Below are 144179 nucleotides of genomic sequence, written 5' to 3' on the forward strand. Positions count from 1 at the left end.
TTGGCTTGCCATTTCAGTTGCAGTGACCGAAGGACATAATATTATGAAGCTTGTCACAGCTGCTCTATCAGTGTTATGTTATACAGTATACGTACATGCTCGGCTGCATATCGGTATCACCAGCAGCTCTCTGTTTTTGGTCTGGCGGGCCGACAGCTTTTATATTAGAATGCATTGGTTTCATGCTTTGAGCTTTATTCGCTGCCTGAGCTGTTGACACTGCTCCATTGCACAGAGCATTTTGGCTCCATCAACAATATCCTATCTCAGCATGTTTCCTTAATAAAATATCCGCCAGCATTCAGCATTCGCCAGGAACCGTCAATGGCAAACGTGGGGCATTGGCAAATTGTGAGGTTTGAGTTTCCTTTTTTTAGTTATTTTGCCCTTATTTTTTTATTATATTGTTTATAATAATTATATATTATATTGTTTTCCCCTTTGTTCTTCTTGTTTATTTCCATATAGTTGTCTTTACATTCTTTACTTAAATATAATAAGAGTTCAGATTATTCCATGTGAGGTTTTAAATGGCACTCAATTAACGGGCACCGATTCAGGATGCACTGCATGTCTGCATGCAAGAAGAAGAGATCAGACAGAATTTCAAGTCCAATAAGCTCTGTGCTTGAGTCAACACCCTGATGCCTATTTTATGCTCAGTTGCACGACTGAAAACTGCAGACCTACAACCTCACAATGCATTGCATCTGCAACACACTGTGAACTTGTAGATCGGCTATTTTTTATACGTGACACCGTCGTTCGGCGAAGTATGAACCAGGCTTAACACTGCCAGGATGACATTCTGTTTTAACGAGTACCACTGCTGCAGCCAGGTTCCCCTCTGAACCCCACAAACACATTTTCTCCTGGGGTTAATACCGTATTATGATTTGTTATCTACCACATTCTCAGTAATTCTAATGTCCAACGCCCATTACCCTGCAGGGTAGATTGGCTGTAAATTGTTCTAGGTCTCTCCAAGGACTGTGGAAGCCATTATATTGAGGGTGCTAACAAAAGCAAGATGTGTATTATTGTTAAAGTGTTGAGCAAGCTTAAAACTAGGCCAATATTGCTAGATGTACGGACCGGGGAGCTATTCCCTAGATACTTGAAGACACTTTACAGTATATTCCATATCCACTGAGGTCAACTACCCAGATCTATCTGTCTTCAGTAGAACATTTCCAATGCCATGTTTTCCTTTACAATTCCGATACGTAAAATTGTGTATCAGACAATATCGAGTCCCAATACGATACCACTGGTATGTGATATCGGATCGGTACATAGACTTCGCCAAATCGCCAATGCCCGATCCAGCATTTTAGGCCATTATGGTCGGAGGAGGCCTTTCTGGTTCTGGTATTGGAGCAGCTTCCTTCCAGAGAGAGCTTCTGCAGAGAGCTTGCTGTGGTTGTTTCCTCTGTCTACTAAGTTCAGTCTAATGGCAGGGCAAACAGAAGGCCAGGCCAAAGTAAATAAGCAGTGATGTGATTAGAGATCCTGTGGCATGTTGTCATACATTGCTCAGTTGTTGAAATAGGCATGCATAAAAGGACATCTGTTTTTTTCCGCCCAAGACCCAGATACATTGAGATTTGTTTTCGTTCCGGAGGTAAAAATTGATCTATGACTATTTTAGATTGGCAGTAAAGTTAGCCTCAGTGATATGAGAGAAGGGTTGTTTCACAATTGAATCATATTTGACGGTACAAGAATATTTTTTCAAATCCCATAGCTTCTTCAGTGCATGAGTCATCATAATATCTAGTCGAAAAGCAAGACACGAATGTGGGTAATTGTGATGCTCAGCCAGTCAATCTGAGTCAGTCTAATCTAACACATCCTAACTATGACTGATGTCCAATCAAATCACTTCTGCTAAGTATGGAAGTAATCACAGACGCTCCATGTGTCACAGCTGACACTGGGCGGCGCAACCAAGTATAAAACAGGCTTAATCAGTTCAGTAGATCTGAACCATCTCTCACTGGTAACAAATGAATAACCCTGTATGAGAGAAGAAAGTTGCATGCAGAACGATTCGGCGCAAGATACAGTAGCTTGATTGATTCTTTATTTAAGTGTCATGCTTCCGAAGAAGCCGAGCCCATATGCCCAAATGATGATCTAGTGAATATTAGACTTACAGTACACCCGAGATTCTTACAAGGCAGATTACATAATATACAACATAAAATAAAATACACCATTAGGCCTGTAACAGGAGACACATGGACCTACTTGAAGAGCTGAGATTGTCTTCTACTCCAGGCTCTAGAAACAAACTGTGCTGTCCTAAATACTTCATTATTAAATAAATAACCTTCTAACTTCTGACCATTATCTTCCTAGAATAGTTCAGGATTTTGTTGTGGCATTGACTCAAATAGTGGAACCCTCAAATCACCATACAGGGAACAATAAAACATAACATTAAATTCATTTTCCACATCATTTAGGTCACATGCATTACATAATCTATTTTCTTCTGGCACCGCTGAGAAACCGACCTATACCTCAATAGCCAGTAGCATTGAGGTATTCTGTGTTTTGTTTCTCCCATGCCGACAAAAGCACTGTGCCTACGACTGTCGCATTTCTATTAGGTTTGAAATGTAAATTCCCCTTAGTGAAATAAAGAGACAAAGCGGGAGAGAGGGGGATGATCTAAAGAAGATAAATGAAGGTTCGACTGGAAAACGAAAGGGAGGCCTCCAAGCCTTTCAGTGCATGCGATAAATAGAGGGGCTTCAAGCACTTGTAGAAGCCAGCTGTGTTGAGCCATGGTGTGTCTGATCTGTTAGGGCAGGCTCAGGCTAGCAGGCGACAGACAGGCCACAGTCCCTGGTGGGTGGTGAGGCATGGTCACTTCCCACAGGGCCACTGCCACTTGTACAGTAGGCCTGCTTTGGCAGTTTGTTCACTTCCTTGCTCAACACAGATTGAGAATGAAAACCTCCTCTGAGCGTTGTTTTTAAATAGACATTGCTGTGCAGAAAATGTGCAACACTCCGAGATGGAAGGACATACTGTAAGATGATATTAACCCCACCAATAAGACAGCAGTGGTGCATTTCTTGCTTAATTGGCTGCTGGGCAGAACCCACGTGTCTCCATATTTAAACCTTTTTATGTGTATTCGTAAAATTAAAGGCCTATCTCGTCATAATAAGCTTGTAGATCGACTATTATTACATTTTAAGCACAAAAACCTGGATTTGAACCAGGCCAAACCAAGCAGCTACTGCCCAGCAAATGGTGAATCACCCCTTGGGAGGTATTCATCTTTTGAGACAACAGGTAGGGCTGCTCTGCTACACTTTGACCATCACCCTACCAGGAAAACGGATCCGGACGAGCTCCGTCCTAGATTGTGGCCCAAGTACACAATAACAGAGATGACTATGAGGTTTATGCACTGCCCAGCACAATAAGTAAGCCCTACCGAGCCTATCTCCTGTTTCTGTAGTGTGACTTGTACACCAGGGGGTGTACAAGTACCTGGACATGACTGTATGTCGCAGGGACTTAATAGACGATTTGTGAATAAACATTTTTAAGTTTGGAGCTACTAAAATACCCGCATTCGAATAAAGACAACTAGCTTTCTACCATTCTAGCTGCATTTTTGGGTGAGGAAAATGGAGAACAGGGGGCATCTATGAAACAATTCAAGGCCAACATGTATGTAGGGACAGGATTATAGGCTGATTCAGGGTGCATATGTTTTCGTGTGGATTTCTCCTTTAGTGCCCAATCCAACCCTTGATGCTGAGGGAGGCACTGGGTCCCATTTTTCAGAGTCTTTGGTATGACCCGGTCGGGAATCGAACCCGACCTCCCAGTCGGGGGGCAGACGCTCTTAACCACAAGGCCACTGAGCTGGTTACTACTGCCCAGCACAAGGTAGACGCCAAAGGGGAGCATGTCCACATTTAGGCCCGGGCAGGAAATCGATTACAGCCCAGTAATCGGGAGAGTGAATGAACAAAGCTCTCTCCTCGGGGCTCGATGGACTCTGGAGCAGGAAGTCTGGCAGGCCAGAGTTGTACAGAGTATCAGTGGTGGACAAAGTACTTCTCAACCCCAGTGTTTGTGTCAAAGCATGGATGGACCTGGTCACAAACTGTATTAATCAACTACTGTACAAGTGAAAGTTGCTCCTTCCTTGGTTCCTTGGTGTTCAAAAAGTACACACATATATATGCAGGCCATAGAGAACTTCCCCAGTGACAGCAGCACACTCCAGAGACGCTCAGGAAAAGGTTATGTTTGCTTCATTTTCTTTATTGCACGACGCGTTTCGCCGTGTAGGCTTCGTCAGGTGCTCATTCTAAACACCTGACGAAAACATACATTACCCACTTCAGCTCAATTCAGAACACGGGGACATTCTTTCTAATGAGTACTTTTGCTTTTGTACTTAAAGTATATTTCGATACCAATAATTTTGTACTCGAGTACATTTCAATTTCCGGACCTTTTCACGTAACAGACTATCTCTATGTTGCAGTATTGATACTTTTACATAAGAAGAGTGTGAGTACTTTTTACACCACTGTCGAATACTCAAGTAACGTACAGCTACTCAAAGAATTAACTTAGTTATTGTCCACCACTGTCAGATGGACTGTGTGGCAGTGTGGTGCTGTTGCAGGAAGGCTGGCAGGCCAGAGTTTTACATGTTCTATGTATGCATGCCAGGCAGCATAGGCCTTGTCTCATTCATTTCAACTCAATGCCATGCAACAGGGAGAGGGAGAGAGAGAGAAACAAAAGTGGCAGTGTAACCGGACACACAGTTCTCATTTGGGGAACGCTGGGAAGGCCTGGGGTCGGTGGTTGGGGCGAGGGGGGGGGGGTAATTAAAAACACAAGCCTCCAGTTAGGGGTTGTACAGCCAGGACCTGAATACACTGTAGCTTGTATTGCACAACAATAATTGGACACTCATACGCACGCTTGCTTATGTACAGAACTACACACACACGGTAAAAGAGTATAGACAGAAAAAAAAGGCACACACACACACACACAGTCTTTCCCAGGACTTGTGGTCTAATCATAATGCAACTGTAATGCCCCTCACCTATTCAAGCTCTAACCCTTCCACCAATGACTGCCTTTCCTTTCTGTGTGCGCCTGCAGTGCACTCGGTGCCGGTGGTCTGCAGCGTGTTGGGGGCTGTGGCTGAGGCTATGCATACAGATGCTGGCCAGCATTTCCCCTGGCTCCCCTCGCTGTCTCCAGGAAGGTCGGGCCCCACAGTGACAGCACATCCTCTGGGGTGGTGGAGGGGGATGGAGGTCCAGCCCAGGGAGACGGGCCTTTCCCACACTGCAGAGTGTGTGGACTGGTTCCCAAATACCAACGCCAGCTCTCTCTCTCTTTCTCTGAATTGTTTTTGTCACCCTCTCTCATTCTGTGTCCTATTCTTTCTCAGCTGCTCCCTACCCGCTCTCTCCCTCTCTCTCACTCTCCCCAAGTCTTCCTTCCAGCTCTCTCTCTCTCTCTCTCTCTCTCTCTCTCCCCCTCTCTCCTGCCTTTGTCTTATTTTTCCCTTCATCATGTCTCATCTTTTGCTGGTTCACTTGTTCTTTCTCTTTCCAGTTTCATCTTTCAACAAAGAGCAATCTGGGCTCGGATGAAAGACATCCCGTCTTTCATCCGTCAGCCCAGATTGCTGTTTGTTTTCCTCCTCCTGTTCCCTTGTTCCTTCTCTCTCTTTCGCTCTCTCGCTCTCTCGCTCTCTCGCTCTCATTTGCCACACTGATTATACTGTGGAAAACAGTGGTCTTTATTTGGGGCTCAGATTCCCATGGCGGCACAATATTGCAGAACTGTACTGAAAGAGGCCAGAATAGAACTACAGACTGGTGTGGTCCGGTCTGGATGGGCTCAAGGGAAGAAAGAAAACTGATTGAAGGACTGTGGCATAAAAACACAGGTGTACATTTTCAGTGGATATAGACATCTTGGCGCCACCCTTATATTATTTTGAAAAACATTTTAAAATAGTTCAACTAGCCGATCTACATCGAGACATTGTGAGCTTGTAGATCGGCTATTTGAACTATAAGGTTTTTTTAAATAGTAAAAAATTGCAAATTAGTTTAGGGTTAAGATATAGCCCTTACTGTAAAGGGATAGTGTGATTGACCTGAGTGAGGAAGATGGTACAAAAGTAGGGGTGTGAGAGGTAAGCCAGTAGAGCAGCCAGATGGCAACCGTGAGGTTCCCAGTTCGATCCCCCAGAGTTAATGTCGAAGTGAGCAAGAACCCCTAATTGCTCCTGATGTGCATGTTGGTGCATGGTTTCCTCCGCCATACTGTGTGTGTGTGTGTGTGTGTGTGTGTGTAAATGGTGCATTTTATATAGCGCCTTTATCCAAGGCGCTTTACATAGATTGTGCATTACATTCACCCATTCACACACCGATGGCAGCGGAAACCATGCAAGGCACCAACTAGCACATCGGGAGCAATTAGGGGTTCAGTGTCTTGCTCAAGGACACTTGTGTGTGTGTGTGTGTGTGTGTGTGTGTGTGTGTGTGTGTGTGTGTGTGTGTGTGTGTGTGTGTGAATGCACAATCTATGTAAAGCGCTTTGGATAAACGTGCAATAGCAATGCACCATTTACCATGAAAGAAGAGGAGACGGAGGAGTCGTGAGTAGCGGGACTGGACGTGCTGCAGTGCCTGCAGGCTGTGGTCAGGGGTTTGGGTTGGACTGGACGTGCTGCAGTGCCTGCAGGCTGTGGTCAGGCCTTTGGGTTGGACTGGATGTGCTGCAGTGCCTGCAGGCTGTGGTCAGGGCTTTGGGTTGGACTGGATGTGCTGCAGTGCCTGCAGGCTGTGGTCAGGGGTTTGGGTTCAGAGCCTTGGAGCTGTTGAATGACGTCACGAATCTCACGATAGCTGCTGCTAGATTGACTCTCGCCAAGACAAACATATCATGACGCTATCTTATCTGTCTCTGCTCTGAGGAGAGTATCGGCAGCATCAGGTCTTGTTCAAGGTCATTTATATACGATGGTCAACGTGTTTGCCAAGCAACGGCACTGCAGTTTGCCTTAGGAACATTGATTGTGGTGTATTGACAGGACAGTGTTTGGAGAGGATAGAGGGCACACAGTTAGCCTATAAGTACTGCAGACTGAAATATGTTCTGAGTGCGCTCCTTCCATGTGAATCAATATCTACGAATGCTCATGGAGAGAGAGAGAGCGAGAATTACCAGCAAACCATACACTGTACATTATTAATTACAGTTGTCTAAAGTAACTGATTGATTGAAAATGTTTTGCAGAATGGGTACACTTCAAGGAAAGTACAGGTCAATACAAAATCTGCTAAGAGGATAAAACCAGAAAAAGACTTACATAAGGGTCCTCCATTGCACAACTAAGAGGCTGTACTTAAGTACAATTTTGAGATATCTTTACGGTTACTTCTACTACAGTACATCTCAGAGGCAAATGTTGTACTTTTGCTCCACTACATTATTTGAAAACGTTAGTTACTACTGTAGTTACTTTATAGATTTTGATTATTATTACAACACATACATTAACCACTTCAGGCCCATATACATTTCGGCCATTTGAAAGTAGCCAATCTAAAAGCTCACAAAAATATTTTTCTATACATTTGAAAACTTGTGAAACGGGACATTCTGCATAATGAGTACGTTCTACTTTTGGTACATTAAGTACATTTTGATACCAATACTTTTGTACTTTTTACTCAAGTCAATTGTGTGTTGGGGACTTGTTGCTTCTCAGAATGCCATGGTGTCCTTCAAGGAGCTGTGCGGCCTGACGCCGGCGGCCAACATGAAGCAGTGCATCCTGACCGTGTCCACGTGGCTGATGAACAGCGAGAGGACAGTGAGGGTGACGGTGGACCTCGCTGAGACCTACCCCACCATGGAGGCAGAGGGGCCCGTTCCAGAGCTGCTGCGCAAGGTCCTCAACGCATACGACATGGTAATTAATTTCGCAACCAGAACACACAAATGGGTAGACCGACCACCCAACCGATTTAGCGTCCAATGCTGATTTTGGAGGGTCCAAGACCACAGATTACCAATGCTTTGACAGATATTTTGTAAGACATTTTAAAAGGGGCAGAGGACGTAGAGCAGGTCGTCCAATGATCCGTGGGTCGGCGGTTCAAATCCCGGCTCCTCCTGTCCACATGTCGAAGTGTCCTTGGGCAAAGACACTGAACCCTACATTGCCTCCAGTAAGTCGGTCGGTGCTAGCATGCCACCATTGGTGTGTGAATGTGGGAAGTGAGGACGCTGGCATCGACTGTTCGCCATTCGCCGCTTCACCTCCCAATGTGTGAATGAATGGACCATTGTAAAGTGTTGCGCTATAAAATTGCAGTCCATTATTTTAAAAGGGACACAGACAGACGTGGTGCTCTGACAAAGCCCCAGACACTATGACTCAGACATAATGGTCGGATTGACAGTGCGACGTAGGTGTGAACCTCTAGTTTTCGAAAATGCCCAAAACAGGGATTACAGGTTGAAAGTGTTTAAAAGTTGCCATAAATACACCGGTCTGACTACACCCACAATCACGCACAGTCGCACACACCTGCACAAACTTCCGAAGCGCCTTATATACTTTATGAAATTTGGACGATAATGCTCTTATATTTTTTTATCATCCCGCTAAATACAGGAACAGGAATAAAATGCCAAACCACTCAAGCATTGTAGTGTGATAACATTGCCTTCCCTGTGGTGCTGTGATAAGCACTTCCTGCTCTGTGCAGTGTTCCATGCTTAACTGTTTAGCTGATGTGCTCACATAAATAAATCAGGACAAGGGCCTGCTACACTGTAAGATACTGGGTGCTCATTTAACAAAAATGGATACATGGACACTGAGGATTCTTCTGTGTATAGAGATGGTTACTGTAACTGGCTCCTTGCATATTTATTAGTTAGTGTAGGTCCAGCATTTCACAAAGCATGGGCGAGCTATGTTATAATTTAAACATGTGCTTGCCGTTTGAGAATGGCTACTAATGAGGTGATGTTTCCGCAACTAATAACTGTACAGCTTAATAGCGGTTCAATACCCTGGCTCGTGCCTCGGAACAAAGAACGTGGTATTCTCTCTCACTTATTCAGTACGACACAAAAGGGAAGCAGAGGAGCTATTGTTGTCTTCGGTGTAACTAAACAAATCCTATGGTGACCTTTATAGCCTGTGTGTGCCGAGCTCGTGTCAGCCAGCTCGAATATTTATGCGTTCGCTTTCCAAACCTTATCCCCACCGGCGCAACGGCCCCACTCTACAAGAACCAGCGGTGTAAAGTAACTAAGTACATTTATTTACTCAAGTACTGTACTTACAGTAAGTACAATTTTGAGGTAGGCCTACTTATTTACGTACGGTATTTCCAAATTTTATCTAGGAATAAAACATTACTTTAGTTACTAGTTACTTTGTAGATTTTGATTATTATCACAAAACACACTAACACCTTCAGCCCTATGTACATTTCGTCCATTTGAAAAAAGCCGATCTACAAGCTCACATTGTGAGCATGTAGATCTGCTGTTTTCAATAGATATATATAAATTCTAGTATATATACATTTGAAAACTTTTGATTTCCTCGTAACAGAGTATCGCAGTTATTGATACTTTTACTCAAGTAATGAATGAGAGTACATTTTTCCACCACTTCTCGCTGGCTGGTGCACAGCCCCACTCCCCACGAGAACAGAGGCCGCAGTGTGTGTGTGCGTCTGCATATGTCTGCATACAGCTGAAGGACTGCGTGACCTAGAGCTGCCAACACTATGCACTATACTATACTGTACACTGTTGGTATGTCTGCAGCCAGCCGGCCGGCCGGCCCAGCGTGTCCTCAGGCTGCCCCACGTGGGCTGCAGTCGCTCAGGCATTCTGACCGTCCTGTGAACCAAGCATCAGCACATTGGAACTCTGCGGTCAGCCGCCCCGAGAGACCCGGGCTGGCCGAGTCCAACGGCAGCCCGCAAGAAACCTGCTGCTTCAAGCACCAGATGTGCGCCTGCCCTGCACAGTGCACACACACACGCACACACATGCACATACACACACACACACACACACACACACACACACGCGCACAAATACATACGCACACGAGCGCACCAAGGTTATAATAGTTTTGGATTTTTCATTATTGTTTAGTTTTAGTTAATTTTGACTTATTGTTTTATAATTCAGTTAGTTTTAGTTTGTTTTTGGAGCGGGTTTGCTAGATTTAATTTTGTTTTTATTTTTGTGACAATGCTTAGTTTTAGTTCAGTTTTTATTAGTTTAAGGGCCATTTGCACCAAGAAAGATTAAGCCTTAATCTGGTTTAAATCAAGGTTTATCTATTAATCCGACAAGTGTTAGTGTTAGTTTTATTTTTTTCAGCCCTTTTCAATCCTTCACCTGACAAATAAGTTACAGTAGGTGCAGGATTAAAAAGGGCCAGAGTAAGTACTGTGTAATGAAAACTCAAAAATAGAATTTAAAAATACAATATTCAGTTACAGATTAAGCATGCACATACACACACACACACACACACACACGCACGCACGCACACACACACACACAGGACGCCTGAGGGCGAGGTTGCGTGTACAGGCCATATATGGAGAGTGTCTTGTGTGTACCGGGTTTGATGAGGTCAGATCTACATATGGAATGTCAAAACAGGTCAGTATATGGAGATCTAATGGTGGCAGCTATCAGTCAAAAGGGAGACATCGAAGAGGAAGGATGGATGGGGAAGGATCAACATATGGAATGTCAGAACAGGTTCTGACACATATCCATATACTAATATTGATGACATCAGGGATCTCCATATAAGGGCTTAATTGCGACAGCAAGACGCATTTACTATGATATGGCCGCACTCAGCCCTCCTCTGGCGGTGGGGCGCCTATGTTTTAATTTCCACTAACAACAATTACTTTTATCAAGGAGAAATCTGGTTTTACTCATTCCATATTGGTATATCTCCCTTTTTTCTTTTTGCCTCCTCCCTTTTTTCCGTATGCCCATGCATCCCTACAGTTTGTCTGTTTTAACTTTACAGAAGACTAGGATGTTTGACTTAACATACTACAGCGGGCATTGGGCAATGGCACAAACATATCCCTGTGTTCTCTCTCCTTCAGATGATCCAGACCAGCAGAACGCTCATCGAGTCGGCCGATGTGGTCTACTGCAAGCTCACGCAAGCACAACGGGCAGGTAAGCTAGAGAGGGGGGTCTTCTGAGTTCATAAAGGTTTCACCAGTGAAAAGTATGAACAAGAGCTTGACTAAATAATAACTACCAGTAAGACGCGCAAACGCGGGAAGCTATTATTTTTTTAAGTTAAAGGTCCGCTGACATGCCCCGAAATTAATATGGGTGGTACAGCACATCACGTGGTCTGACTGAAAACAGTTTGAAACAGTTTGAAACGGGGCTACGGCGCTAGCAACAAGTGGCTATAGGTCAGGCTAGCGTTTTTGACGGTACATTTAGCGTCATATTGGCTATAAATGTAATTGAAAAAAATTATTTTTTCGCCAGAAATGCTTAGTTTGAATGCAATTGAGGTTGGCGTGGGTTTTTTTAGGGGAACTGCAGCACAAGCGCAAATTTTGGACTGGAGTCCCATGTTCCCCCGGTCGCCAACACCCCTGTCTGCCCGCTCTGAGACCTCTCAGCCCCGCAGCGCGACAGTCGCGACTACGGACGGTCTGCTGTTGTCTGGCCGCTGTGAGAGCAGCGCGACTACTGTTCTTTTCCCCTCTCAGCCGCAGGCTGACATGTACACCCTCGCTCTCACTCTGTAATACCGTAGTTAGTTACCACAACATTGTTCAAGTGAACTATAGTGTGTTTATGTTTGTATTCATTGTAATAATAAATATCGCTATGCCGAGGCATAGTCTTGCGGACGAGATCATGAGCCTCTACGGGGGACTGGGCATGTGTGTACACACACAGCATAGCAACTTATGCTACTATTTTGGTGTCACATTTAGCTTGAATACTGGGTGAAAGTCTCATTCAAAAAATTAATTTTTCGCAACATTGTTCATGTGAACTGTGTGTTTATGCTTGTTCATTGTAATAATCAATATCGCTATGATTATTTTATTTATCGCCGCGTCGCTCCGCATGACAACATACAGTCTAGCCCGTCTCAGATGCAGGCTGCACACACACGGACGGACGGACGTATAGTCTCTGGTCAGGTCCCCGCATTGAACTGGGCATGTGTGTACGCACACACACACACACACACACACGCAATGGCACGGAATCTGCCTCGGGCGTCTGTAGCTCTCTTCCCCGCTGTCATGCACTATAGCCGTGTGTGTGTGCGTACACACATGCCCAGTTCAATGCGGGGACCTGACCAGAGACTATACGTCCGTCCGTCCGTGTGTGTGCAGCCTGCATCTGAGACGGGCTAGACTGTATGTTGTCATGCGGAGCGACGCGGCGTCGGCGATAAATAAAATAATCATAGCGATATTGATTATTACAATGAACAAGCATAAACACACAGTTCACCCGAACAATGTTGCGAAAAATAAATTTTTTGAATGAGACTTTCACCCAGTATTCAAGCTAAATGTGACACCAAAATAGTAGCATAAGTTGCTATGCTACCACGGCCACCAAGCCCGGCGAGCCCGCATAGAAGTCGTTGGGGAAAGCTTTCGCCACTCTGACGTCAGAATCATGATAGCATTGTTTGATAGCAGTTATTAGCTCCCGAGGGGCGTGTCAGTTCTCCTTTAAGTTATTTTTAAGTTACGTTTTTAACTTAGCCATAACCATATAAGGAGTCCCCAAAGCAGCTATACGTCCAAATATGGAGTGTGTTGCATCAATCACAAACAAAGCTCCATATATGGGCACAAAGGGGGGACACACGGACACACAGACAGACAGACAGACATGATCTGCTAGGTCTCATAGTAAGTGCTCACTGCGTTCGCAATTATTGGATCCATTGGAACACAGTTTCTTTGGTTTTGGACAGTACAGTTGTGTAATCCTTCAGTCTATATCCTATCTTGATAGATTGTACTCTATGATGTATGGTACAGTATGCACTGCAGGACTCAATTATCTGTCTCTTGTCCATGTGCATTCTATATGGTTCAACAACAACTCTGTCATAAGCATGGCGTGGGATTGGTGTCGTCAGAATAGCCCATTCCATTCATCAGTGAGTGAGTCAGCCCAGGGTAGTCATCTTGTCTGAGTGAGTGCAGGTGAATACAATCAGCCTCCCGGATAAAGAGCTGCCAGAGACAGGATCCAGGGAGCGTAAACGTCCTTCCTTTCACAGAGTGATATAGGCGAAAGCTGAAAGGATGGAGAAATGAAGGCCAGCGCTTACTGTAGGATGGAAGCAGCATTGTGTCGAATGGATAGTTTTCGAAAGAAAATTGTAATTGTTTTTTTCCATACGAAGAGCAACCTCTTGACACTGAACATCATGACATATTTACCATTATTTACACAGGTTAATAGTAATTATTTAGATAGGGAATTATGGAAAAAACACAATATACACGAGCAGCAGTAGCAGAGCTGAAGATGAATTTAGAGGGTATGCGCATGCTTAAAGTGAATGACGCATCGAGTGGCAAAGCAATAGGCCACCGAGTGGCACGCTACGAGCTTGTAGGTCTGCTATTTTTGAAAAATCGAAGAACGACTGACATAGAAACATAGCCTTTTCAGAAAACTGTCGGATGTAGAAGACATTTTTAGAATCTGATCTCAGGTCAAAATGGGTTAACATTGTTGTTTAATGCAATCAGATAGGACTTTTCTGTTTGGATGTATGGGCTGTCAAGGCCAGAAAGTAGTTTAGGCATTCCTGCATAACTTCCGGGTTTGATGATGATGTCACGTGCATACCCTCTATTTTCACTGTCAGGCACATCCAAGGACACCAGGTTGAAAGTGGTTAAGTGTGTCTATTTCAAGCTACAATCGATACCTTTTTTTTTGGCTCAGTATACAGTGTTATTATAATCGATCTGTATGGTAGAGTATGTTAAGACAATCTAACAACTGCAGTAGTGGTGTCCATGCTCTTCTATTGAGACAGTGGTCGGGTAGTACCAGTACTGGTTTGGCAAGAGATGAAACTTACAACAGAAATAACTTACACATCCATTACAATTTACAATTTAGGCATTTAGCTCTTAATCCAGATTCAAAGTACTTAACCCAGGCTAAATGCTGATGCAGTTAGCCTACTATGCTAACCACAAGATAACATTAACGAACCAACAACCCACCGGATGTGTCCACGGGTTCTGCCTCATCTCCTAGCAACGCAATGAGAGCATTTGAATGAAACCACCTATAATTGACCATAATAACATCATTAGGGGAAAAATGGCTCCAAATTGGGGGTCCTGTGGTTGGCTTTCTGCTGTCTGTCTTGCATTGAGGCACTAATTGCTGCTCATCTGCCTCGCTTCTCCCGCTCTCAATGGTAGCTCTCCTGCAGACTGAGCCAATTAGAATCAGAATATTCAGATCAGCAAGAGGATGATTGATGACAAAATGTATCATGTGCATCATGCTTGTTTACCGCAGTCTGGCCCTGCAGGCAACGATGTGGCCATAAGAACCGAAGACTAAGACAAATGAAACATTAGGTACAGGTCAGTACATGCTCAGACAGCGCAACTTCTGTTTCCTGTTACAGAAGTCAATGTAAACAAAGCCAGTGATTTATTATAGTTCATGCTTTGGCACGTGGGACTGAGTTTAGAATTAGTCATCTCTAGGTGTGTGTGTGTGTGTGTGTGCATGTGTGTGTGTGTGTGTGTGTGTGTGTGTGTGTGTGTGTGTGTGTGTGTGTGTGTGTGTGTGTGTGTGTGTGTGTGTGTGTGTGTGTGTGTGTGTGCGCGCCAAGATGACGCCGGCAGGAGTAAATTCTGGTTCTCCAGCCAAAACGCACTAATTTCATCTTAAAACATACCCATCGTAAGTGCCGCTGTCAATGCAGGGAAGAAAGGTTAGGTTAATATGGATGTGACCAGATTGCTGTTTGCAAAGTGCCTCATTGCAGTAATAAAGTAGTCCTTTGTCTTTTTGGGGCATTTATTTTGTAGTTTCAGAAGCGTGTCTGCTTCTGAACCAATCACAGCATTGCATCCCATCAGGCTATGGGACGTTAGCTATATTGGCATCTTGTGTCTATGTTCACAAGTTAGTGTCTGATAGACAAACGGTGGATCTCTGTGTGTGTGCTTCTACGTGGCTTATTTCTAACCTATAATATTTTCAGATACATATTTTTGCGTGCTGATTAAGTTTAAAATGAGTAATATACTGTAGGGATGTCATCATGAATGAGATTAAAAACGGAGTAATTCCGTTATCAAAACCAGCTGTGTCTGGAGGAACGTGCAGCAATCATCATCATCATACTATAATTCAGTCAATGTCTGTCTGTCTGTGTGTCTGTGTGTCAGAAACACCGCCGTATCTCACCGCCTGCACCAATCGCTCCCACTTTTCACACAAGTTGAACCTTGAACTGCATGCTGCGTGTGCTTTGTATATGAGCGAGAAAGCAGTGGTGTAAAGTAACTAAGTAGATTTACTTAAGAGGTTGTAGCTTGTAACTAAACTTTACTAAACTACTTTTACTACTTTTTGAATCTGCAACTTTTACGGAGTAGTTCTATATTGCAGTATCGATACTTTTACTTAAGTAAAACATTTGAGTACTGTTTCCGCCACTGTGTCTGTCGTCCCACAGACTTGTACCGATGGAGTGTGTCAGAGTAGCTCAGGCGTATGGTCTGTCTCCCCATGCGGGAAAGCTGGGTTCATGCTGTGCAGTTCCCCCGGGATGGAGGCTGTGAATGCTGGGGGCTTGAATCAAAGGGCACTCCCCCTCCTCTTGGAGCAGGATAAGCCACAGGAAGCTTCCTCTGTGCCGAACAGGGCCCTATAGAGTATAGACCCCACGCGAGCACAGCCACACACAGCTGTGTGTCAGCGTTTTGATGTGGGAAGGGGGAAGGGTTAACTTATGGAACACATTTGGGGTAAGGAGCTGGAGTGACAGAAGAGACCCGAAGCGGGCCTCCTCAACTACATGCCAAGCATACTGTGTAAGCCCTTCAACTAACACACACTCCTCCACCTCCGCTGCCCCCAAAAAGACTCTGATATGCCTCGAATCCCGTCTGATTCTGCTTAGAAGCAGAATCAGAATATCAGAATCAACTTTATAGAGGGTACGTATATGCATGCATAAAGTCAGTGGAAAAGTGAGTTTAACGTTGTTTAATACAATCAGATAGGACTTTTCTATTTGAATGTATTGGCTGTCAAGGCCTGAACGTAGTTTTTTGACACTCAGTAGGCGTTCCTGCATAACTTCCGGGTATGATGAAAATTATTATTTTATATAACAATATATCATTTCGGGAATAATTAATTGAGGGAATTATTCCCTCACTAAAAACATGCAGTAATCCTAGTCTGCATAATGCTTCCTCCCGGTCTGGTTGGAATAACACGTTCCTTCCACGCGCTACTTGGAACACATTGCAGGAAGCATGAGCTCAGTTCGGGGCTCTCCCCAGGTTTGCAGAGAGAGAGAGAGTTGCGCGCAGGATTAAAGTTTAGGTAATTGGCACCGGGTGAAAAACAATGGGTTACAAAATTGTAGGATAAAAAATAAGAAATAAATAAATAAAACACAAACAATCTACATAATTAATTACACATAGTATATCTTTCCAGTGTGGTATGTATCTGAGGTTGAACATAAGGTGTGAGAGCATAGCAGCAGATATACTATACTGTACATAATACTGTACACTGTGCTTAGCTGCCATCTCTTGTACATAATCCATGTGTCATCTAGAGCCGTGCTGTTGTGTGCTAAGAAGTCACGACTCACGCCTGAGTTATACGTAGCTACACGCTGGTGTTGTGCACCGAAAATAGAAGATCTACAAGTGTACAGCGTGTTGCAGACACGTTGTAAGCTTGTAGATGTAGGCCTTTATAAAGAATACACTATAGTCTAAAACTCAATCAACTCAAGTACAAACAAATTATATATAATACTATATAACACCATCAAAATCAAACCCAATACATTTTTAAGCTTGTGAAACAATACAAAACTAGACATAATATCATCCAGGTAACCAGTCAATCACATTATATACATTATATATAGATGAGCACAGTTGATTTGATTTCAACAATAGTTACTTTGAATCCTCTGTAAAAACACATTACCATCCGTCTCTAGTTTTAGAACCGTGGCAGAGAGACTTCCAAAGGTTTGCCCCATTCACTGAGAAGGCAGACAATGGCCAACGGAACTACAGCGCTATACAAAACACTCTGGCCCCCTGTCGCCTCTCAGCGTTACCATGGTTCTCACAGCCACACCCCTCCCCTCTCCTCCATTTATGCCCAATCATTATTGCAGCTAATCAGTTTAATTTGGCCAGCGGTGCTGACGTGTTGATGAGGATGGAGAGGTGCTGGATGAGCTCCCCTCCCCCGGGGACTATTGATGGCTCGCCATCACACACCACTAATGGGGGACAAGAACGGCAGCTGGGATGCACACTTTGGCACCTCCAGCTGCTACTTGTGTGTGTGTGTGTGTGTGTGTGTGTGTGTGTGTGTGTGTGTGTGTGAGAGAGAGAAAGATTCAATATATATTTATTGTATTTGCCAATATTGTTATGTACATATTTGCTGTATTTGCGTGTCTGTATCTGTAGAAGCGCGACCTGACTGCGGTGGGTCTCCACGTGTTTTTTTCTCCGTGCTGGTCGGGTTGTGTTGTTCCTGTTCCGTGTTGTTGTTTCTCCGTGAACAGCGTGTTCTGTGTTTTTGCTTTTTCTCCATGAATAAGAGAGAGACAGAGAGATATCCAAGTGCATCTTGTCCATGCTGGGTACCTTTTTCTTTCACTTTCAGCACTGGGCGGCAGACTGCTGCTTGTAATTGGCCAGTAGTCGCAGATACACAACTCTGGGTTGAGGACGCACAGAGGTAACGTCAGACAGTGACGTATCATGGCCTGCAAACTCCTCATATGACTTGGCCACCTGAACTGGCACACAAAATGATGCGCTCCATGGGCACAAAATTTGTTTTATACAAAGAAAATCACTTACCCTACCATTTAGTACATTTTGATGTCAACACTCAATACTCAAGTACAATTTCGGTCAATTCCGGACCTTTACTTGTAACAGAATATTGCAGTATTGAAAATGTGAGTACTTTTTCCACCACTGCACCCATTTTCATTGGTATAATTGGTCCTCAGTCCTTACTACTCCTCAGAAACCATGTCACAGAGTTAACTAACCTGCCCTGGGCTGACATACTGTAAGGTAGACCAGTAATTCTACTCTGAGCTAATGTGACAAATAACCCCTGAATCATCAACGTCTCATCAAGGTGTAGTCACATTACTCATACCAATATCAAATATATCCATTATGCAACTCTAAAGTAAAATGTTATACAGTATACATTGTTGGTTAATGATGGATATGTGTTTTATCGTTCTTTCAACATTTAACACACACTCCCAATGTGTATGTGTCGGCATACATTGTGGGTGGTATTGGTAAGAATATGCCATATTCATTACCAATGGTATATTGGTATTGAAATGCAGGGTTGGAATATGAAAAACTAAAAGGATAGGGATTTAAATACGTTTTTGCATCTTCAAATGAATCAAAACAAACTAGAGGAGTAGCTATATTAATCCCTGGGAAAGTAATGTATGATCATATCTCAACCATTTAAGCACAGAGAAGGTAGATTTGTAATGATTTGTAGCAGCCATTTTTTTGCTGGGCATGCAGCAGATTTGAGTTCAGCATCCCGTATTACCCCTAAAAAACACGTATTTAGATATATTAACACAAATTTCCTTCAGGGTTAAGATTTTTGGAAATCTGACCTGTAGCTACATGTCGACAAATTTCAATCAAAGTAGGAGTGAAAACGAAACATCAATTTGAAATAACTAATGGGGAGATATCTCTTAAGATCCCTCTATTTCTCAACTGTATCAGACTTTCTCTTGCTCTTTGTATTCATTGTTAGTGCTGGCCATTTGAGCCAGAAAATCCCACTCCCTATATTGTTTGCAATAATGACACTCCGCTTGCGTTCTCCTTCTGTAAGCCTTGCGAATAAGCCTTGAATAAGTGAAGCTCCACTCCAATATGTTGCTTTCATCATTTCTCTTCTCTTCATCTTTTTGTTCCGGAAAAGACACAAACAAAGAAGCAAATTGAAATACTATTTGTTTTCGTTTTTTACTTCGGATTAGGAGGCTCTTTCTCTGCACTGTCACTGCCTTTCTCTTCGTACTGTATTTGGAGGATAGGTAATCGTTATCGCTGCAGCAGTCATTACATAGGAAGACAGCAATTCTAAGCCGTGTGTGTGTGTGTGTGTGTGTGTGTGTGTGTGTGTGTGTGTGTGTGTGTGTGTGTGTGTGTGTGTGTGTGTGTGTGTGTGTGTGTGTGTGTGTGTGTGTGTGTGTGTGTGTGTGTGTGTGTGTGTGTGTGTGTGTGTGTGTGTACGCGCAAGTGCAAAAGCAAGCGTGTCTGTGCATGTCACTTCCCTTTTTGCTCCCCCTGTGCTGTTTATTGCACATCCCCCCCCTACACACACACACACACACACACACACACACTACTGTATGTGATTCAGTCTCCTCTGCATCTGCAATGGGGGCTGTTTAGTAACTCTAAATTTCATCCACATTTCACCCACAGCAAGTAGCAGCGAGTATGTAGCCTTGGGGGGCAGCAATCCTTAAATGATTCTTAAATTAAAAGCCGTATGTGACAAGCCTCTCTCCCCAGTCCCACACCAATAAAGCCCACTTCTGCTCGGTTCTTCTCTGTACTAGCAGCAGCTCATTAACTGTACTCGATTATTACATGATGAGATCAGCCTAAACCGTGTTAAAATAACTACCAGGCTCTGAGATGGCCATTCTGCAATGCTGTCTATATCATTAGAGTAATGGTAGTTTCACAATGTTTTATTCTGCGTTACCTAATCGCAGCCAGTAGGCTCCAGGTGAACCTGCTGGATCGTTTGCGTTGGAGTGATAAGTAACCTACTGGTGATTATCGGTTGATAACATTCAAAGCGGGGGGGTCGCTCAGCGTGAGTTTCAAGCTATGCGATGGACCAAGTCACTTTCGAGTGGCTCATCTCATCTGTGAAGACACAGATGAGAGGTGGAAAATTGCTCAGGTGGAAATCACTCCCACCATGTGGGAGTGAGCAATTTCCTCGCTCCCACAGGCCTGTTTTGGAGCATATTAAATTCACTATTTGGAAATACTCATAGGGAGAGGCAATTAGTTTGAATTAACGTTCACAAGGCAAAATTTCGTTGCCCATAATTCAACAGTGCATCAAGCATGCATGAGGCCGTTCACATAATAGAACTAGAAATGCACTCTGTCGAGGTGCAAACTTGCGCCTTGCGCACAAGTAGGCTATACATGGCCTACTTGTGCGCAAGCAGATCGCACAAGTACTGCAACTAACTAATGTCTATTACAACTGCTGTTCTAAATCCTTTAGACCCGTTATTGACCTTATACCAACCTTGAAACGTACGCTAGTTACGTCACCATAAACAGCCAATAACATTAAAACATATCTTAATTACGTCACCATCAACAGCCATTAGGGACATGCATACCATGAATACCATACATACCATGCATACCATACATACACAGCCGACCACAGTACTTGCGCGCTCTGCTTTCGCAAGTAATAAAGTAGTGCTATATATAGTATAGAAGAGTAGTTTTTCCTCCCAACATCTGGCTTATGAAATGATGTCATATGGCAGTCATGTCTATGGACTTTTAATGTTTGTTTAGGGCGCTAAACGTGACATCATGTGGCAGCAAAGTCTATGGACTTTGTTTGTTTAAACAAACGTTACCAGGCGACCCTCACTTCACGCAAGTTTTTTGAATAACAGGGAAGCCGGACCGCCTGCTGAGAGCCGTGAATATCAGAAAAGAAAAGGCTAGCGGAAAGAAAGGCTTGTTACTGGGTCTCTGGATATCAGCTCTATCAACAAATAGGTTTGAGAGACAACTAATTGCCCTGCTTTTCCCTTATTATGCTATGAGTCACAGATGCAATGTTCTACATCATGTGTGCATGTGTGCATGTGTGCGTGTGTGCGTGGGGAGAACGCAGTTAGAACGACAGTCAACAGCATAAAGGTTTCTTGTTGGAGTGGGAGGCAGTGTACCTGCTGGGTTAGACAGAAATAGAATGGCACACTTTCACAACAAGTCCCCTTAAGTGGAGCACAGAACATGGGGAGATGAACATCTTGCATCTCAGGTGAGAGCTGTTTGAGAGCTATTTGGTATTCAGCTGTGTTCCTTAATACACATTAGGCTTTAGGGTCTTGTGTATTGACCAAAAGCTGGTCAATTGGCAGGCTGAGAGACTATGCACAGTCTCTTAGGAGTGTGTCACAAGCAGCCACAAGGATTCGAAATGGTCTACTGAGGCTAAATGAGCCAGGGGCTTACTGTTAGATTAATTAGAGGCCAACCTTCATCACACAACCTCAATTTCACCCCCATTTGTAATGCAGCACTGTGGCATTTGTAATGCAGAACTGTGGCTCGTGGGCTGCCATTGTGCGCACTTGGCTCCGGCAGAGACAGCCATTGTAGTCACTTTTTAACATGATGCACCCAGATAACTGCAGTTTTCGACATTGCTTCGTGATTCTTCTTCGGGGAACTAAAATGTACTCACCTTGACCTTAACCCATTAAGACCATCAAGTATCTGTGTACAATTATTTGAAACTTTCGCTATTGAAAAATAGTAGATAGAAAGCACGTTGTACATCAAAGAGAGATGGGAGAGGGACGCAGGAGTTGAACTCTCAGAGGAAGTATGGGGAGGGATCTGGGAGTTCCAGTCTACCTCAACTTGTTCTATGGACTGGAGAGAGCACTGTTGGAAAAATATTATTAGATATTTTAAGACCCCATACCAGGAAAAATACAAAGGGGACGATAGGCTGTGCTGGAGGCAGTGTGGGGCAAAGAAAGCCAACCACTTCCACATTTTCTGGGGGTGCCCCAAATTGGGGGTGTTTTGGAACAATATTCACAAATCACTGTGCTCAGTATTTAATACTCCAATACCTTTCAACTTCACAACCATGTACCTGGGCCACATTGAATGTCTTAACCAGTCGAGATACACAAAGCTACTGCAGATTCTCTTGGCAGCCAGCAAAAAGTCAATAACAAGAAGATGGCTATCCCCAATCACACCCACAATGGACGATTGGCATGGAATAGTCCTAGACATCTTCAAAATGGAAAAATTAACATACATGTTAAGAACTAGATTAGACAATTTCTACCAAATTTGGAACAACTGGATTGTGCATATTGCCCCCCTGAGAGCGGACTTCGTGTAATCTCACTGGTTCATTGCCTGCTGTATGATTGTATAAATATAAAATGTATAAGACACCTCTCCCCCTCTCGTGGTCGAAGACCAAAGCTATATTGTTTTTGTCCCCCTCAGCATAAATGTATATACTTTAGTTGTTGTTGTTTTTTGTTTCTTTTTCTTTTTTCTTTGTCCTCCTGAAATGTACCACCTGAAGTATTACTGCCGTGCCTGTCTCTGTTTGAGTGTGGACTCGATGTCTTATATAGGAAAAAGGACTATACTATACAGAGACATTGGAGATGTTGCCACATGGAGGGGGGATGAGGGAGGGAAGAGGGGTGGGGAAAAAAAAGAAAAGAAGAAAATCTTGGGAACTGCTCTTATATCGTTTGTAGAAATGCTATATGTACAATTATACTGCACTTTCCGAATAAAACAAATATTATTAAAAAAAAAATAGTAGATATACAAGCTCATAGGATGGCACAGAGGGCCGTGCTATGAGCTTGTAGATCTGCTATTGAAAAATCTTAAAAATGTTTGCAAATCTTTGAATATTCTTTCCCAGCAAACGTTTTTAACTAATGTCTTTGCTTCTGGGGGGTCCCTGGAACAAAATATTTTGAGATGGGGGTCGGCGGCCAAAAACTATAATTTTTGGGGTCCTGAAAAGGTATGAGCACCACTGATATAGAATCATACATTTTTCAGAAAACTGATAAGACATTTGTAGAATATGGCCTTAGGTCTAAATCGTGACCGTGCACTGCACACTGTTCGATTCATTGCTTTTCACATATAATATGTATGTGTTCTTTCCAGGGCTGGACTTCCATGAGGACCTTCACCGCATCGGAGCCAAGGAAGGCCTGAAGGGCCGTAAACTTCAGAAGGCCATGGAGAGTTATGCTTGGAACATCACTGTGCTCAAGGTTAGATCTGACTCACTTACAGGATTATACAAAGTCACCGTGAATCATACCATCTACACTACACTGTTATTGATTACAGTAGAAACACAGTCTGTATAATGCGATTTGCAGGGTGCACGTACGGCTCATGAGGATTCACAATTCACGTTTGATCTTGAGAAATAGCTATTGCACCGAAAGGGAAGTTGAATAAAATAGGCTACAATTTGCCACTATTGTCAATGTACTATCTGTATGATAACCTTATCATACAGGTCTGGCTATTGCAGATACAAATTATTAATTCTCAAAGAAGCACAATAGGTTAGACAGCATTACAGGCAGATAAATGCAAACATGACGTCCTGCACAAATTATTTAATAATAATTTCTAAATTGTGATTCGATTACAACAGCAAGCAAAGCAATTTATTAATAAAGCAAATAATGTTCAAACATATGCAACCAAAAGTCCATGTCCTCCATCCCGCCGCCGGTCTCCCTGTCTCCATGGATTATATGTAGGCCTACTGCAGCATGAGACAATGGGGCGGGCTTGCACTTGAAAATGTTGTTGTGGAAGGTATTCTCTCAAGACAGGCTGACTGTTGACTAGGAAAAGAGGTCGCTGTTTCTCCTTTATTTGCCAATGGGTTCTCAGATTAGGAGGAAGGTGACTTGCTGTCCGTTAAGCAGAGACATCGGGTCATTATGATTATTTTTCTGTCCGTCTTTCAGCAGTGGGGCAATACAAGGGCTCAAGCCCAACTGGGCTAACCATCACCCTCTGGATAAGTATTTCTAAACCGTACTGTTAAGATTATACTGTATCTTAAGAAAGACTCTTGGGGCTAATTGCATTTACTGTTTCCTCTTTAATCCCTAAATCTCTTAATTAATACTCTAAGCTGCGGTGTTATTTATGGGCTTAGCTAACTAACATGATAAGACATTATGGGATTGTGTACAGTAGTTTGTAGGAGCACAGACTGGAGATGCCTGTGTGCATACAGCAATAGATGATGCTTTAGGATGCTCTCAGCAATAAAGTATTTGTGTGTGTGTGTGTGTGTGTGTGTGTGTGTGTGTGTGTGTGTGTGTGTGTGTGTGTGTGTGTGTGTGCGCGCACATATAATAATATGCTTTTCTTTTCTTTCTGGCTTAGCCACCAGGTGTATAATAAACTAATGTGACCAAAGCGTCTGTTGTCATCAGATTTGCTGTACTCACTCCCCTTATCAGTTCCTCACATTGAATGTGATTGAATTACCGGAATGTGTCCCTGCTGCTGCTGTGTCACATGTAACTCGTCGTAACATGTTTATTGTGTTCAGTTTTTGTCACTCCCACTACCATAGGGAGCCATGCTCTCCGTAGATTAAACAGTCTATTCCAGTGGTTTTCAAGCCTTTTTTAATATCAAGGCCCATTATTTCTTCGGTATTTGAGCCATGGACCACCATTTTGATGAGATTTAGCCTCTCAGACCCTAAATGTAGAATATTTTGTTATCGTTGGATAAGATTTTCCACAATTTCAGGCTATTTTGATGTGTTACCATTAGGAGAGATAACAGGCAAACATTGACCAAAATAACAATTCTTCTACGACGTTCTCTAATCGTGTAGACTAGCAATAATTTAACTCTTGTGAATGTAAAATAAAACCAAATTAATTTTACGCTCTCAAGACTTAAAGATCTACAGTAGAAGGGTCCATTTGCTTACCAACTCTCCATCATTCAGCTGGGGACCACCTGGAACCCCCTCAAGGACCACTGATCACATCGGAAGTGTCAAATAATGATTAGTTCAAACCGCATCATACCGACAGCATGCCTCCGTCATTCTGTCAAGCCTGTCTTTAATGTGCCCTTACAGTGTCGACATGCAATTAATGTTAGTTGTACACAGCAATAATGATCACGGTGTTGTCATTTAATGGCAGTGCAGCGCCAACTCCCCATGCGTTAATGTCTCGTCAATGGAAAAAGGGGAATATCTGCACTCTCTTAATAAAGTTTGAGTTTCTTTATGAAATCAAAAGCAGCAGCACTCCATCTAGAGAAACGAACGCGTTTCGGCATGCAGGCCTTCCTCAGTGTTTCAAACCATGTTCGTTTCTCTAGATGGACTGCTGCTGCATGTGATTTCATGAAATAAAGAAACTCAAACTTTAATAAGAGTGCGGAATATTCCCCTTTTTCCATTGATCTTCAAGAATCTGCACCCATCATCCGCTACAGAGACTCAACTTGACTCCTTGAGTTAAGTTGAATCTTTGCGGTGCAGCCGAATATAACAATTTCGACATTTACAATATGTGAACAACATGACTTGATGCAAGTCAGTTTCACTTTATATCTGCCAGTGCATTTAGTTAGTAAAATAGCAGGTGAAGCAGGCAGAACAATGCACATACACCACCATAATGATTGTGCCCGGGCCTACATAGCGGTCCGGGCACCTATAGGCTGTTAATACAGCATGTCGCGGGTTCGAGTCCCGATCCCGACAACCTTTGCTGCGTGTCTTACCCCCCATCTCTCTCCCCGTTTCATGTCAACCTCTACTGTTCATCTATCAATAAAGGCAAAAATCCCCAAGAAATATCTATAAAAAAATGAAAACACCATGACTTTGAACAGTGGCACAGTCTCTAAAACAAAGTCCATTTAGATCAGTGGTGTGTTCTACCTTTATACCCTATAATAGTAAGCTGTGCCAACTGCAGACGTTTTTGAAGAAAGAAAATCGCATACCTTCTGCTAATGATTTCATCCATTGACCACGCGTGAGTGTATATAGCCTACACGTGTGCATGTCACACAGGGAATAATTATGGTAGTCCTTGTCTTGCCCAGATAGTTTTTTCTATTTTTGATGTATTCTCAACATTGTTCAATAACAGTTTCTATACTTCCCATTATGGGCCATTTCCAGTATATGTGATTGTTGGTGCTCCATTTTCTTTTTTCTTTTCCTTTTGTATTTTAAGATGAAGATTTTCGGCATGCTCTGTTGTATTTCAGATTGGTCAATTGTAGAGAGACAGGAAAACCATGGCAGAGAGGGAGAGAGATGAGGCAAAACAAAACGGGGATTGGATTTTAACCCGAAGCCTCGCACTTACTGTACAAGCAACATGTGGTTTGTGCATGCACTAACGGAGCCACCAGGCATCCCTGATGCTCCATTTTCATGTCGGCAGAGCCTCGCCTCCCCTATGAAAGCAATTAGCACAGAGTGCAGAATCTCCCTTGGTAGATAGGCTAAGGAAGAGTGTTGTTTGAGATCATGCATGTTACTAAAAATGTGCATACAAGGAACATGGCTGTGCTTTGACTACGCAATGTTAATTCCACTCTGAGAGGGAAGAAATGGACCGGGAATTAAAACATTGTGCCGTGTATAGCACTAAAAACAGCATGCGAGGCAGCCAGATTATTATCTTAATTAAGATTCAGCACACTCTGTAGCATTGGGGGAATTAAATGCTTAAATGCTGCAACAGTTGGACACACAAATCTAATCCCTGTCTTTTAGCGTTTCATCCACCCTCTTTCTAACCACCCATTCACTTCCTAAACAAACGCACACACTAATATCCATACTGATTTGATCCCTAAACCCACCCACCCCTCCTCCACTCTCTTTGTCCCCTAATTGATTTAGAGGGATCGGCAGATTGGGCACACAAACTCCTCGTCCTCTGTCTTAATCTGTGTATGACGCTGAACATTTGGTGAGAGCCTGTCGAAACAACACCCCCTAGCAGAGTGTGTGTGTGTGTGTGTGTGTGTGTGTGTGTGTGTGTGTGTGTGTGTGTGTGTGTGTGTGTGTGTGTGTGTGTGTGTGTGTGTGTGTGTGTGTGTGTGTGTGTGTGTGTGTGTGTGTGTGTGTGCGCGCGCGCGCTCGTGTCCATCTTATCTCTTATTTTCCTTTGATAGCTGAGCTCAGATCAGTGCTATAGCACTGAATAAGTATTTTGTTCATTTCAAATGTGAGTCGAATTAGCTCGACAAAAGGAGATCCTTAACTACTTGTATCCAACAGAAAAATAGAAAATATATTATTCTTATAATATAATATAATGTATACATGAACACAAAAGCCTCTGATAAAAACTAATCAGTAAAAAAATACCACATTGTCAGGAGTATAAGCATTGTTCCGCTTGCGTTGTGAATCACACTGTTCTGAGCATTATTCACTGGACCCTGAGAATGAGGACTGCATTCTAGAGACATGGGCTAGGTGTCTTCCCCTCTATTCCCACCCAGTGTTCTCTCTCTCTCTCTTTGGCTGGGACTCGCCCTAAATTTGAGTTCAATAGATGAGAGCTCTAATGTTCATGGATTCTGTGTGTGGGTGAAAGGTCAAATGAAGACGCATGGGCATGGATCTCTGCTCGCTCTGGACTGGCTCCTGCTCCAATATCCCCGTCAATGCCCCCCCTGTGTTAAGGCGAGACACCCCAGGTGAATAGGGAAAAAAAGTTAAATAATAGCTATCACAATGAAACTTCTCCAGTTGATTACTTATATTAAAACTAAGATTTTTTGTATTACAAGTTTTCTGAAATTATTTGTTTAAATATGCAAATTAGGCATTATATGCGCTAATTTGCATACATTTCGGGACGATAAATCTGAAGATCGGATAAAGCCAGGTTCAAAATTATCATTTCATTTTGTTGACACATTAGAGACAAAGAAAATTACACATGGGATTTTTGATATCTCTAATTATCACTCCACAAATCAGAAAATAGTGTCAACAGGCATAAAAAACCCAATTTTCGGCATTTTTTTGGTATAAAATGTGATGTAAATCAGGCTGTGAATGATATATCAACAAATCCATGTGTAAATGTCTGCGGAATATAGTTATGAATAAGACTGGAAAGTTTGGTGTATGTGAGTTCAACTGAAGTGGAGATTCTTTGTCCCAAGTATGAGGAAAACTCATTTTGAGAAAACGGCCTTTAAAGATTTGTATTGTAAAATTCCAAAACGTTTTATTTGAAGCCACTATTTTGAGACAAAATATCTCATCCAAACCTTTGCAACAACATATAATGGCATATATCATTGGAAAGGTCTGGACCTCAAGCTGACTGTGGTCTGATCCAAATATGGTCACTTCCTTTGTACCAACAACCAATCATGAAAATAGAGATGGTGGCTTTTCACCCCGAAAAACGAGCTGTCATTGGCTAAAATAAACTATCCAACTAAACATCTAAATCTGTATTTTTAATGTGTATTTTGCTTTAGTTTGAAAGAAAACATGTTTAGGAAGCAAAATAGCAAAAAAAAAAAAAAAAGAAAAATCATGATTTCACCTGGGGTGTCTCACCTTAATTTAACTCTGAAGACAGTAGAGTAGGGGCCATCTTTACGTTCTTACTTCTTAGTGATAAATGAACACCGAGGACTGTACGATAAACCTTAAGCCTGGGTTATGCTTAGTTGTGTGTGGGTGTCGTGTACCAAAAATAACGGATCTCCAACTCGCATCGCGTTGTGCTGCACATCGTGAGCTTGTAGGTGGGCTATTTTCAGTGCACGACACCGGCATGATAGCTTTATGATAACCTTATGAATGCTGAAGGTTGGTTGGACTGGCACATCTCTCTTTAAATCATACTGTTTTTTAATAATAATTTATTAATAAAGCAGCATGTGTTGATTACCTTTATGATAATATGATGAATGCTGTAGGTGCGTAGATTGGCACATTTAAAGTGTATTTAATTTAAGCAGCATGGGCTGGATTTGACAAACAATCAAAAGAAAAGGAAGTGGTTTTAATGAGGATATTTAGCTATGGGATTTGCTGTCAGCCCTGGCCAACACTGTCCCCCTGTGGGTGGACGTGTGCCAACGTGTGCGCGAGTGGGAACGCACAAGAAGAATCCCAGGCCACAGTGATTTGGTTCCTGGTACCACATGACATGACAGTGCTCCTGCTGGCTTAGATTTGGGGCTGATGAGTCATATCTTACATAATTGTCTTTTCCGACAAATGACTTATTCATGGTTCTGTGTGGCGTGCTCAGTAGCTCTGTTAACATACAAGGCCACTTGCAATGCTTCACCTGTCGCAAGCATTCTGTGCTGTGCAGTACCCTCATCATGTGTTGTGGTTTCCTTGGCAGCCATTGATTTTTTAAATTATTTTTTTATTGTCTGTTATGTTTGCAAGGAATGTATCTCTTTGAGGTTGGTGAGCCTCACTGAGCAACATAGGCAGATGGATAAATATTAAATATTTCACAATTGTGTATCTCTTGCCGGAAGGTAGCTTTTGGAGGAGGTGGCATCTCGTGTGAGAGGAGATTTTCTTTCTGAGTGCTGGAGCAGCACAGGTCTATGGATCCACACGTTTTTTGATGACACGATGACCTGGGGGCTTGCCTGGGTAGTTCATAGCAATCTGTGAACTATGGTCGCAATAAACATTTTTCAGCTTATTTTTATTTGAGAAACAGGCGTACAGCAGTACTTGACCCACAGTCCACACCAATTCTCCCATTCCTGTCTCTCCTTCCACACCCCACCACCTGTTTACATTTCTGACTAATAAAGTATTCAATTAATCAATCAATCAATCAATCAAAAAGACTGTTGCTCGCTATTGCTTTGTGAAGACTATTTGAGTCGAATGGTAGTGAGAAGGAAGTGAAGAAAAATAAGACATTCAGAGAAAGTGGTTGTGAAATTGTAGAAAACATTATGGAAGATGGCAAACAGGAATGACAATGACAAAAATGAAGCACTTTTCACAGAGAAATAACTGCCACGTGGTGGTGGACACATTTACAGTCCATAATAATGGGTAACAGTGAGGACAATAATGGCATGGCTGGCGAGCTCGGTTGCTCCAACCGCCCGCTACCTCAGTGAGGAAGGCAGCCGTGGAAACTGTCCAGATTGACTTTACGGCCCCATAAAGTAGGATGCCTTCCCTGACCACTTCCTCTCCATATGGCTGGACTGCATCTGGTCTGTCCTCTAATGAAGAGCAGAAACATAGTGTAAGATTATCACTGCATGAGATCTCTATTTAGCAGCTGACACACAACAGACTGTCAAACTACCACAAGGCTCACTCTGAACCAAAAGGTTTTATTGAGCAGCTCTCTGCTGCCCTCTTCTGACACATGTATGTCATTGCATTGAGAATATAAAACTGCTGGATCACCTCAGTGGTTCCCAAACTTTTTAGCCTGTGGGCCGTGACCCAAAAGATACATTTTATGTCTCTCCAGGACCCAAGCTAGTGAAAATAGCAGATATTCAAGATCACAGCTGTGAGCTTGTATAGATCTAATTAATGGAATTTCTTAGATGTTTATTTTATTTCGACATGAAAAACAATGATGATGATGCAGCTCTTTGCAGCTTCTCTTACTCTCTGTCCATCAGTCTCTCACTTCAACTCCTCCATTCCTCTGTCTGTAGCTGTCTGTGTCCATCAGTCTCTCACTTCAACTCCTCCATTCCTCTGTCTGTAGCTGTCTGTGTCCATCTCTGTCCATCAGTCTTTCACTTCAACTCCTCCATTCCTCTGTCTGTAGCTGTCTGTGTCCATCTCTGTCCATCAGTCTTTCACTTCAACTCCTCCATTCCTCTGTCTGTAGCTGTCTGTGTCCATCTCTTTCTTACTCTTTTTTTCTCGTCCCTCTCTCAGGGCCAGGCAGACCTGCTGAAACATGCCAAGAGCGAGGCATTGGACACCCTGCGCCAGATCCACTGTGCAGCTCAGTCCTGTGGCCTCAGTAAGAACGGAGCAGCATCCCCACAGCTACAGCACCAGCCTCCTCCTCCTCCGCCACCTCCTCCCCCTCCTCCTTACCAGCAACAGCCACAGCAGAACCAGCTGCCATCTCAGCCTCAAGTCCAGACCCAGACCCAGGCTCACGTCCAGGCCCTGGCACATCCACAGCAGCCGCCCCTGCAGCACTCCCAGCCTCAGTCACAACCTCAAACATTACCTCAGGCACACCCTCATGTCCAGCCCCAGCCAGTTCCCACACTGGCTCAAGCCGTCCCTCAGCCTGTGGCTTTCCTGCAGACCCAGCAGTTCCATCAGCAGGCCCATGAGCAGCACAAGGCTGCAGGTCCCCAGGATAGCATTCCTGAGGAGATGGTCGGTAACCATCCTGTTGGATCCTGCTGACCCGCAGCCTGTACCCACAGAGCGCCACACCCGCTGAGAGACACAGAGAGGCAGAGGAAGGAAGAAGAGGAGGAGAGGGAGAAGGCAAGCATGGCTGAAAGGGCAAGGCAGATCGAGGAAGTAAGGGAGAGAGTAAAGGAGATGATGGCCACAAAGGCAGCAAGGAGAGTTAGGAGCGAGACGCGTGTCTGAGGGCGATGTTTTTTGTTGCGTCTGTGGCAAGAGCATGGCGACCGAAGCAGAGAAGAGAAAAGACTGACCTCGCAATCCCCTCACAAGCAATTCCAGAGCACTGGACCTTACAGACTGCAATGCGTTGTAGCTTGATAAGGGAGGTAACTCCTATTTCAGCCAGTAGGCTCTGGTCTCTTCTCCCTTCTCTGGGCTTTGGCTCTCTCTCGACTGGTTTGTCCGTGACGTTGGACAGCCAGTCAGTGAGTCTCTTGTCTCTCTCTGGGTGGTTACACAAAGTCCACAATGTACTGTAGCTCTGTGGGTACAGGTTTTACTGCACATTGACATTTCATACGTAGTCGTAGATGTGTGCCAACGTTCCCCAGAACTCCTTTCCACGTTGGCAACAAGCTTTTGTTTCTTTGTGCTCACCCTTAATTTTCTCCTTTTCCATGTGAGATGCATAACGTTACACTTTTCTCTATGTCTCCACAGAGGCGGTCATTTTTAAGTGCACACAATGTAGAGGAGACTGACGCAACGTAGGTATCTATCTGTGTGACCATCGTAGATTACCATTTCAGTGCAACTTGTGGAGCACACACGCAACACAACCTGCAACTCGGGCAACCTTGCACATCCTCACACAGTATCATTCCGTAGGATTTGAGTTCATCTTAATGGTGATTTAAACTTAGTTGCATGTCGTGTCACACATCGAACATCTATAAGCTCACAACAACACATCGCTGAGCGACACACTGTGAACTTGTAGAATGGCAATTTTTGTTGGTACGCAACCAAGTATAAATCAAGGCTTATATTCTTCACTCCTGGACTCTGCCCGTAGAGTTTCTTCATTTCCTTCCCAGGGTGTGTGTGTGTGTGTGTGTGTGTGTGTATGTGTGTGTGTCTGTGTGTGTGTATGTGTGTGTGCGTGATGTTGAGTTTAGTCAGTATTTTGGTCCCCAGGGTGGAGCTAGTCCACGCTGAGTGGCAGTGTGATACCAGCCAATCACAAGTAACTAGAACATTCTATCCCTCCTTTGGACCAATAAGGGTCCAGAGTCAATGTTCACATGGTACTGCTGTTAAACACCTACACAGAAAAAGAGGCAACGTAAATATAGATGTATATTGTATGTGTTTAAAAATGTCTGAAGGAAACATGTATTGCTATTAATAATTCTTGCAGATACAAACAATAATATTATAATTGTTAGTTATATTGATATCATTAATTGTTTTATAAACATTACTTCTGCGTAAACAGCAACTTGATAACTATTGTTTAGTGGTGCAGATCAGGTGTGTACAAACGGGATAGGGATTATAGGTTAGCACAGTCCACAACTTGGATGGGTGGGTGGGTTGGTAGGTCAAAGTGTGGATTCTGTTAGAGCTCTTTTAAGTGGCCCATTAAAACTGGCTTCATTGTTAATCCTGTGTCCTCTTTTTCTTTTCACTTTAATGTTCATTAATTTTAGTGTACATTTCTATACACGGTTGATTTTCCACATCTGTAGTTACTCCATTAAAGCTTGTATGACGATGCTTGTACATGTGAGAGCAAACTGATACCAGTAAGACGCCTCGGGGGAGAGAAGCGTGCACGCATCCGCTTCGTTGACGGCAGACTGCTGGGTGAGCGCCAGGGGCTAATAGCCATAGGTTGTCTCTATATACGTATGGAGCTCTAGGTGAAAGCCTTCGTTATTTCACCTAGAGCTCCATATATGGAGACAACAGCAATATCTAGCGCTGATGTCACGATGATCTGGGCACCTGGGGGTTTGCCTGGAGTGACCAGGGGGCTGATGACACGATGACCTGGGGGCTTGCCTGGGTTGAGCGACGGGGATTTGAGTTAGCTGACGTGTCAGAGTGACGGGGATTGTTGTGAGTGACGTGACAAAAACGCATGGTTTCATAGTTATCTGCGACCTTCTTTCGCAAATAAAATAATCCTGTAGAACGGTGGTTCTCAACCTGTGGGTTGAGAAGAAGAGTCAAACAAAATGTACCGTAATGCCTCGAACTCCTACAATTCCTTACAATTCCTTTTCATTGTGGTCCATAGATCTACAAGACCCTGTTCCTTCAAGACAGACGCAGGACATATCAAGGTGGGGATAGTTATTTTGTGTTTTCCTCTACTTCCTCATCACTGTGCCTATAGTCGTACTGCTTTTTCGTAAAGCCCATTTTTTGTCTGTTAAACCTATACGTTGTTATACCTTTCAATCCCTGACATAGCATCTTAGCCCCATATGGGACCTCAGTTTCTCCGCTCATACTGTAGCTCCAGGACTGAGGTCCCATACGCCATATGGGGCTAATATAGCATCTGTGTCGTTTTGGGAAAAAAACATGTTTTTCTGAAAACCTAGGTTAGGATTTAGAAGTCATTTTTAGAATCAGCCTCGGGTCTAAATGGGATAGTTTACTATTCTGTTTGATCACGCTTAAGATGCTTATAAAAGAGATTAATATGGGTGCTCATTTAATTGTTTGTTCTTATTTAAACACATTTGAAAGAAACTTATTCATTATTAATTTGATTAAATTAATATCTGTCATTTTGTCAGACTAAGTAAGGCTTGCATTTAGCTTTCCTTCATAATCATCTTAATTGTAATATGATATAGTAGACATATTATGACATATGCATGGCTTGTTTCATCAGACAATTTCACAAGTTGTTTATCCTGCATGAATTCTCAACCGATAGGTTGTACTTTGTGTCGGGGCCTTGTCCCTTATGCCATGCCTCGCAATTTGTATTTATAGAGCACATTACCAACGTGTTGTACATTTAGGGCAGGCCGGCCTGGTGGTGATGACAGGTGGCGTCCTGACAGAACACCCTCCCCTGATCATTGGCAATTTCATTATTTATTCACCAGGGCAATGAGAAAATGCCATTTGCTCCAACACTTAAATTAAAATCCATCAATTTGGTTCCATTTGTACACTCTTGGGGTTAAATAAACACTGTTGCTTCTAGTGTGTTAAAGAGGCAATGACAAAGACAGTGAGGTCATAATAATCCCCAATATAACATGCGTTTCCGGAAGACTTTGTCTCAGGCCTGTAACTTTGTGCTTACTGTATGTGCAGTGCAGTGTGCACTACTTTAAATGCAGTGTACTTAGCCTGTAGGCTACTTGATCAAGGCAGTGAAGGCTCATGAAGACTTCCAAGCAGTTGTTCACAAAGCCCTATGAGTTATCTGTGATATTGGATGATCTGAAAGGGAGCTAGGACTGGGAGACGAGGCTTAGGCTATGGCAAAGAATTAGTAGACCACCTACTGTAGATGTACGTAACAGGATGGACACGAACCAGACACACACAAAGTATAAGAACTTCAGTTTATTTCATAAGCATTATGCATCAACACAGGCTGATGGTTTAACCCAGAGAAGTTAGCTCAGTCAGTTACAGTTCCATTCATACAAATGACCACACTAGGTGAATGCCTAAATAGTAAATACATAATTTTTATTCACACCTTACTGTAAATATTGAGCAGAATGAGCACTGCACACACAGAAGAATAAATTAAAGCTGCTATAAGCAATAATATAAAAAATGTAATGACCTTTTTCTTTGTATTAAGACAGCCAGCAATGGGTAAAACGCTCCCAAAGAAATTGACTTTGACGCAGCTAGGGGGTCAGGAGGAGAGCGCACGGCGCTACCCCAGTAGCGAAAGGAGAGCTCCAGGATATTTAAAGGAGTATGATTGCAAAGCTAAATCTGAGGAAGAAAATGAGGATGTAGATTATTTCTTACAGGGTTGCTTATGGCGTTCCAAAAACCTACAGATGCCATAGGCTCTAAAAAGTCAAAATGTTGGGCTGAGCCAATGCAGGAGGAGATTAACTCATTGAAAGAAAACGAAACATTAATTTTGACCACACAGAGAATAAGCAATCAGTGGGGGGGGGGGGGGTTGACTATAAGGAAACCTTTTCACACTGAGTTCAAACATGAGTTCTGACGAACAGTGATGCAGGTTGCAGCACCGGAGGACCTCATCCTCAGATGGATGTAAAAACAGCTTGCCTCCATGCTCCAATGGGCTATGAGGTTTATATGGAGCAGCCAGAATGTTTTGAATTTGAGTCAAAAACAGCTAAACAGGTGAACTGATTTTAAAACACCTTGATAGAAACAGACTGCCGCCAACTCAAAGCGAAGTTCAAACTGATGAGGCTGGGCCCAGCTCTCAGAGTCAGAATGTTGAACTGGATGCTCCAGAGTGTAATCCTGCTGAGGACAGAAGAGGGCGATGAAGAGCAATAAGCTATATTCACTGGGTCCCTGGCTTCACTCCCCCTTTAGCTTCACCCCCATATCACTGCCTGAATCCATATACAAGTTCCAAGTGTTGCGTCCACATGCAGGGTTGTGAGCTTGCAGATCGTCGGTGCCCCACTCACCATGAATCCAAGCAGAGGTCCTCACAAGTATAGGTAAAACACTGCCAGTGCTCAGCGCAATGGCCCGTTGCAAAAATGTTGAGATTTTACTTGTGTGATATTCAGATAATCTTCAACCGATTGTTATAATTCGAAGTGGTATATTCCGTGAAGTTTATATTTTCATTGGGTGTAGCCTATACCTACAAGTCATGTTTTTATCAAATGATATAGAGAGATGGTAAGCCAGCTGTTAGCCATGCAGCCTATATGATCTGTGGTGCGGCTTGCTAGGCCTACACTCTCAATTAGGGAGGTAACGGTTATTTTCACTGAGGTGTACAACCTTTATTCAAATAGTTTCATTTGTATTCCTCGGAGTGTGAAGCTTGTGAATCCCATATTCTTCACTTGAACAATAGGTTAATTGCTGACCGCTACAGAGAAACTGTGTATATTAACCTACAATGACCCATGCAGGCCAAATGCCATTGCGCAGTAGCCTACAGCCCTACACCTATATCGTGCTGTATTTTGCTTTCCATTTCATGGTCATGGTCATGGTCATGTGAGGAGAGAGAGAGAGAGAGAGGTGTGAATGGAATCATCGTGCCGTGCGCATATATATGGCACATCTCTCTCATGTTTAGGTAATTGTCACGGAAGCCGTGGATATACAGGCTTGGGATATTGTGGATATTGTGGATCTACAAGCTCCAAGTGTTGCGTCCACATGCAGCGCGTTGTGAGCTTGCAGATCGTCGGTGCCCCACTCACCATGAATCCAAGCAGAGGTCCTCACAAGTATAGGCTATAGGTAAAACACTCATGCTGCTGCTGATGATCATGATGACATTGCTTCTGGTCTTTTTTTTATTTTTTTATTATTTGAGTACACCTTAGAGAAGGATGAGAAGCTAGCTGCTATTGCTAAGACTCAGAGCATGAATAAAAAATGCTACGTACACATCTATGGGTATTCAAAATGAAATAATTGCAACATTAGCCAGCATGGTTCTTGCAGAGATCCAGGAAAAATATTCAAAAGCTGACTCTGCAGGATTCTGTATAAAAAGTGATGGGACAAGGGACAGGACCAATGTAGAAAATCTGTCTAAAATTGCTTAACTTGCACCAAACTTGATGCTGAGTACACCAGCACTGAGATATTAAATCATTTCTGAGGCTGGCTACAGTGCTGACAATATATACAGCCAGTGTTATGATGGTGCTTCGGTGATGAGTGGAGTACGAGGTGGTGTCCAAGCACTACTTCAAAAGGTTAGATATGTGCCATATATTCACTGTTATACAACGACCAGTTGCATTTAATGGTTGTGCATGCCATGCAGGGTGAGCCATGTGCCAAAAAGTGTTTTGACCTCTGCAATTCCCTGTATAACTTCTTCCGTCACCACTATGTGTCAGAAAGGTATGATGCTCCTTGTCTCAGACGACTAATTGGAATTCATTGCACAAGCCATTATGATGTGACAAGGTGCATTGTTGAGAACGAAGAACGTCTTTGCAGTTTGCACTATCCTGTCAGAGATTTCAGAGGATGATGAGGCCTCAGTTGATTTGTGCACTGACGCATCAGGCCCTTTCATTCAAATGAAGAGGCTACATTTATTTGAGATTGCCACATTTCTAGTGCGGGTGCTTAGTGTCTTAATTCAAGCAAATGTTATTCTACAGTCTATTCTACATGCTGTGGATATGTGTTCTGCTCGTTTGGTTGTTACTGAATCACTGACTGTAGATGTCCTTGAAAGACATCCGCAAAGAGGATTGCTGGACTGAGCTTTCTCAGTTATCTGTTATCATATTGAGCAAACGCCTTGGTGAAAGTGTTGTGTTGTCAACTGTGGGTCATACAGATACTGATACTGATATTGCTCAGCATCCTCGACAGGGCCATTTCAGAAATGGAAAACAGATTCTCAAAGAAGAATTTAGAACTAATGACAGCCATATCAAGCCTTGTACCCTATTCTGAGAGAGTTCTATAGACTCCACCTTGTTGCAGCCTTTGCATGCACTTGCTGGAACTGGAAAAGACTAAGCAACTCTGAAAAGCGAACTCATTGTTGCAAAGCCAATGTTGGCCAAGATATGTCGTCCAACCGAAACAGACCTGGCCACTGTGTCTAAACACATGAAGACATACAAGAAAGCATTTCCTGTGTTTCACAAGTTGTATGTGACAGCCCTTGTAATTGGTGTGTCTTCAGCTTCATGTGAGAGTTCCTTCTCCACGCTGGCACATGTCCTAACCCCATACCGTTGCACCATGTTGCACGACAGAAAAAATTACTTGCGGTCATCTTGGCACATGAGACATCTATAACAAATACATTGGACATGGATGAATTTGTTGCCATTTTTGCCAGGACAAGACATGACATGTTATAGAGATGATTTTAGAGAGAGAGGAGAAAAAAAAGATAAATGCAGCCTCAACAGGGCACAAGCCATGCAGTGTCCTATTTGTGCCGGTCCCAAGCCCAGGTAAATGCAAAGGGTAGTGTCAGGAAGGGCAATTGGGTTAGCATACTGTTGGTCAAAGAAGGAGAAGATATATGAACTGATATGATGATAGCATAGTTTCTATGCATTTCGGGGGTTTGGGGGGATTTGACACCCCAAAAATGTTTGGCCCGCGTCGTCCCCCCTATAACATTCTGTCTGCCCACCCTAGTGGGCCTGGCTAAATCCGGCCCTGCCTGCTGATATATAATATATGTATAATATCTGTTCCTAGTGTTCCCTTGTAAAGCGCTTTGGGTATTTAGAAAAGCGCTATATACATTTGAGCTATTATTATTATTTAATATGCGCGGTATAATTATGCACTTCATTATTCTAGAACAAGTAGAGTAGAGTAGACCCTCGTAGATGTATTTGATCGATTCTGACATTTTCAAACTATAGAATCGATAAATACATCTACAAGAGTCTAATCTTAGGCTATACCCATCCCTGGCTCTAGGCTATACTGTGTACTGTGTTGTCGCTGTCCGGCAGAAACCAGCTAACACCCTTTAGTCTGTGTGTCGGCTAAAAAGAAGATTGAACCAATTAAGTATTAAAAAGTGCTTCTGACCAAACCAGCTAACTCCATTAGCTCAAATTGTCTGCTAAGGCAGCTCTCCCCCTCTCATGCAAGTATCTGACAATATAAAGTCAGTACCAACTTTGATGAGGCAGTATTACTTTATTTAAAACAATTAAGGTTTTCTTAAGTTATATAAGTTAAGTTATATTTCCTGAAAAATTAACATTTAGGAGTTAGTTGGTTTCTGCCCGACAGCAGAGATATTTTTACCCACTGAGCAATAGCCTATTAGACGTCCGTCTAAAAATGGGTTATAACTGGTCTGTGTGGTCTTAGCTTAGACGTTGATTAGCATATTTTTAAATGTCTATATAAAGACCATCTATATATAGACATTGAAACAACGTTGTTACAACATCTAATCTAAACCTAGAAAAAACAATAAAAAATAAACAGTGTTGAGCCCTCAGGTAAAATCTGGTACTGTATATTGAGAGAGCGGGCTGAGGCTACTACCAAGAAGAATGCATTGAGGAGTAGAGGAGGAGGAGGAGAGCGCAGAGAGAGAGAGAGTGAGAGAGAGAGCGCTCTTACAGAGAAGAGGCAGATGGGAGCAGAGGGCTGAGCAGAGAGATGCACCAGAGAGAAGCTTTCTTACAACCATCACTCAAAAAGAGGCAGAAGACAGTAGAAGAATCTCTAAATCTTTGCTTTGAAAGTCTGCCATTGTTGATTGACAACTATTACCTGGAAGCCATCCCTCTACCTTGTGGTGTGTGGAGCGGTCAGTTTCTCCAGTGATCTGCATGGGGGATGAAGTGACAAGAGTCTGCAACATTCTCTTATTCCCATGGGCAAGATGCCTGTAATGAAAGGCCTCCTTGCCCCACAGAACACCTTCCTGGACACCATTGCCAACCACTTTGATGGAACCCGTAAGTACTGTACACACGGCTGTACCCCCATTAGTAATTCATTGCTCACTCAGTGTACATTCTCGGGGGGAAATACAGAAAAAGGGGAGCATGTGCTAAAGTTGTCTACTGTTGTCTTTTGCAACTTTGAAATGTATTTGAGCTACAGAATATCAAACGGCAATGGTTCCGCATCAACTGTAAGTATATGAAACGACTGAACAGTAAGCTCACAGGCAGTAAAATCCCCAATTTTTTATTTAACTCAGTGAGAGTGTACTGCACGTACATTGGTTACATTTGTACACTGTGTGGATTGTGTAATGTGAATACATTAAAACAGAGGATTTCACTGTGTAGTTCCAGGTAAAATGTGCAGCACAGTGGAGTGTTCTTCAAGAAATGTGAGTTACAGACTTTATATTGCACATTTTTTACACTAGCCTATTCTGGGGAGAGAGCATTCAGTGAAAATTGCACATCTACAAGCTGCGTTATGAGCTTGTAGATTTGGTATTTTTAATGAAGAGATTAGATAGAGGTAGAAAAGAAAGTATGGAGTATGGAGAACTCTCTCTGGTCAAAGACATAATAGGGTTTAAGTGGTTAAAATGCTTTTTGTGCCAGGAGCAGTATAATACAAATAATAAAATATATTTTTATACCACTTATCAATACTAAGTTACATTACAAAACTGAAGAAAGAAAGTAGAATAACATTTAAAGCAGACAGAATAGAAATTGATATTACTAATTAATATCTCAATCTCACAAATTATAAATCTAGCTCAGGTCACAGTATGAATCTGAGACCTGTTTTAGTCTACCAGTGCCTGTACTTTGACTTCTGACCCAGATGTTGAGAAAGACTGCTGCTTGATCCAAAGTAATGCCTGTAACCTAGAAAACTGGGCTGATGCAACAGGTAAGGAAAGGGACTGAGATTATAGCTATCCTATTGCAAGAGGGGTGTCAATTGATTGTGCCCTGCTGTTGCTTGTGCTTAAAAGGATAATTCACTTTCAAATCAAATAAACATTTAAAAAATATACCGGTATCTAACTATAAATGTGCCTGCGTGTGTGTACGGTTGTAATGCACGTAACTCGAGAACCGCTTGCCCCACCGACTTCAACTTTGACACATGCGTTCCACACCAGTGCCCGGCCTCGAGTCGGTCGGACCCATGGTTCTCCAGAACCACCACAAAAGGCTCTGCCAGTGGGCCTAATGAGGCCAAGTTCTCTCACCTGTGCAATTTCCAGCCCCTGCCTCAACCAATTGATTGCCAACCCACACCCAAACCTGACAATTGATTACTTAACCAGTTAACTTTTCACAGGCAGTCAGTTTGCCCTCTTCAGACACAGGCACATACAAAGATCTCCATGTGGGACACAGACAGACGGAAGTTGACAATGGGTATTATTAGGTTACCAAGTTGCATCGTTCTCAAGTAGGCCGGTGGCCGACGGGCACGTACAGGTCTAGTATAAAAAATAAATGAAAAAGGTAAACCACAGCCCCTCACGCATTTGATGATTTAATGAGTGACTACTTACTGTACTTACTTAGGCCTTTAAATTCCCCGAGGAACATAGGCCATTGATGAGGCTGCTCCAATGCTCCATCCCCTTCCGTCTTGTGCCCTCCGCTCCAGTTGTTGCCATGACAGCCCTTGTGCCTTCATCTCCTGCTCTGTGGTCCTTGATCTCCAGGTGGCTCTGGACCTTCCTCTCTTGCCTCGCGGATTCCATGTTAGAGCATGTTTTGTCTTCGATGTGTGTGTCCTATCCAGTTCCATTTCCTCCTCCTGATTTGCATTTATATTTTGTCTTGTCTAGTGAGGTCCCACAGGTTGGAGATGGTGTTGTTGTTGGGCCAGTAGGTTCCTAGGAGGCTTTGGAGGCAGCGGTTGAAGAATGTCTGTATTTTGTTGAGTATGTTGTTAGTCTACCAGTTTTCTGAGCTGTAGAGTAGGGTGGATTTGAGTTGAAGGTTTGTTGTTTGGTCGTCTTGCGTGATATGTCTCTAGCTGATTTTGGTCCATCCATGGTTATTGTAGAGTAGTTTTTATTGTTGATTCTCATTACCTTGTTTTTGACGTGTTGATTTTGAGCCCAAACGACGCAGCTGTCTCTAGTTTGGATGATTTATCCTGCATCTGTTGGTGTGTGTGTGTGTGTGTGTGTGTGTGTGTGTGTGTGTGTGTGTGTGTGTGTGTGTGTGTGTGTGTGTGTGTGTGTGTGTGTGTGTGTGTGTGTGTGTGTGTGTGTGTGTGTGTCTTCGTCTTCCAGCTGTTCGGTCAGGCTGTATGGCGGTTCGGCTATTTCTAGTTGTTTGTGCCTGTGGGGGCTGTGAGTTTTCCATTAGTTTTTTCATTCATTTTTTAAATATTTTTGCTAGCTGCTTGAAAAGCAGCTGGACAACATGTTCACCTACCTCTACTAGCGACCATAGTTGACACTTTTTCCTCATTGACTGCCTCTAGGCTGCCTCTAGTCTAAACCAATGGGAGACCTACCCATAAAACCCATAGTCTAAACGGCATAAAACCTCTGCTAAACGCTGCAACGTGAAGCTGTGTTGGCTGCATACTCTGTCTGAACACCGCAACGTGGAGCCGTATTAGCTGCATACTCTGAAGGCCGCAACGCCAAGCCGTGAGCTGAGGCAGACAGGCTGCGGCACACACACTGATTATAGATGTTCATGAACGAGAGCTTGCTGTAGCTGGCAATGATGAAAGTTTATTGTTGTTTATTTTATTTGAAAGTTAAATAACCCTTTGGGATTCATACTCGAAAATAGTAGATCCACAAGCTCACAACACGTTACTCAAAAGTATGATGCTATTATTGTGATACATACAATTTGAGAATGCTGGGTTATATAGAACACCGTGGTTTGAATAATCCTTAGCTATTAGGAGCAGCGGGGGAGTGGGGTTAAGTGTCTTGCTCTGGAACACATTTGATTGCCAAACAGCCTCTCTAGCCACTCAGCTGCGGCCCATCAAACGGCAGTGGTTCTCGACCCATTCTGGATCAGGGCTCACTTGAAAAGCTTAGGACAAGGACAAGAGTAAGAAGGGTTTATTACCTGGAAATGCATGTGTTTACCTTTTAGATAAGAAAATGTTTACAGAAATGAAACTCACTCCTCAAACACTGTCTGTTTAAAAAAAACATACTTGTTACTTACTGTTTACTCATTCTTAATCAGTTCTGTACTTGTTCCGGTCTTTTTCCCCTATTTGCCCGAATGTCGCACATTGTAACAAGCTATTTTCTGTGAATGTTCCCCTAGAATAGGGATGATAAGATTCAAGTGCAAGTGGTTAAGGGGGACAATAATGATGAATGAAGAGCAGATCCCCAACATGTGAGCAGGGAAGATAATTACAATTAATTATGTAGTGGCAAAGAGTCAATCAAACATTACCCATGAATCTTACTCAGCTATGCTCTTTAACGTGTGTGGAGGGAAAATAAATCCCACTTAAATTATTAATCATTTCAATCACCAACTCCCGTCATAGGTTATTAATGACAGCTAAAGATATAATCTTGACATTTGGCCTAATACAAGTTAACATGAATTAATGATTGACTGAATGTTTAGCCACGTAAATGGGTCGTAATTGTCACCACGTGGAAACTATAGGGGTCAAAGTGAGGATTTTGTCACAGACTCCAATATCTCTGAAGATATCAGCCCATGGAATAAAGCAAAAATTAAATCTCATGGCTGAAAATGTAAACCTATTGTTGTCTCCACCAGGCTGAAGGCATGGCGGGGAGAGAATATGTTTTGCACTCCGTCCGTCCGTGTGTCCGTCTGTGTGTCCGTCCTTCCGTCTGTCCGTTACCAGCTAATCTCCAGCACCGTTAACCCGGTCTATGCCAAACTTTGCACAGACACTATACTCCCTTGATGCCAACGATGAACCTCTGCCCCAATTTTTCCAGAACGGCCTGTTATAGCGCCGGCCACTATGAGGCAGCTTTTTCACATTTTTACCTATAACTGCACTGATCTGCATTAAACGTTGCATGCACACTCCCTATAGTCATGTGCTCAAGACGGATCTGTCCCATATTTCATATTCCATCCTAATTGGCTTTCAAAGTTTGCAGGATTGGCCCGTTTTGAACAAAAAGCATTAAATCATGAATGCTAGGCTGAGGAATATATCCCACCCTTTTCACATTGGCCTGTTCTTGTGCCACCAACAGGTGGATTTTCAAAACACATTTTTGGAACAAAATGCCTCAAATCATCCAATTGCCATCAAATGCATAAGAAGAAATAGCACCCTTTTCACATTGGCCTATTATAGTGCCACCAGGAGGCCACAACCTGGCCTGGCCTGGTGGAGACCTGTGCCCAGAAGGGCACTTTTTCTAGTTGCTACTGTTCCACTCAACAGCCAACCAGTTGAAGAAATCACAGATTTGAGACTCTTTGCTTTTGTGTCATTTCTGAGATTATTCATGTTTCTGGAAGATGCATCTAAACGTGTGTTCTATTTGCAAGTTTGATCACTTAGTTCAAATACTCTTTCATCTTAAATAACTAATGACCGAAAATAGCCAATCTACAAGCTTGTAGATCTTCTATTTCTGTTGCGCTGCATGCTTTCCCAGAAGACACGCTGGCGTCAATGGAATCCAAATGACTGAACTCAGTCGTGACTGAGAACTTTAATCCATGTCAGCCACTGCCCACTGAATGCTTTAGCTCTTTGTTATGCACCAATTTAATTGGTGGTTAATTTATATTCCGCTGTACGATGGTGTTGTAATGGGAAGTATGAAGATGACAATACTAAACTGTCTTGTGAACATTCACATGAGTCATCACAGCTATAGCGTCCCTTTTGCACCTCACAGTATACTGTGAAGCAAGGCTTCCACCTGTTGGTTGTCTGTCAGATGACCTATTCTTACATAGACCCTTTCACCATGTCCACTGACCACACCTCCAATGTATTTTTGCTCTTTCATTTTGTATGAGAGAGACGCGCATGTAAACCGCTCTGGAGGCTTGCATTCGTGCATCCTCCCTGCAGGGCTGGTACGGACCACTTATTACACTTGTAATAAAAGGGACATTGTTTCAGTCCACTATTTCTTAAAGACTCTGATGAAAGGTCTAAATAATCCACTACAGTGTCCTGCATGCGCCCAAAAATAGATGATCTACAAGCTCACAGCAGGTCCCATTGCAACACAATGTGAGCTTGTAGATTTGGCACGGGACACCATCGTACAACTAAATATAAATTACTGCTGCTTATCGACTGCTTAGTTTCAGACAGACACCCTGCATCGCTTCAAAAGAGATGCTCTTCATTCATTTCATTTAATTGAAGCCGCTGTGATAAAGTACAAGGAAGAATGGAGCACGATAAAGATTGAATCAAAATTGATAGAAATAAGCCAGCACGCGTAGTGACAAGCCTGAAAATATTTATTCGTTTTTAAATAATTAAAAACAAAATAAATATTTTTCACTTGCACAATGATTCCCTCTCCTCACAGTGCAACCTTGAATATAAAAAAGAACTGGAGGAACTGGCAAAAGAAATGTTTTGATGAATAGTCTTTTACATAACTGCACTATACTGAGGCAATTTGGGCTTGCATCGCAGACGGTGACATTCTGTTATTCTGTTTGTATCTTCTATTGCAATTAAACCACATTTACAGACGAGTCTATTAAAGTCTATCAAGTCTATTAAAGGCTGGGAGAGAGTTAATGCGCAACAAAAACAAAACGTACTGTATTTCTTTGTCAGTGAAGTAAGCTAAGTGTAACAGTGTGGATTTGGCATAGCTAATAATGGGGGAGCTGACAGCTGATTGCACAGCATTTTCAGACTGGGATAATAACTGCCTCGCTGTCTGGATTTACAGTAGGCTACGAAACCAAGTCCTCTACAGAGTGAAGTTTTACAGTGTAATGACCGTCGACGACGTTGAACATCCTTTAACCACATGAACCCTAGCATCCCAATTCTGGGCATGTCAAACATTAGGTTAACATTCGGCAATAGTCGAATGAGTCTTTTTATGAGCTCACAACACTCAAGATGTGCAGGAACACATTGCAACATGTTATGAGTTTGTAGATGGATGGGCTATTTTCAGCGAAGAGATTTGGTGTAGAGGGGGGGGAAATGAGAGGACCATTTCTAGAGCCCTGAGGGACCTACCGCTGTTCAATACATTTAAGTAAATAGAAAAACTTGGTTTGAGATTATAATATTTGCCTTCCCAAACAACTCATTTTTTCATCTGGTAGGTCCTATGTGTGTTTATCGATTCAATGACCACACAATTATAGTAAATATCAGCAATGAATTGTCTTTACAAACAATTCTGTATCCCAACAAATTAAACGAGTTAGTATCATTATGATTGAGGATAGTTTTGTAGATCAATTAGTGCCTAAATTTGCACCTGACAAACAACAGCATCTTTGTAACCCCATAGATGCAAATAGCAGCTTTCCGTATGATTTTACTGTGCAATTGCTATGGCAACACACACAACACAACGGGTAGATGAGTTATTCATTTAGCCATTGTCATGACACATTATGTCTGTGTATTTTCCTCAATATAAAGCCATAAATGTCATCCAACTCCAAAATCTAATAAACTATGTAGGCTAATTATACATTCAAACAAACAACTTTGCCAGGAATTGGAATATTTTTACAGTATGGACTGAATTTGTTCTTATTGCAATAATGGGAGTTTATTCAAATACCTAATTTATGTTCTTGCTTCGAAAATAGTCAATCTACAAGCCCACAACACATGTAAATGGCTGGTAAATTATTGCTTTAGATGCATTGTTATTCACAACAGAGCCTTGGGTGCATCGCCCACATAAAGAAATTGCAATACAAGGGATGGGCTGAAATGCATGGAGAGGGTTCGGCAGTTTGAAGATTGTGGCTGGGCATTTGGTGTGGATTATATTTCTCACATTGTTGTGTTTTTTGATTGTTTGCTTCCCAGACAGAATAAATACATACACTTACCGGTACATACATAAATGATGGAACTTGAGATGAGGACATGGGTTTCAGCGTTATTACTGTAGTGTACCGTTTGTTGGGCTGTTCTTGTCAGTGCTTCTTCTATCTGCCGGCTTGTCATCCTAGGAGAGATTTACTGCTTGTGTGTTGACCTGAATGAAGCCTGTTTTAGCCTATTCTAAGTAGTGTTTCAGTGCAGGGTTCCCTCCATGACACAGCTACTCTGAGCTACCTGCTCGCCATCGCTTTAAATTGTAAGTAACCATGGTTCTATACAAACTTGGAAGGAGAAAATAAAGTCTAAAGCCTCATGTATACTTTGTCTGTGTTGCACGTCAATTTTCATTAGATTTTCAAGTGGATTTTTCACTTGCTGATCAAGTATGAAGTAGGCTTAATTAATTCTTTGACGCACAATCCTTCCGCCAAGTGAAACTTGAGAGGCCATGGTAGGATGAAGGCTGCTGTGAGTCTTGTTAGAGTCTGGTCCAAGCATGAATAGATGTTTAGTTGAATGTCCACTTGAGATAATCTATGACTCTTCTGCAGTGCTGGACAAAGTACTCAACTCCATGCAGTAGCCCAGTAGTCTGATTCACTCACGAATCAGCCTGGATCCCAGGCTACAACCCCAGTACCGGAGGCAAATACAGTAGATAGTCCTGGTCAAATATTACTGAAGTACAAGGGAAAGTTGAGTTAATTAAAGTACTATTTAAGTGGTTATTCAATTCATAATCTCTTCCTAGAAATAGTATCAAAATGTACAATATTTCTCTTTGATCTGTTAGTGGAGTGATAGTCATAATTAAAACAAATTAACAAATATTCAAGTAAAGTACAGATACTAAACATATTTACTTATTTACTGTAGTCTACTCTCAAGTACAGTAACTGTACTTCATTACTCTCCACCACCGGTAAAACACTGGATATTTTCCCCTGCAAAATCTATTCTGATGAACAAATACTGTCTTCACCTACTCTCTCTCTATTTCAAGAGGCACTTATCTGTGCATGCAACAAGCGTAGCTCTGAATAACTCCCCTTTTCAAGGCAGACTTCTCTGCAAAGATGTCTCTAAGGTCAAACGATAGTTCTTGTGGGCGAGTGTACGGTTATGTAATCACGATTCACGACTTATTGAAGCTCTGGTAACATAGCAAGGCTATAATCCCCCCCCCCCCCCCCCCCCCCCCATCATCACCACCACTGAGTTGTCATGGAAACACGAATGTAGCTTGAGTCCAGATGATGTTATTATCTTGGGGCATTATGGGATTTAGACATCAATCGCCTGTATAAGTAATGCACGTGGATATTATGACTACATTCACCCAGCAGGAGGATAGCATTTACATTAGGCAGAGTTAGTTAGACGGCTTCAAATATGCGAATTAAGTGCTGAAAGACGGATCAATACGTTAGGTATCATCACACCACCACATGTCAAGATCAGTCTCATGACAGCCTGCAAAGTGCAAATTACTACATGTAATTATAGTCACGACTCACTAGCGTTTCGCAGAATTTCACTAGCAGCATTAAAATGTCCACTGATCACGTGGGATCATCATGCACTCACACATTCTCACCTACTCTGGCAACGCTATAAAATCTCTGTCGAACATACCATATTCAATGTGGAAATATTGGAATAAATAGAAAAAGAAAACAAAATGTACAGTAAATTGCAGCCAGGGCAGGATTACGAATTTGTAGGCTCTGGGGCTATAGAACCAGGCTTCTGCCCCATTCAGGGTTTGGGGTATCCTCACTTTTTCCTTGGAGTGACTGGAACATGTTTTTTGTATAATTGATGCAGACAGTAGGCCTATATCATTATTTTCAGTCGGTTGAACATCCTTTGTCAGTATTTGCCACTGGCAAAAAATAAATTCTAAAGGGACTGAGGGAGCATAAGATCTACGTTCTCCAGGCAGCAGTTAAACCGTATTCAATCCAGCTAGATTGTACCCATTCTGTGAGTGGGCTGAATTCACCTTGTGCATGCACTCCTTTATAAACATCTCCATCCTTTCCAATACCGCTGTAACTGTCAAGGTTCAAAGGTGTGTGACACAAAGATTCACTTTTTGTGGCGAATGGAAGGTTGCAAAGTGTGATCGAGCCTCATTGTCACCTTCGGGGGAGATGACTCATGACCACAGTTATAGTTGTTCTATGTTGGATATGTCAGGCACTGACACACGTCACACGTGACACAAACACAGTTACACAAGGTATAAAGATGGGAACAACAACAAAAAAATCAATATAATGAGCGTGATTGACTGGTGCTTGCAGGCTGTTGGGATTGTCACCTGGAGCCTCAGCTCCCTGGGCTGCAGCCCCATTATAGCCTCTAGTCTAGCTCACTGTTTCCACTGGGTTTATTTTTTGTCATTTTGTCATAGTTTATCATCATTTCAAAATCAAAACATTTTCAAAATACTTCCCCTAAAAAACACACATTCATTCATGGATTAAAAACAAATTCAATAATTATTTTTAATTTTTAATTAATAATTATTTATGAAGAAATCAAAGAAAAATCTAAGACATTTCATAAATTGGAAATCAAAAGTAGTGAAAAATGCCGATCTATTTATTTATTCGTTTTTTTGGTCGGGACAGTGTATATTGATGAACATTACATTAAAAATGCAGTGTAAATATACCAGATTTAGCAAAACTTGCTCATTTCCATCTGCAGTCCCCAATGCCCCCCCATCTACAAGCTTTGCGCTGCGTTGTGAGCTTGTAGATGTATTTTCACTAGTTGGGAGATATCAAATTTCTCTTTTGGGTCACGGGCTAAAAAGTTTGGGAACCACTGCTCTGGCCTGTGTGTTAATCAGGGCCTGCCAACATGTCTGTCTGTTTTATCAAAAAGGAACACCATTGTGTAAAGAACTTAAATTCAACAAAGATCACAAAATAAGATCCTTGTTCAGTTCAATCTGCCGAATTTGTGAGCTTGTATAGCTATTTTTGAGTGGTGCAACCACTCCAAGGAACAACAATGTCCGTGTTGTTCACCTATGTGTCATTAATGAGCACGAGTATGACTATTAGTACCAGTAGGTGCGCTGTTGTGCCAGAAACAGAGATAGAGATAGTGCTGTACTGTTGCCTGCTAATGAGAGAGAGAGAGAGAGAGAGGGGGGGGGTGGGGGGGGGGGGGGGGAGGGGGGAGTTGCACCACTCAGTTCACACAGGTGTGATTTTTAAGTACAAATCTAGCATGTGGCATGTTCCACGTGCTCATTCCTGCCCCCATATATGTACTACTCACCCTGGTACTGTATGTTTCATGGAGTCACACTGGGTCCCGCCCCGACTCCCCACACACGTCCTTCATACTTCATACACACATCAGCTTTCTTTATAAGCTCCTGACTCATTTCAGAAGCTCAAAGGTGATTGATATAGAATGCCGTGTGAATGAATGCAGAAAGAATGACTCAAACCCATGGGAAATTACTAAAAGCATTTCCACTAACATGGTAGCTACACCTGGTATACTCAGAATGGAGAGGTCACTTCTTCTGAACTAACATACAGTATCTGACACGTGCTATGTAACCGTTATATGTGAATTTGTCAATCTTTTGCAATATTGCCATGCTTGTGGCATGATGGCTGATCAGGAGTCAGGAGGATAGACTATTGGCTTTTGTTCTTAAGTGTCAACATATCAGTATGTCAACTGACCACTATGTCAGTACTACTCAGCTTACAGCTGAAGTAAAGTCAAGTAAAGTATAGCACCTCAAACTTGTACAGTTGTACACAGTACTTGAGTAAATGCATTACAGTAAGTTACTTTCCACCACTGAACCTCAGTCCTTTCATGTTCTTTTCCTTCGCAGACAGTAACTTTCTGCTGGGGAACGCCCACGGCCGCCATGGCTACCCCATCGTGTATTGCTCGGACGGGTTCTGCGAGCTGATGGGCTTCGCGAGGACAGAAGTGATGCAGAAGAATTGCACGTGTCGCTTCCTGCACGGGTCCGAGACCTGCGAGAGGGTTACCGAGCAAGTGGACAAGGCTCTGGAGGGTCGACAGGAGTACCAAGGACATGTCCGCTTCTATAGGAAGAATGGTGAGGAGAGATAAACATGTTCATGTAAACACACACATGTTTATATGACACGCGTCACGCGTGTTACTGTTATATGACTCGTGGTTTGCAGTGCACCATGGATATAAGAAAGCTAGATGGCTCACCTGCGCTGGCCAATGGAGAGCGACGTTGCTACGTGGTGGCCATCTTACCTCGGGGCAGCATACCATAGCATGCACGCACACACACACACACACACACACACACACACACACACACACACACACACACACACACACACACACACACACACACACACACACACAGTTCAATTCAATTTAAAGGGCTTTATTGGGTCATGAGAAAACATACGTTTACATTGCCAAAGCAAAAGGTGGATCAAAACAATATATAATCAGAATCTCCAATAAATCAATTTTCGAGATCACTCGATGCAGATAGTGCAGGAATACATAGTCTTTAAAGTGGTTGTGTTCCATTTGATCAAACACGCACGCACACACGCGCACACACACACACGCACGTACACACGCACGCGCGCACACACACACACACACACACACACACACACACACACACACACACACACACACACACACACACACATTTATGGTGAATTACCTCAGTTTAACCAATATGCACCATGCATTTTTCATTATTCTCAGGAAATCCGTTTTGGTGTCTCCTGGACATTGTACCAATTAAGAATGAGAAAAGCGAGGTGGTTCTGTTCCTGTTCTCGTTTAAAGATGTCAGTGATTCCTATGGGAAAGGCCACCACCACAGCAAGAAGAGAGATGGTGAGTTTAAAGAGTTTAAAGATGTCAGTGATTCCTATGGGAAAGGCCACCACCACAGCAAGAAGAGAGATGGTGAGTTTAAAGAGTTTAAAGATATCAGTGATTCCTATGGGAAAGGCCACCACCACAGCAAGAAGAGAGATGGTGAGTTTAAAGAGTTTAAAGATGTCAGTGATTCCTATGGGAAAGGCCACCACCACAGCAAGAAGAGAGATGGTGAGTTTATTGCGGTTGAATGCTTCCTAGCTAATTGCAGCCTGGAACACCTACAAAGGAGTGCCATATACCACAAAGTAAAATAAATTAGGGGTGCACGGTTATGAAATTATGACCATTCTCCGATCTCCGATTATTTGCAGGCTCATATCTGCCGATACAATTCTGACCGATTACGATATTATACAGAGGACCACAATGGAAACAATATAGAAGCTTGGCCCAAATCCTGTTAAAAATATTCAATCAATCAATAAATAGCCTATACTCTTTTTCCATGTGTCTGTTTTCACTACTGAATGAGTACAAAGCCATTGACGGTCACATTAATATTGCATAGTCAATATCGGAGAGAATAATCTGGATTATTTTGAGACTGATCTGATACCGATATGGCATTTATATGGCCCATTCCGATATGCTACCGATTATATCGTGCATCTCTAAAATAAATACTAAATATATCTTTTTTTTAAATCCAGATAACATTTTAGGCAAGAAACGGGCCATGCCGTTGTTCAACATTGAATAATTTCGCATTTAAAACAGCTTTTAAATTAGCTTTTAAATTAGTTTTTAAAGTTTAACATTTTTCCAATGAAACATAAGCTGTATTTGATCTATGTTTCACATTAACCACAATTATAATTGCTTGTCATTGACTCGTTAGTGAAACTGTCAGACAGTGAAATTACCAAACCCTTCTTTCAGGTAATGAAATGAGCAAAACCCTTCAATCCTCCCATTTACAGCTATAGGCCCCAGTTGGGACCCCACAGCACAGACTGTATTTAATGGACTGTATGTCCTCCCTCTAACTGTTGTTAAGCACTTGAACTGAACTTGCACTATAAGGCATCAGGGTATCCAACAAAAATAAAGCTTAAATGTAACTATAATGACCTATCATTTACAGCATGTCCTGTGTCCTTTATTTCAAACAGGCATGTCAGACGATTCCTGCCAAAACAGGAAAAGCAACCAATCCGGTTTTTCCCAAGCCCAAGCGAGGGGGAGGACGGTTGTGTACCAGCTGACCAACATGTTCACCAAGAGGAGCAAAGGGAAGCTCCCCAATGTGAGTCCAAAACCTTATACTCCCATTAAGACCTGATGCTGATTCTACAACAGTTTTCTGAAAACCCCTATATGTTGCTATCTATATCAGTGTTGCTCAAACCTTTTCACATCAATAACCCCCAGAGTTATTGACACGTGTCTGCTTCTCAGTCTAACCAACTGTCTCAGATATCACATTTGTGCTTGGATTGTTTCCTCAGATTTCACATTTCTACCTATAGTGCTACTATAAATCCTTTAAGATGTCCCATATAGTCACCATTGCATTCTTTCCATCCACCATCTGGTACAAACTTCCTTCTTGCCCCACAAGCTTTAGAGATGTTATGCATTCATGGATATGAAAAATAAGTAAATAACCATGAACCCCAGTCAGCCATCAACAGGATAAGTGGACAATTCTGTGAAGAGATTGGGTGGCCTGATGTATTGTTTGGTTGACAGGTTCAAGAAAGGTTCTTTGGTCAAATGTTTTGGCATGTCTTTATTTTACAGATCCCTACCAGGTAGTATATTCACTAGGAGTCCGTAGCCTGGCCCAGCAAGCGTGATTTCTATATAGAGGGCCGAGTGCAGGGCCGAGTGCAGGGGCCGAGTGCAGGGCCCCTCTGCACTGTAGTTCACTCCCACTATAGACCACGAAATGTGGCTAGCCCGTTTGCCCAGGCTTGTGAAAACGTGTGATTGATGTATAATTGTATATTAACTCAGACACCATTCAAGTTGGGAATGATGCAGCCAAGTTGGGATTGTATGTCCCCAACTGCTAGTCTATTGATGACCCTTTTATCTCCATAGTCTCCATAAAATATGGGTATAAAAGGTCTTTCTGTCTGTCTGTCTGTCTGTCTGTCTGTCTGTCTGTGTCTTCTTTGTTTGTTGCACAGCCAAGGGGGAGTGTGTGAAGTCGATCTTTAAATGGGAGGTACGACGGGGGTCTGTGGTCTGAGGAAGTGAGAGGATTAAGGCGAAGTGGGGGTCCCCAGGCCTGTCGGACTGTGAGTCAGGGACAGGGGGTCATAAATTATTCACTACCTGTTAATCAAATTCACATGCTCACATGTGCTGCTGTGCACACGCAATGTACTGTGTATCGTCACTGTTATATTTTTATATTCCTCATTAATTTCAGTAATACAGATCTACAAGCTCCTACCTTGTAGATTTCCACCTGACAGCGACGATACACACTGTGCTGTATGTCTTCATACAGAGCGGTTAAATGGATAGATTGGTAAAGAAATAAATCAGTCAGTCCTGTTCCTTGGCAGATGTAGGCCTACCACTTACTAAAGCGTTTCCATGTGGTTATTGACAGCAGCTACTGTCCACATAGTTAGTGATCAACTTGGAAGAATTGTCATCACTTTGACATTGAACATAAACGAGCAGAAGAATGCCCTAGCTTGCCCTTCATGGCTGCTCTCTCTCCTCCCTCTGTCAGAGTGTGTTCCAGAAGCCCTCTCTGCCGGAGTACAAGGTGGCCGCTGTAAAGAAGTCTCGCTTCATCCTGCTCCACTACAGCATCTCCAAGGCCTTGTGGGACTGGCTGATCCTGCTGGCCACCTTCTACGTTGCAGTCACCGTGCCTTACGATGTCTGTTTTGTCAGTCATGATGAAGACGATGACCCTGCCAGTCGCAACACTATAGGCAGTGACATCGCAGTGGAGATACTCTTTATACTAGGTATGATACAATTAACCGCTGTTGACTTCCGTTATAAAATAATCAGAAGATACATATTTAACCCATTTTGGGAGGGAACATATAATATAATGTACTGTATCTATGATGAGGTTTCAGCCTGCTGCTATGGTGCTTTTGACCAGATTTTTCTAATCGGGTGAAATATTTTCTTTTCTGGCCAAAAAGTGCATTTTATACGTGTGGTAGGGGGCTCAGACTGCATCCACTAGGGACAGTACTAGTCTTTTGACTCCCCAAAACCATATTTGTATTGGTGATTAGTGAAAGTGTTCTTTTTTAAGCAGTGCAGCCTTTCATGCATTCAGAGGAAGTTGAGAGTAGCTTTAAGGAGAACGTCCTCCAAACGCTATGGACCAGAGCTAGGTGTAAATATTAAAAAATACCTACAAGCTCACAACATTGCGTTCCCTCACAGGTCGCCTATTTTCACTATAGTTTGGGTTCCAGGAAGACATCAAATTTCCAATTTGGGTTTCGAGCTAAAATGTTTGGTAACTACAGAGCTGTGGGGAGGTGCGCTTCCTTGGCCTACTGGCAGCATGCGTTGCGTGTGCGTCAGTGTGTGACATTATCCCCAGACAGACAGACAAGACAGACAGACAGACACAGACACGTACATTTTTATATGGCTCGTCTCTTTTTCAGATCCACTCAAAATAATCTTCCTTAAGATGTTACAGCGTGCCTTCAACAGTGCTATGAAGAGAAACCAATAACCAACCTGATATGTAATAATTATATATCAGTGCAACTGTGATGGTTGCTGTGGCGATAGATAACAATATACACCCCATATATATCCTACCTGTCCTCGACTCCTCGCCTACGCAGGGTGTCTCTGTTGCCCCAGACTACGGATCATAATTAGAGCATTCTCACGTCGTCCCACTTTTAGTTTCCAGAGGAGTGTGATGTTAGCACAGCTGTCATCGGGCTCTGGTTCCTTCTTTGTCTGTCAATACCTTTGTCTGGTGACAATTATGCACAGTGAAACGTCTGAGAAAATTCATTTATAGAAGTCTGACTCTGAACAAAATGTCATTTTTAGATTGTATAGTTCTACGTAAGTTTTGTTTAAAGATGTACTTCCACAAACTAAATGCCTTTTCGCATACTGACAAATTTTTCGGTAATCAAACACATTTATTTGTAAATAGATAATACATTTAGCATCGACTCTAATGGAGGGTAAGAAGGATTGCTAGTGCTACATGAATACTCAGTATTAATTAATCCGTTGTAACTCTGAGACTGTACAAATGGACGAATGTACACTCTCGGCATTTCACCGTGTATATTTTCACCGTTCACATTCAGATATCGTGGTGAATTTCCGGACCACCTATGTGAGCCAGTCGGGTCAGGTGGTGTACGATGCCCGTTCCATCTACCTGCATTACTGCACCTCCTGGTTCTTTATAGATCTGATCGCTGCGCTGCCCTTTGACCTGCTGTATGCCTTCAACATTACAGTGGTGAGATGTTGCTCTCTCTCTCTCTCTCTCTCTCTCTCTCTGTGTTTTTTAGACAGCCCATGAGTCATGAATATAGTAGCTAATAGATAATGCAATGCTTTTTCTGTATTTCTCTGTGGCTTGTGTACAGTGTGACCTGTACAGTGCTCTCATTCCAGGCCTCTCTAATGCACCTGCTGAAGACGGTGCGTTTACTGCGGCTGCTGCGCCTGTTGCAGAAGCTGGACCGCTACTCGCAGTACAGCGCCGTGGTCCTGACCCTGCTGATGTCTGTGTTTGCCCTGCTGGCCCACTGGATGGCGTGCGTCTGGTACGTCATCGGACGCAAGCAGATAGAGAGCACTGACCCTGTCACGTGGGACATAGGTGAGAACATGTGCGTGCGTGCGTGTGTTTGTGTGACCACACTGACTACACGTGTCTGATTCCGTGCTTCAAAACTCAAGAATGGACAAATCAATTCTCAAGTTTGCGATACAAGCCTGATTGCCCTCTGTTACCCGTCACATCATTGATTCATCCTGTTTGCGGCACAATCAAGAACAGGAAAATGTTGCACAGATACTAGGGATGGAAATTATAGATTCATTCATTAATTGATAACCGTATCAATTGATTAACCGGTTTGTTGATAAGTGGCGTTTTTAATTATTTATCTGAGAATCTTACTTTCCCTTTTCCCTTTCCCATTTTGTTTAAAGAAAGAATACAAAAGGCATATTATATTCCTTAATCAAATATTTATTTGACCATTTCAGATACAGGGCCAGGCAATGGCATCTTTGTATGAGAAATGAAATGAAGTGCACTGTCTTGTCTGTTACTTCACATGCAAACGCAGAGACGTTTCTGTGGCTATACTAGGCCTAACCGGCCATACGCACGCGTAAACATCATTACATTCACAGAAAACCACCCAATGATAGAACTACAGACGATTAACTACTAACATCCCTAACAGATACAGTATACAGTACGTATCACTGCCCTGCCTTCAAGGAATTCTATACATTACACACAGAAATACATGAATCAAATCACGGTTTTGATTGCTAAAGATCTACGCCGTGCCACTGGACGGCACAGGGATTCATGTCTCACACAATAGGTAGTGTGTGAGTGTGTGTGTGTGTGTGTGTGTGTGTGTGTGTGTGTGTGTGTGTGTGTGTGTGTGTGTGTGTGTGTGCGTGTGTGTGTGTGTGTGTGTGTGTGTGTGTGTGTGTGTGTGTGTGTGTGTGTGTGTGTGTGCACTCAAGAGTTAAATTGACAACAAGGTTTGTTTGTACCATGTTTGCACATGTTCCTGTGTGTTTGACAGCTTTCAATTCACACATCAGAAAGAACAATATCACTTTTCCATGAGCAGCTAATTGGACTGGCCCAGCACTGCCAGTGCTAGCCAGGCATGAATGCATCAGCAGAGCTTGAAGCTCTTTGGTTCCCCGCAGCTCCCCTGCTGCCACTCCCACCGCTAGCATGGCAGCCCCAGGAAGTTCAGGTCACAGAGTAATGGGCAGTAATGCCCCCCCACTGCACTTTTATTTTATAATCACATTTATCTCCGCTAACACACAGGAAGACTCTGTGGAACGGCGGGTCATCAGTTAAGCCTGAAAAGACACACTGGAGGGAGCAATTAATGAAGCTTTCTGCTTTACGATGCAGTGGTGGAAGCAGTAGGCTACTCTGATGTGAAAACGGCAATACCACAATATAAGACGTAAAGGGCCTTAATTTATTCAAAATTTCACTTGAGTAAAGGTACAAAAGCACTGGCATCAAATTGGGTTTTAGACTAAAGTGTTATCGTATTTTTCGTGTTGAGAACTAGCACTCGTGCTAATACACTGTAAGCAACACATCTACAAATTGTACAATGTCCATGTCAAATAAACATAACATTACATAACATAACATAACATCTCTCTCTCTCTCTCTCTCTCTCTGTATATCTCCCCTGGTCCACAAGGCTGGCTCCAGGAGCTGGGTAAGCGCCTGGAGACCCCGTACATCAACAGCACCGTGGGGGGTCCCTCCATGCCCAGTGCGTACATCGCCTCTCTCTATTTCACCCTCAGTAGCCTCACCAGTGTAGGCTTTGGCAACGTGTGTGCCAACACCGACGCGGAGAAGATCTTCTCCATCTGCATCATGCTCATGGGTGGTGAGTTCATCAGAAACTGTTGACGATCCTTCCTGTGATTCATTTGCTGATATAAACACACACACGCACACGCACACGCACATGCACACGCACACGCACACGCACACGCACATGCACTCGTGCTGAGAAGGGTGCTATATAAATAAAGGTTATTCATTCATTCATTCATTCATTCACACCCACTATTGTTCTCTCTCTGCTCTTCTATTGAGTAATGTACATTATAGCCTGTGGTTGAGGAGGACCACTGCTGGTTGACAAGAGATATTGCATCAAAATCAAAGGGAAATGTCTCACCCTCCAAAACAGGCTCTCCCTTATAACAGTAGCAATTTCAATGAGTGCAGAGCACAGGGGACCTGGAATTGAATCCCGGGTAGGATATAAAATGTATGGATTGCAGCCAGTGGTGTAAAGTAACTAAATACATTTACTCAAGTAGGTACTGCACTTTCCAGGATTTGACTGTGTACTTAGCCAGAGAAAATATCAAATTATGTTTCTGCTCCCCTGCCCCACCTAGCCCTGATGCACGCGGTGGTCTTCGGTAATGTGACGGCTATCATCCAGCGCATGTACTCTAGACGCTCACTCTACCATACAAGAATGAAGGACCTCAAGGACTTCATCCGTGTACATCGTCTGCCTCAACTGCTAAAGCAGCGGATGCTGGAATATTTCCAGGCCACCTGGTCTGTGAACAATGGCATCAATGCCAATGAGGTTGGTGAACTGAACTGAACTGAACTGAACTAACCCAGCGACCCTATAATTCTGGGCATATCAATCTATTTTCACACTTTGGTGAAAATAGCAGACAGCAACAGGCTCACAATACATCGCAACACTGTCTATTGTGAGTTTGTAGATCAGGTATGGTTGCTATTTGACATGCAACTAAGTATATATAATAGGGTTTATGGATATTTGGATAAGAATATTGGATTTGTAAGTCTTTTACGAGCCTGGCTGTCAGGCAAGTCCCACCTTCTCTCATGTGCAGTCTTCTGTAAATGTTAACACACATTTAACTGTTTACACGTTGTCTTGTCCTTTTCAGTGTCAGTACAGTGTCAATTATTGGCGTTTGAGTTGTTGCTAGAATCCATAGTCAGAATCTTGATTGTTAAAATATAAGACATTGACTCATGAATGTCTTAGGCTACTGTATCTAGGCTTAGGAGTTTAAAATTAGGGACTTTGGCACCAAACACAGTATCAGTCCTAGGACTCAGGAGCAGCACCCTGTCTAATTATATGGATGTGGAAAAAGAGCGAATACTCATTAACACTCTCACCGTCCCTAGCTTTAGAGAATTTATTCACTGTTGAAGCTAAGAGACAGTCAATGAGTGTCAGGGTGTGACAGTCAACACATGCTGCCTTTAGCATCTTGCATCTGTTTTTACAGTGCAACCTTGCATGTCATCTTGCATCTGTTTTTACAGTGCAACCTTGCATGTCATGTCAGTGCAACTATTTCCCTTTCTGATCACACTTTTGTCTGATGTCACACGCAACAGAAACCGTTGCCTAACAATGCTGGTTTTAGATAGAAGATTTCTTCCTCCTCCAGATGTCTTAATTAGATAATTAGAATAACATGTTTTCACTTTCCCATAATATGCTGTCTTGGGGGAAAAAGGAAAATACTTTGTTGATCATTTATCACGTGAAGTGTTCGGTACATGTTGGAGTTATTCTGAGCTCTTACTTACAAATCTATGCATGGTTTTTCTATACATATCACTTCCTTTTGAAATTTGTAAATTGAAATCCTCCAGACATTTGGACAGAAATTGCATGAATAAGCAATTGTAGAAACCACAACCACGTCAGGTCAAACATGGAAATTACAGCTATCCAATTAATTTGTTTCAAAGTAGTACATGGTCTCATGCTTCTCATGGCTAGTCTATTGAAGACAACAGACAGTGCAGACAAGTACACGTGATATCCATCCAATGAGACATTGATTGTTATGATTGTTATAACACTGGTTCCCGAACACTGGGTCGAGGACACATTGTTAGGGGTCCCCTTATTTTTTGTTTCTTAAATTAGATTTTTAACAAAAAAAATCATTTTTTTTCAGTAACTTAAAAAAATCTACGAAATTCCACAAATTAGAAGAAAATAAGTGGTGAGAATAGCCGATCTACAAGTTCACAACGCTGCGTGAAGCGACGTGTTGTAAGCTGATCTGCTATTTTCACTGGCTTGGGTCCCGGGAGAATGTCTAATTTCTGTTTTGGGTCACAGGCTAAAAAGTTTGGAAACAATTAACTGCCCTAGAAAAATAGACTAAAAAGAGACGTCTCAGAATCTAAAGGGCTTTCTAGAGCAGTGGTTCCCAAACTTTTTCATGTCAAGGACCCCCAAATTGACACTAATTAGCCCGCGGACCCCCATTTGAAAAGATATTCCAGGGACCCGCATAAGAGAAGATTTTTACGGCCCTCGCAGTGATTCTCAACCGGCTTAATTTCAAGGACCCCCAGTTTGACAGGCATATTAGTCAACGGACTCCCATTTAATGGAGGAATGGCATTTCTATGGGACCCCAATTTATATTGCAAAATCAATGTTAATTTAACTCTCAGAGTGTACAAATGGAACCAATCCAAAACCAATCCATTTAGCTGGGGACCCCCTGGAACTCCCTCAAAGACCCTCTGGGGTTCCCCGGACCACTGTTCTAGAGACATTCGCCTTGTTCAGACTGATCTGATGAGGGCTTTCAACTCCTCTCTCTCTTTAGCTGCTGCATGACTTCCCAGACGAGCTACGAGCGGACATCGCCATGCACTTGAACAAGGACATTCTGCAGCTGCCTGTGTTTGAGAGCGCCAGCAGGGGGTGCCTGCGCTCTCTCTCCCTGCACGTCAAGACCTCTTTCTGTGCACCTGGGGAGTACCTCATCCGTCAGGGAGACGCCCTGCAGGCCAACTACTTTGTCTGCTCCGGATCCCTGGAAGTGCTGAAGGACGGCATGGTTCTTGCTATCCTGGGTTAGTGCAGGTGTTCTCACTTCTCAACGTTTTTTGGCTGGGAACCCCCGGAAATGCTTTGGCGTTTTGGGCTGGGAACCCCCGGAAATGCTTTGGACATGTCTCTTGTACTTAAGTACAGTACTAAAGTAAATGTATTTAGTTACTTTACGCCACTGGTCTTCAATGCATTGTGTAACCCTTCTGTTTTTTGACCTGATCTGTGCAGGTAAAGGTGACCTAATTGGGGCTGACCTACCAGGGAATGATCAAGTGATTAAGACCAATGCAGACGTGAAGGCTTTGACCTACTGTGACTTGCAGTACATCAGTGTCAGGGCTCTGCAGGAGGTCCTGGCACTCTACCCAGAGTATGGCAGCCGTTTCAACTCAGACATCCACCACAACCTCACATACAACCTGCGAGAAGGCAGTGACGCTGAAGTAAGACGTGTGCAATTGAATATAGGTTAAATCAATTACATTTTATTGTAGTGCCGGCACGCGGGACGCGGCCGGGTCGAGGCCGGGTCCCCTTTGAGGCTGAGCCTGACCATGCATTTAGTAATGTAGCAATTAAGATTTTGTATTTTCTTCAACGGAACAGTGCACTAAACTTTTGTGCACTGTTCCGTGGAAGTGCGTCAATGCTCAATGTTGTCAGTTACTGGGATGTCTGAGGTTAAGAAATTCCACTGAAATGTGAGTTAGAATCTCAAAGTCTACCAGCTTGCCTGATTGAGTCATCATTATTAGGAAATGTGCAGATATAATCATGTCATCATGTGTCTGCTCTATCAGTACTGTATATCAGTTAACCTGAGTTTAATGGAAGGTTGGATAAAATAAGAATGGAATAAGGGTAAGCGTGGGATAGGAAAGGAATAGATCAGTGCTTCTCAAAAAATAAATACGTAAATTGGCTCTGGACCACTTCAGAGCCAAAAGTACATTTAAATTTAATAATGCCTGAGCTTGATATAATTTGTTGCACGTAGTATCGTGCAATGAATGAAATCAAGTCCTTAACAGTCATGATTTCATTTTAATATTTTTATTAGCTATTTATTGAAATATCTTCTTACATTTGATGGACTTTTGAAATACTGTATTATTGAAATATATTTTAATACATTTAACAAAGGCATTCTATTTACATTTTAAAACATTTTCCCATGGACCACCTGCAGGCCTATTATGCCATGGACCACTAGTAGTCTGTAGACCATCGGTTGAGAAACAGTGGTTGTATAGTTAGACATGGAATGCAAGTGTTACGAAAGCACTAATCGAAGCCCATATCCCATCCCGACACAACAGTGGTCCCCAGGTTGATTCTTAAAGCTCATACATACTCCAGTTTTTGGTGATAGATTATCACAGCTATCACCCCGTTCACTGATTGGTCTAGAAGTTGGGTAAACCACAGGGAGGCGGCGTCAATCCTTAAGGACATCACCGCGAGTATGATGGCCTCAACTCTTATCACCGTTTTAGGTGATAAGCTATCATCTAAAACGGTGATAACCTATCACCAAAAACTGGAGTATGTATGAGCCTAAATCAGGGTGGTGGTCCCTTGTTCACAATCAATTGAAAACCCCTGCTGTAGCATACAGTATATATTACGTAGTGTGTTAAATATATACTACAGATGCTTCAAGTTATATGCTGCCATATATACTTTGCGACCACACCACAGTTGTGTATATCTGCTAACTTTGATAATATATCTATAGGGACGAACAAGATTTTCAAGATCTCCCATGCTGTCTCAGGTATTTCTGCCTCACAGAGCTATTTATTTCTCATTTAATACAGTACATTTGACACATTCACCAATCTGCAGCAATTAATGTTTGTACAGTACTGTAACTGTACATATTATATGTCACAATTCAACAATGGGTATACCAAAGCAACTGACTTACCTGTGGTGAGTCAGTATACCATAATTATTCCCTGTGCAACACAAGGAATAATAACAGGTGCGGATGTAGTGGCTATACGCTTGCGGTCAATGGACAATTGACAATTTTCAAAAGCTTTCACGCAACATACTACATATATAGCGTAGCGGTAGAAAACACCACTGTGTGAAAATAGTAACCGAAATGGCTGCAGTGGTGGAAGTAAAGTGCACTGGTGGCAATAAGGTGTATATTTTAAAGTGCAGTACAATACTAACAAATAGCAGTATATAAGAAATGGCAATGCAAAATATGAAGGGAATCTGCACAGTCTGTAAACTAGTCCTGTTACAGTTTGTCACTTTTTCCAGTTCAGGAGTCTTATTCGCTGTTTACATAAAACTTATTTGACAAACATAATAATTTCCTTCAATAATCCTTTGAACTAAGAAATCGTTTTTCTAACTCTCATCTCCCTAGGATCGGCTTGGAATGAATCACAAACTACCATTCATTGTTGAGACGGACAAGGTGGATCACGGGCAAGACATGGGCCACTGGATTCACCAACCCAGCCTGAGCACCACCCGGTTGAGAGAAGAGCTTCACCACGTCCATGCCCTCCGACCTCGATCACCCGTTCAGGGATGTAGAGGCCGTAGCCCATCTCCCCAGCTACTTAACACTGACAATCTCTTGTCCTCTCCATTACCCACTCTTCGACATGACACAGACACGAGCCATAGACCATCCAAACTGCCCATCCCTTCCGTACATTGTGTCAGTCCTCTGGACTTGAGCCCCAGGTAATCAATTCCAATCAGTTTTAGCCAGATATTAATTGGTTTTCAGATTGCTCTATAATGATGTAACTCTTATTCCTGTCTCTTCCAGGGTTGTGGATGGAATTGAAGATAATGGGCATGCGTTTCATTTTAATGTAGAGCAGACTGAGTCAAAGACTAATGGAAAAGGTAATTAATTCACAGGCTTCATCAGTGGTAGGCTGCTATAGTTGTAACAATTAATGAACAGTGAAAAACTTGATCAAAAGGATATCTCAGGGGTAAGAGCTTGGCCATTACTTATTCATGTAAAGTTTGTTCAACATACAGAGGAGGAAGTTTTTGAGACCCAAAACATACAGCGCCTGTAGGCCTACTGTATTATATATCTCAAATATCTAGGAACATTGTACTAATAATTACTACTTAGATTAATTATTACATATATACATTTTTGTTAACCCATTTGAAGTATCAGACACTAGGCTACTAGACTAAATATAAGCAACATTCATTTTTATTTAACATACTTTGTGTTCTACACCCTTTTATAGACCATTTCCAGATTAGTGCTAACCTGCTTCTGGAGACAGAGGAGGTGAGACAGAATATCGGCAAGCTTAACAATGAGGTACAGTATTTAGTGACCTTAGACCAACTGAATGACAGACATATAACACAATCTATGAATAGAAACATTTAACTAGGTGACAAACATTTTTATGTCAAACATTTTGTTCCTCCTTCATATAGTCACTACTCTACTTTCACAGCTCCTCGAGGGCTGGGTACACTACATACTGTATCTAAAAGCAGGACTCTCAACTTTTTCTTGACATACTTTCAGGACACAAGTTAAATGTTCGGGTTATGTGAACAAAATTGTTACAACCAAAGTCTAATGTACTACAGAAAGTGTATGCTCCAATTTTACATTCATAATTTGAAGCAGCCACACATTCTACACCATAGTCTCAAGTTTATTTCTTAGCAATTAGAAGTAGCTTAAACATACAGTATGGCATTAGAAATCAGAAATCCTTCATTGCCTTCTTCCTTTTTCCTTCCTTTTTTTCTTTACAGATGAGCAACTTGAATCAAGAAATATCTAACCTGGCCAAGGAACTCCGTGAGATGATGCATTTCTTGCAGACCCATGTCACCATGCCGCACTATACCACCCCAGTCTCAACATACCCCTGTAGCATACAGATGGCTTCCAGTGCCAGTGTGACAGCTTCCAGTGATTGGCAGACACATGTGCCTTTTAATATGGCAACAGGGCCTCATCTCCATCACAAGCCAATTAGCCAACCTGACAGAAATGTGTGGGGTCACAGTGGAGTACCCAACCATGGCATAAATCTCACTCAAGGCCAGAGACTTGAGCATTTGCATGGACTGTCCAGTCCTGTGTCATCTTGTGTACACATATGCTGCTCTGACAGAGAAACAACCACTACTCACAGACTACAGAGTCAATGTGGTCCCTTACAAACCTCCAGAACAATACCCAACTCCTCCTACATGACCCAAACTCATGGTCAGGGAGGCCCATCCGTCCTTGGACTTAGCTCTGCCTTTCAAAGCATCCCAGTGACTTGTCAGGGCCCTCGGGTGGGATGCAAGGCCTCGGTTCCCACTTTGAGCAGCAGCTGTCACCTAATGTGTTCTGCAAGAAACCTCAGCCAGTCCTATCCCTCGCTGAGTGTGCAAGCCAACTCTGATCTCACACAATCTACCAACTCACCAACACCCATCCATGTCTCTGTCACCCCTCTGTCACCCCTACCGGCCATCCAGCAGTCCACACTGCTTTTAGCTCCCTGTAGCTGTAGCTCAGGGGTCTATACCTCAGCAAGCACAACACACAGCCAGGGTCCCCTTGGTTCTATCAGTGGTCCAAGACAGAATGATCTGGTAGGATGCAGCCCTATCCACCAGACAGAGAACCTACTATACAGTACAGTGCTGGGGTCTTCTACAGGAACAGATTGCATACTTCCTAAGCATCCAGAGAGGACAGATAAAGAGGTTGTAGATTCAGAGACTAGCAGCAGTAGGTCTACTCCAACTGTAGAAGTTGGACCCATTTAGGGTGTGGAGCTGTGGAGGGGACATACCCTGAAGAATTGTTTAAGAATTGCATTGTGGCTACGAGCTGTGCAAACCCTTTTCTTTTCAGTTATTTATCTCCCGTGGTCAGCTCCTCCTCACTACTGGTGTGTATTCCTGTTCTATTGTTTGGATGACACAAGCCTGACACTTATTGCATAGGCTACATCAAACAATACTGCATGAATGATGACATGTCAGTGACTACAATGACTTTCACCCTGTATCAGTTTCCCTTCTTTCTGAGCCAGTAACAGAGTATTATTATTATTATTAATAATAATAATAATAATTGTAATAATAATAATAATTAAACAACTGAACACTGTATGTATCTGTTTCTGTTTCGCATATATTGTAGTAAATGTGCAAGTGGGGTTTATTGTCTATTGTTTATTTATCTTTCAAGGCTTGGTGTAGGCTTCTGCGTAGATCTCTAGCGCCACTCAGTGGTGAATAACCGTAAAAACGTCTATTGCTCAATGGTTTATAATGGTTTGGTTCCACACAATCCACAACATTCAGTGCAGCGAGCGAAACAAGCATTGCTTATTCCTAGATGTTTCACTGGTGGTTATCGATAAAAGTCAGAAAAGAAAATATGGACATAATCGTTGATCAAATAAAAATGTATTAAACAAACTTTCACCAAGGTCATGTTTTCTCTCACACTTCATCATCATAGTTAGCTCAAAAATGTATACATTTATGTATACATGTATAATGTATATCAATTATAAATGTCTGATTAGAGCTAAATTGAACGAGCTCAGATTTATTATGTTTTATATAAAATGACACAATCAACGGGGGGGAATCGGGGGATGGTTTAGAAAATGTGGACTTGCAGAAATCAATGTTTAACCATGAATGTAAAGTGCGTTCCCAGGCAGTTCTTCTGACGACAAAAAAGCAACTTTACAAGCTCACGACCCTTCGCATCGCCGACACGTCGTGGGCTTGTAGATCTGCCATTTTCACCGTGCGCGACACCGCCCTACGAGGCACCATATAAATGAAGTGTGTGTCTCATTGGTTCAGAAACCCTGCTGACAAGGGTGGGAGGTTCCCGGAAAAGTCACTAACCGGAAGGGAAGGCCAGGGCCCGAGAAGAGAAGAAGAACAGAGGGGTACCGATGTGTGGTCAGCGAAAACAACTAAAGTAGTGTAAGTGTTTTTTAAGAAATAAAAACTATTTACATGTGTGGACGTTGGGAATACGTGGAGTTTGTAGTGGGCGCTTAAATCATACTATGATGTTAGTCGTAGAAGATTTTCCACAGCCTCAGTTAACATTTTGGCCAAACCAGCCATCAGGCAAGTACAGGGATCATTAAACCGCCCGCATCGAGAGTCCGTCCAGCGGTGGACCTTTTTAAATCAACACAATATATAGAGACAAATCATATATAATATAATAAGACGATAATATAACAGTATGAGAGCATTAGGCTGACCAGCAACGGGAACCAAGAAGAGGGGGGAAAATCCCCGAGGCTACTTCGTCGCGCGAGCTCCTTTTGACAAGTGTTGTTGAGAACAAAAATGACGTATTTTCGACAGACGTTACGTGTTGTCAACTGTGTTAACATGAAGACAAAAACGGACTGAAGTCGTTGCAGAAGAAACGACTAATTTCTGTCGTCGAGCGAATAATGGATCATCGGTGTTTGTTGAGCGTTTCTCGGTGTCTCAGCTGTCAAGCAGCTGACGACCCCTGTACGTCTGTCTGGCCGGGGAAAGGAAAAGTTGGCTAATGACGTTATCTCTGGCTAACTAACTTGGCTATGTCACTTAGCTTGTTGTACTAGGAGCTATTGTGTTTTTTCCACACCGTCTTGCCGCAGAGAGTGTTATATATCCGGCTTTAGCCAGCTGCACGGGCTCAATGTTCCAACTCCTTGGCTTTAGTTTTGGTTTCGGAGGTTTTTGTTGTCGACAGATGGAAGAACTGTAAAATGTTAGCTAGCTATAATGCTAGCTGGACGAGGTGTTTCACATTAGCCTCTCGCCTCTGTTAAAACGGTGACACATCAACTAACTTAGCGAACTTAACGTTAATGCTAGTTTCCCGATTAGCATTTAACTTACAGTATTACAGTTGGTATCATATTCATAACTAATATCGATGTACCCTGCTGTGAAATAAGTAACGTAGGAATAGCATCAGACAGATAATGCTAGCTAAGGCAACTTGGGAAGAAGTGGTGTAAGTTAACTGTATAATTTATTGTTTGGCAGACATGGATTGGCATGGGCCAGTTATCTGGTGAGGTTTGCATATGATTCCTTTGACACTGTCTGTCAACTTTGTCACCTGATAACCTATGTAGCCAATCTGCATTAGCTATTTCTGCCAGTCAGTCAAGTGCTAACTTCTACTTTACATAAAAAGTTAATTGTAAGTAATATTTTATCCTGGCTTTGAAGAGGTGTGCCACATGACATCAATGCTAAGCTTCTTATTTTGCTAGTTTACTATGTATGTGTTTGCAGATTTAAATGGACTTGGCCTTGTGCCTCCGAGATTTTAACAAGTGTTCATAGTGTTTGTGTTTATGGTTCCATAAGGGGAACACAGTATAGACCTTTGAGACACACGATGGATTTACAATAACTTTCCTGAGCTGCTGTTATGTTTATGGTGTGTGGACCTTGTCCTGGGAGAGTGGTGGTTCATAGCAGGGGTGTCAAACTTGTTATGCTAGAGATTTTACAGGAACCCTAACCAGCATATCGACAGTTTGTGAATGTGCTATATCATAACGAAAGAAATGGTCTGTTAGTCTAGAGTTGCATATCTTGCGCGTGTGTGAGTGAGAGAACTGGTGGCGACACCCAGCCTGACTTGAATCATCTATGTCCACTCCCTTTATCTTTGCAACAGAGGAGAACACAATTTTAACAATGTAATTTGAAAAGGGAGTTGTTTTGGTGAATACAAAAATCTGGAAAATGTGTAATAATAATCTGAGCATCATCCAGCAGCATGATCTTTAGGGAAACTATTCATATTCAAACTTTGGGTGAAAATGGGAGGAATTGATGATTTGTCAATTTTCGTAGGAGAGTCAGTTAATAGTCCATTTTAAAATTATGAAATTTGCGTGTCTGTCTGTCTGTCTTTCTTTCTTTGCAGTAAAGCAAACCAAGTGCTAGTCTGTTTCAATCACATACACTACTAGATAACTGTCCAAATTGTCCACACAATTGACGAGGGAAAGAAGGCACAGGAAGTGCCTGTGACTTGCTATGGTGTTATCTCATGGTGATGCGTATCCTGCTGTATTTTCCTCCGCTTTATCACCAGTGTCTCACCCCAAGTGTTGCTTCTTCCAAAAGTCAGTTTTGTTTGAATGGGAAAATGTGGCGTGGCTTACCTTTTTGAAGGGTTTCTCTTCTTTCACAGAGATGGGACAGGAATTTTAAACGGCTTTCTGCTGTTGGATCAGTGTGCCACTCTTAAAGCCTGTTACCAGTCAGCACCACATGGACCTTTAAGATTGGCTTTGTATTTGAAGATTTAAAACTCATACTTTGGCTACTTCCTGACCAATGTGAAATCCTTAAACATGAAAAGCAAGGCCAATTTGCTCAATGCAAATCGATTCTTCTGGTAGCTAATTAGTACTCCAAGCATGGAGACTATTGCACACTCCCCACAACAACCATCAGACAACAGACAGACAGATGCCATTAACATTGCCATGCAGTCAAGTGCCACCTTTATATTCAGACCAGGCCCAGGGCCCCCCACCTTTGGAATGAAAAGAACAGTTCTCAAGTCAACACTTGTTTCTAGGTAACTGGTCGAGTGAGATTCGCTTAGAAGTGTGCTAACTACCGTATTGTGCCGAATATAAGACTACCGGTACTCTGATTTTAAGACAACCCTCAAGACTCATTTGTGGAAATAGAACATTGAATGTCAAATACCGGTATTCTAGTCCCCGATTATAATACAACCCTGTTTTCTAGGATATTTCCAATGGAAAATATGTAGTCTTATATTCAGCTCAATTGGGTACACAACATTGATGACTAATACAAGTTGTCACATTAATATGCCGGTGTATATTCTGGGTGTAGTTGTTGTTGTTTGCCTGTGCATAGTTTGAGCTTTATTCATGCCCATCATAAAGTATTAAACAAGTAAAACAACTCTGCTTGCCTATAAGGAAATATTGTGTGTGCTCAAATACACTGACATCACACCCTGGTCAGGATGACTAATCATTATGTTGATACTACTGTTTTTAGTCAACCAACTTTCCTATTCTATTCTTAATAACTTTCTATTGATGGCCACATGAAGTCACCTCATTTATATTTGATGTGACATGTAAGTTAAAATGGTTCAATTGAATCAATATATTCTGCAGTGAAGTAAATAGGTTTTCAATGTAATGAGTCCTGGTCTTTTAGATGAGTCCCAGGGACATTTTATGAGTCCCACTTCAACGACGTTAGGAGTCATATTTTGCAAATATATTTTTTTTACAAATTGCAGCATTTAACTAATTTCATTTCATTTGGTTATAATTTGGTTGTTTAATATATTCATGTAGAAAACATAAGAAGTGATTATTATAACTAAAGCTAGCAAAATAAACTAGAGTAAAAAACAGTACAGTAGTGCATCCCGTAGATGCAGAGGTCCTTATTTTGTCCCTTAACTATAAATTGCGTTTTGGAATGCAAAATGCACCCTATTTTAATCTCTGATTCTGTTGGATTGACAAAATTGTTATCTATCCACAGACTATGGACACTAGTGTTCAAGGGATAACTGTAACTTGATATTCATTCAGAAACACAGCCATTCATTCAGTAAATAGTAGAACACTGTTAAAATGTAATGTCTGCATTTGGTTTAATATTAATATCCACTTTTATTATTGTCATCACTTTTTTCCCCATGCTGTTCATTCAATATTGAGGAAAGAGAGAGGAGTTTTCAGGGCACTTATATGTTGAATTTACAGTTACTTTGTAGGATATAAAATATTGGCTATTGGCATTTTTGATTGGAAAGAAATTATACTGATAAAACATCAGTTGAGTACATATTGACTACGAATAATGGACTCAGTTTTTGGCCCCCGAATCAATATTTGGTTGAGATTGTGCCGTTTTGTTATTTTCTTTATATGAAGCTCTGCTTGTGGGCATTATTCTCTCATTTATGTATTTGTATTTTATCTGCAGCATAATTAGTATACAGCCTTAAATTCATTACATCTTGCCAACTGTAGATATCATGCTGAAAACAGAGCTCACACGATGCCACTATGAATATTTCAGTCCATCCCTGCTTTTGGCTCCTTGATCTTGCCTCTTCCTCCCCCTTTCAGTGACTGATCCATGTCCTCCTCTGTCTCTCTGACCCACTTCCCTGTGGAGGGCTCCAGAGCCCATTAGGATACCATTAAGCATCCGTGAAAGGTTGATTGTGATGCATGCAGGCCTGTCTCTCTCTGTGTTAGACAGTTAGACAGTCGCCTGCTGACTGTAGTAAGCATCTGCTTTATTTTTCCACCACACTACTGATGGAGGGACTTGGCTCTTGGCCTAAACTTGCATTCTTGCCATTGGTGGAGAATATATATATATATATATATACCCAGTATTTAAAAAAATAGCGCTAGCACATCGGGAGCAATTAGGAGCTCAAGGACACAAAATTGACACTTTTTAAAGTTGTCGGTGAGTCATCAGATCGTTATGTATTTCACACTACAAGAGTGTTTTGTTTTTTTTGTAAGTCGGCTGTCATATCTTTGGTTTTCACACTAAACAATTCATCGCTGACTAGGGTTCACATACTGCAAGAGTTCACCAAGATGCGATCCAGACTCGCTACATAGAGGCTACATTTATTTTTTTTAATTTCAATTCATTAAAATAAATAAAAAACTCTTTATTTTTGAATATGCAAGACAGACACAAAAGACAAACAAGGCATACAATAAAACGGAATAAAAAACAAAAGAGGTCATGGGATGTACAGCAACAACAATACATATTACAGACTTTTGGATTCCTTGCATCCATTGACAACCGGAAAGACAGCCCATATTAACTCCATATCCACCCCCCCACAGCTAAATACTCTATCCATTTCTCCCATCTTCTTTCACCCAGCTCTTTTTGACATCTCACGTATAGGTGCGGTATCAGGTACGGTCGCCCCTAAACCATCTCACCCCTCGACCCCCCCCCCCCCCCCCGACAACCTCACGCCGACCGCTCGTTGCAGCGGTTCTTGTATTCTTTAATCTTCATTTTGTTTTACTGAGAATAAGTTTATAAATAAGTTTAGGGTTAGGCATAGTTATACTGGGGTTAAGTTTAGGTATAGGGTTATGTCTCTCTTTCAGCACAGCATGTTTGCGCTCTTTTAATATCAACATTCAAGTGAGATGCGTTGGTTTTCTAGACTATAACAGCAATATTAGGCTAATGTAGCAACCAATATGACACCTGGATTTACCCATATATAATGGTTATATATTATCGAGACAGACAGACATACTTTCTGTCTGTGAGCACAGTGCTCTCATTGGCTTTATTTTGGACCTTCTCGGGTGTGGTTGCAACCCTGTTCATACTGTATGAACTCTTCAACTGTATGAAGTCGGTGAGAGACTCAAATATCAAACCTGGTAGATATTCATAAACGTTCAGTGAGCGCTTTATCGCCGCTGGAGCTTCTCACAGATCCTTTCTCACACAGCAAGCAAAACCTCGGCGATCAAGCCCGATCCTGCATCAGATCGGGGGTTTTGTCGGAGAGCTCCAAAAAAGCTCCCCAATAGCATAATTGGATCAAATATCGTGCAGTGTGTAGGGGGCATAACTCTGGCGGAGCCCGAGATCGTCTGGCTGTTCTACCGGCCACTCTACACCTGAGCCACTGCCGCGCCATGTGTCCAGAATACATGCTAAAAAAATAAAGCTAAGAAATGAATGACTTTCTTTCCATCGCCTTCAATATTTACATAAATAATCAGCTTTTTTGTTACCATTAGGTTTACTGTCCAATGTTGATGCCAAGTTGCCAGCAATGCGTCATCAAGTTCTAGCAGGTTTGTCCCAATGCTCTCTCTGTGTCATTGATGGATAAGACAAATCTGGAGCCTTTACAGATTTTAGAAACAAATTGATGACATCAAGGGTTCAATTATTTTGCTACATGTTGTATGCAACCCGAAGTCCGAACCTTGGTCTGCGATATGAGTGCATTTTAATGATTCACTCATTGCTTTTCCCTGTTGCATTATTGCTGTGACGTAATGTGATCAGCCCAGTACTGTGCTTTTCTCTGTAAATCCCTGGGTCTTCTTTTTCTACATGGTCTACTGGAGTTAAGTAGAAAACACTAGTAGTACCCAGGGCTATAGAAATTAGGAAAGCCTATAAACTCCTATATAAAATCGTTTTTCTCTCCTACCTTCCATGCTTGCTTCCTCCATAGAATGTTGTCTGATTAGTCTGGCATTCAGAAATGCAGTTTGTTGACCCGGTAAACAAAATAGCTTTATTTGCTGCTCTTTTCTGCCTCTATGGTGTGTGAAAAATCAGCATTCCCTCTGAAGAACCGTACGTGCGTTGGTGTGTTTGCCTGTCTGTATAGTCCAATTCTTCAGCCATATCTATATGGTATATACATACTGTATATACTATAAAGTACTACGACTACATAAAATGCAATTCTAGTGCTGTAAGTCATACATAAAGTGCTTATCTAAGGGGCTAGGGCAAGTGCTAGGGGCCATGATGGAGTCTGAAAAGGTGCGTTTTCAGACTACGGCGGAGTCCCAGTCCCAAGATTGGGAGTGAGGCTGCAGTTCTGATAGTAATGGGAAGTGCATTCCTTAGTTTTGGAGCCAGAAGGGAGAAGAGTTTGGTCGGTGAGGTAGGAGGAGAACCACTTTAGTGCCATCCCACCGATTTTGATAGCGACTGAGATAGAGACAGGAAAAGAGGACAGGGAGCAGGGCAGTGACAGAACAAACAGTACGGCCAGCCCAGAGTGTCCAACCTGGGCATGTTGAAGGCATTTTATGCCCATGTGGTAAGTGCCTAGGTGCCCTGCCCCTAACCAATTTGGCTATAAGGTCACTCCAAGATTATATATTCTAGGGGTTTTCAACTGTTTTAATTTCATGGTCCACTATTTATTCAGCATTTGAGCCACGGACCACCATTTGAACTAGAGGGTTGGCCTCTCAGACCCAAGACTTTGAATATTTTGTTGTCGATGGATAAGATGAATTTCACTCTGACATTTAGCAGTCATTTCAAACATGGCTTTGCTCTCCTGTCACATGCTAAAGATTAGGCCCAGCCCAGACCTGGGGCAAAGCCCAGAAGGTCTGAATGTCTCTGACCTAGCCTGACTCTTTACTATTCTGACATACTCATTCTCTGTCATTACTCATTATGTAATTCTCTGTCATTTCCTCCTCGCAAATAGCTGTTGTTAACTCTGTTAACAGACAAGTGTAATGTAATAACACCTTTTATACTTTTTGTCGTACACTGTTTCTTCTTGTCAGTCACTGTCTGACCATTATATTGTTGTCTGTGCCAATGGCCTGCATTTTATTTTTCCAGTGAAAAAGTTGAGGCAACTAATGTGTTCTGCAATCTTCACTTCCTGATATGAACTGAGCCGGGTTTCCTGTCTCTGACCAAGCAGAAGCTGCTGGATCTCATGTGCATCACTCAACTGAAATAGAGTTGGATTTAAAGTGACAATCCATTGCTTTTTATTTTGACCAATCTGGTTGGTAGACTACTAGAGCAGTGGTTCTTAATGGTTTGATTCTTTGACAACCATACATTGCAAATTTGCAACTAATGTGTGATCCAGGGCATTTCACCCCTTCCTAACTGAAGGGGGGCCCCCGATCATTCTGTACCCCTGACACTGTCAGCCCTCTTCCTAGCTCCCCGTCACCTTTTTGCGTAATGTATATTGGTCATCTATATTGTATTATTGATTCCTGATCCATTTTCAGTACGAGAAAAAGAGCCTTAAGTATATTGAAATGTATCATTAGAGAAAACAAAGTGTTTATATGAATCACTTTTTCCCTCCTCGCCCACAATAAAAAAACATTCACGCTGCTGGTTCTCTTTCCCTGGAGAAGGAAGTGTAGACTAGAGCTTATCTGGCCATGAGGCAGGTAGAAAGCCAGCATGACAGAATCTTAGTCCTGGTGATGTGCTGTGCTGTTTGAACCAACCTCTGTGCTCTGTGTGGTTGTTGTGAGTAGAGCATCTTTTTTGGCAAGCCGTCTACACAATAAAGTTGTAGACATTAACCTTTTGGCTTCTGGGTAAAACCCGTAATATTTCCATTACCACATACCATACCATTGGATGGCGGGCAAGCTTTCAGTGATACAGTTTCAAACAAGCAGAGGCTCTTTGCAGCAACACTTTGCCAAAAGTAAATAACGATTAAATGATAACGCCAGCATCTTATCTTTTGTAGTCAACCAGTTTACCCTTGTGCAATGTAAGTTTCTAACTCATTACCATATCATGAAATGTTTCAGTTTCAGTCACCATGCTTATGATATATATATATATATTTATTTTATTTTGTGGGCTAATATGATAGCTCGGGGTTTGTCACTGACATTGTCGGTCTCATACTGATTTGTGTGTGTGGAATGACAAACTACATTTGAAAGTTAGGTTCTGGTTTCTGGATTACCAACTAGACCTAAACGTGACTCATGAGTTGGGTTTTGACTGAGGCTGTGATACTCGTCAGATAAAAACCCCCCACTGTTTCTGAATATTGCGGCACTCCAAAAGAAGAAATGCAATACTTTAGTTGTTTGGCATAGAGCCGTCATCTCTACGCTGAAACATCGTAGTTGGCAAACTCTAATATTTAATTATGAAACTTGATTGATAATAATTACCATCTGAAGATGCACACTGGATAAAATCTCTGTCCATTCCCGATGCAGGGCAACAGATGGAGTAGTTAGGATATGTTTGTGCAAAGAGCGTAGTGCTGCACGATTCTTGCTCAAATGTGAATCTCGAATTTCTTTAACAAGATTCTCACACAATTTTCTTTCCTGAAAATATTTATTAAAAAAACAAGCAAAAGCATAAGAGTAACTAAAATTAATTTGACATCCAACTAGTGCTGCACGATTCTTCACAAAATGAGATTGCATAGGTTTCTGATTCTAGATCTCGATCTTTTCTTTTAAATTAATTGGGCAGCACTAAAAGAGTGAATTTCCTCCTGTGATCAATGACCATACAGTTCTGATACATAATCAGTAACTATTGGATAGCATTGTTCCTGCATTCCAGCATTCCTTTGTCACTGCTTAAACTTTGGAAAACATTTTCCTATTTACACATGAGAGCAATACTTTACTCAATGTCAGCTGATACACATCCATCACATGGGGGACTCGCTTGCCAAATACAACATCATGTACAAGCTGACAAGGTGTTGAAATGTGAAGCCTTGTAGATCTGTTATTTTTGGTGAGCGAGTGGGCTCTGTGCAGCCACTGTCCTATTATAGAATATGGATTGGACTCGGAGTATAATTTGGCTTTACAAGATCTTATTAACCCCTCGTGTTACCATGTGGTACTGTGATGATGCCAAATCACTGCTTGTAAAATCACACGGGTATGTGCTACTTTTTAAGCACATCCTCGCCACTGAGCTTTTTCTCGCCACAAATTTCTTTAGGTTGAAAAACACGAGTTCTCATGCGTTCTCAGAGTAGAATACGCTGGTCTGTTTATGAGGCCCAATGTTCGAATGCTGCACACAGGACTCTTATTTATTTATGTACTCTCTCTCTCTCTCTTCCAGCTTTCATCGGTGAGGCATCTTCTCTGGTTTGCCGCCTGGACTATACCTGGCCTTGCCTAGCTCAACCAGCCTTTGTCCGGGCTTTGTCCGCCCCTGTACTAAGCCTTAGCCTAGAGTCAACTGGGACTTCCATTCTCTTCCTCCAGTGAAGCTCTAAGCACAGCACTATGGCAGGGCGAGGACAGGCACGAACCAACGGCACCGCAGCAAGCAACAAGATCTGCCAGTTCAAGCTAGTGCTGTTGGGAGAGTCGGCGGTAGGCAAGTCGAGCTTGGTGCTGCGCTTCGTCAAGGGCCAGTTCCATGAGTACCAGGAGAGCACCATCGGAGGTGAGCGCCTTCCAAATGTATTGTGCCTTTGATGGAATCAGAGTGACAACTAGCTTCTCACATGTCTAATCCTCTCTGCCTGGCATGTACAGATGAGCCTTCTTTTTTAATATGGTATACTATTGTAATCTTTATTGAAATTCTATCATATATATATATATATATATATATATATATATATATATATATATATTCAATTTAAGAATTATTCAGCTCCCCAACCACCCCCCTACTGAATGGGTTTGTCTCCATCAATCATTCAGCGTTGCATCTTCTGTCATTCTGAATCTTGTCATGGAAAGTGCTGCAGCCCCAGTTCAGTTACGGTTGGGGATGAAAATGTATCATTTTATTGATGCCACTAATCATGCCATTAGCATTATTGATTCTTGATCCATTTTTGGTAGGAGAAAGAGTAGGCCTACACAGGTTTTGAAATGGCTCAGAAGTCTGTGTTTAACTTTGAATGCCATTCAATTGCATCCTTCCTAACTTTGTTTCTCAAAGAAACGACTGTTCTAATGAGGTTGAACTGAACTCTGATTGACTGCATTAATTTAATGAAAACATGTCAAATATGGTGGTTTCTTGATGAAATGATGGTCCCATGTTGTGCACATAGGATGTAGTAACATCAGGGTGGGAATAATTAATTTTGTTCCTGGGATGAGTTTGCATGGCCCTTTATCATAATTGATGCTACAGGACCAAGTTTAGGTCCAATTACAAGGTAGCCTACATTCATTTTTATGTACCGGTATTACATTTTATCACGAAAGAATCCTGAAAATAAAAAGGCTGTGCAAGTTTAGATTTTTATTATTCAGTTACCTTTTGAAGGCAGTGATGAATGTGGTTATTTCAAACGGGAAGGAAGGAGACAACAATGGTGGTTTCCTGGGCCTGGTGTAGACCAGTGAAACTTAATATACACTGTGTATGCCTAGGTGGTGATGACTAAATAAATGTCCCTTTTCACCCAAAAAGGAAGTTTTCTGTAGAATCATCCCGTTCTGCCTAAAGTAGCATTATGCTTGTAGTTCAGATTGGGGAGTTAAAATGAATAAATATTTTTGTAGAAGTGCCTAGTAGTCTACAACTACAACGTCAGCAATGCTACAGGGAAAATTGAACATTTGTGTTGTCAATGCCATATCAGTCTTGGCCTCCTGTTTAAGCTGGTGGCAGACCCAGGCATTGATTATCCCTTTCCCTGATATTTCCCACTGACAAGGCTGGTGGTCTTTCCAAGAATGTGTCGCTAGTTAACTTACCTGGTTAAAATGAAACGTAAAGCCTAATTTATGGGCCATTTCATACAAAAATAGCAGACCTACAATCTCACAACGTATGTAGTATGTATCGAGTGGGTAAATGTCCAGTAATCTTAACAGTTTATCTGGAAGTAATGGAACATCGTCACACGTCTTTATTTTCAACTAACATTTTCTCCCTATAGAATCACACATCTATGAATAATGGTGGTGTGGGGATGTGGGGCAGGATGCTTGGTGCTTACACTGGCCAAAGACTTGAAACAAGTCAGCATTTCTTTCCTCTAGTTAACTTGTGGTCAGCTGCCTGCTCGGTCAAAGGTCACAAAGCTCTAAAGTATGTACAATGAGCTCACATTTTCCTCTGTCATGTGACACAGCAAGGCTGAATAAGCATGTAGTGTCTGCAGTGGAGTGGTCTCGCCTGTCTCTTATGCAATCTGTGTTCATTCTCAGCCTAGTTTTCTTTTCTTTTTTTGATGGGTGTGTGTGTGTGTGTGTGTGTGTGGGGGGGGTCACATAACATTTTAATACACTCCAGAAACCGATTCAGGTGTTTCTGGTGTTTATCTGCCCAGAAAGGTTTAGACGTGACTCATTTGTTTACACAACGAACGGGGTAAGTCGGAGCTTATGTTGTCGGCTACACATTTACCTCCAAAACACAAATGATTATTAGTATTATTTTCATCAAAGGTGTATTCACTCATGGGGATATGGCCTTGACAAAGTTTGTCTGGATTTTAACTTTGGGGTTACAAACATTTAAAATAAATTCAGTATTAAAACATATTGATGGTTCTGTGGAAAAGTAACTAAATGTATTTACTCCCATGACTTTATGAACGACTCTCATGGGGAAATCACCCAATTACTCCTATCTGGAATAGGCATCGGCGTCTCAAAGTGATATCCCACAAATGCCATCGCCAGTGGGAACACTGGCAATGTTTAATTTCTCTGGCTTAGGTCTGTTCTGTTTTGTTTTTGTCATGTCAAGGTATCTGCAATTATCTTGTTTACATATTACATTGACTCTTCCTCCCCTTTCCAGCCTGGAGGTCTCTCATCTAAGATCTAGCTTTTTAAATGAAAAAGGTTTAATTACAAATGGCAATCATGTCATTTAAAAGTGCTGTAAGTGAATTGTTTGTTATTCTGACCTGAAAATGTATTTACTCTTTACTAAAGAGCTTGAGAGATTGGTCGGGCTTTGAATTGCTATGGGTAAAATAAGGTACAAAAGAAATGTATATCCCACAATTTTCTTAACCCATTTTTCACCCATGTGTCAATCTAATGTGATCCTGGGCTCTACAAACCCTCCGCCAACCTGGGGAGAGCAACGGACTTTAACTCATTCTTCCTTCATGCCTGAGTGTCCAAGTCGCTCCTTTACACCTGACTGGGGGGAGTTTCTCTGGTTGGACGTAGCGTGTGAAAGAAACACGTTATTCCAACCAGTTCCTTTTTTTTAAATATATATATTTTTTATCCCACGATTTTGTAACCCATTTTTCACCCCTGTGTCAATCATCTATGATCCTGGGCTCTACACACCCTCCGCCAACCTGGGGAGAGCAACAGACTTAACTCATGCTCCCTTCATGCCTGAGTGTCCAAGTTGCTCCTTTGCACCTGACAGGGGGGAGTTTCCCTGGTTGGACGTAGCGCGTGGAAGGAACACGTTATTCCAACCAGTTCCTTTCCCCTCCATCAGGCGCCCCGGCTGGCCAGGGGGAGGCAGTTTAGAGACCAGGATTACTGCATGTTTTTGTGAGGGTACCTAGGGGACACTGGGAGAACATGCAAACTCCACACAGAAAGGCCCTTTCGCCAACCCCGCCTTCGGGTATGGGCACTGATGACGCGGAGGAGGAAACACGCCGCCAGCACCCACAGTGCCCCGAGCGGGAATCGAACCCAGGACCTTCTAGCTGTGAGGCGACAGCACTACCAACTGTGCCACCGTGCCCCCATTCCAACCAGTTCCTTTCCCCTCCATCAGAGACCAGGATTACGGCATGTTTTTGTGAGGGTACCTACCCTAGGGGACACGGGGAGAACATGCAAACTCCACACAGAAAGGCCCTTTCGCCAACCCCGCCTCGGATATGGGCACTGATGACACGGAGGAGAGGACACTGCGCCAGTGCCCACAGCGTCCCGAGCGGGAATCGAACCCAGGACCTTCTAGCTGTGAGGCGACAACACTACAGACTGCCACCGTGCCCCACAATGTGCTTTTAGTGGTGAATTTGAGTTGTACAACTCTTGCTACTCCTCTTCCTAGCTCTCATGCCCTGTGTTCCTGCCCCGGTTCTTCTCTTATAATATGAATCACCATCTACAGAATTCTCCAGGTCCAGATCCTTGTGCACCTTACTTTCAGCAGTTTCTAATATTGGTGAAAAGGGAAATCGATAATTACTTACTGTATGTAGTTGCACTTTCACTTGTAAGTCACTTTGCATTACAGGAGCAGCTAAATGCCTGAAACATAATTTGTGAGACTAGACTGCATTGCATGTTAAACTGGTTTTTGTATTGTCTTTTTCGGCAGCTGCCTTCCTCACACAGACTGTATGTTTGGATGACACAACAGTTAAGTTTGAGATCTGGGACACGGCGGGACAGGAGCGGTATCACAGCCTGGCGCCCATGTACTACAGAGGAGCCCAGGCTGCCATCGTGGTCTATGACATTACCAACACAGTAAGTTACCTGGCATGTAACAAATTGACCAACACAGTCGTTCTCAAACATTGTCAAGGAAACCTTATTTATTTGGACGCCCATCTGAATTTCTTTTAGAGATCCCTTATGGCATAAGGCATAGGTTTTCAACAGGTGGTCCGTGGACCACTGGTGGTCCGTGAAGGTATTGTATGTGGTCCCTGACCATGCAAAGTTGCGAAACAGAGTGCACTAAATGACCTGGTGATGTATGATTGATGACACGTCAATGTTACACGAAAAAAAGTACAAAAACATGCACATCCAACCCAAACTTGGGCAGGTGCCGAGCGGCGAGTAGTATACGCTCGCACACGGTGGGCTCTGATGCTGTGACAAGTGCCTTTATTTGCACAAATAGGTGACTGATAACCGACACGTCAATGTTGTCAATTACTGGAAAGTTGGATGTCAAGAAGTTCCACAGTTGTACGGGAAAGTGTACAACCCCACACACTGTACGGGATTGACTGGTTGAGTCACCATTATTAGGAAATGTGCCCATATTACCAATATAATAACACAAAAGTGGTCCCCAGGTTCATAATTAGTTGAAAATCCCTGCGATAAGGAATAAGATAATATTTGTGTTAGACATTGTCAAAGTGGTTTAACAGATTTTGCTGCCATGTATTTTGTAACAATCCCAGGAACTGGAGGCAGAGACGTAGTGCAATTTAACACTGTTTTACAAACAATGGACCTGGCTTCACCGTAGTCCGTAACTCTTAGAACACACACAACAGCATTCCTCACAGCACATCCACATAACATCTGTCACTCACTTCCCCAGTCCCGGAAGTCCCACCCCACACTCCCACAGTCACTCCTATTGCCTGTAGCTGGCCGCTACAATATTCATAGCTACAATATTCATAGACTCACGTAGCCAGCCTTCACCTGCCTTTGCAATGCATATTGCCCCATTGCGAAAAACCACTGAGAGGGGCGAGACTAATATCCACGCAGTGATATTAGTATTGCTACGCAAGGCTAATATATTCACTCATTTTGCTGGGGACCCCTAGAACCCTCCCAAGGACCACTGGGGTACCCGGACCCCACTTTGAGAACCACTGGACTAACGCACCTAAATAACCTCTGTCAGCTATGAATGTACCCTTGCTTTTCAGCTTGGGTTGATGATTACAGAATAATACAGAGAGCAAAGGACCTTTGCTCATATAATTGTGAAGTTGTATGTGAAAGTTTTATGATTATGCGTATTGAGTGTATTTTGTGTTGTGCTTTTTTCTTTGTTTTTATTTTCTTTTTATTTATTTTTTAGGATACATTCACACGTGCAAAGAACTGGGTGAAGGAACTCCAACGACAAGCCAGTCCTAATATTGTCATTGCATTGGCAGGGAACAAAGCAGACTTGGCCAACAAAAGAGCTGTAGATTTCCAGGTACATAACACGTACTGAGTACAGTATTTGCTATCTAAATAGACTGTTCATTACACTGTAGTTGTTTTAGGAAAAGCCTAATAACGGGCAATATTAATGCTACTGAAACTTACATTTTCTTTAATGAAATTCCTAGACAATAACGTCTTCAAATGGCCTGATAGAGCACTTTCCAAATGTATCTGCATACTTATTGTTTTAGGAAGCACAATCGTACGCAGATGACAACAGTTTGCTCTTCATGGAGACCTCAGCCAAGACTGCTATGAATGTCAATGAGATTTTTATGGCCATAGGTAAGTGCCTTACATTACTATGGGACATTGATCCATATTATATTTCTAAAGTACATAAATGTTTGCTCATTTTCCATACATCTACCTGGTCTGTGCTCTTTAAAATAGCCAAGAAGCTTCCGAAGAATGAGCCCCAGGGGGGTGCTGGGCCTGGTCCTGGTGGACGTAACAGAGGCGGCGTGGACCTGCAGGATACTGCACCACAGGGCGGTGGAGGTAGCAAGTGCTGTGGGGGTGGAAACTAACTAAAGTACTGAGTCAATTGATCCAAGCGACCTACAGTATCAACCAACCTGACCAGATATCAACCAGCTGACACACGCATCCCATTGGTCAAACCAATCCATGGACAGACCAGCTTCTACCTGCTGGTACCAACCAACCAACCGTCTGGCAGACCAGTGCTATTGGCCAGTAGACTGCCAGACACAACTGATGAACCGATTGACAGATAAAATAAATAGACCAACGCACTAATTTACAGAATGAAGTTTAAAAAAAAACCACCCCAAGACGTACCAACTCAAGATCTCTTGATTGACAATGGATATTTGACAACAACCACCAAAAAGGCCCAATGGAAGGAGAAAAAGATCAATCAGTACCGATCGCACTTAATGGAGCAATCATGCTCATCTTTGGTTCTCTGTATTTCTGTAAAGGAAAAAAAAATCAAATCAAAAGCATCTGGAGGGAATTAAAAAAAATGAAACAGGCTTGTTGGCCCTCACCTTTCTTTCCTACTTACTGTTTTTTCTATGTACCATAAATTACTCCAGTATTTTGATCATAAGCTGATGTCACTGTTAGTTTGGTGGAAGGTGCATGCAGCGTTTCTTCACTTTTCCTCCTTGTTCCCCGTCGGCTTCCTGGAAGAAGTGAAGAGAGAGGGTTCCAAAAAGGAGAGGGGGCTGGACAGCTATTTCCTTCTAGATAGCGGCTGTATAGATGAACTGATTTATTACATTGTTATATTGTTATCACTATTATTACTTCGACTTTTTTGACAAGTTATTCAGAATGATTTCAAAGCATAGGGTCACCTAAGGCTTTATAATTAATCCAACAATATACAGTAAATAGTGCATTATTAACATTGTCACCAATAAGTCAATTTAGCATTAATGTAATGTTCTTTGAATCATCCATGTACAATGACAAATGCGTAAAGCAAGATTTGTATTCTTGACCAAAATCACAAATGTGTATTGAAAACATGTTGCTGTCTTTGTATTATCCTTTTTTTTTCAAACTTGTAACCAATCAATAGTTATTGTCAATATCTTCCCAATCTACATGTTTCCTCATCCGTTTTTTTTCTTTTCCTGATCTATGGTATTAAGTCATCTTTGTGAATTCAGATGTTTATTAAGTGCACTGGCTCTGTCTTGTCATCTTTGTGAATTCAGATGTTATCTCAAACTTTTTATGCTTACTTTTGTTTCTCTTTTTACTTTTCATATCAGGGAGGGATCGCTTTGACCAGTGTTGTCATCCTCTGTTATGACATCAACAACTAGCACAACAGTACCTTCACAGCAGCCACTACTGTGAGGCAGGGGACATGGGGAGGGTGGGGTCATGTGGTATAAAATGCAAAAAAAAGAGAAAATAAATTGTAATTTTACCAATAAACAAGGGGAAGGTATTTGCTGTTGCAAGTCTGGTGATTTAACTTGACTCAAATATTGGCATAAAATTTTGTGTGTGTGTGTGTGGGGTGTAATAACATGTCAGTATTGTCACCCTCAGGCCAAAACTCAGCCTTTTACACAAGATATCCCAGAATGAAGCCTAATGATTTTGTTGACCCAATGGCTTTCTTCTAGGACAATTTCCATTTGGGTGTAAAGAACTAGGTGCAGCTTCTAGCTGGGCTGTTATAGTCTTATTGCTATGAGTCCCACAGAGCTTGATTTAACAGAAAATGGCTTGTCATTGTATCAGTCTCAATATCTTTATAATTTTAAACCAACTTTCAGAGATTTCATACATGTATTCGTTTAATCTGTGAATCGAAGTTGATGGCTGGTGCCAATGCATATTTGTTTTTAAACAGCTGAAATGCCAGTTGTGTCCAGGGACAGTGAATCCATGTTATCAGTATGGCCAAAGCCAGGCTAATGTAACTACAGTAGGGAGGCCCTAAATTAGTAAATATGAAGCCAAAATGCTAAAACAACCCCGCCATGCTTGGCTGCACTGGCTCAAATCTAGAAATGAGATCTGGGCAGGCACAATGGGCATTGAATTTGTCGGTCTTGCCAACACCCTACCTGTACCTACATCAGTGGTTCACACTCATTTCCATGTAGCCTATTAGGTTAGGGATTTAGAAGAGCATGATGGTAACAGGGAGGGAAGCTATGATATTCTGCATACTAGTCATCTCATCTTTACATTCATTGTCTCATTAGGCTAAATTCTAGCCGTGAAAATATTTCTAGAAATTAAACTCCCCCTGCCCGGTCTGAAACACCCTTGAAGACCAGTTCACACTGCATGAGAATTTTTTATTGATTCAATGGTGCATTTAAATAGCGCCTTTATCCAAGGCACTTTATTCTGCATTGCATTCACCCATTTATGGCAGCGGAAACCATGCAAAGCACCATCCAGCACATCAGGAGCAATTCAGGGTTCAGTGTCTTGCTCAAGGTCAAGGACAAGTCGGCACTTGCCACTAACTCTAGTCTGGGGGAGTCCGGGTTCGAACTGGCAACTTTGTGGTTTCCATGATCCAACCAGCCACTCTAGTATTAACAGTTTGCAGAATTACAGCACATTTCAAGCACAACTCAATACAAAAACTGTTAACTGTGAGTGGACTACCCAATAAAGCATTACACTTGTTTACAATTGTAATTGGGAATCGAATTGGGACCTTACGGATTTCTTCCATAGACTAATAGAGCTGTATGCATAGACTGGAGTCACTGGACCAGCGTTGAAAACCCGTGCACTACACTACAGCACCCATAATGCACTTCACTGACGAGGGTTTGGGCCGGGCGTTGGGGGGAAGGAGGAGCTGCGGAGCATCATCCGAACGGGAAGAGAAGAAGAAGAGTTTCGGCGAGCGTGGATATTATTATGTCGGACCCGGCGGCTCAGGCCTTACAACCCCGGCTTGTCCAAGCCCAGTCTAGCGGGTCTGCTGGGTCAACCACCGCTGCGACAGGCTCTGCTTCAGGGAGCAGCGACCCGGCCAGACCAGGGCTCAGCCAGCAGCAGAGAGCGAGCCAGAAGAAAGCCCAAGTCCGGGCTTTCCCACGAGCGAAAAAGCTCGAGAAACTTGGCGTATTTTCCGCATGCAAGGTAGCTAGCTCCGCTAGCTAAAGTTTAGCACAACAAAGCAATAAGGGTAACGCTAGAATGTTGCTAATGTTATCACACTGCATAAACAAAGGCTAGCTCTAAAACCATATAAGCTCTTGTTTGCAGCTTGCTATGTATGTCAAGTTTTAGGCAACGATATTGTGCTGTTAAATATTGGAATACGGATTTACAATGATAGCTAGCTAGCCAGTTCAAACATGTATTGCTAATTATACATTACATTAAAATACGTTTGCAGTCGCCTGTAATGTGCACATTGTGGCTTTTCGCAGGCTAATGACACATGCAAGTGCAATGGCTGGAAAAACCCAAATCCTCCAACAGCCACTCGCATGGACCTGCAGCAGCAAGCCGCCAGCTTGAGCGAGCCCTGTCGCAGCTGTGGACATGCCCTGGGTACCAACCATCAACTTATTTTAATGTAGCTCACATCCTTTTAATGTATTACCGTATGTAGCATACTTATTTTCATTCTATATGTCCCTACTCCCTGGCATGGAAGCCCAAAGTCCAGAGGCATCTCTTTAAAGCTAGACAATAGTATGCATTCCTTTGAAGAAAAAAACCCTATTTGTTTATAATTTATTGTTGTAGCGGACCATGTGTCCCACCTGGAGAATGTGTCAGAAGAGGAGATTAACAGGCTGTTGGGCATGGTGGTGGATGTGGAGAACCTCTTCATGTCTGTGCACAAAGAGGAGGACACGGATACCAAGCAGGTCTACTTCTACCTCTTCAAGGTGACAATAACTCCTATCGATATAAATAACACATACAGCTCCTTCTCAACATTTTTTTATATTCTGCAAAAGTTCATGTTCTCCCCTTTCATATATTCTCAATTAATTGCGGGATTTCATTGCACATAAAGTAAAACCTTTTTTTGTTTTATGGCATACAGCTCATGAAAATCAAAAAATCATATCAAAGTATTACAATATTTTTTAATCCAGAAATGTCGATCATCTGAAAAGTATATTAATGTATGCAATCAATACTTTGTCTGGGCTACTTTTGAACAAATTATTTCATGTGGCATGGAGGTGGAAAGGAAAATCAGCATCTCCATAAAGCCTGTCAACATACGGAAGCACAAAGTGATAGATGGCTGTGTTGACTCCAGTGTGATGTTTTCATTGTCTGTGATGATTTGGGGTGCCATGTCATCAGTGGCAAAGCCAGAACTGAAGTTTTAGGTGGGCTTGACCAGGAGTCGGTGGGCCTGCATGCACGCACGTGACGCAGCACCACATTATTCATGTATTTACTTATTATAGTAAATGAGGGGGCAGGCCAGCTTTCTATGTTGCTGCATGTTATCTGCTGGTGACTGGTGTTGGTCCACTGTGTCAAGTCCAGAGTCAACACAGCCAGTTATCAGGATATTTTAGAGCACTTTGCTTCTGTATGTTGACAGACTTTATGGAGATGCTGATTTTCCTTTCCAGCTGTATTTGGCACCTTCCCACAGTGCCAAAACTACTAGTAACAGTGTATATTCTCTCACTCTTGAAATATATAATCCATTGGTTTCTTGTGTGTGTGTGTGTGTGTGTGTGTGTGTGAACAATAATAGCAATTAACCCTTCACTAAATCCCACCCCAAAAAGCGATTGTCCAATGCCAATCCAAATAGTTTAGCAACGGTTGCTATGCAGGTCAAGCTTTCTTTGCTGCTAACGTGCCTATTGGGAGGGACTTAGTGAAGGGCTAATTCAAAGCAGTTATCCTCAAAACCACACTTCCAGTCGCTGTCATAAGAACAGGAGGTGCGCTCATGATCACGGCAGCAGAGCCTATTTGTGCACCCATAAAGTATAATTTATGCTTCGCCCTGTGATGGGACCTCTACGCTCAACAGTCACGTCCGCGATGCGATGTGAGCTTGTATATCAGCTGTTCTCTGTGTGCCAACACACAAGAGGAGGTTGAATGGACTGAAACCAGCACTCCCCAAAACAACAGGTTTGGAATTGATTACATGAAATGGTCACCTGTGCCAACTGGCCTGACCTGAACCCCACAGAGAATCTAGGTTGTATTGTCCAGAGGAAGGTGTGAGACATAACACTGAACAATGCAAATTAATTTACAGCTGTTATCAAAGAGAACCTGGGCTTCCATAACACGCCACGCCCATTGATGAAATAATTTGTTCAAAAGTGGCCCAGACCAAGTATTGACTGCATACATTAATATACTTTTCAGATGGTTGACATTTTTGGATAAAAAAACTAAACATTTTGTAAAATATTTTAATATTTCTTTAGATTTTTTTATTTTCATGAGCTGTATGCCATAATCAAGATTAAAACAAAGAGGTTTTAAATGGTTCACTTTATCTGCAATGACTTGTGAATAATGAAAGTTTCACTTTTTGAATTATCTTATGGAAGAAAATGAACTTTTGCACAATATTCCATTTTTTGTGAAGGAGCTGTATAACACTATTCTCTGTATTATAATGGCATGCTGACATGGAGCTTTCCTTCTGTGCTTTACTATTGTAGCTGCTGAGAAAATGTATCCTGCAGATGAGCCAGCCAATTGTAGAGGGATCTCTGGGGAGTCCACCCTTTGAAAAGCCCAACATTGAGCAGGTGAACAACCTGCTGTCTAGGGCTGTCGTGGCAACGTTTTACTTGTCATTCACATAATTGTGAGGATTTAATTGGGTTTTTGGTATTGAACATTCAAACATTGGAATGTGAAAAAAATAAATCTGTTACACTTTGTAAGAAATAACTGACACAAATAACTTAAAAATAGTGGAAATAGCCTAACTACAATCTCACGTGAGCTTGTATTTCTATTTCCGCTATTGAAACATTGAAAATGTATTAATAATATTATTATGACAATCAATCATGATGATTATGCTAAAATAATAATTATGATTAGATGATTATGTAATAATTGTATCAGTCCTAGGTGTATAGCTAAACCGCCATGCTTTCCAAAGATAAAATGTGTCTGAAAGTGAGACAGGCTCCTCATTGAAGACCTTTTGTTGATTCTGTGGGATAAATTCGCCAAAGGCAGCACAGCATTTAAGAAGATACTGTTAAGATTCATACAGCAGGGTAAATTCATCACATTGAATGCAACTATCAATAATTGACACAATATACAACACTAATACTTAGGGGTGCACGATTCTGAAATTATGACCGATTATTCTTTGCAGGGTCATATCTGCCGATAACGATTCTGATATTATACAGAGGACCACAATGGAAACAAGCCTAGGCCCTTTATTATAGTTAATAAAGTATCAACAATCAATCGATAAATAGCATAATATACTCTTTTCCAAGTGTCTGTTTTCACAACTGAATGACTACTGAATGAGATGAGTACACAAATTAAATGTAGATTTAATTTAACTTTTTGCTGGTGAAAACCGATTAAATAATCTGTATTATTTTGAGACTGTTCCGATACCGATATGGCATTCTTTTGGCCCATATGGCCAATTCCGATTATGCTACCGATTTAATCGTGCAGCACTACTAAAGGCTCATTCATAGTCTGGATTTTCGGTGGTGGGGTGACCACTGACCACCGGTGGTGAAGTGATCACCGGAGCTGAAACGTTGAGTGGTGGTAGGTAAAAACAGAGAGAAGGGCTTGGCCGGTGGCGGTGGTTTGCTCTTCACCGCAGCTCGTGACGTCATGTTGTAGTTTGGTGGTCACCTCACCACCAAAAGTTCAGACTATGAATGAGCCTTAATACTATACAGTATACACCCTACAGTGCAATTAGTCTATTGAACGAGCCTAGCAAACATTGTGTGCCTCAGTCAGTATACACTTACTGTAACAGCTAGTGGCACAAAGGACTGCTTAAGTCAGTCATAATATTCATCTTCTCCATGGGGACAACAAATAGACTTAAATCTATCATATTGACCCTTGGAAAAGATGAATATACTGAGTAATATATGAGTACTTTTACAATAAATATTTATCTTTTTTTCTTTGTTCCAAAGGGGGTGTTAAATTTTGTTCAGTACAAGTTTAGTCACCTGGCACCGAAGGAGAGGCAAACCATGTTTGAACTTTCAAAGATGTTCCTCTTGTGCCTGAACTACTGGAAGTTGGAGACACCCTCCCAATTCCGCCAACGCTCCCAGAAAGATGATGGAACCGCATACAAAGTGGACTATACTAGGTCTGTGTTCTTATTCAACCCTTTAAGAACATGTATAATTCCAGTGGCATTTTTATAACAATATTATAATCTATAATCTATCCATAGTTTATCCTTTGACTATATACATTACATTTGTCACCACTATGTACAATGGCAGTATTTGTAACTGCTGATTTATTTTGATTCTCTTGACTTTCAGATGGTTGTGCTACTGCCATGTCCCACAGAGTAACGACAGCCTACCACGCTATGAAACCACACAGGTTTTTGGCCGTAGTTTGCTGAAGTCAATCTTCACAGTAACACGTCGTCAGCTTCTGGAGAAGTTTAGAGTAGAGAAGGACAAACTGCTACCAGAAAAGCGCACACTCATCCTCACACACTTTCCCAAGTAAGTGCAAGTTTGACATGCAGTAAAGGCTATATATATTGATATACTAATAATTGCGGCGGTCATTCTCTGTATTTCAACAAGGCAATTCTAAGTGCTTTACATAAAACATAAAGCATTATGACAACGGACACGGCACTAAAAGTGCATAAGAAACGCATAAAATTTTAAGAATAAATAACCAGTGCAGAAGAAAAAAAATAAAGATCTCAGTAAAAGTCAGCAGCAAACCGAACATTTTAAGATTTATAAGCACTGAGTTGGAACGTGGGGGATTCATTTTCCAGATATTCTGGTTATGAAACACGTGTAATAAAGATGTGTATCATGCTTTTACCTACTGTACCACACCACATGCATTAAAGCAGCAAACCTTTTAACAACTATCTAGCATATTATGCCCCACAAAATTACAAAGTTGCATGTTTAAATAAGCAATTAACAATCATCCTTCCATATATATAAACAAAAGATAGATAGACAAAAAAGGGACTCCTGCGCGTCCAAAAAGACCCGTAGGAGGTGCAGGTCTAGTTAGCAGGCATAGACATCAAAAAGAGAAAAACCTTCCAAGGAAGGGACTGCACACTCCAGGGAACAGAGACGTACAACTTACTGCATCAACTTATTTATTAGCACGACACGTTTCGCCGTGAGCTTCGTTAGGTGCATATATATATATATATTATATACTGTAGGGGTTTTCAACTGATTGTGAACCAGGGACCACCACCTTGACTAAGGATCAACTTGGGGACCACTGTTGTGTTGTAATGCAGGGGTTTTCAACAGGTGGTCCGTGGAGGTATTGCATGTGGTCCCTGACCATGCATTTAGTAATGTAGCAAAGTGAAGATTTTGTATTTTCTTCCACGGAACAGTGCATATATATATATATATATATATATATATATATATAGTAAAAATGGCAAGATATAGCACATGATGACATGGTATGGGCACATTTCCTAATAATGATGACTCAATCAGGCAAGCTGGTACACTTCACCCTTCTTGAGATTCTAACTGCCTTTTCTGTGGAATATTTCTTAACCTCAGACTTCCCAGTAATTCTGATAACATTGACGCACTTCCACGGAACAGTGAGTGCACAGACGTTTAGTGCACTGTTCCGTGGAAGAAAATACAAAATCTTCACTACATTACTAAATGCGTGGTCAGGGACCACATGCAATACCTCCACGGACCACCAGTGGTCCACGGACCACCTGTTGAAAACCCCTGCTGTAGATAGACTCAGAAGGATCCCTGTTAGGGGCTTGACTACATTACTATGTATAGGGGAGACATCTTGGCATTTAGCAAGGCACCAAGGTAGAACTGCCAGACAAAGACTTCATTACCCAAGAGCAGAGACTCTTGGCTAATGAAGTCAAAGATGTTGGCCGTTATTATTTGTATCCAAAGTGGCCACTGATAGATACATAGAAGTTGATCTATTGAAGAATTTGACCTTCAAAGTACATAATTTTTGTTTTGATTGTATTGCTGTATTGTTGTATTGTTCTTTCTGATTTGGCAATGTAAACGTATGTTTTCTCATGCCAATAAAGCCCTTTGAATTGAATTGATAGTCTCATACCCCTACATACAACATAGTTAACATGGGGCACGGTGGCACAGTTGGTAGTGCTGTCGCCTCACAGCTAGAAGGTCCTGGGTTCGATTCCCGCTCGGGACGCTGTGGGTGCTGGCGGCGTGTTTCCTCCTCCGCGTCATCAGTGCCCATACCCGAAGGCAGGGTTGGCGAAAGGGCCTTTCTGTGTGGAGTTTGCATGTTCTCCCCGTGTCCCCTAGGGTAGGTACCCTCACAAAAAACATGCAGTAATCCTGGTCACTAAACTGCCATCAGCCGGGGCGCCTGATGGAGGGGAAAGGAACTGGTTGGAATAACGTGTTCCTTCCACGCGCTACGTCCAACCAGGGAAACTCCCCCCTGTCAGGTGTAAAGGAGCAACTTGGGCATGAAGGAAGCATGAGTTGGGACAGAAACAATGTCATTCAATACACACCCATTGTAGTGTAAAACAATAATGGCTTGCCACCTTATGACAAAAGAAAATATATTTTTTAAAACATACAACATAGGTGTGGTGGTTGTTTTCCCCATTCCTTGTTGGCTTAATAATAGTGCAATATTTCAGTATTGTGCTTTTGCGACAGGCCTACCATCTGTCTGTTCATATCACTGAAATATGACACTTCAAAATCAAAGGTATTTGTTGATATGTCATAAGTCATAATGTGTATGTACATGTTCAGGTTCTTGTCGATGCTTGAAGAGGAAATCTATGGAGATAATTCTCCCATCTGGGAGGCTGACTTCACCATGCCTGCATCTGATGGAGCACAACTTGGACACCAAACAGGTCAGCGGGCGTATCCTTGTCATGTGGTTCTTTCTGTGAGACAACTGTTGGGGTGTGGGCAAGCTCATAATACACGTTATTTGGTCATTGGTTCTGGGGGGGTCCCTGGAACAACATATTTTCAGATGGGGGTCGGCGGCCAATTACTTATATATTTTTGGGGGTCCTTCACATGAAACAGTTTGAGAACGACTGACAAAAACATGGGAAAACTGTTTAAATTTAGAATAATTTGTATAATCGTCTATGGGTTAGAGTTAGACCTTAGAATGGGTTAAAGTTCTCAGTCAATACGATATATTGTATTTCTGTCAATTTGATTCCAGTGTGAGGATAGTCTTATCCTAATTGAAATTCATGATAAAAAAAATAATATATATATATATATATATATATATATATATATATATATATATATAAAATGTTATCATAATAAATTATCTGTACTATCCATGCAACCATAGCTGAAGGTTAGGGTTACCAAATGTCTTTGTGGAAACACTGTTTTGCACCATTGCTGCCCAGTTTTTACAGATTAGAAAATTTGACTTTCTATTCAACATGACAATCAACATGTTTCCAATCTGCGTGGGCATTGGCTCGTGTCATTAAATGTGGATTAACAACGGGTTACATGCCTTGATACTATTGTGTGGCGCAACTCTGCTGTGGTGATTTGTTGGTGTTCACACTAGTCAGTGTAGTCACACATTCATGCATCATTTTCACCCTTCTGCCCTCCATTGGAATTATATGGTACTGCATGTAGAATTTTGAACACCAGTACATACATACACCAAGACATTTAAGTAAAAAAAAAAAGCCTACAATATTTACATGTAACTTTTGAAATGCAAGTTTGTAACATGCCAGTTGATGGCTGTGGTGTTTGTCTTCTTTGTAGTGATTAGTCCTGCTGCTGTGTCGAGGTCCCCCTCTTTCCCAAAGGGCATCTCCAGTGTTTCATCAATGGGCAGTATGGACACCGGCGGATCGGAGCCCATCACAGGTCTTTGAGCACTGCCGTCTCTCTTTACTTGTCAAATACCGCTCTAGTGGAGTCTCGCACCTCTTTTGAGAAATGGCAAATGTGTCTTGTAGTAAAATTGTGACACATGGTGACTTGTGTACTGCTGTGTCGCCAGGAGAGAAACGTAAACTTCCAGAGGCGCTGACCCTGGAAGATGCCAAGCGGATCAGAGTGATGGGCGACATTCCAATGGAACTGGTCAACGAGGTGATGATGACCATTACTGACCCAGCTGCTATGCTGGGGCCGGAGGTGAGCACAGATGGTCGCCATTTCATGTCATTTTGAGATATCAGATATGGGGACTTGGGGATAAAATATTAGCAATTTAAATTGGTGTTATGTTTTATTTAATTTCACTAGACAAACTTGCTGACGCCAAACGCTGCCCGTGACGAAACGGCTCGATTAGAAGAGAGGCGAGGCATCATAGAGTTCCACGTCATTGGGAACTCACTTTCCCAGAAGTCTAACAAAAAGATTCTGATGTGGCTGGTGGGCCTGCAGAACGTCTTCTCTCATCAGTTACCTCGCATGCCCAAAGAGTACATTACACGACTGGTGTTTGACCCGTAGGTAGACCCGTTTATCACACCACAGATCTACTTGCTTAATACTTGGTCAGAGTCCTTCTTGACTTTTGAAATTCTCCCACCTATGCAGGAAGCACAAGACCTTGGCCCTCATTAAAGATGGCCGCGTCATTGGAGGCATCTGTTTTAGGATGTTCCCCACTCAGGGCTTCACAGAGATCGTCTTCTGTGCCGTCACTTCCAACGAGCAAGTCAAGGTACAGTATGTTCCTGTGAGCATGAGAGCAGTGTTTGCGTTAAAGTGCTGTCTGCCAGATTGTCACGTTACTGTCCTTGTTGATCTAAGGGCTACGGAACCCACCTGATGAACCACCTAAAGGAGTACCACATCAAACACAGCATCCTATATTTTCTCACATACGCCGACGAATATGCCATTGGCTACTTCAAGAAGCAGGTACCTGCAAAAAATGGGTCTCCCGAGACTCCCAATTCCATTTCCTTCATCAACCTGACCTACTGTAAAACAACTCTTTGGGTCTCGTCTTTCTGGTAAACTCTATTTATTTTCCCCCACCCCATTTTCCTTCCCAGGGCTTTTCCAAAGACATCAAAGTGCCGAAGAGTCGTTATCTTGGTTACATCAAGGATTACGAGGGTGCGACACTCATGGAGTGCGAGCTGAACCCCAGGATTCCCTACACAGAGCTCTCCCACATTATTAAGAGACAAAAGGAGGTATGGGATGGTCGCTTGTCGAAATTATCTCATAATAACACCCTGATGAATATCTCAAGTAACAACATAATTGGTGAAAGGCGACTTAGTGTCACACATGTTGACTCACCTTCAATGTGTTCAAATCCTGTGTTCTCAACAACAGACTATGGTTGTAGTTCTGCTGCTATAAAAATGACAATGGCGGTTATTAGTGGCGGAAGGCTGTCAAAAAGTCAAAGGGAGCTGTGTCCGGTGTGGCCAGTATATTGTAATTGTGCGCTTGCTTATCACTTGGGCGCCACTTGTGAGCCTCAAGGCCCCAGTGTCTGCAGCATCCCTGCCTTGTCAGCCCACCTTGACTTGTCATTTACTTTAAGGATGGAAGGAGGTAACAAAAATAAGCCTTCCTCTGCCCCATCCCTCCTGGGGAAAACAAACGTGTGCTCGATTAATATGTCTGTGTGGGAACTCTTTTTTGGGTTTGGTACAAATAAGCGCACATAACACGTCTAGTGTGTGTGTGTCTAAGTGTAGTGTGTATAGTAGTATTATGTCTTCATATATCATATCAGATCATCAAGAAGCTAATTGAGAGGAAGCAGAGCCAGATCAGGAAGGTGTACCCAGGTCTCACCTGCTTCAAAGAGGGCGTGCGCCAGATCCCTGTGGAGAGCATTCCAGGCATCAGTAAGTGCTTGGCTTTTGGTTGGGGAAAGATCACATATTAAAATAATAATGGTCAATTCAGACGATTCCTTTAAATGTTTTGGTTTACTTTTGTTTTCAGGGGAGACGGGCTGGAAACCCAGTATCAAGGAGAAGGGGTAAGCGCTCCACAGCACGGTAGTCTGATGAAAAAATCACACCTGTGTGAAGTGAGAATCCTGAAGGTTTCAATCTGATGAGAGCCCTATTAACTTACGCTATCCAGTTTAAAAATTAAAGTTAAATGTTTCAAAAACGATACAAATATTAATATTATATAAGAATGTGGCCAACTGGCAGTGTACACTGTAACACAAGACCCTCCGCCCCTCCATATTTGGGCTGATATCAAGCTGTCGACTTACAGCTTGATAATATTCAACTATGAATTGAATGTGTTTGTAGGAAAGAGGTGAAGGACCCTGACCTTTTGTACAACATGCTGAAGAACCTCCTGGCCCAGGTTAAGGTGAGGAACTGCATGATCAGACTGTATTCTCCTTTGAAACCTTTCAGACTGTATTCATATCACTGATGGACAATTATAATGTACATCTGACTGGGACTTTATAAGGCATCCGTAAATGAGTACACCTAGAGACAGGCAGCAACTACTGTAGGTACTGTGCAAAGTCATGACACCAAAGGGCAGAGGAAGTGTTTCGGGACAGTTCTAAAAAAATAGCTAACTGTTTGCGTGATGTAGATAAATAGGCTTACCGGTATATATTGCGGTTTTTGAGTGGTGCAACCACTCCAAGGAACAGCAATGTCCGTGACGTGTCCGCCTATGTGACGTTAGCCTATGTGATGTTAATGAGCATGAGTATGACTATTAGTACCAGTAGGGGCGCTGTTTTATATAACTCTTAACTTCTGTCTACTTTACAATTGCCATGGTAGATCATGTAATGCCCCTGCTCCACCCCGAAGGAGTTTGGTTTCAGAACATGTCACCTTGTGTGCAGGCCATACGTACACAAATGTTGCGGTGGTTCCAATAGCGATGAGTAACCTGCTGTGTCTCTCCACCAGACTCATCCAGATGCCTGGCCCTTCATGGAACCCGTGAAGAAATCGGAGGCTCCAGATTATTATGAGATCATCCGTTTCCCCATCGGTGAGCGCTCCTACCACATAACTATCCACTGCCTTTTGACCTGGCCTTGTGTTGCCTACTTGCCTTATGAAACCTTTTACAATCTGTGACGAATGAGGACAGAATAAGGCAGTGTTAATCCATTTAGACCTGAGCTCCCCCTGTTAGGTGAAAAGAAGCAGCTTGGGTGAAAAAATCGTGGGATAAAAAATGAATTTAAGGAACATGGGCTGCCTCTTTAACTCATTTTCCGCCATCATTGCCATCTAGTGGGCAAAACGGAACTCGCAGCTTGCCAGCCGTTGACTTCAATGTTGGTGCATCTTAGTTTGAAAGCGTTTTTAGCCGGAAAACGGGAGTCGGGAAGTGAACATTCGCTATGTAACATGTCCCGCGATTGTCATTTAATTCACCCAAAACATACTTTTTGTAACCGGGGATCATATCGTTTAGGCCAGGTAATGAGCTGCAAATCAATCTTGTTTTTTAAGCACAATCTGAGATATTACGATTCTAAATACTGCGTCTCCATAGACTGCATAAGCCTGTGGACTTTTTTGAATGGACCGTTACTGGAGTATTATGAGCTAGTACAGGACACGATTGTGAATGTTAACCGTAATCAATTGATATTAAAAAAGGCATGAAAGGGAGGCATCAATGCGCTGGGACTTCCTCCACCACGCACGCACACACACACACACACACACACACACACACACACACACACACACACACACACACACACACACACACTCTCTCTCTCATATACAGTAGGATGAGGAATAGTATTTGGGGATTATAACTCAATGAAAGCCACATACCTTGAGTATTGGCTATATTGCTATCACAAAACCATGTCATTTTCTTACAGAAAAATGTAGGAATATGCCATAATCTATATTGGTAATGGCAAGCAAACGTAGAACCGGTGTGAAAGTAATGCAGAAGATCTAACCCAAAATGTCAATCAGTTTGTGCATAATCGCTATGGACAAGTTTTTGTAGAATTATATTGACTAGACCATACCCGTTCTGAATATATGAACACCAAAGTATGTACAGTGTGGGTAATGCAATGTGAAAAGTCGGAGCGATTGGTGCAGGCAGTGAGGAGCTACGACAGTGTTTCAGACATTCATTAATTCTGACAGACAGACATTGAGTGAATTATAGTAAGATATTGTCTGACAGCAAATGTGTACTTTGTGTGCAAAGGCTTCTAGTTGTCATTTGTATAGCCTAGCAACGAATGTGATGTAATGTGCTTTGCTCTTTAATGAGCTAGTGACACAGACATGTTTATCATTCGATTAAGAACAAGAAGTGGCCTGGCTCCACTCCCTGAATCGCTAGTCACGCCCATTAAAAAAATGTTCTGGTGAAACTAAATGAAAATGCAATGTGTCAGAGTGTCAGGCTAGCCTATATCATTTCACTTGAGCACTGCTGCAATTCCTTGTCTGTCTTTGCGCCCACAGACCTGAAGACAATGACGGAGAGGTTGAAGAATAGATATTATGTGACCAAGAAACTTTTCATTGCTGACCTGCAGCGCATTATCACCAACTGTCGCGAGTACAACCCTCCAGACAGCGAGTACTGCAAATGTGCCAACACACTGGAGAAGTTCTTCTACTTCAAGTTGAAGGATGGCGGCCTGATTGAGAAATGATATAGGCTATGGTGATAGACTTTAATAGACTTATTAACAGAGGGACAAGTGGCATTCGTGGTAACACGCAAACATTGAACAACTGTGTGTGTGTGTGTGTGTGTGTGTGTTTGTGTGTGAGTGAGAGAGAGATTAGAGATAGCAATTTTTGGCCCTGTAAGGAAATTATGGTTAAGATTTTGGACAATGCTAAGGGGCCAGTCATTTATAACGGTGTGTCATTCACCTTTTCCAGTACTCACAGTTGCATTAATATAATACCTTTTGCATTCAGTGTACCAAAGTTTTAGGTCCCAGTGAAAATCACATCATCCTTTAAAATTTTCAGCCATGTTAATATTATAGTGCGACCAACTCAATTCTGTCACATGTAATGTTTTTGTTAGTCCAGTCTCCTGACCCTAACTCATCACAGACTGATGTGAATATTCTTTCTGAGTTCTCTCACTAGAGACCATGGGACCTTAGCCACCGTTGCCTTCCGTTACTGAAATACACTTGAACATGCCAATCAGCTTTGAAGGATTTAAAAACGATGTTGTTTGAGCGGGAGAGTCCTTTTTTTCTTTTCTTTTTTACTTTAAACTTCACATTCAATACAAGACAGGCAGTAGTTTGACTTTTCAGTAGTTTAGGACAGTACCAGGCTGATTGTTGGAGTGGGCATCAAAGATTTTCAATTGTCGTGAGTCGTGTGCGAAACAAAATTGTTACCTATGAGATTGGGAACTCAATTTGACATTTTGACAGCTTAATAGATGTGGAGTCATTCGCTGCTTGTCTTTATTCTGGACCAGTTACAATGCTGCCATGCAGTATCTTTGCTTTCGATGATGTTCACAGGTGACAGTTGGTGACATTGTTCTGTTGTGTTTAGTCCATGTCAGTCATTTCCGCTTGTTGGCTTGCCAGCCCTGTTTTAACTTGTGGAAAACTGGCCAAGTGTCAATCTAATGGCTCTAGTTCTGTTGGATACATGCTGTATAACACAATAGGTTCAATATTGTTCTATTTATTCCATACCCAAGTCACGACCTATAGTGGTTCTCGTTGCATGACACTATAGGAAGGAATCCTATTCATAAAATAACAATGCAAAACACACTAAATCAAACTTCCACTGTTGGCACAACAGTGACTCCTTGTATGATGGTCAGTGTGCGATTGGTTGCTAAGTGTAACTGCAATGCCCTTAACTCCAGTCTTACAGTAGTTTAATTTCTGGAAGCAGTTGATTGGTGGTTGAGCCTGCTAGTTACGCAAGTGTTCCTGGACCATTGAGTTGTCTGTGTGTGTGTGTGTTCCTTTTCTTTTTTTATGACTAGCTTTGAAGTGATGTCAGCGTTACATTATTAAGGGTTGTCCCTTACATAATGTCTCCCTTAATCTACCTATGCTGCATTTCAAATTCTCTTGTAAGGACTATCTTGAGTGAAACTTTCAATTATAGGTCTGCTACTGTCTCGAATTATAGTATATTGCAATTTACTGTAACGGTAACACTGTTCATTACAATAAATCTTTTTTTTTTTTTACCAATCGTTTTCATTCTAGTTGAAATATTTACCATACAATTATCAAGATGCATATATCCATCTAGTGTTGCCTATGGGTAAATACGCAAAAATGCAGTACAGAACACTTTGCAAGTTTTACAGTAAATCTAGTAGTGCTGCACGATTCTTGTGTGCTCAAATGTGAAGAATTGAGATGATTCTCACACGATTCAGATATATATTTTTTTCCATGAAAATATTGTCTTATTGTAATTGCTGAACATGATTACATTTAAAATGTGGCACCTGGAGCCAACTACTGTGGCTTTAAACTGAACATCTTGAAGTATCTCTTGTAGCAAAAACGTACAGGTAACTAAAATGAATCGAACAGGTCCTCGATCATTTTTTCCATTCATTGTGCAGCAGTAAAATAAAGTTGGTTTATTCATTGAGGATAAGTCTGTTGTGGTATTCCCAGCATCAGTGCCTCCACTCCCTCCAGCAAGCTGTAGGTTTCGTTTTCTCAGTTTAAGGATGGGGCCCCTTTAGGGCACTGCAGAGGCTAACTGAAAAGCATGACGTAATGCCCGTTTGTTCCTGCTAAGCCACAGAAACTACCAACCAATCATAACATAAGTTGAAACCACAAGAGCAATTGACCAGACGTGTATTCTTAAAGATTTGCGATAGTTGGCTGTAGTTATTTTCAGTTATGTCTGCAAAACGGGTTCACTCTGTCGTTGGATAATGCTATTGTCCCTCCAGAGCCTCCCTTAGTTAGTGGGACCATTTCTCTGGCAGAGAGCAAAGGTTTCCTTTCGTTTTCCTTTCTTAGTGTGAGACAGCTGATCAAAACAAGTTCAAAGCCCCACAGCCTGCATTTCCCAAAACAGTGACAAGCCGTTTCAGCTGATTCTTAACCGCTCTCTATCGGACCAGTCGGGTGAGTTGAAAAGAGCTGATGATTATTCTAAGGCTCTATTCTAAATGATAGTTAAGGAATGGTAACCCTTTTGGGTCTATTATAATCACATTTATAATGCCTTAGGTTAGGCTATACTGTACTTATAAAGCATACCACTCGTTATAAATGGTTATGTATATAATGCAATATTGGCCTGACCTTTAATTAAAGTATTGTTAATTATAGTGCTGTTCCACTGAGTTTATAATGAATTATCAGCACTTATAAATGATGTTATAAGTTATACTTCATAAACCTTGTTATAAGTTGATATGCTTAATTATTAACATTTATTATAACTTATAATTCCTTATGTGCATTATAATGTATTATGTGGTTGTAACACTTGACCGTCTAACCTTAATACTGTATACTGTATATACAGTCTCCAGCCAGTTCTGTATGGTCATTTTTAGAGCATTGAAATATTTCAGGACCTGGAAGGGTCCATCCTGATGGACACTTATATTCATGTAAATCTTGAGTGTTTTCGGTCTAAGACAGGGTTGAAGTTAAGGATGTCAGACTTAAGTCTCCGTGCATACCAGGAGGAAGTGGTACAACGTGCTCTACAGGGTGAGAACACCATCATTTGGCTGCCCACCGGCGGTGGAAAGACACGCGCTGCCGTCTACGTAAGCAAGAGACACCTGGAGAGTCAGACCACCCGCAAGGCCAAAGTGGTGGTACTGGTCAACAAGGTAGAGATATAGACAAAATACCTGGCATAGCACAACTGCTGCCATGACTTTAGTTGTTTCACACCACCTCTGCCTTTTATATTATGACAAATGTACTGTAGTTGAGTGTTGCGAGTTTGGCACAGATGCCAACCAGCTGCGGACATGTCTTCTAGGTTCATCTGGTGGAGCAACATTACAAAAACGAGTTCCAGCCTCACCTGGGTGGGGAGTATAAGGTGGTTCTTGTCAGTGGGGAATGTGACGAGAAGGACTTCTTTGGCAATGTGGTGAAAGACTCCGACTTGGTCATCTGCACGGCCCAAATATTAGAGAACGCCTTAAACAACAAAGAGGACAGCAAACATGTTGAGCTCTCAGGTTAGAACCACATTTGTGCATCTAGACAAGTCATTATTCTCTCTTCCCACTCTGCTTCCCATTCATATAGGCTACACTGTAAAATTGTGAGTGTTCATTTAGACATTTGCACACGATCGATCGATAAATGAACACAGGATTTGACTGTGTTCTGAGACGTCCCTACTTCTACTCAATCATGCTGTACCGAGTACCCATTCCTTATGTGTGTGTCTGTGTTCACAGAGATCACTTTGCTAATAATTGATGAGTGTCACCACACCCACAAGGAGGGTGTCTACAACAAAATAATGAGGCACTACATAGAGAAGAAGCTAAGAAAGGAAGGGCCTTTGCCACAAATCCTGGGCCTCACTGCGTCTCCTGGGACGGGGGGTGGAAAGTCCCTGCAAAAGGCTGTGGACCATGTACTGCAGGTCAGTGTGTTTGCATCTGTGGAATTCCTAATGACAACTTGAACCACAACCGTGGTGGTGGTGACGGCAATGTAAAGCCACATGTCATCGCTTTTCCAGTTGAAAATATGGCTTTTTTCTCTCTCTCTCCCATATCACCTTCAGATTTGTGCCAACTTGGACTCTGCCATTGTTTCATCTAAAATCTATGCCCCTGAGCTGAAGAAGAAAGTACCCAGACCCATCAAAAAGTTTGACATTGTGGACCCAAGACCCAAGGTGAGACATGTTTGTTGCAAGTATAATGTTAATATTGAGAAATGTGACACTGAGCCTCATTTATACCTTGTGGCTGCCTGTGCCAGCTTTGCAGCACACAACTGATGGTGTCAGTGGTGGACATTAACTAAGTATACTTACTTGCTGTGCATTTTTGGAGATTTGTTTTTGTGCATGGTCATGACTTTCACTCCGCTACATTTCTACGAAGGGTCTCTTGAGACCCAAACGTATTAACTATAGTGAATATGAATTAACCACTTGAACCCTATTTCAAAATAATATTGTGAAAACAGATTAATTTGAATACTTGAGTATTTACTTGAGTGTAGTCTACCACTGAGGGTGGCCAGTAGAGCAGCCGGATGGGAACCGCGAGGTTCCCAGTTCGGTGTGTGTGTGTGTGTGTGTGTGAATGTAATGCACAATCTATGTAAAGCGATTTGGATAAAAGTGGTATATAAATGCACCATTTACCATTTGCTGACAATTGTTTATCTTCACAGGATCCGTTTGGAGATCACCTGAAGTGGATGATGAGACAGATCCATGAAATCCTGACGTTACCGCCAGACTTTACCCTCAGGGAAATCGGCACTCAGGAGTATGAGGCAGATGTGGTGATTCTAGAGAAGAAGGGTCCGTTGTTCATTCCCTCAAAAATCATTGAGACTTCAGCAGTCATATTGATTGATTAAATGTATTTGGTGATAAAAAAGAAAGGGCACATTCAGCACGTATACACATGCAGCAGACTGCCAGACACAGTATCACTGAGGATATTAAAAACACTATTTTTGGCTAGACATTTCAAATCAATTTGTGCTTTATTATACACTAAAATAAAACAATAACTTCACTGTGTTGGATTATCTATCTCAAGCATGTTTCAAGGCTCTGCAAGTCATGTTTCATGTTATACTGAAAATAATTAAATCAATTATTTTAATAACTGAAAAAAGAACGCAAAACTCACGGTGCGTTGTGAGCTTGAAGAGTGGCTATTTTTGACAACACTATTGTATGATGAAGTATGAAATGGGTTTAGGCTTATGTGGTTGAGGCTGCTTGAAAAATATAAAATAAATGTAGAGGGAGCCAATGAGTCCATGTGTTTGAAAAATAACAAATGTTCACAGTCAGACACTCATTTTCATGTTTTATCTTTTCGGTGTTAGGTGTACATGACAGCAGCAGACTGCTTGCACAGTGTGCACTCCACCTTAGGCAGTACAATGATGCTCTGCTCATCAATGACACTTTACGAATGAGCGATGCCTATCGCTCCCTGGAGGCTTTCTACAGTACCAAGGATGCCACAGCCATTGACGGAACAGACTTCTTCCTGCTGGGACTTTTCCAAGGTGAGAACACTAAAGTTAACTAAATGGAAAAAGCGGCACTCCAAAATTAAAAATGCAAGACTGGCTCAGATGCAAAGTTTATTTGAGAACGCTGACACGTTTCGGCAGGAGCCTTCTTCAGAGCAGACTAGAAAGTGATACTGGGGATGTAGGTCCCTCTTTTAAAGCCAACATTTGATCATCCCCACCTGTGTAGGGGGGAGGTCCTTACTTAACAATTATCAATTACAACAGCATTTCAGTTAAAATTGAAATACCAGTTCACAATATAATCAGTACAAAATCACAGATCATGTAAAGGTCACAGTAATTTTCTTTTTTATACAATGCAAAACATGGCTCTAACTCCCATCTTCGCAGAATTAGACTCTTCACCAAAAGAACACTGAAGTGTTCTTTGATCGTCCATCTGTCTGTTCATACCTGTGATTAATGGTAATCACAGTTTTTGCCATTCCCTTCATTCAGAAAACCAGACTGAGCTGAGGATGCTGGCGAGAGATGCTTGCTTCGAAAACCCCAAGATGGACCAACTCCAGAGAACTCTACTGGAACAGTTTGGGCCCTTGGAGAAATCCAGGGGTATCATCTTCTGCAAAACACGTACAAGTACAATTTGCCTGAATGACTGGGTCCACAAAAACCCAACCTTAAGGGAAGCTGGCATCAAGGCAGCCATCCTGACTGGTGCAGGTAATGGCATCAGTTACATGACTCAGGTATGTTTCAGGTTAATGTTCATCCTTAATGTTCAATTATCGCAATTCTTAAATTACAGTTTGACCTCTGTATCATGTAATAAACACCCATAGAGAGGTCAAACTGTAATTTAAGAATATATTGTGTATTCAAGTTCAGCTCAATGCACACCCCACTCTCTTGGTGCTGAACCAAACTGTAAGGACAGTAAAATAAATTAATTTATGAAAAAGACTCAAAACCCACATTTTTACTGCTCCAAACTTTATCATTCACTGTTTCGATCCAAAGTTCAGCACAGTACACTGAATGCTAAAGTTTGTAGCAGTAAAAAAAGTGATTTGCTATCCTTTTCTCTAAATGTTTGTTGTGTAGTGTTAGTAAGCTGATGGATTTCTGTCTTTGTGTTATATGGATGCAGAATGAGCAAAGAGACACAATCCGCAATTTCCGAGACGGTGCTCTCAACCTCCTGATTTCCACCAGTGTGGCCGAAGAAGGCCTCGATATCCCAGAATGCAACCTGGTGGTGCGCTATGGGCTGCTTACAAATGAGATTGCCCAGCAGCAGGCCAGTGGGCGTGCCCGGGCTCCCGACAGTGTCTATTCAGTGGTCGCCCAGGCAGGGGGACGTGAGGTGCGAAGGGAACACACTAATGAGTTCTTGGAGGAGTTGACTGGCAAAGCCATCGGTGTGGTCCAAAGCATGGATCCCAGAGAGTTCCGCAGTAAGGTGAGATTGCACTGCATGGCTTCATCCCAGGGCTGGGCAATACAGTATATCGTTATTATATTGATATGGTGATATGAGACTAGATATCGTGTGGGATTTTGGTAATATCAAGTGTTGTCTTTTTCGGATTTAATCACTTGAGCTTTATTATGCATGTCACATGGTGAGGCATTGGTGATATTGTTGACATTCTTTAATGAATAAAATGTGGTATTTATTGTCACAACTCACAATACATTTGATTTTGCCCATATCATCCAGTCCTACTAAAGCGCTGTTCCTGGTTCACTGTTTTGAAGTTCTGCTACCATACTGCTCTTCTGTTTCTGCAGATAACTGAGCTTCACGTTGAGGCTGTGATAAGTAGCCGCCTGGCAGAAACCCTGAAGGGAAAGAAGAAGAGCCGCTACAGCGCTGCCAACATTCAGCTCCTGTGCAGAAATTGTTTTGTGCCTGTTGCCTATGGAAATGACATTAGACTTGTTGAAAATGTGCACTATGTCAACATCAATCCTAACTTCGAGTAAGTTGAGCTCCTATAGCGATCCAAATCAGAAAGATATCCAGAGCCTTTAAAAACAGAACCTTCTAATATGTTGTATTTGTTTGCAGGAAGTACTATAAGGCTGGTGGGCAGGTGGTCATAGACAGGAGTTTTGAAGACTGGGAACCTGGGCGTGTGATCAGCTGTAGTAATGGAAACTGCAACAAGGTACATGGATCAGCCACAATTACAAATGTCACTTGACAACTTTTTTTTACAGTGGTTAAAAGTTCATAGTTTGGGCGACCCGTTTGTTTTACCCTCTTCAGGACCCTACGGACCAGGCCGAATTTGTCACATATTTGTCGGGCTTCAGGCTGGGCTGTCACTAATCAGCCTCATACCAAAGGCATAGTAGTGCATTCCAAATTAATATGTTAAATCCAATCAATAACTGCCCAGTGGGACAGTCACTTTTTTACACACAACATAGCCATACCTACATCATATCACTCGGATAATACATTATTTAAACCTTAGTATATAAAGCAAAACAAATCTTCCATGCGCATTAGATTAGATTAGTCCGGGAATCAACCAGCCTGGACTGTTCGACTGACGGTCACATTCCTGCCTGTTCCTCCTGCTCCTGCTGTATTTCTCATATATGAGCTGTTTGACATGTATTCTAGTCCACATCGTGCACAACATACAGCACAATGGTATAATTAAAGACCAACCCAATTTGTTGCTTCAGTAGCTTTGATCACTGTTATTCAGAATGATATAATGCAATTCAGTATCTCTGCAGTTTAATCAAGTTTCACTGTCAAACCGTTCAAGGCATGCAGGCGCTTTATGTTTAGTCTGCTCTAAAACATCCCTTTGAAGTCTGCGACATGGCACTAATATTATAACTATGCATGGCCCAGACAGCGTAATCATGGTTTTGATCTCATAGAGACGGTCCGTCCAATTACAACAGAAAGGCAGTCAACACTTCCGACGGTAACTGCTGCGTGTAGAATGAATAGAACAGAGTGGGCCTGGGGGCAGAGTAAACGCATCATGTGGCTTTGCAGGGGATCAGATCTACAAACCCTTAACATGTTGCACTGCAATGCATTGTGTTTATCTTAAAATATATTTAAAAACACACACCACATAGAGTCATAGGGCTGTATTTTGCGTGTCTTAAGTACCAGGTCTTATTCCCTAACTTGAGTAAACTAAAGACCTGGAGGCGTGGTCAATGCTCTTTGGCCACTCAGAATAGCCAAATGGCATTGATCACACCTCCAGGTCTTTAGTTTACTCAAGTTAGGGAATAAGACGTGGTACTTAAGACACGCAAAATACAGCCCTATGACTCTATGATTGATTCCAAGATGGCCAGAATATTTGCTGCGTGTCACTACCCCTACTCTATCTCTGTTTCCTGTGTCTACACTGTACAGTACAGAGAAAAGCCCATGCATATATATTTTTAAAGAAAGTTGATGGTTGTGATACTGTAAGATTCTTTTAGATAATCAGGACCTCGTTGTTTGTATCTGTGCTTCCACAGGAATGGGGATTTGAGATGAAGTACAAGAAGGCTGCAATATTGCCCAATATGTCCATCAAAAACTTTGCCCTGGAGACACCAGAGGGTAGGATCACAGCCAAGAAATGGAAAGATGTCCCGTTCACTGTGGATGAGTTTATTTTCAGTGAGTACGGCAAAGACAAGTTCCCAGGTCTGTTTGACGACAGTGTCTAGGGCAGTGGTTCTCAAACGTTTTCATTTAAAGCACTCCCATAATTAGTACCATAACCCAACCTGTAAGGGTCCATTTAAAACTCCCTCAAGGAACCACTTTGAGAAACACTGGTATCTCATGTAGCCTCATGTATGCCTAAAAAACACTTTGGGTCAACTGCTGTTGTTTTTAAATGTGACTTTACTAAAGAAGAAAACAAAAATATCCTTTATATTGTAGTGCCAAGTCAGTCATTCAAGTTAGATTCATGGCCTTATCTTGGGCACGCCTTACTAAAGTTCTTTGCCATATTTTACTATAATTGAAAAACATTTAAAAATAGTTCAACTAACCGAACGGCAATTTGAACTATTTTAAAATGGTTTAGGGATAAGGGGGTAATTGGTGGCGCAAGACAAAGCACAAAGTGTTTTTATTACCATATACATTTGCGCATACCCTATGTTGAGGACTAATTAACTGTTGTCGTAATTGTTCTAAAATAAGTACATTTAATGCATATACTGTATACTGGGTTTTATACAGGGTATAAGTTTGAAAAATTACATTGAGGTGCATATTAATGAAATCAATCGCACATCCATGTTGCTTGACAAAACCGATGGATTTTCCTGTGAGAAAACCTTTGGTTTGGTTACTTGTACCAACAAGTATACATAATAACAGGCTTTATCCTTTTGCACCACCATTTGTGCGTACGTCATTTGCATCGAGAATTGCGTGGTGGTGAACACATTCCCAGGTCAAGTAATTATTTTTAATTTATCCCAATTTTAAGCCATTTTGAATGTATGTAGCACTTATACTGCACGTGAGTGAGATATATGAAAGTATTTTTTATTGCTGTCATTTCCCCAAATGTTTTACCTATACTTAGAAATTCCTATAGTATTTTCTTTCTTTTTTATGATTTATTTTTAGGCTTTTTATGCCTTTATTGATAGTAGGTACTGTAGACGGAACACAGTGACGCGCTGTCAGGCTACATTGAGCCTATAGGTGCCCGGACCGCTACGTCAGTGGCTTGGGCCTTTTTTAATCTGTTGAGTTTTCTTTTGTTGTGGTAAATGCTATCACTTATGTGTGCTGCCTGTGATTTAAAGGCAGACTGAAACCCATTGCACTTCAATCAGGGCTAGAATTAGCATGACACATTTCATTTGTTTATGCTCGAGGGCCTTTCTCCATCTCTGCAGGCTTTCATTTTTGCTCCATAAGATAAGCACAGAAACAGCATTGTAAATTCAACCTTCCATCTCTAATAGTATTTTGGGCATGTCATTATACTATATCAATTCGAACCCTGATTCCCCGTTACCCATGGTCACCATGGTTAGCAGCACGTAGCGTAATATCGAAAGTTGATAGGGCAGATACTCAAATGACACGTTGCCGCCAAGGAGGGCGGGCGACATGCCCGAGTTTATTTAGAGTCACCAAAGCAATAACTTGTAGATCCATTACTTTTGGGCGACATTTCATACGACAAAGTATAAAATTAGGCTTAAATGTTTACAGTCGGTATACATCATCAGCAGTGTTCCAATAATGATTCGCATTAACTTTTCCATTACATAATGAATCTGAGAGAGACAGAATAGCAGAGCAGTTAAATGTTATTTATTGCATTCTTTGTGGGTTTTTTTTTTACATTGGAGCAAATATTATTATATAAAACTACAGATGAATAAATTTCACAATTGGGTTATTGGTTGTTTTTAAATGTTCTCTTTTTTAATGTTTTAATATTTGTGAGTTTACATTTAGCTCATCAAATATAATTTCATTTCTAATTATTCTTGCCAATTTTCTGATGTCTGTTAAAAAAGTTAAATATCACACCCATGTGAACTGAGCGGTGCAACTATAATTCTATTGTGATAGTTACTGTAATGTACTGTACGCAAGTCAATCTTAGCCAACAGGATGGAATTAGAAAAAATCTGAGAGCTTTTGAAAGTTTGAAATGAAAATGACCATAGAGATTACCGGTATGTGTACCAATGTGAAGGAGGAGAATTATTTCTTTAAAGGCCTACTGGAGGCGCTAACGGGCCAATGTGAGAAAATTGGTTTTACTCTGCCTCCAAGGAGTGTGTGTGTGTGTGTGTGTGCGCAAAGTTTTAATGGGGACCGTACAAACGGTGCCGGACAGGGGCGAAAACATAGTCCCGGCTAACGTAGTCCTTGGCCTGGCGGAGACAATAAGTCGTTTTTAGTCCTTTATTTACCCAGGGTAGTAGCTTTGCTCATTTTCAGCATCGGCTTGCGCACCAACACACAGAGATAGACAGTAGGCTAAAACCTGCACAGTCTGATGCATGTATTAAAACCTGGGAGCTGACCAGTTCAACCACAGTCTGATGCATGTATTAAAACATGGGAGCTGACCAGCACAACCACAGTCTGATACATGTATTAAAACCTGGAAGCTGACCAGTACAACCACAGTCTGATACATGTAATACAACCTGGGAGCTGACCAGTACAACCACAGTCTGATGCATGTAATACAACCTGGGAGCTGACCAGTTCAACCACTGTCTTATACATAGCGGTATATTACAACCTGGGAGCTGACCAGTACAACCACAGTCTGATGCATGTAATACAACCTGGGAGCTGACCAGTTCAACCACTGTCTTATACATAGCGGTATATTACAACCTGGGAGCTGACCAGTTCAACCACTGTCTTATACATAGCGGTATATTACAACCTGGGAGCTGACCAGTTCAACCACAGTCTCACTGACTGAGCAGCCTCCTCCACTGGAGCAGTTGACAGGATGTGGTCAAAAGTGATATTTTGTTTTGCTTGACCTTAGATACTACACCACTAGATGGCACCGTTGGTTCTGCTACCGGTATATAGCTTACTACAGGGGTGGGCAACTTTGATGATGGAGAGGGCCACAATATTTCCACACTCACTCCAGACGGCCACAACATTGCATATTAGTTTCTGTAGCAAAGATAGCCGATCTACAAGCTCCAAACGTGTCACAGTGTGACGTGTTTTGAGCTTGTAGATCGTCTATATTTGCTAAATCCTGAATAATTTTGTGCTGTTTTTGAATTGGAATCAGTGTTGATTTTGACAGCAAATTTTGATTCATAGTCTCTTTCATAGTCTTACATTTAGTTTTAGCCTCATTTTAGGCACCTGAATGTTTTAGTGTTAGTCTAGTTTGAGTCGACTAAATAGCATAACATTTTAGTCGACTAAATCTACAGTTGATTTAGTCGACTAAATGAGTGGGCCTTGATGCCGTAAGGGCTGATTTTACACTTGCTGAAAATAGCAGATCTACAAGCTCACAACACGTCACTACGTGAGCTTGTAGATCTGCTATTTTCAGCATGCAACCAATTGTAAAATTACTTCTACTGGATCTTTCTGGATAACATTTTAGTCTAGTTTTTATTTGTTGACAAAATTGTCAATATATTTAGTCTTAGTTTTAGTCATCGTAGCTTAGTTTTCTTTTTGTTTCCATTTAGTTTTCGTCTGCAAAAAGAGGTAGTCGAAAAGAGGTTCGTCTTAGTTTTAGTCGACGAAATCAACACTAATTGGAATCCTGAAAAGTAACCTTTTCATTTAATTTCAAATGCATTTAGTTATAGTTATGTATAACCTTATGAACTAATATATACTGATATTAAAGAAGACAATAACATTTTAATACTAGTAATTAGCTCAATAATATATCAGTATTCTGATATTAACCTGTGGGCCGCATTAAGTGATGTTGGCCCCCGGGCCGCCAGTTGCCCATGTGTGGCTTACTATATCCAATAATAGATGTATTATTTATTTATTTATTATCTCTGTGCACACACCTAGGGGATTTTACTTAATCATATATAATGTGCCCTCTTGTATGATTCTTCCTCTGCTTATCTGCTCTGCTATATGGATAAGGTCACAGTCCTTACTCTGTCTATAATTAAATAGTAGCCTACTAGATTGAGGGACAAGCTGCTGCTAATATTGTGGTATCAGAATGGAGACCATGCAATGCAATTACAGTAGCCTAGCTATACTACTACATTAAGAATTAGGCATTAAGAATTAGCCTTCATAAATGTTTTGTGGCCACTGAAACCAACATTTGTTACGAATTCATTATTTTGTATCAACATAAAACATAAAAAATGCATTTGTAGTAAATGTTGCAAAACAATTATGTATGCATAATATATTAATAATTAATCTACATTAAATAAAATATACTGCCTAACTTTTCTAGAACCTATAGGCCTACTACGCACCACACAATAAACATATGCAATCCCCAAAGGATAGATTTAGACGACTAATTACAGTCAGAACACAAGGTCTTGGCTCTGCTCATACGGTTTACAGTTACATTTTTGCTGGTGTTTTTTCCATACATGAATCAAGCTGAATATAGTTTTGCTACTACAGCTATAATGAGCACGAGTCATGAAATAGCAGCAACTGGCATAGAAACCATTCATTTCAAGTTGGGCAATGTTGGCTGTGTACGCTGGCTGCAGACAGCAGTGTACAACCAAGTATAAATCAGGCTTTAGGTGTTTTAGGCTAAAGCCTTTTTTTCTTTTTTTTTACCAATCTTTCAAATCTATAATAGGTCTTCTGTGTTTAATTGTCCCTCGATGATCATAGTTGTCATAGGTATGTTTCACTGTGAGTTAATCTTTTTTTAAGCCTTTCAAATGTAGCAGAGAGCTGAGACAGAATGGCTGTATTCTGGTGTCACGCTTTTGTGCAGATTCAGAGAGCGACAGAGAGATGGAGGCCATGCAGTGTGTGATTTACTGTGATCAGGCTCTATAATCACAGCTGATTACTTCCTTTTAGTTTGTAGCTGAACACTCTGTGCATGCTAATTGTAATTAGCTCTGTGCTAATTAAAGCTGCCTGGAGTAGTTTAGCAACCACTCTGTGTGAGACTTGAATATGATGTATGTGTTGACGTGATGTGTCCGTATGGGCACACTGTGTGCGTGTGTGAGTGCACACGCATGTGTGCATAATGTGCAGATCTGTGTTGCGGCATAGCACACATCTGTTTGTGTTTCTGCAAGGCTGAATATGTGTGCTAACCGTTTAAGCAAGTTGAACACCAGGCCTCACATTCTGTATAGGATATTGTTTTGTTGAATAGTATTGTTTAATTGTTTTATTTTTATTTTATTCACTTAACCGTGTGTCCGTGTCCTATCTCAGTCTAACAGGAGAACTGTACCCACCTCAAGGGAAACCACTTAAACACTTGTGTACACAAACAAACACACACACACACACACACACACACACACACACACACACACACACACACACAACACACATGTTATAATCTGATCACCCATGGCTGTGTACTTGAATACACAATGTACTAGATATGTAATGTGTACTGCCTGAACTGTAGCATACTTTATAGTTAGCTACTGGAGACATCTCAGACAGCAAGGTCAGCTTGCTGCAGTTAGTGGTTGTTATGTCTCAAGTGTTGTTGTCACGTCATTAGGACCCAGCTCTATATATTTCCTGTGTGTGTAATAAACTTTGTGGACCTTTAGCGTGATACTGTCTCGTGTCCCGCTATTTGTTCTCCCGGGCCCGCCACCGCAGTCGTCGTACCAAAGGAATAATTCAACTGGATTGTCACACACCACCCAGCCTGCACACACACACTACCGGTCTGCCAGAACCAGACGAGGGTCCAATTAGAGTTTACAACAACACACACACACTTTTGTTCATGATTTTATTATTATTATTATTTATAAGTTTGCTTGGGAGAAATGTGTTGCTCCATGTACTGCATATGTCCTGATGAAGATCGGATTGATCGAAATGTTGACATAATAAAATACAGCAGAGCTTTTTCAGTATTTGACTCTACTTCCTGCCAAAGATACTGGCCAGAATTGTGCAGCCGAAGAGTGGTTCTGTGGGGCTTCTTTGTGGATTACTGCCAGCTGAATGTGGTGGCCCACGGAGACAGTAAGCTGCCTTACATCGATGATGCCATCACCATCACCGGGTTCCAGCTAGTTAAACATGTTGGACCTCCATAGCGGGTTATAAGTTAATTAGGCCCAAGGTTTGGCCCCAAACCATCTTTCTATCATCAGTTTTGAGTCAACGCCCCTGCCACTTCCATGTGATGGGGGAATTGATGTTGTTTTATGTTACCATTTATTGTTTTCGTGATTAACACCTTAGCAATATAGGGATGTTTATGGCAGGCACAGGTATTTGTATTGGATAGACACAGTTTATGATAGTGTTTACCAATTGTTTCTATCAAAAGTTGTGATGACTACTTCTTCGCCGCAGAAACCCACCGGTTATTACAGTGTCTCTGTACATGGAACTGAAATGATAGTGGTTAGAGAGCAAACTGGGGAGTGGGTATAGGACTGCATATAACATTGCAAGATGGAATTATTGGCCGCAGGCTGCAAGTTACCCCCGTGACAACAGTGACAGACCAGTCTCGCACAACACAGCGTGCACAGTCTCATTTGGTCTGCAGATTCACTTGCGCAACCTGTGTTCACATTATTCTCTCACTGGGACTCAAACACAGGAACACGCTCTCTATCTCTCTCATTCGCATGCGCACGCACGCGCACACAACCCAATACCTTATACAATTTGTGTGTACGGTGTGTCGGTCATTGGGACATACTGTATGTGCCTCAGGGAATAGGCCTACTTGTCAGCCAGCTGCCCATGCTGTCTGAGCACAGTGCCGTGCATGTTCTCTGGCCAGTAAACTGGCTCAGGCCAGTCTTCCGGCAGACAGAAGCAGGTCATGGCACTTGTACGTCTTTGTCTTTACAGCAGCCGCAGTGGATCGAGTTACCATCAGTGACAAGACAGCTGATGACATTACCATTGTCGTGCATCTAGTTCAAAGTGATTTTGCCATGGCAAGGTCGTACAGTTTGCTGTGGCACTTCATAGGCGTAGGAGGGGACTGATGAGGGTGTCTTTGATATCTTTCCTAACACAACGGCGTGACCTCAATCAGTAGACTGTATCCCAAGAAAAATACAATAAAATATGCCGATTTGTAATGTTGCTAACCTGTGTCTGTTATCAGACATCTCCAAGCACAGAACACAGACAATTCTGAAGGTTACAGGCCATTTCCTTAAAATAAACCCCAAACTAAAACAATCTGAATAGAAACACATTTTTGCTCATGCCATGATTATTTTCAGGGTACTATAAAAGTGATTATAGTCCAGCTTTGTTCTCTGAAGTCTTATTTTATTGACTATGTAGTTCTGTGAAGCAAACTGCAATGGTATGTGGAGCTAGAGTCAAGCGCTAACCAGCCTATTTCATGCTCTATAATGGAGCAGATGAAAGGGGAGCATGTCTGTCAGTGTCAGCTTTTTTCCTCTGCCACTTTGCATTTGTCTGCCACTTGATTTCTAGTCCCTTTCCTCTGCCACCGTTTGGACTGAGCACTTTTGATTAGAGTTGTGTCGTTAATGTGAGAAACAGATTAACTCAGTTGAAGTAATCAGATATTTGAAGTTAACTTTACTGGTTGATTTCACAGTAATGCAAATGTATAGGCTTTCACCCAACAAAGCTAAAGCAAACCTGAATATAAATCCAATTAAAGCTGCGTCTGTGTTATATAGACCAATCGGAATTGGGAGCAGTGCTAAGTAACTACTGAAGGACCAGTGAGGTGACAAACTGTTCAATGGTTATGGCGAATGATAGAAACTATAACATATTGACCAATCAGAAGAAGCGGAGTGTCTAATTTCCACCAGTGAAGGACAAGGACTCTGAACCAAGTCCAATGACACCACCCATAAGTCTGTATGACAATCTGTTGAAACTTACTTACTTATACTTATTCCTGTAGGCTCCTAGGTGGAGCATAGGGCCGCAATCACACCCCGCCATCGGACTCGGTTTTGAGCAGTTTTCTTCAGCTGGGCCCACGATAATCCAGTCGACTTTGCCTCACTCTCCACTGATCTTCTCCAGGTCTGTTTTGGCCTCCCCACTTTTCTTTTGCCCTGTGGGTTCCAGTCCAGTGCTTGCCTAGTGATGTTGTCAGTAGGTTTTCGGAGGGTATGTCCAATCCACCCCCACTTTCTCTTCTTCACATCCTGGCTGATGGAGTTTTGGTTGGTTTTCTCCAACAGGCTGGCATTTGATATTTTGTCAGGCCACCTGATGTTCAGAATGCGCCTTAGGCACCTGTTGACAAATGTCTGGAGTTTGTTGGTGGTAGTGTTTGTCACTCTCCATGTCTCTGATCCATAGAGGAGAACTGATTTGACGTTGGTGTTAAATATTCTGATTTTATTATGTAGGGACAGTGCCTTGGAGTTCCAGATGGGTCGTAGCGTGGTGAAAACGTGTCTGTTGAAAGGTTATAGCAAAATACAAGGAGACTTAGAGAAGGAAAGGACATTAGTCACGTGACTGGGCCGCTCCATGACACTTTCATGGGAGCCAAACTACACATGCACTGGACTCAATGAGAGCTCAGTGACCAGCTCATGAACAAACTATTTCTGAATGACTGAGACTGTTAAGTGTAAAGTAATCGCTTCTGGAAAATAACCGAAGACATGATGGTTGACTGATTGGTTGGCACTTTTAATTTCGTTGTACACGTTGCAATGACAAATAAAGATCTATCTATCTAAAGATCTATCTATCTATCTATGAGGTCAAATGTCATGAACAGATTGATTTGTAGGACTGTGTCTTTTATGTGAAAGAACAGTGTTTAGGAACATTACTTACACCTGTGCTGATTACCAATATCCCCCGCAGCTGTTAGAAGCCTGAGCCTCTGTGTGCTAGGTGCTAGTTCTACATGTGAAGTCAAGACCTATTTGAAAGCTCACCCAAGTGTGGCTATTGAGAGTCACCACCAGTATATTACAGTAGCAGAGCGTAATAGTGATTCCTTTGCCTGGTGTACATGGCTACGACTAAAGCAAGTTCATATTTGCGAGGACATTCAGAAATGGTGAATATGGTTAGAGACAACAATGCAGCCATCATCAGTCATTAATACCAATACCAACAGCAAAGCAGCAAAACAAAGCCATCGATCAAGGCTGGCGAGCTGCAGGAGGTTTTGACTGTGCAAGCCTTGAGATGCAGGTCTGCTTAATAGAAGCACTACATTAACTGAGATCTGACAGATCCAATTAGAACGTCCTCCTGCCTTCTGTCCTTAGTCTTGACCTCTAAGGAGCATTCTTCAGACCTGTGGTCATACTACTCCCTTCGTCACGGCATGGCCCTCTGTTTCAGCCTAGCAAGGTATGTTAAAATAGTAATTAGACATCCAGTGACTTTTTATATGTACTTTAGCCCCCGGATATGTTCAAAAGACTACTATATTAGGACTTTTTCCTCAGTGACAAATTTCTGATTCTGAATACTTTTTCATGCCGTCACCACACCCCCACACTTCACATCCTTCACCAGTCTATTCCTGTCCCTGTGTTTTCTCTGTTCTATCCATAAATGTCCAAATGATAGGTTTTGTGTCTGAGGAGAAAGGGGAGTCACGCTTCACAAGACGGCACAGCAGAACATCTGACACTGGCTATGGAAGGGGAAACAAAGCAGTCTCATTTTCTTCACAAAATATATCTCTTTGTCCACATCTGAGGCTCTTCTTCTTTGTACCAATCACTCTCCTACTATCCGCAGTCCTCCCTCTCAATTATTTCTGAGAAAAATGCTGTACTTGTCAGTCTTTTGCTTTTCAATAGCTAATGGTATATCTATCCCCTTCCACCCAACATCAAGCCAATTAATTCGATCAAGTTGTCGAAAGCCATTGTCTGTCACAGCAGAGTAGTAGGGAGTAACCGCAGCCGTGGCACATTTATTGCTCAGAAAGGAACAGTGCTAAGTACAGTAGTACTCCAAGTTAAATTAGCCTGGTTGTTTGCCTGTGAGTGTGCGTTTAGCTCAGTGGTTTTCAACCATATTCATATCAAGGTCCATTATTTATTTTGGCATTTGAGCCATGGACCATGGGATAGTTAAGATATTTTTTTAACTTAAGCTGTATGAAATACTTGCCATTAATATAGTGGTTGCAACTGTATTAATTGATTGCCCGAGTCCCGTGGTGGGAGTTCTGCTCTGGTTTTGGTGAAATATTAAGTAGTTCCATTTTGTGGGGGGCACAGGGGGCCACGCATTTGTATTGTTGACCTATTTCTAAAATATTAGTGCAACTTTCGCGCAGAACTCCCACCACGGGACTCGGGCAATCAATGAATACAGTTGCAACCACTATATTAATGGCAAGTATTTCATACAGCTTAAGTTTAAATAAATCTGAACTAAGTTCAGGAGGAACCTTTTATTTGATTTCTTTAATGTTTTTATTATTCAAATGTTCTGCCTGTGTGTATTGCAGTCCCAGTCACTCTGTACTGTATACTGTTGGTCTGGGGAGAGAGTAATCAACCATGTGCTTCCTTTGATAGACATAGATGGAGTCAACTGTCCTTTCTTTTCACCTTCCCTTCTTCAGTGAGCAGACAACTGACCCACCAGGAGGGGGCGCTAGAGCCGCAACAAGGATACAATCCCCTGACGGCTTCCCTATGAACATCACCTGGATTCCCAAGCCAAAGAATGCAGAGTTAGCCCCAGGGATGAACTGGATGAGGTATGTCTTATGGGAAATGGCCACCTATTCATTTATACATTTGCTCACCCATGCAGTGCAGCATACGCTTCAAGCAACCCAGTTGTAGTTCCCTATCGTCTTTGGACCTGGCCCATTCAAGTCATACTGTCCAACATATAGTATTATAATAATAATCATGATTACTAGGAGTTCTTTGTCAGGCATGCCCAAATATGGAGTCTATGCAGACGTCGGAACAGGCCAGCTCCAGATATTAGGGCGGTTCTGGACAACCGTTGGTCCGACCAACTCCGGCTACTGCACCTCCTGTGGGGGTGTGGAACGCGTGTGTCGAATTTGAAGTCGGTGGGGCGAACGGTTCTCGAGTTACGTGGATTACACACAGACTTAGTGCATTTATAGATAGAAGATAGATAATCATATATGATTATTATATGATGATACTATAATAATACTATAATTAAGTTGATTGATTGCAAATTGTATTAACAGTTTGCAGAATGCGGTTACAGTTCAAAGAAAGTACTGACCTGCCAATACAAATCTGCTAGGAGGATAAAGCCAGAAAAATCTAAAAGACTTGCTTACAAGGGGCACGGTGGCACAGTTGGTAGTGCTGTCGCCTCACAGCTAGAAGGTCCTGGGTTCGATTCCCGCTCGGGGCACTGTGGGTGCTGGCGGCGTGTTTCCTCCTCCGCGTCATCAGTGCCCATACCCGAAGGCGGGGTTGGCGAAAGGGCCTTTCTGTGTGGAGTTTGCATGTTCTCCCCGTGTCCCCTAGGGTAGGTACCCTCACAAAAACATGCAGCAATCCTGGTCTCTAAACTGCCTCCCCCTGGCCAGCCGGGGCGCCTGATGGAGGGGAAAGGAACTCCATTTCAAATTCATCAAAACATTTAAAGACATACAAATATACACTTCTATCTCTATGCGAAAAATACATCATATACACGGTTAGAAACGTGTACAGTATTGAAAATAAAATACTTAATCTTTTTTTACTTTCTTGCAGACTTTTGAACGGCACAGATAAAAATGCCAGTGTCCTGCTAGAATAAAAAGGCATCCCAAAGTGACAAATTGATGCTTGACAGAGGCCCCCTGCCAGCCAAAATGCCAATTTGAGTTTATATCAGCTCTTTGCCAGGGCTTGCGCCGCAAGTGTGAAAGCTGAACCATATGTCATAGAAATGCTATTTTCCGCTCTTGCTTCCTCAAGTTCCGACAGCTGCAACCCACAACTTGCGTCGGGGCAATCACACTTTGTATTACTTTCATAGATTGACTTTGGCTGCCTGCTGTAAATGCTTTATTATTTTTGTCATTTTGTACAGACATGGTTGCTGTATGGGAGAATAATTCATTGCGACAGTTAACTATTAAACCTTGCGTTTTTTTGTCACTCAAAATCCCCATACATTTTTGTCACTCAAAATCCCCATACAGTACATGGGGAAAAGCCCCCATATATTGTGCCCATGTCTCATGACATCACTATGACATCTTCAGGGATGATATAGTAAATCAGGGATCATAGTAAATTGCTTTTGCAATTAAGCCCACATATGGTAATCCCTGATGTCATCAATATTAGTATATGGATATATGTCAGAACCTGTTCTGACATTCCATATGTTGATCCTTCCCCATCCATCCTTCCTCTTCGATGTCTCCCTTTTGACTGATACCTGTCCATTTAAACTCTCAAGACACTGCCACCGCGCCACCCTTAGATCTCCATATATGGAGCTGACCTGTTCTGACATTCCATAATATGTTGATCTGACCTCATCAAACCCTGTACACTATTTTGAATTTTCTTCAAAACACACTTTTATTTTGTAAACTACAGTTTTTGTCCGAATCTCACAGAAATCGGTACACTTGATCTCTGGACCTATCCGATTGCGTTCCATTTTCATCCATAGGGGGGGCTGCAAATGCCGTTTGTAACCATTTGTTGCAAAAACATGATTTTTGTGGGATAAATCCCCTATATGGAATTACTTCCATATAATCACAGGGGTGACTTGACATTGTAATTGGCTAGCAAAATTAGTGGGAGGGGCCTTTGTACGACAGTCAGTGTAATGGGGTGTGCCTTCTGGCATAGATTTGAGCACCACTGAGTGCACCTTTGTAGTTTAATTAGTAGGTTATTTTTGTTTTTTTAATTCTCTGATTAGTTGGTGTCCAGCAGACTTATCCGCACATCAATGTTTCAGGGCTATAAATAAAGCCTACAAGAACAGTCCCCTCTGAGATCACTGAGAAGTCAAGGAATTAAACTTTTCAAAATCTTATCAAGACTCATAGTGAAACTCTATTTGAAGCTTTCAGTTCTTTCGGATTATTTTTCTCGATCCTTTGAAATCCATAAGTGTTTCTTTTGTGTGCCAGTGAACACAGAATGATTTCCATATTTATTTCCATGCTGAAAAATTTCAATATTATGAATAGCCCATTTCAGGGGGTTAGTTGGAGAGAAGGATATTAAGTCTATTTCAGCTCATTTTGTTAGCCCCAGAAAGTAAAATGAACATTCTCCTGGAGTACGGCTGGTTCACACAATGACATTTTCATATTTCAATGCCTTGAAAGGAATTTAAACAACAATGACATTATTTGTATTTATTCATGTTAAAATGATATTTAGTTAATAATATACCCCCCCCCCCCCCCCCCCCCACCCCCAAACTATGCAGTGACATCTGTCCAAAGTTTTCCAAAAATGTTCAAGATCGTTTGGAAAGTATCTACAAGCTCACAGCGTGTTGCGTCCCACATCGACATGTTGCGAGTTTGTAGATTGCCCATTTTCTAATAGCCCATGTGTAGCTATAGGGTCAGAATTTCGCCATGGTCACTTGGAGAACCACTGTATGACATTATAATCACAATTTTGAAAGTGAGCTGCTAATTTTCCCAATAAGCCCACCCCCAACAGCACCACCCCGCCACCACCAGTGGCTGCCACAGCAGCAGTGCCAGGTGGTGTGGAGAAGAAGGCAGGAAATGTGACATGCAACCAGTGTTTTGCCATGTCGGCTCATTATAAGCTTCTTTTTCTTTAAAGTTGCTTGTAAAAATTGGTAGTTTTTTTTTTTTTTTTGGTGTACTTTAACAAACCTTTTGGGCTTGCTTCCAAAAAAAATTAATCCATTGGTTCTCAAATATTTCCATGAAAATGTTTTGTGCCAGGGAGCATTTGTGTTGTTCGCGTTGTTACATTTCATTTCAAGAGCTTTTAAAACCAGCAGATCTACAAGCTCACAATGCTTCTCATCGCCCTGGCTGACCTGGCTGCTTATTTCTCTCACAAAATCTGGCAACAGTGATGTGCAACGTGGCAGGTCAAAGCTGGGAAAGTGGGTTTGCTCTGGCGGGAAATGGCTATTTATGTAGCTGAAAATGGAGTGGGCCTTCCTGACATTTTCATAGCCCTGCAGGCAAGAGTAACCTTCAGCAGAAAGCAGAACGATTAAAGAAAGACGGAGGGGTGGGGTTGGGGGGTATGGGTGGCGACCGGGGCCATAGAAGAAGTGATTGCACTGAAGGATGATGAGTTGTGAGGGAACAACAACTCTGAGAGAAATAGCACAGTCAAACCAAAACAGCCTAAGACATTATTTTCCAGCCATTTGTGGACTTAACCTATGTATTTAGACCCGAGGCGGATTCTACAAATGCCTTCTAAATCAGTGATTCTTCTCACACTTTCAATATTTAAAAAAAATGTTCAAAACTACTACAGTAAACTAGCATATGTACAAGCTCCCAGCACGGCACAAAGTGACGTGCCGTGAGCGTGTGTACCTGCTTTTTCTGAATAGCCAACGCTAAAATCTAAAATGACAAAGATGCTTTCCCAGTTTGAATGGGCTAAAGGAGCACTTTAGACATTTTCAACCATATCATGTACATATAATTGGTCCTCACTAATGCTCATTAAGAGCAATGATATTATCGATGGAGATTCCAAGCTGATATATAGAAACTGCAACATTTTCTCTTTGCGGAAAGTTGTAGAAGTCATTGTTCTTGTATTAATCACCCCGAGTGGCATAAACCGAGTTCTCCGTCCTATCAAATAGTAACGCCCAACACTCAGGACGGAGATTAATAAACATGTAAATCTTGTTTAAAATGACCAAACCGTCTACCGATGATGTTCACTGGTAGACAGGTTTCTGAACTGTCCACAGCCCTCCTCTGATGATGGTGTTCACTGGTAGACAGGTTTCTGAACTGTCCACAGCTCTCCTCTGATGATGTTCACTGGTAGACAGGTTTCTGAACTGTCCACAGCTCTCCTCTGATGATGTTCACTGGTAGACAGGTTTCTGAACTGTCCACAGCCCTCCTCTGATGATGTTCACTGGTAGACAGGTTTCTGAACTGTCCACAGCCCTCCTCTGATGATGTTCACTGGTAGACACTAGGTTTCTGAACTGTCCACAGCTCTCCTCTGATGATGTTCACTGGTAGACAGGTTTCTGAACTGTCCACAGCCCTCCTCTGACGATGTTCACTGGTAGACAGGTTTCTGAACTGTCCACAGCCCTCCTCTATTGATGTTCACTGGTAGACAGGTTTCTGAACTGTCCACAGCTCTCCTCTGATGATGTTCACTGGTAGGCAGGTTTCTGAACTGTCCACAGCCCTCCTCTGACGATGTTCACTGGTAGACAGGTTTCTGAACTGTCCACAGCCCTCCTCTGATGATGTTCACTGGTAGACAGGTTTCTGAACTGTCCACAGCCCTCTGATGATGATGTTCACTGGTAGACAGGTTTCTGAACTGTCCACAGCCCTCTGATGATGTTCACTGGTAGACAGGTTTCTGAACTGTCCACAGCCCTCTGATGATGATGTTCACTGGTAGACAGGTTTCTGAACTGTCCACAGCCCTCTGATGGTGTTCACTGGTAGACAGGTTTCTGAACTGTCCACAGCCCTCTGATGATGTTCACTGGTAGACAGGTTTCTGAACTGTCCACAGCCCTCCTCTGATGATGTTCACTGGTAGACAGGTTTCTGAACTGTCCACAGCCCTCTGATGATGTTCACTGGTAGACAGGTTTCTGAACTGTCCACAGCCCTCTGATGATGTTCACTGGTAGACAGGTTTCTGAACTGTCCACAGCTCTCCTCTGATGATGTTCACTGGTAGACAGGTTTCTGAACTGTCCACAGCTCTCCTCTGATGATGTTCACTGGTAGACAGGTTTCTGAACTGTCCACAGCCCTCTGATGATGTTCACTGGTAGACAGGTTTCTGAACTGTCCACAGCTCTCCTCTGATGATGTTCACTGGTAGACAGGTTTCTGAACTGTCCACAGCCCTCCTCTGATGATGTTCACTGGTAGACAGGTTTCTGAACTGTCCACAGCCCTCTGATGATGTTCACTGGTAGACAGGTTTCTGAACTGTCCACAGCCCTCCTCTGATGATGTTCACTGGTAGACAGGTTTCTGAACTGTCCACAGCCCTCTGATGATGTTCACTGGTAGACAGGTTTCTGAACTGTCCACAGCCCTCTGATGATGTTCACTGGTAGACAGGTTTCTGAACTGTCCACAGCTCTCCTCTGATGATGTTCACTGGTAGACAGGTTTCTGAACTGTCCACAGCTCTCCTCTGATGATGTTCACTGGTAGACAGGTTTCTGAACTGTCCACAGCCCTCTGATGATGTTCACTGGTAGGCAGGTTTCTGAACTGTCCACAGCCCTCTGATGATGTTCACTGGTAGACAGGTTTCTGAACTGTCCACAGCTCTCCTCTGATGTTCACTGGTAGACAGGTTTCTGAACTGTCCACAGCCCTCTGATGATGTTCACTGGTAGACAGGTTTCTGAACTGTCCACAGCTCTCCTCTGATGATGTTCACTGGTAGACAGGTTTCTGAACTGTCCACAGCCCTCCTCTGATGATGTTCACTGGTAGACAGGTTTCTGAACTGTCCACAGCCCTCTGATGATGGTGTTCACTGGTAGGCAGGTTTCTGAACTGTCCACAGCTCTCCTCTGAATCACAGACCCAAAAATGGTAAAACATTATGAGCATTAGTGACTAGTAGTGAGTTCCATGAAGATAGGTTGAAAATGGGTGAAGTGATCCTTTAAGGAAGGAATGATAGGGGTGATTGACAGGAAGTAGGTAGACAGGTTGAAGAGGAGAATGACAAGAGTCATAGAGTTCAAATAGACAACGCTAAAAAATAAATGATAAATCCTGAACTTCAGGCTGCCTTGGAAACTTTCCACCTCACTGCCTTCTTAAACACAGATATAAACGGTTCAAATTGTTCAACCTTGAATACCACGCAATGATATGAAACGACAGATACATTATTCTTTAAAAATGAATAAAATAATGGTCTCACAGATCACAAATCATAGCACTACACGGAGTGAACATTTTTTCCTCACTAAATTTAACATGGTAATGAGCATAGCTCAAGTGGTCCTCTTCACTGTCTTTGTCGATCAGAGGAGCAGTGAAGGAGTGCAGTGTTTTTTCCCCCCATAGAACTAATTGAAAAAGAAAAAGAAATAGCTATCACATAGACCTTTAATTTCAGAGCTGCACAATATAAAAAAATTAGAAGAATATGACTGAGCAGGGAGGATACAAATTATACAGTTATCAATTTATTTAATGCTTAATTGACCTATGTGAACAGATTGTCAAGGTCATGAATAACATGAAAGCACATTCTGTATATCTGTGAGATATTTACAAAACAACATTGCTATCAGATTGCATGCTTGCTGGGTAAATATTAGCTATAAATGTATTGATAGAGAAGGATTATATGTATCGGTTGATCAGACAGAACAAACAGAATTCAGGAGAAACTGAGGAAAGAGGAAGTGATTTTCTGTGGCTGTGTGGCTAATGGCCCTTGATTACAAGTGGTCTTATTTCCCACAATGGCTGCCTTGTCTTACTTTGCCACGAGTATCTGTGGAAAATGTTTAGTTCCCTTTTATTATGTCTAAACAAGTCATATGTAATGAAATATGTGTATTAAGACAATGAGAAACTAACATTTGATCTCAGTCCTATGGGAATTTTCTAGTATAGAGAAACAAGCATTGAAAGATTGTCTTACTACGCTCTAATAATTAATGCAAAATTTAATTTCACATGCATGGTATAATATATTTTTCTCAACAGAAATCCAGATAGATAGTCGGCATAGCTTTAGTTTTTTCTGTTTTGACTGGAAGTAGCCTACCTGAAAATACGTTATGGCTTCCCTTACTTTGTTCAGTGAAATATCAACGCCAGATGTTTCCCACTCTAGTGTATATATGAATATAAAACGCTCACCCAACAAACGCCCAAAGTTGAATACTTTTCAACTCGCAGTCTCAGCAACCAGATAAAAACAGCAGATATGTATGGATCAGCACAGAATACTAGATCCTCAAGCTGCTAATATTTCTAGCATAGTGTAAATACTAGTAAATACACATCGATGCCATTACATCCATGACATTTGGCACCCAAGGGATGAAACTGTCTGCTCCAAAGTATCTATCCCAAGACCACCTGGTGTCCCAGAGTGTAAACTAAGTAGAAGATGTGAGAAATTACAGAACCACCATATAACTTTTTTGGTTTGGCTGTACTTTGACAAGTACGACTCTGGTACGTGACTGATTATTATCTATAATGTAAGTTTAAAATCAAAAAGCCCCAGCCTGTACCAGTGAATTGACTCCCTGGCTGTTTGACCAGCAGACTTATAGATTGTTATCAGCATTTATACTATAATTTGTGCCATTACATGTTCAGTAGATGTTGTACATACATTAAGCTATTTTTAGATGGCACTCTTAGAAATATGCTAACATAAGCTGTACAAGCTGGAAGGTGCACACAGCTCTTTCTAAATTGACAGTGGTTCAGCTCTATGCAGAGTCCTCTGTGTATGTATAGTAGGCTAGGTGTGGGAGTATGCATTTGTGCTCATTAATATGTATGGATTTTTATGAGTGCTCTCCCTGTGGAATACAAAGCTGTTAGTGCATAACAGTGTGAGAGATTGAAGGGCCTCTGTACTTCAGAGAGCTCCGAGGCTCCCTACTGGAGAGAGAAGCTGCGAGTCGAGTCGACTCAAGGGGCAGAAAGGTCTGGAGGGTTAATTGCCATACATCAAGTCATACATCAGCCTGGACAGTAGATTTTTTTGTCACTCGAATTTGTATTCCTTTTTTAAAGACATACACGAATCACAGCACGAAAAAAAAGTGACCAACAAGAGGCAAAAAACTAAACGAAAAGACAAACAAATCGACATCTTCCGATTGAATCTTATACTATGCCACATATATCCTATAGGCTCTTTACTTTATATGTTCTGCCCACACCCTTAGTCTTTATTGTTGTCCTTGAATATTGTCCATTTTGACCATTTGTCCTGACGCTTTTATATCATGACTGTGGTTGGTGTGTACACCAAAAGTGTCTCCTGCAGTGTGTTTATACTTTGTCATTGTTAATGATATAATCAAACGAATGAGACAACTGAACCCCCAAGCAAGTAGTGCTCTCATTCCAAAATGCTATTAACAGATTTCGATGAAGTTGTTCTCTGAAATCCGCGAGTTAATATTTCAAAGACATTGACTGAAATGTTTGCCTTTAGTGTGCAAATGTTTTTTTAGTTCCTAATATTCAATTATATATTTTTTGCTATTGTCTCTACATTGGATCAAACGTGTTAGTTTGACCTATCATAGAGTTTGAGCATGAGAGCAGCACAGAGTGAAGAGACAGAAAGACAGCTGGCAAGGAAGTAATCAGTTGGTAGTAGGGATATATAGTCTCCTTCCTTTTCTAACACATTATCACATCCAAACAAATACTCAGAGCATCTTATTCAGAATCAGAGTGATACACATCTCCATTGTAAGCAATGATTTCTCACCGGACAACTGCCAATCAAATCTGTCTCCACTGCTGGCATGATGTTGTGACAGTGGGGAATTGATTGAGCCTAGGGGGACAGCCGAAACCAAGCCTGAGTCTCACTGGATGTGGAGGAGATAAACAGGAAAAGGTCGATACATGTCTGAAACAAGGGCAAAGAAACACGTTCTTACTAAAATATAATAGTGCCACAAAAGGCAGGTGGCATAATTAGCTTCATAGTAAACGCACTGACTGGACACTTGTAATTATAAACCAAGGGCAAGTGACCATAAACTGAGCATCAACAATTATTATGCAGGAAACTTGATAGCATTGTGCAGGAAACGGCACAATGAGTTTGAGTCATGTTTGAATGGATTTTGCTGCTATTCCATTCAAACAAGGTCATTCATAAGAAACCATTATTTTCATTGCGTGGGGGTGTTTCATCAAGTTTGTCAGTTCATCCTCGAGGACAAACCAGAATACCAACTTAGAAGGTGCTTCTGAAAGTGTCTGGGCCTATATGGCGTTTTTTTACCAAACATTCATGTAATCACTTTGTCAACTTACTGTATAACAGCATTATGTAAATAGAACGGTTGAGCATAACGATAATCTATTCCATTTGTGTCTGCAATTTTAACATACTGTGTAGCCCAGGGGTAGGCAACCTTAGGCACCAGTGCCAACATTGGCACAAAGGAGGGTGATCACGGGCACACTGGCAAGTGTGTGAGAGAGTATTTTTGGTTTTAAAATAAACTATTTAAAAAAATGCAGTCAAATAAATGAAGTCCCTCACATTAGTGTGTAAATTACATCCTGCATTCTACATTCATTCAAACTGAACTCTGTTAGAGTCTAATGATCATTATAACAATGTGAAAGGAAAAACTTAGTTTTTTGTTTATTTGTGGACAAGTAAAATATGTTTTTCATGTGGCGTCATTCAAATTAATTAATGTTGATATGGCACACTGACGAGGTGGAAAATAAAAACATGGCACTTCATTTAAAAAAGGTCGCAGACCCCTGGTGTAGCCTATTTCCATATTACATATTTTTGCAGATTTATTTTTGACTGTAGCTGAAACAAATAACTTACTGCTCAATGTGCCTTTGCCTCTTGCCCTCTCTTCAACCACTCTTGCTGTTGTCAAATATTTCAAGATGATGTTTAATGTTCATCCTGGAACCTTTGGTTGCTACGGAAACCAGCCTCGGACATATGGCAGGATTTGGGGTGTGAGTGGGCGTTGATGGACATGACTGGTCAAGAGTTATAGATTATAGAAACCTGTGATCCGTTTTATATTTGAAATATGCGTCCACATGAATGACATGCATCAATAATGTTTGAAGATGAGCTAGAGTCTTTTGATAATTACTTTGCTGGACACAGTTCATAATCATTGGCATGATTTCAAAGGGCAAGTGACATCTATAAAGAGCAAGGATCACGCCTTCTTTGCAGCAGGTGCCTCTGTGATTAATGTGGCGTGCACGCTGGGTTGACAGAATGCATCATTTGGATAGTGTAATACCTTGTTCATTTCTGGCTTCCATCCATGGACCTTTGCTTTGGCCTTTCCTCATTAAGCGGAGATCTGATTGCAGACATTGAGAACTGCCAATAGCTTAAACCAATTAGCAAACTAAAGGCATAAACTTGAGGTGGGATGGAACATGTTTGTACCTGCGCATGATCTTAAAGATTTGTTTTGTCAAAGGTTCAACAAATCTGGGAGCCATCAGCCATATGGGGGGGGGGGGGGGGGGGGCGCCAAATCTTTGTGTAGCATCTCTTTTCTGATGAGAATTTTTGAGTGCTTGAGCTTGTAGATCGGCTATTTTTGAGAGGGAAAAGGAAAAAAGTTTAATCCCTCGTCCCTGCTTAGGGGTCCTCCTTAATTGGACCGAAGAACGTTGAAGAGCCCATGGTTTAACTTGGCTTTGAACTGGTCTGGCACGGAGTGTTTGTTGGCCAGCTGAAGGAGGTGAAGTTGTTGTTGCTGGAGACATGGTGTTGTGTTTCGCTCACCATGGGCGCAATGTTCTTTCCCGTGGGTTATTTTTATGATCGAATGGTGTGTGCCAGCGCACTGAGCGCATGCATTTGCATGGAGAAGGACATATATAGAGGCTATAGAGCCCTCAAATAGGTATCCAAGAGCATTCATCACCTCACCGCTGACAACCTTTGCCTTGTAACGCCGTGATTTAGAACCTCGCCGCTGTGTAGTAGGCTATAGGAGCTATATTCTCTGTGCGCTGTGGCGCATGCAGCCCAATAGGCCATTATGTCCGCTAACGCAAACCTCTTTACACGCAGCTAACAATCGCCATGGCCAACATTGATTAAAATATAGGCCTAAACATGACAACCATCACATTAATCAGCAAGCAGGCCTATATTATAGTTCGTGTAGGCTGGTTTAGAGAAAATAAACCATACGTTCATCTTTATTTATAAGACAGTTTATAGTCACATCACATCTGCCAAGATAAACACCCCATCAGAGGGCAATCCACTGCCACTATTACACTTTCCTTGATAGAGGCGCAGGCAGATGAATAGGCTAATATGAGGTCAAGTTGAATAAGCTACTGCCATCACTCACGCAGTGGGATGCAGCCAGATATTTCCCCAAGGGAACATGTGTGCCGACTGCCGAGGAGCCTATAGCCTAATTAGAACACGTGGGCTTGCATTTTCTTCATGATATTCGGAATGTGAGTCGATATTATACACATGGCCTGGAAAATTACTGAAAATAATAATAAGGTGTTGTAATAATTAAGGCGCAGGGAGGTGATCGAGAGGAGGGAGATGGGGCGGGAGAGAGAGAGAGAGAGATACTTTGGAAATAAAATATGATATACACTCAATTTCTAACGAATTATGTTTCATTTATACAGAGCAAAAAAGTCGTGAGGCAGAAAGAAGAAGGGTGTCACTTCAAGGAATGGTCACGACTCACGATCGAGCGTCGGACCGGTGCGTGGTCGTGGACATCTCTGAGGGCGCAGTGGTTTTGTGACAGCGCAAGCTCTGTTGGCGACTCCGTTTGAGCTGGACGTTGGCATGCAGTCAGTGAATGTGTCTGCGCGCATGATGTTGGGCACGGACGACCACCGGGTGAATCGTAAACGGACCGCGACAGGTAATTAAAGCTATAAGTTTATATTCGCTTCTTTGTTTACGTTGCTGATTGTGTGTTTCTTTTTCCAACAAAGTTTTTGCGGTTCAGTTCTGTTTAAGCTCTCTCTCTCTCCACGTGACAGCAGCCTGCATATCTCAAAACAGATTCCGGAGTTCAGCATCTAATTCTTCTTCCTTTTTTGTATTTCGTATTTTCTCATATATAGGCTATTTATTTATTTACGTTAATCGAGAATCCTATGTTACTCCTATGTTTTAGGGTAACTAAAAACTATTTATCAATTAAAGTTATTTGAGTGCCATGTCACATCAATTGATGCGGTTTCACCTGTTCATATAGCCTTATGAGACGTATGATAGCATATCATTAAGATAATTTATTTCTGATGCGTAAGCATAAATGCGTGTTAGGCCTGTTCCAACATATTTAAAACAAGTGCAGGTCAGATCAGGTAGTCTAGCACAGTGGTTCCCAAACTTTTTCACGTCAAGGACCCCCAATTGACACTAATTAGCCAGAGGACCCCCATTTGAAAAGATATGCCAAGGACCCCCACGAGAGAAGACTTTTTACGGCTCTAGCAGTGATTCTCAAACCGTTTAATGTCAAGGACCCTAAGTTTGACATGCATTAGTCTATGGACCCCATTTAATAGCATTTCTATCTCTGGGACCCCCAATTTATATTGTAAAATCAATGTTAATTTAACTCTCAGAGTTACATATACCGATATACAGGTCCAGTTGTTTCCAAACTATAATTTAGCTGGGGACCCCCTGGAACTCCCTCAAGGATCCCTGGGGGTCCCCGGACCCCACTTTGGAAACCACTGGTCTAGCAGATAGATAGGGCATAGGGATCGATACTGGCAACATTTATGACACCCCTTCTTTATCCTCCTTTATGCCCTGTGCAGTGTGCACCCACCTGTTATCCAATTAGAGGGAGTCAATAATGTTCTCATGCATGGTGGTCTGCACTGTGTTCACTAATATAGAATTACATCTTGTAATGGTGAAATATCAGTCCAAAGAGAGTAGTAGGCTATGGGTGAATCTCAGTCCAAAGTTAATAGGCTGCTTTTATGAATGACCTTTATTGCTATAGCCTAAATACCTTGTGGATGTAAAAAGAGCAGTATACTGTATCTTCGACTGGAGAAGTTTGTGAACCTGTCAGTTGGCTATATTACACAATGTAGTCTATTTTGTTTCTTTATTGTTTGGTTGTTGTTCAGTGCTAAAGCTATAGATTAATCAAGCAAAATGTCAACAGCTTGATTCTGGAACAGTGGAATAGTGTATTTTCTGTGTGCAGGGTGTATTTTGGATACCACCTTCCAGCTGTCTCTCCTATTGAATATCGCTCCATGATTTAATGGGGTCGCTCTCAGAAATCCATTCACTTGATTTAATTCACCATTTTGTCAGCCTTTTGATTGGTCCATGACTGACTAACCAGCAGGCTCTTTCTGCCTTGTTCCGCCCTGGTTCCGCCTTGTTTTTGTTGAATTTGCTAAAACATCATTTTTGGTAAAACTAAAAACAAACATTATATGCCCAGTCACTATGCTGCTGTGCACCTGTGATGTTCCTTTTTACTGACACCAAGTTTATTTGGTGAATTTAATGCACAGAATATCAATACGAAGCAACTGAAAAACACCTTATTTTAATGGTAGTGGATGGAGAGACAGGATTTTTGTCCAACCACGATTGAAGTTGCAGAAACGTTTTCAGACATCTGGCATTCATCAGTGTGATGTTGGCCATACTGATGAGGGTCGGATGACTGAAACCCTTCTGGGACATGCATTATGAAGAATTAAATCCACTTAATTGATTATGAGTGTGGTCCGTTTCGGTCCATTTCTGTGCTTTATAGACATCTAGGATAACACATGGGTGGTCAGAGCTCAGTGGCATCCCTGCAAACGGAATTGAGTTATGAGTATATTTTACAAAAAGTTAGTTGGCAATTAAAAAAATCTTGTTTTCCTATATTATTGCTGGGGGGGATGTTGATGTCTTTTAGGATAAACAGTGTCATGCGACAGACAGACTCTGTAATCTGTAATTCAGTATACAGACTTATCTCTCATTTCCCATGGCCATGCGGTTGCTTGTGTTTAAATTGGCAATTTTAGCACACCAAGAGACTCACAAGTCTGTCTGTGGCTCTGTGTTGTTAGTGGTTAACAGTCATGTCAATCCCTACTTCAGGGTCCCAGGGGTGAAATAACAGTCTCATGATGGGAGTCCACAGCTTGTGCTCAAAACACTTGCCAGTACAGGGGGGGGGGGGCATTTCACATGCAGAGAAGCATTAACATGCCTACATTTCAAGCAGGGGTGGCCCCTGTAGTGTGGAGCCACGGATCCTGTCATCCATGTCAGTCAGAACTCAGAAGATGGATTGGTTCTTTTTAGGGACTGTTTATGGAAGCTTTACCGAGATTGTCAATGCTATTCGGTGAGAATGTGGCATTAGAGAGTCCAGCACTCTTGAAGAGCGACGGTAAATATCAACACATTCCTGTACGTATGGGAGACAAGTGAGCAAGATAAAGGTGCGTGTGCGTAGGGAGGGGGGAGTAGACAGACAGACAGACAGACAGACAGACAGATAAAGAGAAAGCATGCTGCTTGAGGAAGCCTCTGTCTATACATCCCACCTCACATATACTGATGGTGGTGTGCATAAACTCTTAGTGACAGGCTGAGTGCTTTACAGTGTGCAGTGGTGACAGTCTTATTATGGCAACAAACCAGAATGAAGCGGTGCTCTTCCCTTGAGGTGCCATGACAGTGGCTCGTTCCCTCGATCAGCCCCTGAGCGCCGAGCCTCCCCAGCTTCCTCTGCTCTCCCTCCATGTGGATGATCAAGTCGTTCATTTGCTCGCCACGCCTGCGGTTGCACAGGCCACACCACGACGTCTATAGCCTCGGTCCCAGCCTTACTCATCTCCTGGTCACAACCTAAGGCAGAGACGCTCGGTCGGGAAGTGTCGGTCCGGAATATCTGTCAAATGTATTTCCCCCGGATACGATATTTTTCCGACCAATCACAACACTTGTTTCATTCACGGAGAATGTAAACTGATTTGTAAAGCATCAGCGTCATTTCCTTGAGCGGTACTTCATTCCGCCAAAATCCCGCAACTTCCGCCCAAAATAAATGATAGCGTACAGTTTAGGTCTTGCCCAGCGTGTGATGTCTATAGCTATTTCACTTTAACATGTATTTGCTCCTTCCTTCAGGGTATTACTGTACTTTTTCCTCATTTGCCTCGTATTGAACAGAACTATATGGGTGGGGGAAAACATGATTGCCAGCCCCCATAATCGTCATTTACAAGACAGAATATAATTTGCAGAAGTAAATGATTTAGTTGCATGAATATTAATAAAAGCAACTCTGCAGCAGTTGGTTTATGGACGGTTTAACTGGGAACTTGTTAATGAGCAGACAGCACTCAGTGGGTACATTTGTGTGAATGTAATGCACATTGTTCTTTGGAGAAAGGCACCGTAATGTAGACCACCCACGTTGTGTTATCACATGATATTGAGCGCAGCCTTCAGTCTGGAATTTTTTATTTATTTATTATTAAGCATGGGAATATTTAATAAAAAACTCTTCTCTCTCTCTGTGTCCTGAGCATGACTTTAAACTGCTCCGTTGTAACTACCACCGTTAATGTAGTGGGTGCGGATTTGAGATGCATTTGCAACCTCTGTAGACTGTTGTGCTTCAACATGATCGCAAGCTTGCATCAGTACTCCTTGTGCCCATGGCTTGCTGTATTGTGACTGAGGACATATGCCTTGATTTTGTTGATGTAACTTTGCTGCACCTATACTATTTATGTCCTTGTATGCAATTTCCTCTGTGTGGACATAAAGAAAGTGTGTGTGTGTGTGTGTGTGTGTGTGTGTGTGTGTGTGTGTGTGTGTGTGTGTGTGTGTGTGTGTGTGTGTGTGTGTGTGTGTGTGTGTGTGTGTGTGTGTGTGTGTGTGTGTGTGTGTGTGTGTGTGTGTGTGTGTGTGTGTGTGTGTGTGTGTGTGTGTGTGTGTGTGTGTGTTGCTGAAAAGTATGCACCAACTACCTCTAAGCTTCTGAGCTCAGTGATGAAGTGTTGAAAACTAGCTGGCAAATCTAGCTATTGAAGTGAACCACAAACTAATTATGGACAGACTTTCAGTAGGCTATATGGATTTGTTTCAGACCGTGATCAGCTGAAAGAGCCTTTGGAGAGTGAATGGATATAGTGGTTTCATAAGTGGTCTTAATGTCTCTGCCTGTACTGTCTGGGTTCAATTCTGCTCTGCTCGACTCCTGCATTGCTATTGTTTAAATTTTTATCCTGTGATTTTGTTCATGTGCATGTTTGAGTGCCCATTCCCTGTTCTTCTGTAACCTTCTATTGAGCCCTCGTCTCCCTTCTTGGTTATCCTTAGTATCATCAGCAGCCAGGCCAAGGTGACCATCTAGCTCTGACACCAACAGCACACCCCAGCTTGAACACAAACACACATGCACACATTCAATTTATGGATGGGGCATTGCCCTTCTCATCTCTTATCTCTCTCTCTGTCCCTCGTTCTACCACGCTCCCTCTGTGTATCTGCGTCGCCCTTGGTTTCAGCCTACGTTGCAGACGGCCAGAGTATGGCACCGTGACCTTCAGTCCCTCGTCTATGAAAAGTTTCGCCCTAAAACCATGACGTAATGGCCAGTTGCTTCGTCTGCTGCCAGCACAAACGCACAGTTAAACCCCAATTAGCCGGGGGAAGCTGGGCACAGGAGGTCACCGCACTGTCACGTCCACACAGAAAGGCTCTGTCATCCTCCACCTGGTATAGCTCACATAGAACAACACACACACAATTGCCCAGCTAAGGCTGGGCAATTAACCCATAACATATCGAAACCAATATTATACACCAATAACCTTAATAACCTCTTGATCATGTAAGTTAGTCAAATAATCAAGAAGGTTATTATTATCTAACCCCATTGTTATTTTATTATTATGATCCCAACACATAGGAGGACATTTGCCTCTTGCCAGGTTGTTGAATTTGTTAAAAATCACACCCGTGTGAAGTGAGTGGTGCAATTCCATGTGGGGGTCCCCGGGGGACAAAGTTCATTCAAATGAATGAACTTTGATGAACATTCAGTGAAATTAGCTAGTTAATCTTTTTTTTTTTTCATTTGCTGCTTTCTTTAGTTTTAGGGATTTTTGGCTATTTTTGACAGGGGGCGGGGCATTCGAACATGGGGCTAAATATGTAGTTTTTAACAATTGTACAGCAATTTCTTTATTAATATTTACTATAGTCCTACCAGACCCCAAGAAATTACATCTGGTCACAGAAGATCACGGGATCTATTAAATGTGAAGGTAGCTTATAGGGTGGAAGCCATACTGTGTGTTTTAGGCTCAATATGTCACATTCAGTAGATCCTGTGATCTTTTGTGACCAGATGTAATTTCCTGGGGTCTAGTACGACTACAGTAAATAATAAAAAAGAAATCGCTATAAAATTTTGTAAAGAAATACATATTTAGCCCCATGTTCGAATGCCCCCGCCCCCCTGTCAAAAATAGCTAAAATCCCTAAAACGAAAGAAAGCAGCAAAATAAAAAAATAACACATCTTTTACTTTCTCTGATAACAACCTAAAACATGAACCTTGGTTGGGAAAAAAATAAAGTTGTCCTTTATTAAGTGGTTAATTAACTTGCACGGTGAAATAAAGGTCAGCACTTGATCATTAAAGTGATACACTGATTATTTAAGCCGTTAAAGACTGAAATGTTTACATCTAGGCTATTCAAGTCCCACAGTAGATTAGATTAGATTAGTAGAGTTATTTAGAATTCAACAGCAACAGAGCACTGTCTGGTATTATAATTGTGGTTTGTGTGCATATTGATTATAAGTTTAATACAAAACAAAATAGGCAACACTGCAAACTGCATATCAGACAGGCATGTGTACCTTTTATTTTATTTTACATAATTTTACATGTTGCATTTTTACCGGGAGGCCCACACATAATAGTTACTGACCTATGTACTGTAAATCCCAGTGGAACTACAATATTAATGCACTGACCCTTATTAGGACATGAACACTGGTCCTCTCCTCTTCTCTCTTACTTGTGGTGGCATTCTAAAAAGTAAGACGAAAATAGAAAAGGCTATATTCAGGAAGTCAAGTAAAAGCACTACATACTTTACTTCTGCTCTCATCATTGTGTTTTAGTTTAGCATCAAATATAATAACGGTGCACTTTTTGATGGTTAACACATTGAAAGTCTGCTACTTGCAGCAAATATGTGAACATCAGTTTCCGTTCCGAGTTTCAAAGCAACAGTCAAACTACATTTGCAACAGAAAAGGCATACACATTTTCACAGGGGTGTTAATGGGGTAGCAGGAATACAGAGGACCCAATGAGGCTAAGCAGGTGTAATTCAATAGATAATCCAAGGACATTAAATAGGTTCCAAGCATGCGACTCAGGAATGGGAAATAGAATACGGGGTCTAGAGAAGCAAGACATGAAACACTTACACTGACATGAATCTGGCAGGGAGAGAGGAAGTGATCTGGTGTGAGTAGCGAGGGCTTGATTATGGAACGAGGTGCAGCTGAAGAAGCCCTGGTGACTACTGGGCTGATGAGGAAAACACTACGTGGGTAGTCGTGTACTGTAAAAGGTCAGGTCAGGTTAAAAGGGAAAGGAGGGGAAGTTATCTCTTATAAGTAGAGAATAGCAGGTCTTGGGAGTTGAATGTAGGCTACAGAACATCCTGTTAAGCTATATGTTTATTTGTATACAGTAATGTATATATTTCATTTTCATCTCTATTCTTCTTTCCCTAAAACTTCAAATAATGGAGCTTGCATTTCACCCACTTTATTAGCCCTGTAAATCTGTTATGTGACAATGAGATCAATCAGATTCTGATACTGATTCTGAATGAAATGTGTCTGGAGAGGAGAGAGAGCAACAGAGAGACACATCCAGATGTGACTGAAGAGGAGAGACATATAGTCCCCATTTACACTGGCAGTCAAATCTAGCCTGAATCAGATCTTTGCCACATCCAGATTGGTATCTGATTTGTTTAAATAAGTCTAACGCAGACAGGTCACATACAAGTCACATGGAATCAGATTTGTTTAAAAAAGTCTAACGCAGACAGGTCACATACCAGTAAGACGTATATGTGGACCTGGCCCCTTTTGTGCCCATATATGGAGCTGAGTGGACCTGACCCCTTTTGCTGATGCAACACACTCCATATTTGGATAGCGGGACAGACACACGGACACACGGACACACGGACAGACAGACAGACAGACAGACAGACAGACAGACATGATCTGATAGGTCTCATAGTAAGTGCTCACTGCGTTCGCAACAAGTCACATGGAATCAGATTATTTCCAATGTGACCGTCTCGGTCTGAATGCAACAACTTGATCTAAATCGGATTCCATGTGACTTGTTTGCGTTTAGACTAATTTAAACAAATCAGATTCAAATCTGAATGTGGCAGAGCCGATCTGGTCACTTGAAAATGCAGTGTGAATGGTCGGGCCAAAAGATCAGATTTGAGAAATAAATGAGATTTGACTGGATGTGACTGCAGTCTAAATGGGGCCATAGACAGATTAGCGCCATTGATTTTGAATTTATATAGTGGCTGTGGATCAGGGGCAGAGTGGCCACTTGAGAACGGGAAGGTTCCCAGTTTGATGGGAACCTGCGGGTCCAGTCCAGTGGCAGCCAGGTGACCAGGCTAGAGGTGGTACAGAAAGGAGTGGAGGGTCCGGCGAAAGGCCAGAGGGAGAGGTCAGGGTTTTTTTTGACAGCTGCACGAAGCTCACCTCGGGGCATGCAGGTTGCCCTTTTCCAGTCGAGAGCAAAGCAACCCCCTGCCTGGCTGACTGGCATGCCCAGCAGGAGGTGCTCCGGCTTGGGACAGATGCAGCGGAGGCTGGCTGTTCCTCCTCTGTGGGGTGCAAACGGACTGACACTGATAACCTGGGGGGGGGGGGGGGGGGGGGGCTTTGGTTTCACTCGTCTTTCTACACCTCTTTCTAGCTATAAATTCTAACCTTCACTAGCTCTCATGTTGACTTCTACACCTCAGCCCTCTCCCGCTCTAAGCCCTATCATTAGGCAATCTGGCATTGAGTCGGGCATGTATTGAGGGCGCCTGTGTCAACCACAGTAGCAGAGGGCACGCTCACTCCCCCATCAATGACACGTTCAGCCTTGCCGGTGAGCTTTGTTTCTGATCCCAGACCACCGTTCTCATTCCTCGTTATGAGATCATTACTCTAATTAATTGATGGTGCCAGGCATCTACCACCACATTGCCATGATCCAAGGACACACGCACGCACTCACGCATGCACACACGCATTCCCGGACGCACACACACACACACGCACGCACTCTGAAGTAGTAGTAATGACTCAAACACACACAGTAGCCTCACTGTTAAAGCTGACCGTTCACTAACACAAACATATGAACACACAGTGGCGTGTCTATGCTCCTGAGCTCTTGGTTCTGTGGGGCTGAACAGTGGCTCAGTGTGCATAAGGCCAGGTACAACTCCTCTGCCCCTCTCTGTACAGCAACAACAAACACTAAATAGGTGACTTGTTGACTGCATGCCCCATTTGCTACGCTGCCGGAAGAGCGAGGAATTACATTTTTTGATCTGAATTCCATTTAAGATGGTTTTCATGCATACCATTATGCAGAAAATTCTGTGTGCCTGGACAGCTTGGATTCCGCCACATTGAGTGATTCAGATACTATGTCCCTTCCTTCCTTTTCCCTCTATACCAAATCTCTTCACCGAAAATCTACAAACTGCTATTTTTGCAGAATGTTTGCTGGAATGTTCATGTCCTGCCCAGAAATGGGACGCTAGGGTCCTGTGGTTAATGGAGGCATTTCGTGAGGAAGGTTTTGAACAGCATCAAGGGCAACACACTCAAGGACATGTGGTTTATTGAGACACACACACATGCACATGCGCGCACGCACGCACGCACACACACACACACACACACACACACTAAACACACACACACTAAACACACAATTCAAAGAAGTTCTGTATTGTAAAGTCCTTGGCAATGCAGAGGTGAAAACGTAATGCCTTCACGTTAATGCTTCATTATTAGGCCTCAGGTGCCCAAAAAACTGAAATATAGATACATACTGTATATTTAAAAGGCTGAACTTCAAGTTCTTTCCATTCAGTGAGCACTCTATTTACATAATTCTAAAAGCATATGGTATACTATCAATCAGGTACCCACAATGCAGCTGTCATCTGCTAATGGGCACATTAAAAATGCACGCACCATGCACGCTGAGGCTTTGGCTGTGGTCCAACATTGACTTTTTTTCTCCGACTGATGCATTATGTAATACAGTAAAGACCTGTTTTGATTTCAAATATAAATCCATTATGTTATAACATTTCACTGAAATCTATTGCATATGAAATGTTGATTTTAACCATGGCTGTGGTTAAAATTATTAAATACATTTTAGTTTATAAATAAATAAACAAACATTATGCCTAACTTACAGAACGCTGCATTCATATTTTAATAATAGAGATGTTTACATGGTTATGATTGTTTTTTGAAATGCATGAAATGTGTTTATAATTTCTAAATGGCCATGTTTTCTGTACAGTACATCTCCGAAACTACAATCACTAGCCAATCTGCTGTACTGCACAGATGCATACATGTTTGTGTTTTCAACATTTGAACATCATTACAATGAAATGAACACATCACATCACTTTTGGTTCCCATGGTTTTGTGTGTTTATGAATTCGTTTTGTGATTGTGAGTCAGTAAGTCAGTATGCTTTACTTGTAACTAAAATGGCAAGAGAAGTGATTGGATTTGAGCTTTTGTTCCTAATGGCAAAAGAAGTGATTGGATTTGAGCTTTTGTTCCTCGATCACTTTCATTTATAGGCTATTGGTTCTTCACTGGAATCCTTTATCTGTGGCGCTACAGAAAGGGATTTTAAATTAAATAAGTTAAAGAACAGATTAGGGCTATCAAATCTGTTAACGTTGTGGGGGTACCACATTATTGTTGTCAAACTATCTACAAGCTTGTAGGTCTGCTATTTTTCTAAAATGTAAGAACGACTGACATAGAAACATACTGTAGCATAATAGCCTAATAGACACTTTTATATTGAGGTGCCCAGATGTCCCTAGTGCCCACCTATCCTGTATCCGTTGACATACCTCATACTTGCTGGAAAAGCTTTCGTGGGTGAGGGTCTGGGAGAACTCACTGTACCAAATAATTACCCGTTTGGAATAAAGTAGATCAGGTTGGCGACTGGCGAGGCATGATGTTGTATTGATTGGCTTTTTGTAGGTTTGGGCTATTAAAAATGTGTTTCCCCCAAGGCACAAGGTATAGGCCTATTACTAAACAGAATAAACATTACAACATTTAGCAGAACAATAATAGCAATAATATATAGGCATAGTCTGCACATCAAAATAAAACTTATATTCACACATATATACAAAAGTCAAAGTGACCTAATTCAGACAAAATCACACACAAATAGTGGACCTCAAGTTTTATTTACAAAATATAAATAACCAGAATGAAATTCATTGAATGATATTTAAAAAAAAATCACACCCGTGTGAAGTGAGGGGCGCTCTTATCATCGTACTACATCATGCATCATCTCATACGGGCCAATCAGAATGATTGGTTAGCTGATTTAATCGTTTACATGACGTACATTTTCCCTTCAATGTCAATGGCGTTTAACGTTTAATTTACGTCATATTTAGCGGAATTCTGACGTCATTTCTCCGCTCATTGTCAATGGCAAATCTTGAAACATGTGGGTACAAAAGCTGTTTATAGAAGGGGCTTAAAAAAGAGTAATACAGTAGCCTACATGAATTATGTATGGTCATTATTTATGACACGAATCAAGCTTGATACATGACACGTCATTTCTCATTTCTCATCATTTCTCTGGATGAATTCCTCTTGCTTGATGGTTTGATGAGGTCAGATCAACATGAAATGTCAGAACAGCAGGGGCAGTTTGTTGAGTGTAGAGGGTTTGATGAGGTCTATTCAATTCAATTCAATTTTATTATAGTGTCAAATCACAACAAGTTGTCTCAAGACACTTTACAACCAACAAAGATCCACCCAGAGCAAGCAATATTGCAACAATGGTAACGAAAATATATGGAGTGTGTCTTGAGTGTACAGGGTTTGATGAGGTCAGATCAACATGGAATCTCAGAACAGCAGGGGCAGTGTCTTGAGTGTACAGGGTTTGATGAGGTCTGGCCATATACGGAGTGTGTCTTGAGTGTACAGGGTTTGATGAGGTCTGGCCATATATGGAGTGTGTCTTGAGTGTACAGGGTTTGATGAGGTCTGGCCATATATGGAGTGTGTCTTGAGTGTACAGGGTTTGATGAGGTCTGGCCATATATGGAGCGTGTATTGAGTGTACAGGGTTTGATGAGGGCCCAGGCCTGTTGAGAACTCTAGTTTTCGCTGGCTGCTGGGCACTAATAACTAATTACTTTGGGGCGGGCCCGTCTAGAGATTGAATCAGTCAAAAGGGAGACATTGAAGAGGAAGGACGGAAGGGGAAGGATCAACATATGGAATGTCAGAACAGGTCAGCTCCATATATGGAGATCTAAGGGTTTGAGGTTTGGGGTGAAATATCGAGAATGTGGATACCATTCAAAGTAATAGGGTAATAGCAGTTCTCTATCTCCCATGCCTGAAGAGCAGTGTAGACTGTAGAGTGTGTTCAAGTCTGTCATTAACACCTTTTTTATGTGGGCAAAGCTGGTGAGAGCCTACATACAGTATAAGAGAGTCTCTGGCCTCAACCAGATCTGCGTTATTAATAAAGCTGTCGGTGACATAATGGTGTGCATCCGCTTATTTGTGCCTGCATATAGTTGTCTGCCTGTAGGTTTTGCGTTTGGGTGGAATCTTCGTTTTATCTGCTGCAAAAGCGATGACTCCTATTCTGCCTCCCACAGTTGCAGATATCAGCTATATCGGAGCCCATAGGAGGCACCGTCCCCCCGCCCCTCTATCTCTCATTGATCCGGCTGGAAAGTCATCTAATCCATGCCGATCACGGTTAAGCGCCGCCGTCTAGGAAGCCAGATCTCAGGCACACTCCCTCTCTGTGTCTCCGTTACGTGACAGTTTATTGAGCCATGGCGGCTGTGTGCAGAGCAGGAGGCTTGGATGCTGGTATATCGGTGGGTGTGGTGTGGTCAGTCAGGTCTCCTGTGATTTATGTGTTGTGGCTATCGTGTTGTCATGCCCTTTCCATTGGAAAGCACTTTGGGTCAACTGTGTATTTAAATGTACTATCTTACAATAAATGCACAAAATCTCTAAGTTTGTGCATCTGTATACGTCCATCTGTAGTTCAGGTAACTCGAGAACCGTATAACTGACCAAATTCAAACTCGGGGCACTCTTCACTGATTGATTGATTATTTATTGATTAATG

At 42.0% G+C, this 144179-nt stretch overlaps 6 protein-coding genes across 7 annotated transcripts in view; all 6 read left to right on the top strand.

The window, feature by feature from the left end:
• The window catches only part of LOC308323591 (inactive phospholipase C-like protein 2), a 92254-nt gene extending 59012 nt beyond the window's left edge, over nt 1-33242 (top strand). Inside the window, exons 3-6 of the mRNA XM_080775326.1 lie at nt 7796-7999; nt 11202-11277; nt 23370-23479; nt 31156-33242. Of these exons, the coding sequence (XP_080631452.1) occupies nt 7796-7999; nt 11202-11277; nt 23370-23479; nt 31156-31644 (879 nt within the window). The 3' untranslated portion in view covers nt 31645-33242. The remainder of the gene's footprint in view (nt 1-7795; nt 8000-11201; nt 11278-23369; nt 23480-31155) is intronic.
• A 6911-nt stretch (nt 33243-40153) lies between these two features.
• Nucleotides 40154-68381, top strand: kcnh4a (potassium voltage-gated channel, subfamily H (eag-related), member 4a; the record flags this gene model as incomplete). The annotated part of the gene is made up of 17 exons (XM_080775121.1): nt 40154-40238; nt 51146-51379; nt 52027-52161; nt 53322-53455; nt 54902-55145; nt 56484-56641; nt 56800-57007; nt 58611-58805; nt 59329-59528; nt 61567-61816; nt 62025-62239; nt 63535-63573; nt 64186-64511; nt 64600-64679; nt 65045-65121; nt 65574-66318; nt 68302-68381. 17 exons carry the CDS (start codon nt 40154-40156, stop codon nt 68379-68381), a joined length of 3405 nt encoding a protein of 1134 aa, XP_080631247.1.
• On the top strand, nt 67677-84898 carry rab5c (RAB5C, member RAS oncogene family). The gene is made up of 6 exons (XM_080776982.1): nt 67677-67772; nt 77475-77804; nt 81642-81793; nt 83103-83225; nt 83428-83521; nt 83630-84898. Exons 2-6 carry the CDS (start codon nt 77642-77644, stop codon nt 83764-83766), a joined length of 669 nt encoding a protein of 222 aa, XP_080633108.1. The 5' UTR covers nt 67677-67772; nt 77475-77641; the 3' UTR covers nt 83767-84898.
• A 1690-nt stretch (nt 84899-86588) lies between these two features.
• Nucleotides 86589-101093, top strand: kat2a (K(lysine) acetyltransferase 2A). The gene is made up of 18 exons (XM_080776980.1): nt 86589-86839; nt 87133-87256; nt 87455-87600; nt 89371-89460; nt 90853-91034; nt 91216-91407; nt 93691-93797; nt 94702-94806; nt 94943-95079; nt 95191-95399; nt 95491-95617; nt 95707-95817; nt 95955-96098; nt 96653-96767; nt 96868-96904; nt 97191-97254; nt 97821-97905; nt 99366-101093. Exons 1-18 carry the CDS (start codon nt 86615-86617, stop codon nt 99557-99559), a joined length of 2394 nt encoding a protein of 797 aa, XP_080633106.1. The 5' UTR covers nt 86589-86614; the 3' UTR covers nt 99560-101093.
• Nucleotides 101094-101760: 667 nt separating this feature from the next.
• On the top strand, nt 101761-109088 carry dhx58 (DEXH (Asp-Glu-X-His) box polypeptide 58). Of its 2 annotated transcripts, none has more exons than XM_080776849.1 (12): nt 101761-102001; nt 102523-102723; nt 102879-103083; nt 103309-103499; nt 103644-103757; nt 104264-104396; nt 104936-105121; nt 105590-105840; nt 106242-106553; nt 106886-107076; nt 107166-107265; nt 108605-109088. In XM_080776849.1, the coding sequence occupies exons 2-12, from the start codon at nt 102541-102543 to the stop codon at nt 108797-108799; spliced, it is 2061 nt and encodes a 686-aa protein (XP_080632975.1). In that variant the 5' UTR covers nt 101761-102001; nt 102523-102540; the 3' UTR covers nt 108800-109088. The 2 variants fall into 2 exon arrangements, with proteins under 2 accessions (XP_080632975.1, XP_080632974.1); XM_080776848.1 differs by having other exon boundaries at nt 102527-102723.
• Nucleotides 109089-131435: 22347 nt separating this feature from the next.
• Nucleotides 131436-144179, top strand: part of znf385c (zinc finger protein 385C) — a 145896-nt gene continuing 133152 nt past the window's right edge. Inside the window, exon 1 of the mRNA XM_080776189.1 lies at nt 131436-131564. Within this exon, the coding sequence (XP_080632315.1) occupies nt 131486-131564 (79 nt within the window). The 5' untranslated portion in view covers nt 131436-131485. The remainder of the gene's footprint in view (nt 131565-144179) is intronic.

The sequence above is a fragment of the Protomyctophum bolini genome (assembly GCF_963924005.1).
Source record: "Protomyctophum bolini genome assembly, chromosome: 11".
NCBI lineage: Eukaryota > Metazoa > Chordata > Actinopteri > Myctophiformes > Myctophidae > Protomyctophum > Protomyctophum bolini.

Coding starts and splice junctions, on each gene's coding strand:
- kat2a (XM_080776980.1), top strand. CDS start 86,615: ATGTCGGACCCGGCGGCTCAGGCCTTACAACCCCGGCTTGTCCAAGCC. Junction 96,768..96,867: donor GGAGAGCATTCCAGGCATCA/GTAAGTGCTTGG, acceptor TTTTGTTTTCAG/GGGAGACGGGCTGGAAACCC. Junction 97,906..99,365: donor GATCATCCGTTTCCCCATCG/GTGAGCGCTCCT, acceptor TTGCGCCCACAG/ACCTGAAGACAATGACGGAG.
- dhx58 (XM_080776849.1), top strand. CDS start 102,541: ATGTCAGACTTAAGTCTCCGTGCATACCAGGAGGAAGTGGTACAACGT. Junction 102,724..102,878: donor TGGTGGTACTGGTCAACAAG/GTAGAGATATAG, acceptor CATGTCTTCTAG/GTTCATCTGGTGGAGCAACA. Junction 105,841..106,241: donor GCATCAGTTACATGACTCAG/GTATGTTTCAGG, acceptor ATATGGATGCAG/AATGAGCAAAGAGACACAAT.
- rab5c (XM_080776982.1), top strand. CDS start 77,642: ATGGCAGGGCGAGGACAGGCACGAACCAACGGCACCGCAGCAAGCAAC. Junction 77,805..81,641: donor CCAGGAGAGCACCATCGGAG/GTGAGCGCCTTC, acceptor CTTTTTCGGCAG/CTGCCTTCCTCACACAGACT. Junction 83,522..83,629: donor TGAGATTTTTATGGCCATAG/GTAAGTGCCTTA, acceptor TCTTTAAAATAG/CCAAGAAGCTTCCGAAGAAT.